This window comes from Leptodactylus fuscus, chromosome 11 (assembly GCF_031893055.1).
Source record: "Leptodactylus fuscus isolate aLepFus1 chromosome 11, aLepFus1.hap2, whole genome shotgun sequence".
NCBI classification, from domain to species: domain Eukaryota; kingdom Metazoa; phylum Chordata; class Amphibia; order Anura; family Leptodactylidae; genus Leptodactylus; species Leptodactylus fuscus.
Genome location: NC_134275.1, coordinates 50,122,069 through 50,266,247, shown reverse-complemented (window position 1 = coordinate 50,266,247; position 144,179 = coordinate 50,122,069). Strand labels below are relative to the sequence as shown.

The 144,179-nt window shown below is 46.4% G+C and overlaps 2 protein-coding genes across 2 annotated transcripts; one reads left to right on the top strand and one right to left on the bottom strand.

Moving 5' to 3' along the window:
• Window positions 1–59,910: 59,910 nt before the first annotated feature.
• Window positions 59,911–85,387, bottom strand: SAE1 (SUMO1 activating enzyme subunit 1). Its single transcript, XM_075260118.1, has 9 exons — window positions 85,212–85,387; window positions 83,291–83,402; window positions 81,240–81,413; window positions 79,435–79,577; window positions 74,079–74,178; window positions 66,803–66,908; window positions 61,402–61,546; window positions 60,529–60,598; window positions 59,911–60,260 (listed from the first exon to the last, which is right to left on the bottom strand). Exons 1-9 carry the CDS (start codon window positions 85,301–85,303, stop codon window positions 60,168–60,170), a joined length of 1,035 nt encoding a protein of 344 aa, XP_075116219.1. The 5' UTR covers window positions 85,304–85,387; the 3' UTR covers window positions 59,911–60,167.
• Window positions 85,388–93,400: 8,013 nt separating this feature from the next.
• ZC3H4 (zinc finger CCCH-type containing 4) lies at window positions 93,401–115,151 on the top strand. Its single transcript, XM_075260107.1, has 14 exons — window positions 93,401–93,762; window positions 103,027–103,237; window positions 103,360–103,470; window positions 104,218–104,428; window positions 105,745–105,890; window positions 106,262–106,352; window positions 106,598–106,713; window positions 107,310–107,411; window positions 108,153–108,266; window positions 108,396–108,503; window positions 108,602–109,380; window positions 109,476–109,696; window positions 111,269–111,505; window positions 111,840–115,151. The coding sequence occupies exons 1-14, from the start codon at window positions 93,671–93,673 to the stop codon at window positions 113,222–113,224; spliced, it is 3,924 nt and encodes a 1,307-aa protein (XP_075116208.1). The 5' UTR covers window positions 93,401–93,670; the 3' UTR covers window positions 113,225–115,151.
• The last annotated feature ends 29,028 nt before the right edge of the window (window positions 115,152–144,179 follow it).

Genomic DNA, 144,179 nt, shown 5'->3' with positions numbered 1-144,179 from the left:
TTATACGAGTGTCAGTGACTCTGCTGTACGAGTCTGTGGCAGGGAATCAGCTGCAAGTATGTCCTATAGAAACCCACATATACAATTCCCTACAAAACTAAACAATGTGCATGAAGCTTTAGGCTGAGGTCACACGGGCCGTATACGCAGCACTAAATTACTGCGGGAAGAACCGTTGCATGATCGCATTGCGGTTCTTTCCGCAGCACTTTTAAGAGAAAGTTCATAGAGTTTTCCTCTGCGGACTTTCTCTTCCCATTATATCTACGGGAAAGCCGCCGGCGTTTCTGTAGATATAACTGACATGCTGTGATTTGCAAAGCCGCAACGGCTTTGCAAATCGCAGCATGTCCACGCTGCAATTTCTTCTGCAAAGTGGGCATGGGATTCGCATGAATCCCATCCCCTTTGCTTGCTCTGTAAAACGCTGCGATTTTTCCCGCAGCGTCTCCACTGCGGGCAAATCGCGGCATTTACGTCCCGTGGGGCCCCGGCCTTAGGGTGCATTTACATATAGGAATTTGCTGCAGATTTGAGGGCAGATTCCAACCCCAAATCCACACCCGATTCTGCACAGAATCTGTCTCCCTTTGTTTTCGATCGGAGGCTACAAAAATAAGCGGTTAGCCTGATCTGCTGTGGAAGCCGCTGCAAAATCTGCAAAGTTTCACTTGAAACAGTTACTATAGTTACACGTTCACATGTGGCAGAATTGTTGCAAAACATTCTGTGAACTATTCCTTTAAATGGGGTTCAGATGAATCCAAGTACATCCTAGAAAACAACTCCATTCATGTAATGTCATACGTTTGTAAATAATCTCAATATAATGAATTGGAGTCCTGGCCGAAGAAGGAAACTCAAAGGTACAAGAGATTTCCATCTGTATTTAGGCTTTAGGGCAGTGGTGGTTACCAGGTTAGTAGCTAAAGGGGTGCAGAGGTAGCAATTGCTACGGGCAGTGGCGTAACTAGGAATGGCGGGGCCCCGTGGCGAACTTTTGACATGCAAAACCAATGCTGAAGACCTCGACCGACTGACGCCTACACCCCCCCCCCCCCCCCCCCCCCGCCATTCTGGACACATATGACCCCAGAATATAATAATCGGAGACCCAGAGGGATACAAACATAAATTACTGTTACTTACCTATCTCCCGACTCCCCTGCATTCTCCGTCGCTGTCGGCCATCTTCCGGGACGTCATATGACCGGGGCCCTGCGTCGCGGGTCATATGACGTCACGCAAGTAGGGCGGAGCCTGGAGAGGTAAGTAACACAGTTTTTTATGTTATCTTATCAGAGTATAATACTTGTTTATGGGTGTCCACTATGGGGGATAATACTGTGTGCAGAGGCCACTATGGGGTATAATACTGTGTGCAGGGGCCACTATGGGGGATAATACTGTGTGCAGGGGCCAGTAAGGGACATAATACTGTGTGCAGGGGCCACTATGGGACATAATAGAGTGCCGAGGAGGGAGTCGGTCGAGGTCTTCGACGTCGGTTGGGGGGGGGGGCATGTCAAAAGTTCGCCACTGGGCCCCGCCATTCCTAGTTATGCCACTGATCCCATGTATGGCACTGTGCATGGTAAGTGACTCAAACAGCGGATTGTCCAGGGGCCCAGGGATCGGGCCCCTGCAGATCCTTTCCTAAGGATAGGTCATCAGTTATTTAGTCTGGAAAAGCCCTTAAATTCTCCGGCTAGATATGTATGCCAGAGGTCAGACCCCCACCAATCACAACATGATAGCATAGCGTAGTTCTATCCCTTTATACAATGGGAATGTTTCCGTCAGGTATCAAGTATCTGCTGGGATACATTGGTTCCAATCTCTACTTCCTCCAGACGTGGATACAACTCTCTACATCTGTCCATAGGAGAGCTGCATTTTTTAGGGCCGGTCATGACTGTGCATATGGAGGAATGCAGGATGGAGGAATTCAGCTGCTCGATCCTCACATACCTCTGTAGTATGGAGTATAGCGGATATACCATAGGGTGGGCACTGGCAGTGGGCGAGCAATACCATAGCTTGTTGTGGGATGTAATTGTTCCACCTACAGACATGAAGCCAACTGCTGCCATTCTGACATTCATTCCTTTACTTACCAGCTGCAAATAAGTTGTAGGGACTATCCCGGGATTTAAGGACTCCCCTCCCCCCTGTAAAATATGTGACTATGGGGATTTGCCTATTTTGCAGGTAACTAGAGGTACAGATATGTTGAGTAATAGATAATGGGGTTGTCACGGGCTTTCCTAATGTTCTAAATGGCAAATCTGCCCAGGATATACAGTAGTGAGATGGATACAGGAATGGGGAGGGGGGTGTCATAGAATGGGAGGGACCACAGCAGGTGCAAGGTCACATGACTACTATTATGCGCCGATTCCCAGATGATGAGAAACGTGTCCGAACGTGGCTGCCGTTATCTATTGCAAAAAAGTAGCAGCGGATGTCCAGCACGTGCGACCTCCACCAGATACAATAGTTAACGGCTACGGCAAACATACAGTAGGAACTTACAGATAAGGGGCTGCCAGACACATCATGTGCCACTTATCCCAATTTTGCAATGAATAAATTTCAGCGGTGAGAGCGGTAATTCCCTATCTCCTGTTCACCAGAAGACATAATCCTCTTTATTCCCCTATCACCCATCATCAGATCAGTCAGTGATAATCTCTGAGAGTGATTGGCCAGATTATCCGCTCTGATACTTTCCATGTGTAATAACCCCGCTATATAACAGCTCGTCACACGTGGCCAGGACCGGCGGCATAAACTACAACGTGTAGTGGTTACAGCAACCCCGAGCCCTAAAGGGTTATAAGGAAGCTAAAGGCGTCCATAGTAAAGGGGTAAGCCCACTAAAAATACTTACTCCTACCTATAGGATAAAGGGTCCATGATCCTTAGGACCGGGGGGAGGGGTTGCTTGGAGATAGCTGGGTGCTGAACTAGGGTGTTGGTCCCATTGATGTGAATGGAGCGGGGATGGGAAAACAAACTAACCTACGGTATTATTGTGCTGTTATGTGTATACAGCAACTATGCCGAACTATGTGTTGTGGTTACAGACCTCAAAAAAAATCAGGTGTAGTCTGATCTTTCCGTCATCTCTTACTCCCTTCCATCTGTTTTTTCATCTACTTTTTGCAGATTTGTTAGAAGAACGTACCGTCACCCCTCAATGTCATTTTGCAGTTTCTAAATACAAGAATTCTACAAGGTTCGTCTTTGTAAATCCTTTACATGAATGATCCTTTCTGGATTTTAAGTAGCTTAGGTGACAATTCTTTGGGCTTCAGAGTTGAAATCTCCCAGCATTCATGCTGTCCCAATGTCAGTTAAAGGGATCCTATCAGTCAGACACAATTCTTTGTAGGTACCACGTCAGGATAGCCTTAAGAAAGGCTATTCTTCTCCTACCTTTCATCGTCTTCTCCACGCCACCGTTCGCCTACAATCCCGGTTCTTGTTGGAATGTAAATGAGTTCTTTCGCAGCACTGAATAAGTGACGTCACTTGTCCTATGTCCCAGGTCCGTGGTTATAGCAATGCAGTGTATACAATAGGAGGAATAAGGTCACATAGCAGGCAAACAAAGCAGGATTTCTAAAGCAATATATTTAGAAAAAGGCTTCAATTTACATAAGCAACCAGTATGGATAGGATCTTTGAGATGGGACAACCTCTTTAAGCAGAAATTTTCTGAGCAGAATGTTGAAAACAGCTCTGAAGTACAAAACAGACAATAACTCAGTTGACGATAAATGATGCAATGTAGATGCAGATGATTTACATTGTGATTTTATAAAATGTAAAATGGGCCATATACTTTTATGGCTCCTATATGAAAAATAATCTAAGGTCCACAATTTCTCCTTGCACCCGATTTTATCCTATAAACTTGCAAGTATAAGGGCCAAGAGTATGACAGCTTAGTTTAGGAGTCAGGTAAGTGTCTTTGATCGCTCATTCTCCAATCTTACTACATTATATGTGTATATCATTATTGGATCTGGTGTCAGCCGCTCACAGGTTCTGCCTTATGTCAGCACTCATCTGGATATGCTTTGAGATGCCTGCACTTCATCCATTGACTAGAAATGGAATGACCCGATCTCCACCTGACATTAGTTCTTCCCACGTCTGACCTGGTTTGGAATCCACCCGGAGGTGTGTGAGCTCAGGGCGCACGGCTTTCTCATAACCAGACATTTCCTACTGTCTGTGCCCATGAGAAGATTGAGTAGGTCTGTGGTCTCTGTGTGACTATCCATAGACAGTCAATATCTCATGACACTGGCCACCAGTGAGACCTCACCCGGACAAGACAACCCCTGCTGCATGGGTGGCATCGATCAGTCCTGCCATTTGGATAACCCAAAGAGATTGCTGAGGTCACCTGGAGAGACGATGACCGCTACTCCAAATAGTGGTGGCTGCCATCAGTCAGAATGTGAAATGTAAAACGGACCTATTATGGTGGGAAGGGGACATACGTGCTGTTAGAATACCACGCCCAGATAGAAATGGGAAATTGCTGCAAAATTCAACATGAAGCCGCTATGTAATTAGACACTGTTATTAGACACTGGATCTTGCCATAAGAGGGCGTGAGTGTGCACCCTATGTCCTATATCAGGGGTAGGGAACCTTCAACTCTCCAACTGTTGCAAAACTACAACTCCCAGCATGCATACTTGCTCTGCTGTTCTTGGAACTCCCATGGAAGTGAATGGAGCTTGTTGGGAGTGGTAGTTTCACAGCAGGTTCCCTACCCCTGTCCTATAGCAAGGCTCTCAGAGGTTACTTTTGGGTAGAGTTCCTATTTGTGGGAGAGCACTGACTGCTAGATATGCCATTACAATGCACTCAAAAACATTATGCTCAGTTAAAAGACTTTAAGAGGAGGGTGTCATTAGACCGAGAAGCAGGATGGTCATGTTAATGAATTGCCTTCATCTAGGCCATTGCGACCTAGCTGTTTTGGCTACTGTGATTACATCAGGAGACACACAATGGCGAACAATCTCCAGGCGGCCCAGGCCGATCACCAGTAGAGAGGATGGTGTGATCAAGCATAAGCAGCTGACACAGTTTCCTTGTCCACCATATAAACACAGGGGGCGCCGTCATTACACCCACCTGCCTCTGCCCACACCATTTCCAAGTGCATAGGAAAAGAAAATGTATTGTCAATGTTTTCTGTCAAACAAACACTCTGGGATTCGCCATCTTGGCTCTTTCTTCTCCGTTTCAGGAATATACATTAGTGAGGATTGGCCAGAGAGGAACGTTTGCTTCACAGGTTTAGTCTTGAGTTGTTGGATTTATTTTCTTCTTATTCTGCAATTTGTTTTTAACCCTTCATGCAGGGTATGAGATTTAGCTTTCTTTCACTCCTATGTTCATGACATTTATGTAGAATCAATTTTAGTAAATATTTTCATAAAAAAACAGGAAATAATAAAATAGAGCAAAATAACACAGAAAAATCCAGGACCAAAAGCACATGGAACCAGAAGAGGGATCTGCCGCAGACTAGAGAGTCGGGCACAGACGGGATAGGTCATAGGCGTACAGGGGAGAGAGTGCGAACCATCGGAGGTGGACATGTCTGGCTAACAATAGAGAAAAAGGAGAGGACAAAGTACAGACATACAAAGACAAGCAAAGACTCAGGGACAACAGAAAGAAAAGGGAACATAGCTTCAGTGGGAACGACTAACAGAGCTAGGGTCAGGTACGGCATGAGGGCTCAGGAGAAACGCTAATAAAATTGGCCGATTCCTGAAACTGAACCCATGGCTGCCAGATAGCAGCGAACTTGGAGGAGTCAGTAGAGTCCCGCGCTCCCAGTGTTTCCATCCTCTATATCCGTGATGGCGAACCTATGGCACGGGTGCCAGAGGTGGCACTCAGAGCCCTCTCTTTGGGCACCCATCTGTGGAACAGATTATACTGTGTGGGGGCCACCGTGGAGCAGATTGTACTGTGTGGGGGTCACTGTGAAGCAGTTTGGACTGTGTGGGGGGTCACAGTTTAGCAGAAAGCTCTATAAAGCTCTATTCACATGACCGTATTTTGCAGGTCTGTAATTGTCTGCAATTGTGGATCCGCACATTATTAAAGTAAAATTCCCGTGTTGGCACTTTGTGATAAATTAGTGGGTTTTGGGTTGCAGTTTGGGCACTCGGTCTCTAAAAGGTTCGCCATCACTGCTCTATATAAAGAAAGTCCTGAAGCCACTCCAGTAATGTGGAGGCAACGACTTTACACCCATGTCTGGGGATAACCACTACGGCTGCCGAGAGGAAGAGATGAATGAGGTCGCCTTTCACCTTAGAAATTTTCCCAGGTCATGGAGAACCACCTGGGGGGAGGAGGAGAACCAGCTGGGGGAAGGCACTAACAAGAACGTCCACTAACTTTAACATTTAGGTCAAACACAGAAGTCCAGAAAGGACAAATGTCTGCGCAGTTCCACCAGATATGGAGAAGTGACCCCTTCTCTGTGCCACAGCACCAGCACCGATCAGACACACAAGGGTAAACCTGATGAGGGAGCTCCGGACAGCGATACCAATGAGACAGAATCTTAAAGTTTTTCTGCACAGCATAGGTAGCTGAGGAAAGATCTAGACCAGTCAACAGGAGAGAGGTGCAGTCACGCTCCCAGGACCCAGTATAACAGGTAGCGGCTTCAGTCAGGAAGATGCTGTAGAGTAAAGATATTACCCATGGAAAGGGGGCTATGAGTAGGATCTTCTACAGCGTAATGGGGTCAGAAGAAAAGAGGAGAGGTGAGAAGGCAGAGGAAGCAAAGAAGTTGTTTGTATTCCAGCCAGGGTAGAGGGACGCCAGGGTCGGAAGCATGCAATTGCACATGAGAGCGAAGGGGCCATGACCCAACAACGTGGCCCAGTCTCAAATCATCTCCTTTTAACCCAGCACATAAATCGATGTGACGATGGAAAAATATGGTTATGAAACAGCAAACTCAAGGAACTTGAGCAATTGAATTGTTTTGTTTTTTTTCCTATCAGTATGTCTTTGTAGAATGGGAGGAAATCCAGGCAAACACGGGGAGAACATACAAACTCCTTGCAGATGTTGTTCCTGGCAAGATTCAAACCCAGGACTTCAGCGCTGCAAGGCTGCAGTGCTAACCACTGAGCCACCGTGTTGCCCCCTCTAGCAATTGAATTGTTATGACATAACAAGTCCCATACAGACAGGAAGTGCGCGGGGAGAAAAGTGTGTAGTACATACCTCAGTCGGTGATGAGCCAGAATCCAAGGAGAGGAGGGGAGGCGTGCAGACACCAGATCTGTCGCAATGGTCACCCATTGTTTGTCAGTCCTCTAAAAGCAGCAGTCAAAGAGTCACAGGAGTACCCTGGATTTGTAGTATAAGTAGGGGTCAGGGAGACCCGCCCTCGTTGCACTTATGTTACGACAGCGTCCAGAAGTGAAATTGACTGTGGGCTGAACCCCAGAATAACCGACCAAATACCAACTGTAGCTGAGAGAAAAACACTGCAGAACCCAGACAGGTAGTGCCTTAAACATATAGAGGAAATGTGGGGCGACGTCCATTTTCAAGATGTTATTGCGGCTGAACCAAGACAAACCAAGCACCCCATAGTTTTGTAAGTTTGCTGTAGTTCTTTCAAGGAGACGGCCATATTTACACCAATAGAGCTCGGCAGAGTCAGGGGTGAGTAACGTACAGAAGCAGGTCAGCAGTGTACAGGGCTGCCTCAACCCACTGACTCCCATCTTAAGTCCATGTACACTGGAGCTTACAAAGGCCACCGCTAGATGTTCCTTGACTAGGGCGTATACAAAGGGCACCCTGCCTAGTCCCATTCTGCAGCAGGAATGACTCTAAGAGAATCCCTTTAGCACGGACCCTTGCAGAGGCATCCCCATACAAGGAAAGGATCTTTCCCAGAAAGCCAAGGTCTATCCCCACCTGCTCAATTGCAACCCTCAAGAAACCTCAGTGCACATGGTAGAACACCTTTTCAGCATCAATTTTTTTTAGCACACAGGGGAATCGCAATCACGTGCTATCGACGCAGCCAAGAGAGTCCTACAGACGTTTAATACGTGCCTCACGACCCATAATAAAGCCAACCTGATCAGTATGGATCAAGTTTGGCATCAGTGGATTGAGTTGGCAAGCAACTTGGATTGATATTTTCTCTTTAAGGGTTTGTGCTGTTTTTTCTTTGACTTTACACAATTGAGGATTTGCAGCTGTCATCGCCCAACACTCAAGAACATCTTTTTCCAGCCAAAACTGCAAAACAAAAAAAGTCCCACTGCCAGCTGACAATAAGCCGACATAAGCATTTATATGGCCCCATGTTCAACAATATCAACATAAAAGAAATAGGTCTCGTGCCAATGAGGAAAAATGCAGCAGGGAAAGAAGAGTTTGTATCTTCTATAAAAAACGCACCATGGGGCCAAAAGTATTGGGACATCTACACATTACACCTGCAGGAGCTTGTATGACCCCCCCTCCCCATTCTAAATCCATTAGCATTCATATGGAGAATGTCGACCATTTGCAACTAAAATTCTTCGGCTCTTTTGGGAAGGCTGTCTATAAGATTTGTAGTATGTCTGTGCCCATCAATGATCCAGAAAATCATTTGTGAGGTCAGACCGTGCGGTTGGAGGACTTGGCATCTCCATTTGAGATCATCCCTTAGATATTTGTGGGGTTATGGTCACTGTGGGGTTATAGTCACTGCTATGTCAAGTTTCCCAGCCGCGTCTTTGTGGACCTTGCTTTGTGTTCAGGGCACAGTCACCTGGAAGAGAAAACTGGAAACCACAATTGTCCAAAATGTTTTGGTGTGGAGAAGCATTTAAGATTGTTCTTCACTAGAACTAAGGGACCTAGTCCAACCACTAAAAAAACAACCCCATGGCATTACCCCTCCTTGACCAACCTGCACAGCTGGCACAATGTAGTCAGGTAGGTAAACGTTCTCCAGCCAAGACTCGTCCATCAGAACGCCACATAGAGAAGAATGTTTCAATGCCCAGTAGCAACTGCGCCCCCTATAGCTACATCCATAAATATGGGGGAACTGTGGCTGTTTTCATTGGCAGTGTTGCTGTTGGGAGCCATCGCAGGATACGTCATCCTGATGACACCACCGCTGGCTTCTTCCGGGAACCAGTTGACGTTCTGTGGCCGGCACTGTTATGGGGCACTGTGGCTGTTCCATTGATGTGACACTATAGCTGGGACTTATATGGGGGTATTTAGTCTGCCACTGCTGAGAGAAGTTGGCTGCGGGGTGCCAAGTATACCACGTGTCCACCCCTTGTTTCCATTGCCAGGTATATGTATTTGCAATGTATAGAATATATTTTAGCAAAGTCTCTTTCCTTTGCGGTGAGATGGACGGAGCCTTTGTGTCCTCTTCTGGGCCAGTTACACGACGCAGAAGAAATGGTTCCATACAGAGAATTCTCTGCTTCTTGTTGGGTCTTCGTGTTATTGAGGGGATTTCTTCAGCGGTAACAGTATACAGAAAGTCACAAGGACATAAAAGGTCTATGATGTTATCACATAACTTTCTCACTCAGACCTCAAATGTGAGTCAGTTTCCTTCCGACAGAATGATGTAACGTTCAGCGTGACAGGTGCAGAAATAGACTAGAGATAATAGAACAGGCCATCGATCAGGAGGTAACGGTGGCCAAGTATGGGATTAGCTGCCCATGTAATGTGTATAGCAGTGGCACAAGCTTACCACTGTGGTAGAATGATTGGACATGTTGGATTCCAACATGCTCGATCCTTCGTTTTCAGGGGAGATAAGCCGCTGCTTGATGTGTCTGACGACTATTTTATCTCCTCACCCCTTCAGAACATATGATATAAGCTGCGCTGAGGATGCATGTTGTTCCATAAGACAGGATGAATAACCATCTGAATTGTATGAGACTATAATCCACACCATCAGTGGTCTAGTCCAGTGATGGGGAACCTTTTAGAGACCGAGTGCCCAAACTGCAACCTAAAAACCATTAATTTATCACAAAGTGACAACTCGCCAATATCACCTTAATACTCCGCGGATCCACAATTGCAGACAATATACGGTTGTGTGAATGCGGCTTTACCCCGGAGTTTGTCCAACATTTTTAACCTCAAACCTGCAGAGGAAAACACTCGTCCGTGCAGGACTTTTTCCTCCACCAATTTTCAGCAGACTCTGTGATGGAGTGTCCAGCACAGATGTGAACGTAGCCCAAGTGAGTTACATAAAGTGAGTTCTCTCCTGATGAAAACAAGCAGTCACGAGGTCTCGCTCTCATCGTTGTTGTCTGTGTTGTGTATGGAGTTGTGAATTACAGGTGTGCATTCGGGATTATACACCCGGCCCATTATAAAAATGCACCTTTGCTTAAACTATGACTCATGCAGTACAAGAAAGCAGATGACATCAGGGCCAGTTAGCAGGATGGGAAGTAGCAGCAGAAGATGATGTCATCGTCTTTGCTTACATGGTGACTAAGCCATTCTGAGTGTGAGGGAGGGAACCTGAGGAGACGCCTCAGCCAGTAGCTGACGAGATGTCGCTGACAATGACTTGGGAGACCAATCCCCAGCAAGCATCGGGGTCTTTTTCAGCTGAAACCTTGACAACACATGAGTGGGCCAGGCTTTGGAGGGAGGGAGCAGGCTGCACCTCTTGTGGTTAGGGAAGAGTTAATGAGGCTCTGGGCTCCCACGCTCCTCTATTCAGTTTATGCTGTGTAGATTATAATATCCATTCAGGACTCAGATTCATCGTTCTGTTATGGTTTTACCTTAGCAACACGCGCGCGAGATGTCACCCAGGCAGGTGCAGCGAGTTACGATGGGAGCACATGGCACAGAACCCAATCGCACTGAGGCACAAATTTGTAGGGCTTTGCATTTTAGTGATATTTAACCCCCTGCAAAAAAAAAGTTACATAGGAAGGTGCAGAACATCCAAGTGAGCAGAACGGTACCCCTGCCAGGGACACAGTGGTGCAAAACACAAGTGGGCCATGGGCATCAAAGAACATCGATCCCACACCAAGGAGCACTAGAGTATTATCCTGCAATCTCTGAACCCAACAGCTACAACTATGCAATATATAATAATATATAATCCACAAGGAATTCTAAGAGATTATTATTATTATTATTATTATTATTATTATTTATACAGCACCATTAATCCCATGGTGCTGTACATTATTATATTAATCCCATGATGCTGTACATTATTATATTAATCCCATGGTGCAGTACATTATTATATTAATCCCATGATGCTGTACATTATTATATTTATCCCATGATGCTGTACATTATTATATTAATCCCATGGTGCTGTGCATTATTATAATAATCCCATGATGCTGTACATTATTATAATAATCCCATGGTGCTGTACATTATTATATTAATCCCATGATGCTGTACATTATTATATTAATTCCATGGTGCTGTACATTATTATATGAATCCCATGTTGCTGTACATTATCATATTAATCCTATGGTGCTGTATATTATTATATTAATCCCATGGTCCGGTACATTATTATATTAATTCCATGGTGCTCTGTACATTATTATATTAATCCCATGGTCCAGTACATTATTATATTAATTCCATGGTGCTGTACATTATTATTTTAATCCCATGGTACTGTACATTATTATATTAATTCCATGGTGCTGTACATTATCATATTAATCCTATGGTGCTGTACATTATTATATTAATCCCATGGTGCTTTACATTATTATATTAATCCCATGGTGCTGTACATTATCATATTAATCCTATGGTGCTGTACATTATTATATTAATCCCATGGTGCTGTACATTATTATATTAATTCCATGGTGCTCTGTACATTATTATATTATTCCCATGGTGCTGTACATTATTATATTAATCCCATGGAGCTCTGTACATTATTATATTAATTCCATGGTGCACTGTACATTATTATATTAATTACATGGTGCTGTACATGATTATATTAATCCCATGGTGCTCTGTACATTATTATAGTAATCCCATGGTGCTCTGTACATTATTATATTAATTCCATGGTGCTCTGTACATGATTATATTAATCCCATGGTGCTCTATACATGATTATATTAATCCCATGGTGTTGTACATTATTATATTAATCCCATGGTGCTCTGTACATTATTATATTAATTCCATGGTGCTGAACATAATTATATTAATCCCATGGTACTGAACATTATTATATTAATCCCATGGTGCTCTGCACATTATCATATTAATCCCATGGTGCTCTGTACATTATTATATTAATCCCATGGTGCTGTACATTATTATTTGAATCCCATGGTGCTGTACATTATCATATTAATCCTATGGTGCTGTACATTATTATATTAATCCCATGGTGCTGTACATTATTATATTAATTCCATGGTGCTCTGTACATTATTATATTAATCCCATGGTCCGGTACATTATTATATTAATTCCGTGGTGCTGTACATTATTATATTAATCCCATTGAGCTATACATTATTATATTAATTCCATGGTGCACTGTACATTATTATATTAATCACATGGTGCTGTACATGATTATATTAATCACATGGTGCTCTGTACATTATTATATTAATCCCATGGTGCTGTACATTACTATATTAATCCCATGGTGCTGTACATTATTATATGAATCCCATGGTGCTGTGTACATTATCATATTAATCCCATGGTGCTCTGTACATTATTATATTAATTGCATGGTGCTCTGTACATTATCATATTAATCTCATGGTGCTCTGTACATTATCATATTAATCCCATGGTGCTCTGTACATTATTATATTAATTCCATGGTGCTGTACATTATTATATAAATCCCATGGTGCTGTACATTATTATATTAATCCCATGGTGCTCTGTACATTAGCATATTAATCCCATGGAGATGTATATTATTATATTAATCCCATGGTGCTGTACATTATTATATTAATCCCATGGTGCTCTGTACATTATTATATTAATCCCATGGTGCTCTGTACATTATTATATTAATTCCATGGTGCTATACATTATTATATGAATCCCATGGTGCTTTATATTATCATATTAATCCTATGGTGCTGTACATTATTATATTAATCCCATGGTGCTGTACATTATTATATTAATTCTATTGTGCTCTGTACATTATCATATTAATCCCATGGTGCAGTACATTATTATATTAATTTCATGGTGCACTGTACATTATTATATTAATCCCATGGTGCTGTACATTATTATATTAATCCCATGGTGCTCTGTACATTATTATAATAATCCCATGGTGCTGTACATTATTATATGAATCCCATGCTGCTGTATATTATCATATTAATCCCATGGTGCTGTACATTATTATATTCATCCCATGGTGCTGTACATTATTATATTAATTCCATGGTGCTCTGTACATTATCATATTAATCCCATGGTGCAGTACATTATTATATTAATTCCATGGAGCTGTACATTATTATATTAATTCCATGGTGCACTGTACATTATTATATTAATCCCATGGTGCTGTACATTATTATATTAATCCCATGGTGCTCTGTACATTATTATATTAATCCCATGGTGCTGTACATTATTATATTAATTCCATGGTGCTGTACATTATTATATGAATCCTATTGTACTGTACATTATTATATTAATCCTATTGTGCTCTGTACATTATCATATTAATTCCATGGTGCAGTACATTATTATATTTATTCCATGGTGCACTGTACATGATTATATTAATCCCATGGTGCTGTACATTATTATATTAATCCCATGGTGCTCTGTACATTACTATAATAATCCCATGGTGCTCTGTACATAATTATATTAATCCCATGGTGCCGTACATTATTATATTAATTCCATGGTGCTGTACATTATTATATGAATCCCATAGTACTGTACATTATTATATTAATCCTATTGTGCTCTGTACATTATTATATGAATCCCATGGTGCTCTGTACATTATTGTATTAATCCCATGGTGCTCTGTACATTATTATAATAATCCCATGGTGCTCTGTACAATTATATTAATCCCATGGTGCTGTACATTATTATATTAATCCCATGGAGCACTGTACATTATTATATTAATCCCATGGTTCTGTACATTATTATATTAATCCCATGGTGCTCTGTACATTATTATATTAATCCCATGGTGCTGTACATTATTATATTAATTCCATGGTGCTGTACATTATTATATGAATCCCATTGTACTGTACATTATTATATTAATCCTATTGTGCTCTGTACATTATCATATTAATCCCATGGTGCAGTACATTATTATATTTATTCCATGGTGCACTGTACATTATTATATTAATCCCATGGTGCTGTACATTATTATATTAATTCCATGGTGATGTACATTATTATATTAATCCCATGGTGCTGTACATTATTATATTAATCCCATGGTGATGTACATTATTATATTAATCCCCTGGTGCTCTGTACATTATTATATTAATTCCATGGTGCTCTGTACATTATTATATTAATCCCATGGTGCTGTACATTATTATATTAATCCCATGGTGCTGTACATTATTATATTAATTCCATGGTGCTGTACATTATTATAATAATCCCATGGTGCTCTGTACAATTATATTAATCCCATGGTGCTGTACATTATTATATTAATCCCATGGTGCTCTGTACATTATTATATTAATTCCATGGTGCTCTGTACATTATTATATTAATCCCATGGTGCTGTACATTATTATATTAATCCCATGGTGCTGTACATTATTATATTAATCCCATGGTGCCCTGTACATTATTATATTATTTCCATGGTGTTCTGTTCATTATTATATTAATCCCATGTGCTGTACATTATTATATTATTCCCATGGTGCTCTGTACTTTATCATATTAATTCCATGGTCCTGTACATTATTATATTAATCTCATGGTGCTCTGTACATCATTATATTAATCCTGTGGTGCTCTGTACATTATTATATTAATCCCATGGTGCAGTACATTATTATATTAATCCCATGGTGCTCTGTACATTATTATATTAATCCCATAGTGCTCTGTACATTATTATATTAATCCCATGGTGCTCTGTACATTATTATATTAATCCCATGGTGCTCTGTATATTATTATATTAATCCCATGGTGCTCTGTACATTATTATATTAATTCCATGGTGCTCTGTACATTATTATATTAATCCCATGGTGCTGTACATTATTATATTAATCCCATGATGCTGTACATTATTATATTAATCCCATGGTGCTCTGTACATTATTATATTAATCCCATGGTGATGTACATTATTATATGAATCCCTTGGTGCTGTACATTATTATATGAATCCCATTGTACTGTACATTATTATATTAATCCTATTGTGCTCTGTACATTATCATATTAATCCCATGGTGCAGTACATTATTATATTTATTCCATGGTGCTCTGTACATTATCATATTAATCCCATGGTGCAGTACATTATTATATTAATTCCATGGAGCTGTACATTATTATATTAATTCCATGGTGCACTGTACATTATTATATTAATCCCATGGTGCTGTACATTATTATATTAATCCCATGGTGCTCTGTACATTATTATATTAATCCCATGGTGCTGTACATTATTATATTAATTCCATGGTGCTGTACATTATTATATGAATCCCATTGTACTGTACATTATTATATTAATCCTATTGTGCTCTGTACATTATCATATTAATCCCATGGTGCAGTACATTATTATATTTATTCCATGGTGCACTGTACATTATTATATTAATCCCATGGTGCTGTACATTATTATATTAATCTTATGGTGCTCTGTACATTACTATAATAATCCCATGGTGCTCTGTACATTATTATATTAATCCTATGGTGCTGTACATTATTATATTAATCCCATGGTGCCCTGTAAATTATTATATTAATTCCATAGTTCTGTACATTATTATATTAATCCTATGGTGCCGTACATTATTATATGAATCCCATAGTACTGTACATTATTATATTAATCCTATTGTGCTCTGTACATTATTATATTAATTCCATGGTGCTCTGAACATTATTGTATTAATCCCATGGTGCTCTGTACATTATTATAATAATCCCATGGTGCTCTGTACAATTATATTAATCCCATGGTGCTGTACATTATTATATTAATCCCATGGTTCTGTACATTATTATATTAATCCCATGGTGCTCTGTACATTATTATATTAATCCTATGGTGCTGTACATTATTATATTAATCCCATGGTGCTCTGTACATTATTATATTAATCCCATGGTGCTGTACATTATTATATTAATTCCATGGTGCTGTACATTATTATATGAATCCCATTGTACTGTACATTATTATATTAATCCTATTGTGCTCTGTACATTATCATATTAATCCCATGGTGCAGTACATTATTATATTTATTCCATGGTGCACTGTACATTATTATATTAATCCCATGGTGCTGTACATTATTATATTAATCTTATGGTGCTCTGTACATTACTATAATAATCCCATGGTGCTCTGTACATTATTATATTAATCCTATGGTGCTGTACATTATTATATTAATCCCATGGTGCTCTGTAAATTATTATATTAATTCCATAGTTCTGTACATTATTATATTAATCCTATGGTGCCGTACATTATTATATGAATCCCATAGTACTGTACATTATTATATTAATCCTATTGTGCTCTGTACATTATTATATTAATTCCATGGTGCTCTGTACATTATTGTATTAATCCCATGGTGCTCTGTACATTATTATAATAATCCCATGGTGCTCTGTACAATTATATTAATCCCATGGTGCTGTACATTATTATATTAATCCCATGGTTCTGTACATTATTATATTAATCCCATGGTGCTCTGTACATTATTATATTAATCCTATGGTGCTGTACATTATTATATTAATTCCATGGTGCTGTACATTATTATATGAATCCCATTGTACTGTACATTATTATATTAATCCCATGGTGCTCTGTACATTATTATATTAATCCCATGGTGCTCTGTACAATTATATTAATCCCATGGTGCTGTACATTATTATATTAATCCCATGGTGCTGTACATTATTATATTAATTCCATGGTGCTCTGTACATTATTATATTAATCCCATGGTGCTGTACATTATTATATTAATCCTATGGTGCGCTGTACATTATCATATTAATCCCATGGTGCTCTGTACATTATTATATTAATCCCATGGTGCTGTACATTATTATATTAATTCCATGGTGCTGTACATTATTATATTAATCCCATGGTGCCCTGTACATTATTATATTATTTCCATGGTGCTCTGTACTTTATCATATTAATTCCATGGTCCTGTACATTATTATATTAATCTCATGGTGCTCTGTACATCATTATATTAATCCCGTGGTGCTCTGTACATTATTATATTAATCCCATGGTGCAGTACATTATTATATTAGTCCCATGGTGCTCTGTACATTATTATATTAATCCCATGGTGCTCTGTACATTATTATATTAATCCCATAGTGCTCTGTACATTATTATATTAATCCCATGGTGCTCTGTACATTATTATATTAATCCCATGGTGCTCTGTATATTATTATATTAATCCCATGGTGCTCTGTACATTATTATATTAATTCCATGGTGCTCTGTACATTATTATATTAATCCCATGGTGCTGTACATTATTATATTAATCCCATGATGCTGTACATTATTATATTAATCCCATGGTGCTCTGTACATTATTATATTCATCCCATGGTGATGTACATTATTTTATTAATCCCATGGTGCTCTGTACATTATTATATCAATCCCATGGTGCTGTACATTATTATATTAATCCCATGATGCTGTACATTATTTATTAATCCCATGGTGCTCTGTACATTATTATATTAATCCCATGGTGCTGTTCATTATTATATTAATCCCATGGTGCTCTGTACATTATTATATTAATCCTATAGTGCTCTGTACATTATTATATTAATCCCATGGTGTTCTGTACATTATTATGTGATTATAATATGATTGTGTCATTGTGGAGTAAACAGTGGCGTAAATAGCAAAGACTTGGCCCTCCAGCAAACTTTTGACTTGGGGTCCTTCCCCCATGGCCTCTTTTCCTGGGCCCCAAACAGTATAACACCCCATTTGCACACACTATAGTGCCCCATAGTGGCCCCTGCACACATTATTATGTCCCATAGTGGCCCCTGCACACAGTATTATGTCCCATAGTGGCCCCTGCACACAGTATTATGTTCTATAGTGGCCCCTGCACACAGTATTATGCCCCATAGTGGCCCCTGCACACAGAATTATGCCCCATAGTGGTCCCTGCACAACGTATTATGTCCCATAGTGGCCCCTGCACACAGAATTATGCCCCATAGTGGTCCCTGCACAAAGTATTATACTGCATAGTGGCCCCTGCACACAATATTATACCCCATAGTGGCCCCTGCACACAGTATTATATCCCATAGTGGCCCCTGCACACAGTATTATGCCACATAGTGGCCCCTGTACACAGTATTATGCCCCATAGTGGCCCCTGCACACAGTAGTATGCCCCATAGTGGCCCCTGCACACAGTATAATGTCCCATAATGGCCCCTGCACACAGTATAATGTCCCATAGTGGCCCTTGCACACAGTATTATGCCCCATAGTGGCCCCTGCATACAGTATAATGTCCCATAGTGAACCCTGCACACAGTATTATGCCCCATAGTGGCCCCTGTACACAGTATTATGTCCTCATAGTGGCCCCTGCACACAGTATTATCCCCCATAGTGGCTCCTGCACACAGTATTATGTCCCATAGTGGCCCCTGCACACAGTATTATCCCCCATAGTGGCCCCTGCACACAGTATTATCCCCCATAGTGGCCCCTGCACACAGTATTATCCCCCATAGTGGCCCCTGCACACAGTATTATGCCCCATAGTGGCCCCTGCACACAGTATTATGTCCTCATAGTGGCCCCTGCACACAGTATTATGCCCCATAGTGGCCCCTACACACAGTATAATGTCCCATAGTGGCCCCTGCACACAGTATTATGTCCCATAGTGGCCCCTGCACACAGTTTTATGCCCCATAGTGGCCCCTGCACACAGTATAATGTCCCATAGTGGCCCCTGCACACAGTATTATGTCCCCATAGTGGCCCCTGCACACAGTATAATGTCCCATAGTGGCCCCTGCACACAGTATTATGCCCCATAGTGGCCCCTGCACACAGTATTATGTGCCATAGTGGCTCCTGCACACAGTATTATTCCCCATAGTGGCCCCTGCGCACAGTATTATGTCCCTTTGTGGCCCCTGCACACAGTATTATACCCCATAGTGGTCCCTGCACACAGTATTATACCCCATAGTGGCCCCTGCACACAGTATTATACCCCATAGTGGCCCACCCATATACAAGTATTCTTTTTCAGATGCCAGAGTATACTAATCGGAGATCCAGGGGAGGATACAAACATAAAAAACACTGTTACTTACCTCTCCTGGGCTCCAGCACACCCCCCCACAACTTTCGGGCCTCTTTAATGTTTGTATAGACTACAGATGTCACATGAGCCGGCAATGCATTGCTATGTATAATGACGCCGATCTGGCCCATGTGATGTTACCAAATAGGCCTGAAGACTGCCAGAATAGACAATGGCCATTGTAGGAACAGGGGACCAGGTCATTTGCAACTTCTGCAAACCCTTATAACTATCTCACAGAAAACAAACATAATTCTCACATGTAATGAAAGGCATCAATAAATGAAGTGAAATTGAAAAAAAAAATTAAAAACATTTACAGAAAACTGTGATCCTAACATGGCTCCCTTTTGTAGTGTCAGGTCTCTATTCTGTACACGAGTAGGAGCAATAAGATGGAGCTTCGTGCAGGTGTTTGCGGCGGCGTCTTGTATCTGTACATCTGATATACTTGTAGAAGTCATTGGAATAAATGCGATGTGCGGGATTTAATCTGCTGCCTAAGCGAATGTTTCAAGAACGGTCAGACATTGCGAGAGCAGTGAAAAATGGCTTTGTATCTACATTTGCAACCCGGGTGAGCTGATCTTTTTTATAGGTTTAATGAAAAACTTTCTCTGTGGTGAAGCCTCACTCATGTATTATGGGATTCCCAGCCGTTCCCTAACTTTTACATAGTTGGATTTAGGGATAGCAGGCACGGGGAAATCAATTGCCCTGCAGCAGCGTGTCCTGATAACTTGTATTCTGTACATGGGAATTGAACAGTTTGGGACTATGAATACTACGGTATTCGAAATATGCGTACTCGATCGAATACTACTAGCTATTCACAGTAAATATTCGAATCAGAACCAGCGTTGATTTGCCGCAGGCTCGTCTTTGCTAGTCGGGAGAGCTGGCAGCTTGCGGTTACGAGGGAGTTTACTTTTTATCAGCGCAACTGCAAGCGCTGTGCAGTTAAAGCGCACGGACCCCATAGACTATAATGGGGTCCATGTGCTTTAACTGCACAGCGCTCCTCCTAAACACTCTCCTCCTGTTATTCGTGGACTTGGTGACTCTCCTTTAGTCGAATATTGGTTTCCCCTGAAACGAGCATTTTTTCCCATAGACTATAATGGGATTCAATATTTGATCGAGTAGTCGAATATTGAGGCTCTACTCGAAACGAATATCGAATCTCGAATATTTCACTACTCGCTCATCTCTATTGGACATTAAAGGACACTGGCACCTTGTAACATTGGTGTCCTGGGTTCAAATCCAGGCATGGACAACATCTCCAAGTAATGTGTATGTTCTTCCAGTGTTTGGTGGGTTTCCTCCCACACTTCATAGACATACTGATAAGGAGCTGACATTTTGCACCTTCTACATCTGTAAAGCTCTTCTGACTATGATGGCGCTATATAAGAAAGCAAAATAAATGACTAAAATGATGTTTCAGATCCTGGTCCGCATCTCTACGAGCAGAGAACTACTAAGTAAGGCTGGTCATGCAAATTAGACTTCTAGTGAATTGAGCACCAAATGTGTTCCCGATGGAGAAGAACAGTCCGGCTGCTCCACAGAGTCTTACACACAGTATACAGGTATATATTTTCTTTACGTTTCCCACCGGTTTCTATAACACAGCTCTTGAGCAGTTCTGGTGTTTTGACCACTGAGAGATACTTGTGATGTTTGCAGGTGTGGTGTAGTCTGAGAATTTGTATGTTTTGACTTGTCTGGACATCTGAATGTCATCGGCTCAAGGAAAAGTTTTGTAAACATCTTGCCCGTGACTCTAAAGAGAATGATATTTGTGCAATTCTTCCTATGCCCACACTAAATGGAACTGTACCTGGCTAGTAAGATATCTGTTCTAAAGGTGGAGGCAGATAACACAGGATCACACTGTTCATAAATGGTGATGGAGACAGCTCAGCTCCTCCACCCTCCTCTCTCTCTCTCTCTCTCTCTCTGTACAGTCATGGCCAAAAGTTTTGAGAATGACACAAATCTTCTATTTTCACATGATCTGCTGCCCTCTGGTTTTTATGTGCGTTTGTCAGATGTTTTTATCACATACAGAAATATAATTGCAATCTTCTTTTTGTTGTTGTCCTGTTTTATTTTACTTTTCTCCCGTCTCCCTCCCCTTTGGTGTTTCCCTCTTCTTCTCTTTCCCGAGCTTCTGTCTTTCTTTGTTATCTATGTTTTACCACGGTTCCTGTTATCTAAGCTTCGTGTGTATAACCAATTTTCTGGTCTTACTTTATTTGATTATTTGTGTGGTGTCTTCACACCGTTTGCGTTTTGTTGCATTGACCTTGTATGCAATACTTTAATGTTCGGAATTTTGCGGATTTTTCTTTTGTTTGTTACTGTTTTATATATTGAAAATTTCCCTTTCCTCAATAAAAATCTAATTTAAAATAAATAAGAAATATAATTGCAATCATATTATGAGTAATAAAAGCTTATATTGACAGTTAGAATGAGTTAATGCAGCAAGTCAATATTTGCAGTGTTGACCCTTCTTCTTCAGGACCTCTGCAATTCTCCCTGGCATGCTCTCAATCAACTTCTGGACCAAATCCTGACTGATAGCAGTCCATTCTTGCACAATCAATGCTTGCATTTTGTCAGAATTTGTAGGTTTTTGTTTGTCCACCCGTCTCTTGATTGACCTCAAGTTCTCAATGGGATTAAGATCTGAGGAGTTTCCAGGCCATGGACCCAAAATCTCTATGTTTTTTTCCCTGAGCCATTTAGTTATCACCTTTGCTTTATGGCAAGGTGCTCCATCATGATGGAAAAGGCAGTGTTGATGGCCAAACTGCTCTTGGACGGTTGGGAGAAGTTGATCTTGGAGGACATTCTGGTACCATTCTTTATTCATGGCTGTGTTTTTAGGCAAGACTGTGAGAGAGCCGATTCCCTTGGCTGAGAAGCAACCCCACACATGAATGGTTTCAGGATGCTTTACAGTTGGCATGAGACAAGACTGGTGGTAGCGCTCACCTCGTCTTCTCCGAATAAGCTGTTTTCCAGATGTCCCAAACAATCGAAAAGAGGATTCATCAGAGAAAATGACTTTACCCCAGTCCTCAGCAGTCCACTCCATGTACCTTTTGCAGAATATCAGTCTGTCCCTGATGTTTTTTTTCTGGAGAGAAGTGGCTTCTTCGCTGCACTCCTTGAGACCAGGCCTTGCTCCAAGAGTCTCCGCCTCACAGTGCGTGCAGATGCACTCACACCTGCCTGCTGCCATTCCTGAGCAAGCTCTGCACTGCTGGTAGCCTGATCCCGCAGCTGAAACACTTTTAAGAGACGGTCCTGGCGCTTGCTGGTCTTTCTTGGGCGCCCTGGAGCCTTTTTGCCAACAATGGAACCTCTCTCCTTGAAGTTCTTGATGATGCAATAGATTGTTGACTGAGGTGCAATCTTTCTAGCTGCGATACTCTTCCCTGTTAGGCCATTTTTGTGCAAATAGAGATAACCATGGTTAACAGAAGAGAAACAATGATGCCAAGCACCAGCCTCCTTTTAAAGTGTCCAGTGGTGTCATTCTTACTTAATCATGACAGATTGATCTCCAGCCCTGTCCTCATCAACACCCACACCTGTGTTAATGGAGCAATCACTGAAACGATGTTAGCTGGTCCTTTTAAGGCAGGGCTGCAATGATGTTGAAATGTGTTTTGGGGGATAAAGTTCATTTTCTAGGCAAATATTGACTTTGCAAGTAATTGCTGTTAAGCTGATCACTCTTTATAACATTCTGGAGTATATGCAAATTGCTATTAGAAAAACTGAAGCTGTAGACTTTGTAAAAATTAATATTTGTATCATTCTCAAAATTTTTGGCCATGACTGTACAGCGGCTGGTGCATGTCACAGAGCATGCTTACAACACTATCATATAGAAGTAGATTCCTGACTTTGGTGCAGATACAAAAAGTCCTGCAAGGAAAGTGACAGCAATAACAACAGATTCCTGATGGATCCATCACAGTTAATGGAGTCAATAGATCTTTTGTTGTCCATCATTAGACTGATCCATTCTTATGTTTAGCCCAGTCTTCTGTTCCCATTCAATAAAATCTTATTCACTTGTGATATGATATGTCACATAAGACTGTATTCACATTACTGTTAGCGGCTTCAGTTACTGTCATATGTCATAGGCTAACAATGGAGATTTAGGCTAGTTGTATAACACACAGTCTTCTCCTCTCTTCTCTCTTGTAATCTCTCCTCTCTTCTAACATTTTCTCTCTTCTTCTCTCTTCTAATCTCTTCTCTCTTCTCCTCTCTTCTCCTCTTCTCTCTTCTCCTCTCCCCTCTTCGCCTCTCTTCTCCTCTCTTTTTTTTTAATGTAGATTGCGAGCCCACATAGAGCTCACAATGTACATTTTTCCCCTATAAGGGCTCCTTCACACAGAGTAAACGCGCATGTATTTTGGCGTTTACTCCGTGTGAAGGGGCCCTTAGTATGTCTTTTTTGGAATATGGGAAGGAAATCTATGCAAACACGGGGAGAACATACAAACTCCCTGCAGAGTTTTTTTCCCTTGGCGGGATTGAACACCAGGACTCCAGAGCTTGCAGCCTTTTTTGTTGCACGTTAAAAGCAGTGTTTTTTCTTTGTACCCCATTACTAGAAGTGTGAAATAGAAAATGCACAACGTACAAAGAATTTCTGGTGTTTGTGGTGTTGTCATAGGCAAAGTAAGAATTCTTTGAAGAATACAAGTGTTGCACGCGGTTGACACCTCGATCCTTCTTTTCGTTCTTCTGATCTATTGGATCTGTTAAATGCCCATTGGACCCTATTGACGGATCTGTCGGGTGTTGTTAGGTTCGACTTGCAGGACTCTTTGGTTGGGTGATTTCCCACAGACACTACGATCCGACATTAATCATTTACTTTAATCAATGAATGAACAAAAACAATAAATCCCATCCATATTTGGTGTGACCTTTGCCTTCTGGGGGAGGAGTCCTGGAAGTCATGATATTGCCCCACAGAGCTCTTGATCTCAACATCATCAAGTCTGTCTGGGATGACATGAAGAGATAGACGGATTGAAGCAAGCCTACATGCACAGAAGATCTGGGCTTCATTTTTCTAATACGGCGGAAACAACTTCCCTGCTGTCTGTAAGTTCCAGGAAGAAGGCCAAGGGCAAAGGTCACAGCAAATATTGACGGGATTTACGATTCTCATTTCTTCATTCACTTCATTTTCTTATTTGACAACAATACACTTATAACACTTTTATTTTTGGAAGCATTGTCACTTTGCAGCATTTTTCGTTACACCTACCTAAAACTTTTGCACAGCACAGTCGGTACAAAGACGACTATGACGGAGTAGATAAGGTGACTGGAGCGAAGGAGGTTAATATGTCCTGCGGAGTGTGACACGTAATGAGACGGCTTTGTGTCCAGCCATTGGCGGATCCTTCTCTATGTAACCTCATCTCCACTGCAGCATTCCTCCACCCCACCATGTGAGATCCTGCCTGTCTGAACAGGTGCATATGATCTTAGAATAAAGATATTTTCATACATAGGGCAGTTCTGCCGCAACGTACAGATACAGGCATGCTATATGTGTAATGTAGTGGACGTACGGCTGATCCCATACCAAGAAGGGAATAGCCCTAAAGAGTCATAAGGGCATACATACTAGTGCACCCCACTCCTATTATTCCATACCTTACTATTAGGCACACGTAGAGAGCCCAGTGATGTCGCCACATGGTACTGGCCTAGTGGAGTCCATATATATATATATATATATATATATATATATATATATATATATATATATAGCAAAGCACCCGGCCACAATGCAGCCCTCCACGACGCTTCCCACCCTATATTTACTATTCTATTTATTTCCTCCCCATCTCCAGTGTGAAGAAGACATTCAACCAAGCAGAAACCCACACCCCTTCTCCGGACAAGGCTCCCCCCTCCCCAGACTGCACATGCCTGGGGCCAACATCCGCAGAGTGAGGGGAATTTCCCGCGCAATATCTGCCCTCAGTCTCCATGGCACCCGCACAAACACCCGGGGCACGCAGATTGGACGGAATATTTGATAGGAAGGCGGAGAGACTGCCAGTGTTTTCTGTTCCAGGATGACCTTTCCCCACTATTGATGTGAGCGATGACTGTGGGCCATGGAGCCATGCTGCTGCACACATGGAGCGAGCACACACGGCAGACATGTGGCACGGGGTGTAATGCATCCGTCAGGGTATCTGCAGCCTTCTGCGGACTATAGGGTGGAGTCCTTATGGCAAAGCTCCTTTAACCCTTTCCTCTCCACAGCACACCGTCTCTTTCCATGTTACGTGCTGGTGATTTCTAGCACAAAGGGAGTCCTGTAGCCTTATAGTCAGTGATGTGCGCCCTGCCTGAGACATATCTCCTACATAGCACAGAACTCCCGATAGTTTGTCCATATTGCTACCAGCCAGGCGGCTACGGCTCTACACGTGCTCCAGAAGGGAGGATTCACACGTCAATGGGACAGTCCTAAAAATTTCTGCAACAAATTCTGTCGTGCCGGTTAACAGGGCGTTATCAATAACAATTCTGCTGAGCCGAAACGTCGCAGCTTGAGGCAACAAACCTCCTTCACTTTATTACCACATATTTTTTGGAGTTAGGGAGCCTTCACACGGAGTAAATGCGTGTGTATTTTTGCAAAATGCGCCTGTAAAATGTACACTCCCATTGAAGTCAATGGGAATCTTATTTTTACACTTGTATTTTTACACATGTATTTTGCAAAAATACAAGCGCGTTTACTCCGTGTGAAGGCTCCCCTATGTTGTAAAGCGGCAACACCAGAAATTACACACCTTGGGGCAATTTTTGCTGCTGCTTTTTGTCGCGGTAAATTCGGTCCCTGCAGACATTCACAATGGCTTTCGCTGCGTGTAGCCTTTAATATGAGGCTCCAAGTCCAGACTGATTATTGATCAATAATTAATACATCAATGTATCAAAATGATGCCAATAGTAGATGGAAATCTGTTAGTAAGAAAATGTACTGGACATGGCGACAATTTTTTCTGTTTGGTCATTAGTTATTGTTACACAACCGCAGCAATCCTGCACAGCCAGGAGGAATAACAGAGGAACATCACAACACACATGACTGCACAGACCATCATCTAATGGCTGCTGATTAGAGCAAATAGTTACCTGAATTCCTCTTGAGCATCTGGTTTTAGAGCTGTGTGTTGTGATGTTCCTCTGTTATTCCTCCTGGCTGTGTCACTGCCTCCATGGCCTGACACTATTCGGCTGTCTGATGGACGTTCTCCTAATAAAAAAAGAAAAGAACCCAATGACGGATGACAAATGGATATTAAAAATGGACGACAGACGATGGAGAATGTTCTTAACCTCTGTTTTGTCAATGTCAGCTTGCAGGAGGCACAACAGGGGCACAAGCTGAGACGGTTCATGGGTGCAGGAGCTTTAGGGGGCCCATATGGTCTGTATTCCCGATATAAGGGAGGCCTGATCCCGTGGACTGTGTAATGTATTCTTACATTTCCAATAGGAATAACTGAGGAACACCACAATTCCTATTTCTGAGGATACTTGCTCCAGAATGTTTATTAAATGGGGGTGATAAGACGTCCTCTATTGTGATATATTAGGACATGATGTCAGAGCGGAGGAATAACTTGTGTCTATGGCGCCATTACAGCAGCGGATCAGACAAGCAGCTGGATAATTGTAAGATGGGATTGATTTCTTCATTATCTCTCCTGGTGGTGTCAGCCCGAGCCTTGGGGTTCATGTAATCCTGTTATCTGATCAGCGAGGGTCATTTCCTAAAATCTCCAGGGGCGAGTCATCTATAATAACAGGACTTAGATATTGGGGTTCTGCAGAACTACAACTTCCAGCAAGTCCTGATGGCTACAAGTGGGCAGTGTGACAGTGTAACTGGCCCAAGAACTGAGGATGAACAGTCCCAAATCCTCCAGAGATTCAGCGGAGCCGCGTGTCATACACGATTAGATACAGCTCTCATGGCCAAGCATTACAAGAAACCTGTCCCCTCAATTTGGGAGACTGAACCCCCAGCAATTGTCCTTATTACAAACTGCCCAACTCTCAAAGGACAGAAAGAGGGACAAAATGTGCAGCGACGCAGAAACTTCTCACCCATTTCTCTATGTGCCCCCCACACAGTATAATGCTCCTATAGTCACCATAACATGATATGCCCCCATAGTATAATGCCCCCTCTAGTTACCCCACAGTATAATGCCCCCTCCAGGTACCCCACAGTATAATGCCCCCTCTAGTTACCCCACAGTATAATGCCCCCTCCAGTTACCCCACAGTATAATGCCCTCCTCCAGTTACCCCACAGTATAATGCCCCCTCCAGTTACCCCACAGTATAATGCCCTCTCCAGTTACCCCACAGTAAAATGCCCTCCTCCAGTTACCCCACAGTATAATGCCCCCTCCAGTTACCCCACAGTATAATGCCCCCTCCAGTTACCCCACAGTATAATGCCCCCTCCAGTTACCCCACAGTATAATGCCCTCCTCCAGTTACCCCACAGTATAATGCCCCCTCCAGTTACCCCACAGTATAATGCCCTCTCCAGTTACCCCACAGTATAATGCCCCCTCCAATTACCCCACAGAATAATGCCCCCTCCAGTTACCCCACAGTATAATGCCCTCTCCAGTTACCCCACAGTAAAATGCCCTCCTCCAGTTACCCCACAGTATAATGCCCCCTCCAGTTACCCCACAGTATAATGCCCCCTCCAGTTACCCCACAGTATAATGCCCCCTCCAGTTACCCCACAGTATAATGCCTCCTCCAGTTACCCCACAGTATAATGCCCCCTCCAGTTACCCCACAGTATAATGCCCTCTCCAGTTACCCCACAGAATAATGCCCCCTCCAGTTACCCCAAAGTATAATGCCCTCCTCCAGTTACCCCACAGTAAAATGCCCTCCTCCAGTTACCCGACAGTATAATGCCGTCCTCCAGTTACCCGACGGTTTAATGCCCCCTCCAGTTACCCCACAGTATAATGCCCCCTCCAGTTACCCCACAGTATAATGCCCCCTCCAGTTACCCCACAGTATAATGCCCTCCTCCAGTTACCCCACAGTATAATGCCCTCCTCCAGTTACCCCACGGTTTAATGCCCCCTCCAGTTACCCCACAGTATAATGCTTTCCAAAACCTTCGTAGCTTCTTTATAGGTATAATTGAAGCAGAAAAGTGCTGCGGAAAACCTTGATGCGTTGCCACCGTAGTTTTTCCTGCAGCGCTTCTTTGCAGCGGGATGCCACATGGGACCTTACCCTTCTGCAGAGACCCCACATTGCCGAAACGCTGCATTTTACCAGAGCAGCAATGTGAATGAGATCCTGCTTAATCTCATACACACCTTGCAGAAAAAAGAACTGCGGAAAAGCCGGGTTTTCATAAACACTGCATGTCAATTTTAGCTGCAGAATCACAAATATTGATTTAATAGGGGAAGAAAAAATGCAGAAAAAAACAAAAATGTAATGCAAGATGACTTTTAGCTTAGTTTCGCTTGCCAATTGCCTGCACTCCTGGCACCTTCCCAGGTCTTCAGTGCGGACACAGGCAGCGGACCTCAGGCGCATGCGCAGTGAATCCGAGGTGCCATCTTCAGCTGCGCAGGCGCCAGGACTCTTTAGGTATATATAATGGAGTTTTTTGTTTGCTTTTTTAAGAGAGAATGCAAGCAAGCTTTACAAAAGGGCTATTTGGCAGGGGGTGGTTTAGTGCCCAAATTGACCCGACAGGTTACCTTTAAGTTGTTAAGGTTGTACATCATTAGGAAATACCTGCCACATTTGCCCATGACTGCAGTTGGGAATTGCAAATAAGCTGTATTGAAATTAATGGGGATAAGCTGCAATACGTCAGACAACCTGAGGACAAGTGTGGTGCTGTTTTGCTAGTAAGTGCAGTCTCATAGAGGTGTTTACTGACCGCAATACCCATATACAGCACCAGCCAGATATAGTAGGGGAGATTTGCTATTCGTGCACCACATTTAAGTGTAATGGATAATTTTTTTGACTTGTCTAGTAAATGGAATGACTTTAGCAAGAAAGGGACATGTTATGCTGAAAGAGCTTAAGATACGCCAGAACGTGGTACATATCTCTGGCTCACAGAACTGAGAGGACCCTAGTGCAAGACAAGGACCAGGCAGCAGACTACTGATAGGAACCCAGGATAGAGATAATCAGAGGAAAGAGCCAGGTAGCAGACTGCGGCTTTGCAAATCGCAGCATGTCAATTATATCTACGGAAACACCGGCGGCTTTCCCGTAGATATAATGTTAAGAGAAAATCCCATCATTGCACCAGAGATGACCAGGTCGCCTTGCAACTCCTTTACTCATGTTAGTGAATGAAGTTTCATTGCAACCCCAAGAATGCAGAGACCACGATTTTAACTTGCATAAACGTCATAAAAGTTGCAGCACTTTCATGGCTACAATGTGACTCCATTTCCATTCACTAATATGAGAGAAGGATTTGCAGGGTGACCTGGCCATCTTTGATGTTTCAACAGGCGTCATGGCCAAAATCGCTGTTTAGCCCTGGGACAAAAACTGGGAGAAACTGTAGCATGGACGGGTCCTCATAATCCTACAATCCCAATCCTATCCATCCTTCATCTGTTACACAATATACAGGCAAAAAAATAACCCGTTAAAATGCCAGTTTACTAAGAGAAGCTGTGGGTGGCAAGTGGTGCCCTCTACGTTGTGATTTCGGGGGGGTCCAGAGAGAAGATGCCTCTTAGACATTGGGATGTGCAGCCACTATAGCAGGTGCATGGGAGTGTATGTCAGGACATGTTCTTGTAGGGAATTTCCCAGAGTCACTGCCTTCTGCCACAGCATCATGATGCCATACATACATTATAATGCTCTCAGCCCCCTCGGTCCCCAATGTTAACCCTTCATCTGCTTGTGAATACTATAGTGAGATGCTACAGTTTGGGATTTTATAAACCAGGATAGGATGAGGTCATGTAGGAAGCGGAGAGGTCTCCGGAGTAGCTGTGTGATCTCTATGGATCTTCTGTTTAGGTCTATACTGTATTGTATGTAGCCTTTATACCTTGGGGATATGACACATACGTGTTTTCATATAAGCATGACCTTTGGTGAAACGCACATCAGCTTCACAAGGTGATTTTATTCCAGAACAGTCATTTGTCTGCTTTTACAGTGTTTGCACACTAGCGCTGGTTCTCCATTGTTTGGGTCGGCTGGGGGACCTAAACAATAGAGAGGTGGACTGCCAAAGCAGCGGTTACCCACAGAACCCGGCAGATCCCATTGACTATAATGGGGTCCATCAGGAGTCCGTTGTTCTTAAACTGAAACCGGCAGAGGAAAACTCCTCCGTGCAGGACTTAATGCTCCGCTGATTGTCGGCGGACACTGGGACGGAGTCTCTAAAGGAGTCACAGATGTGAACAGAGACAAAACAGGAATTTCACCTGGCCAGTATTTGCTAAGTAATTTACAACATAAAACATATTTGGCGTAAATTGTTCTCGAAAAGATCCCTAAACAAGGACCCTGCTTCCCCCAAAGGGGAAAAGGTTGAAATTGGCTTATCCCAGACGTAAATTAAAATTTTTGACTGTTAGTTCCAAACATGCCAGATTTTCCACCTTTTGCTAAATTTGACAAACACTTCCACTGATTACGGCACTTAGATCGGCATAAGATGCGGCACTTTTGGTCCAGTTTTGAGGAAGGTCGTTGTTTCTTCTCTACTCAGTCTTGATAAAAAATGGTGCGGGTGCATGCGCAGTAGCATGCTGCTGCTACTACTGCTGCTACTGCGCATGCACCCGTGCCATTTCTTATCAATGGCAATAGATAAGTTTAACATATTCTTTTTTAGAGTTTTATTTTAAAACGAAGGGGGGGGTAGTTTAATATAACTTTAGCTGTGCCTGAATAGCCTTTTTAAAGGCTATTCATGCCTATGTGGGGCTCTATCAGCATCATTTTGCTGATAGAGCCCCTTTAAATTCAAATCTCCGTTGGAGACTTCGTTGCAAAAACCACCAAAAATCAATAGAGAGAAAAATCCCGCACAGAGGACGCACACAAGACTTTTCTTGTAGGGACAGAAGAAGAATAGAAACGCCGAGGAGCAAATTGTGTAATAAGGTCTCAAACAGGGGAGATATTTGATAAAGAGCCAAGATTGGCCTCTGCCTTATGGTATTGTGAAGTCGTCACAACAACCAGTGTCCCTTTATATGGATGCCTAATTTTGGGTGGCAGTGGACTTGTCCTACATCACCAACGGGGGCATGAGTAGATGTGAGAAACCTGGGTGGAGGACCTGATGGTTGGGTGGACAACCAGCGCATTCTAATAGGTAGGGCTCACAGTCACATATGATTGGAATAGGGTTCCCTTTTTATTCGTTAAAAGGCTCTACACGTTTCAACATTTTCATCCCTTTTTCAAGTGTATGGAGGGAGGTTCTGACAACTGGACCTGGGACCTGTCACATCGGCGCCACCTTACACTCCCTACAATGAAGTGCTTGGTGCCAGAAGGACACCGGGAAAGGTAATGTTTTCTCCCAACACCCCATAAGTAATGTTGTAAATCCAAATACATTTTGCTCCTCTGTGATCCTTATAATGTTTATTTCAATTGTGTCAATGATGGTTTTTATCTCTCAAGACACAGCAATGGTCTGTGAACAAAATGGAGAGTTATGGTCTCGAAAGCAGAATTGCTCACCAGAAGGACCACCAGTGGTCGGCATGTCATCTCGAGCATCAGTTTTGAATCAATTCCATTACACGTTCCTTTAAGACGGAGGCGGCAACTCTCCCGACATGTCAGTGCTACTAAATACTTGCAGACTACACTAATCTGAACTAGAATCTGAATGTTCCTCGGTCTAGTTCTGTACAATATTTGCAAATGTGTCTAGAAATCTGTATTTGCAGAAGGTAAAACTGCCCTAAATTCTGAGATTTCTGATTAAGTGATTTAGGATTATTCTGCGCTAGTTCATTTCTTTATTAACTAAATGAAGCAGATAAGAGCACTTAATGATCTTAATAGACCTAAATGAAGAGAAATGTCAGTGGTCGGGTCACAGTGACCCTGCTCCTCCACCTCAAGACGCTCGAGGGGTGGGTGAGGGAGACGGAAAATTTCTCACCGTAATAGAAGCCTCCTTGGTAATATCAGATCTTAACCTAGAAGATAAGAAGATAACAACGTATTTTCACAGCAGATCTTCTCCATGCTTGGTCTTGACCTACGCTGGTACTAATCACCGAAAAACCCACAGATACTTGGCACCGAGCAGTAAGAGCTCATTATCTAGTGGTGTGCCCACAAGAGAAAGCCTGGAAACCAGACAATGTCTACACCTCAGGCCCTGGAGCAGAGGACATTGTGAGAAATCTATTACAGATGCTATAACATTCTCCATGTATCATTTGTGGTCAGATCTTTCTCATTTATTAACAGCGTAACTATCCAGGCGTCCAAAGCGAAAATCACAATACGTGGCCGCCGGAATTATGTTACGACATCCACATCCTGAGCTCAGAATCCAGAACTTTCTACACCCGTGTAATCCCTCCCTTCCGCAGAATCGGCTCACTAGTTCATGGTTATGGTGGTCTCCCTCTACTTCTTCTCTAAAGATGATGCCTTGGCAAAGAAGAGTCAGACCTTTTACTCTCCCTGGAAATCTACGGCCCCACGAGTGTCCGAGAGTGGATTACTCCATTTGTCCTAATAAAAACACATCCACATTCAGCCAATCTCAGTATCTATGTCTATAGGTGGGTTGGGATGAAGAGTTGTCAAGGGACAGCTATTCAAAGTTTTTGGCATCTTAAAGGGCTTGTCCAGGAATGTTTTCCTTAGCATAGACCATATATACTTGATTGGTGGAGACCACGAATGGCCCCCATATGGATTAGCTGCACTGGGCCACTTCCAGTGCATATACTATACACAACCCAGAGCTGGAAACAATTGGCAGCCCGTAAGACAGCTCATCTCCTAAGGATAGGCCATAAAAATCCCTGGCCAGCCCCTTTAAGACTGTGTTCACATCTATGTTGATTATTCTATTTTTCTGCTTCAACAATAAAGACCACTGCACCGAATCTGTCACAAGACAAATATCTAAAGCACCTGATGGACTATGGAGAAGATTCCTTGGGCCCCTTGGAAACAGACCATAGTACCATTTACATTAGGGTGTCTTGTCCTGGACCATTGTTGTGTTAGAGCCTAGTCTCACTGGAGGATCCTATGGCACTCTGGTGGGCCAGTCCGACAAGGTTAGGCTGCCTTCACACAGAGTAATGCCGGCTGCCATTCACAGCCGTACACGCGAGCACTGCAGAAGGCTCCTGAACACTTCCCATTCACTTCAATGGGAGCGCTTGTAAAGCCGGCGTTACTCCGTGTGAAGGCAGCCTTACACAGCCGATTATCTGGTCTAAGGATTGTCCAGGATTGCAAACACATGGCGGTGTCTTGCCAAAATCAGCGCCATGCTTGTCCATAGATTGCATGTGGTATTCAATTCCCTATAGACAAGCTGCAATACCAGACATGACCTGCTGGAGTAGTGGCATTGTCTCTGAAAGAGAGCAGCCATGATTTTTTTTACTCCCATTCGACCCCTTTAAAGGACTTGCAATTGGAAAGTTTGGGTTGATTGGTGAACAAATGAGAAATATTTATGAGCAGCTTTAACTTTTACTCTTTCTTTCCTATTTAAAGACTTGTCACATGATTCATATTGTGAAGTGGCAAAGTTGGACTTGTTTTTGTGGTTTCACTCGGCCCACCAGCCCCACACGGTAGGGTAGTCACGATAACGCTTAACCCTATGTACAGACCTACCCTCCAATGCAGATAGAAGACTCACTGAGAAGGATGATGAATCTGACAACTGATGACGCAATCTGACAACTGATGACACAATCTGACAACTGATGACGCAATCGGACACCAATGTGTTATGTAAGAAAGGCAGCCACGTGGGAGATTACCTTCTAGGTACACATTTGTGGTTTATGTAGCAGATCAGTCTCCAGCTATCACTGAATTTTATGGGTTGGGTAGAACCATTGGCAGATTTAACATTTCTGACATTAGTCATGTGTCCGTTGATGCCCTCACACACGGTATAATGGCCCCTTGTGGTCCCTACACTTGCCTGTAAGGAGTTGCTTCAGGAGCGGCTGCACGTTTCATCCAGATGCTGACAGGTCAGGACATCGTGTGTGGAGGTATGCTGGGCAGAAATGGTGGAGTCAGGAGTGATGATAGGTGAATATACTTTACTAGTGTCAGTGGCGATGCTGCAACCTAGAGGTGTAACTTCCAGCTCCAGGTCCCCACTTCCCATGTGCTATGTGTAATAATGGAGTCTTCCACTGTTGTAGAGAGCTCGTTGGCCCTCCTGACACTCAATGGTCTGGTATCGATGGCTACATCTTCCCCCCTACAGCTACGCCCCTTCTGCAACTGCAACCTCAATGCCAGATTTCTGTGTGACTACAAGTTCTTATGTACAATTGAGTTGTATCTCCAGTCCAAAGAGAGATCTGCGCACATTTCTTTGTTAGCACAGGCACAGCGCCGTATATATGAAAGTGGCTTTGCCTGGAACTGCAGCTCAATCACTTTCACATAGAGCTGGACACAAACACTCATATGAGCGAGCCTGTGCAAACCATAATAATTTCCGTCTTTTTTTTATATAATTTTTTTATGGTTCTATTACAGACATCTGTGAGTCATGGAGGATTCTGCGCCTTCCAGATGAAAACTACAGGTGACGCATCAGATTTTACATCCAAGGCAGTTGTGGCCATAAATACAACAGAGAAAGGTGAGAGACCAGATATATACACTTAGATATAGTAATCTACGTACGGTGTCTCGTTGGGCTCAGATCGTGCCATTGTTTTGTTTTCAATTGAGTAAACAATAATGAAGTCAGAGCAACAACCATCAGGTATTGAAGACCTAACCTAAGACACCCATCAGTATTGATGACCTAACCTAAGACACCCATCAGTATTGATGACCTAACCTAAGACACCCATCAGTATTGATGACCTAACCTAAGACACCCATCAGGTATTGAAGACCTAACCTAAGACACCCATCAGTATTGATGAGCTAACCTAAGACACCCATCGGTATTGATGACCTAACCTAAGACACCCATCAGTATTGATGAGCTAACCTAAGACACCCATCAGTATTGATGAGCTAACCTAAGACACCCATCGGTATTGATGACCTAACCTAAGACACCCATCGGTATTGATGACCTAACCTAAGATACCCATCGGTATTGATGACCTAACCTAAGACACCCATCAGTATTGATGACCTAACCTAAGACACCCATCAGTATTGATGACCTAACCTAAGACACCCATCAGTATTGATGACCTAACCTAAGACACCCATCAGGTATTGAAGACCTAACCTAAGACACCCATCAGTATTGATGACCTAACCTAAGACACCCATCAGGTATTGAAGACCTAACCTAAGACACCCATCAGTATTGATGACCTAACCTAAGACACCCATCAGTATTGATGACCTAACCTAAGACACCCATCAATATTGATGACCTAACCTAAGACACCCATTAGGTATTGATGACCTAACCTAAGACACCCATCAGTATTGATGACATATCCTAAGACACCCATCGGTATTGATGATCTAAGCTAAGACACCCATCAATATTGATGACCTAACCTAAGACACCCATCGGTATTGATGACCTAACCTAAGACACCCATCGGTATTGATGACCTAACCTAAGACACCCATCGGTATTGATGACCTAACCTAAGACACCCATCGGTATTGATGACCTAACCTAAGACACCCATCGGTATTGATGACCTAACCTAAGACACCCATCAGGTATTGATGACCTAACCTAAGACACCCATCAGTATTGATGACCTAACCTAAGACACCTATTAGGTATTGATGACCTAACCTAAGACACCCATCAGTATTGATGACATATCCTAAGACACCCATTGGTATTGATGATCTAAGCTAAGACACCCATCAATATTGATGACCTAACCTAAGACACCCATCGGTATTGATGACCTAACCTAAGACACCCATCGGTATTGATGACCTAACCTAAGACACCCATTGGTATTGATGACCTAACCTAAGATACCCATCGGTATTGATGACCTAACCTAAGACACCCATCAGTATTGATGAGCTAACCTAAGACACCCATCAGTATTGATGAGCTAACCTAAGGCACCCATCAGTATTGATTACCTAACCTAAGACACCCATCAGGTATTGAAGACCTAACCTAAGACACCCATCAGTATTGATGACCTAACCTAAGACACCCATCAGTATTGATGACCTAACCTAAGACACCCATCAATATTGATGACCTAACCTAAGACACCCATTAGGTATTGATGACCTAACCTAAGACACCCATCGGTATTGATGACCTAACCTAAGATGCCCATCGGTATTGATGACCTAACCTAAGACACCCATCAGTATTGATGACCTAACCTAAGACACCCATCAGTATCGATGACCTAACCTAAGACACCCATCAGGTATTGATGACCTAACCTAAGACACCCATCAGTATTGATGACCTAACCTAAGACACCCATCAATATTGATGACCTAACCTAAGACACCCATCAGTATTGATGACCTAACCTAAGACACCCATTAGGTATTGATGACCTAACCTAAAACACCCATCAGTATTGATGACATATCCTAAGACACCCATCAGTATTGATGACCTAAGCTAAGGCACCCATCAATATTGATGACCTAACCTAAGACACCCATCGGTATTGATGACCTAACCTAAGACACCCATCGGTATTGATGACCTAACCTAAGACACCCATCAGTATTGATGACCTAACCTAAGACATCCATCAGGTATTGATGACCTAACCTAAGACACCCATCAGGTATTTCTCTATTTTAGGCTAGTGCTATAAAGCGACTTTGGTCTCAACTCCTGACGTACAATGAAAGATTGCTGTGTTGCCCAGGGACTTCACGAATGTAAGTGAATGGGGTCATATTAGGAGCCCAAAAGTGCTGCAACTGCAACTTCTAGCAACAAAAAGAATGAGCGCTGTTGATTTTTTTGGCGACTAGACGCACCCTCAGGGTCTCTATGCCTGGTGATTGGTGAAGGAGTCACAGGGCAATATGTCAAACTTTGGTTGCATAACGAGAGCTGTGGCCAAAGCTGCCGTCTAGCCCTCACCTTATTGTAAAATGTGCCATAAATGGGCTTGTCACACCCCATTACATGTACACTAGATAATCCATGCGGCGTGAGAACTTAGAACCTTACAGGGTTCACTCTCATGTCTAACATGCTTCGGAGTGCCAATGCACATGCTTAGCTGTCGTGTAAACACCTTGACAGGAATGTGATGGGGTGATGCGGCATCTAAGGACACGGCACCCAGCAGAGGGTACACATGCTGCACTTCCATGGGATTTCTATATTACTTTTGTACATACAATGCAATCCTAAATGTTTAATAGGTACCTGTGTGGCCATCCTTCCCACATCCCCTCAGCTGGGGACAAGCTATTCTAGAATCAGGATATGCTATGAATAGTACAGAGCGGCAGCAGCACATGGACTGACGCTGGGTCTTCTGCAGCAGATTTGGAACATGCTTTAGATGCTGCTGCTGAGCAGAGCCAGGATCTGCCCTCTTCTGCTCTCAGTTCCCTGGCAGTCCCCGCACAGCTCATGCAGCAGCTACAAAATATAACGCAGCGATTGGTCGGAGCCATGTGAATGGAGCCGAGGATACAACCAATGACAAGGCTGCAATCGTTCGGAGGACCAGTGAGGAGAGAGCGCTGCAACCATCCAGGATACGGCATCCATCAGCATCTCCTGGAGACACTTCCACTTAACCCATTCCCCACCCAGCTCCCAAAGTAATGAACCAAAACAACATCACGAGAACAAGAACTAAACCGCACTAGAGAACTAGTAATAAACCGCAACAGGATTAACCATGAAAGGTATTAATCCAGGGCAAGACTGGTGAGGAAGTATTAGGGTGATTAGGATTAGGGAGATAGGCATTAACTGGAGCAGGATTATAGTAACAGATTACACCAGAGCAGGATTATAGTAACAAGTATTACACCAGAGCGGGATTATAGTAACAAGTATTACACCAGAGCGGGATTATAGTAACAGATTACACCAGAGCGGGATTATAGTAACAAGTATTACACCAGAGCGGGTTTATAGTAACAGATTAAACCAGAGCAGGATTATAGTAACAAGTATTACACCAGAGCGGGATTATAGTAACAGATTACACCAGAGCGGGATTATAGTAACAAGTATTACACCAGAGCGGGATTATAGTAACAAGTATTACACCAGAGCGGGTTTATAGTAACAGATTACACCAGAGCAGGATTATAGTAACAAGTATTACACCAGAGCGGGATTATAGTAACAGATTACACCAGAGCGGGATTATAGTAACAAGTATTACACCAGAGCAGGATTATAGTAACAAGTATTACACCAGAGCGGGATTATAGTAACAGATTACACCAGAGCGGGATTATAGTAACAGATTACACCAGAGCGGGATTATAGTGACAGATTACATCAGAGCAGGATTATAGTAACAGATTACACCAGAGCAGGATTATAGTAATAGATTACACCAGAGCAGGATTATAGTAACAGATTACACCAGAGTAGGATTATAGTAACAGATTACAATAGAGCAGGATTATAGTAACAAGTATTACACCAGAGCGGGATTATAGTAACAAATTACACCAACTCTAAAATAAAGTAACAAGTATTACACCAGGGCGACGGATTATTATCTGGAGATCCGACCAGGGTCACATGTGACGACTAGACCTGAGAATGGCAATTTGTACAAAGATTCCTACAGGTGTGACTTTAAGGGGAAACATCCCCCCATCTACAAGACTATAGGATGGGGATTTGTAATATACAGAGAATTCTGGGATTATACAACACTTTATATTCCCTGAATAGCAGAGGTCGCCTGAGGTTACTGCTGGGGCGCACATGGCATAGGGGTACACCATGCGGCTATTATTCGGCTATTATTAGGTGCTACCATACTTTACCCCCCTCTCTAAGGAACTGTACTGGCAAAAAAAGAAGGGAGAAGTGAATTAGGGAAATATCAAGCCCTGGTGCATGGCTGGAAACAATATGGCGCTATAATGGAGGCCAGTTCTAATGTTATGGGGCCACATGTCACCATTGGGACCACCCAAGTCTCTGGGTCACAATGTAAAATCTGTATGGGGCCCCTTAGAGTGTCCTATCTATAATATCGGTGTCGTCTTATATAGTAGGGAGATCTTTTGGGACCTCTCAGGTGTCGGGGTCTGATAGAGATTGCTAGCTCTTCACCCTCTATAGCTACTTCCCTGTCCCCAATTAAATGTGCCCAACCTCTATGGGACTGACAGGTAGCTAAGCCCATGTCTGTCCGTCCTAGACTGTGAATGGAGCGGCAGAACACGTGTATGACCCTCACCCCATTCTTGTGATCAGCAGCGCCCAGTGCTCAGACACTTATCCAGTGGATAGGAGATAAGCTATTGTACAGGGACAACCCACTAATGGTTAATATCATGGTGGGGGGCGCCGTACCATAACTTGGGTATTAAGTATCTTCTGAGAAAGTTTTATGCTTGGAAGACAATGACCCTCAGAACAGCGGACAGCGGAACCCGACATTCAGGCCTGTTTTAATAAGTAAATTAGACTTGTGATTTTCAGCCCCGTCAGTCCGTCACGTAGTCATCAGAGAGCCATCCCCGTACCTGTGCTTACATCATGGACACGATGACTGTGGGGTAGCCAGGTATACATATAGTGTAGGCAGGTATACATATAGTGTAGGCAGGTATACATATAGTGTAGGCAGGTATACATATTGTGTAGGCAGGTATTCATATAGGGTAGGCAGGTATACACATAGTGTAGGCAGGTATACACATAGTGTAGGCAGGTATACATATAGGATAGGCAGGTATACATATAGTGTAGGCAGGTATACATATAGTGTAGGCAGGTATACACATAGGGTAGGCAGGTATACATGTAGGGTAGGCAGCCTGACTGATATTTTGGCCAAGGCTTCGATGATAATGGACGTTTTTCAGGCACCCAATGATTTTGAGTGTTGGATGTTTCTCCTCAGCAAGTTAAGGCGTCGTGTACACGCGTGTGCGGCCAGCATGTAGCCGTGTGATTCCTGCTGGACACAGTGAGCCGTCTATGGCCTGGTACAAAAATCAGGACTCAAGTCCTATTCCAGTCCAGGCCCTGAGCTCATAGTAGTGAAAAGGGCTGTGGAAGCTGGAGGAGGGGAAGATGACGGAGTCAGGGAGTTGGGGTGTCAGGGAGAGGGGGTGTCCAGGAGGGGGGAGTCAGGGGGGAAGATGGCGGAGTTAGGGAGAGGGGCGGTTGGGGGGGTATTGGGAAGTGAGGGGGGTCCCACTCATGTCATCCATGTACTGTATTGTGAATGTCCGCCGCGCCCGGTGACGGCCTCTGTACGTTGCCATGGACTATGGCACCGCAATATAAATGAACATAATATCATGAGAATTTTTCAAGAATTAAATTGTCGTAAAACTTCAAAGTGACTGAAAACTGGATGTAAAATGTCGCCAAACTGAGGTGTAACGAAGAAAGTCATTGTTTAGCGCAAAAGTTTCTGCCGACGTTTCGAGAAGCCTCACATGACACCTGCATCACCGCGACAACATGGTGCAAATCTGAATAAAAGTAATGAAGACCAAAAATGAGATTAACGGATTAGAGAAGAAACTGCCGGATTACAATAGAAGATAAAGCCAATATTAGGCAGCGCCCCAACCCCTGGACACGGAAGGGTTAACCCCCCAGCATTAACCCCTGCCGCGCCGGCGGACAATGCGCAGAATCTCTGCAAGTCCCAACATGTTGATGTTATGATGGGCGTGGCCTGAGAGCTGAGTGGCTGGGTCGGCGTGTGGGCGGGGCCTGCAGCTCTCGGGCGTGGCTTGCCAAACTTGTCTGCAGGCTCGTGCATTGCACTGCTAGTGTAACTAAGCGAGGGTCGTGAGTGCGCCGGGTGTGCAAAGTGCTGGAGAGACTGCGCCGGGTGTGCGCTCCGTGCAAACTGCTGGAGAGACTGCGCCCTGTTTATGGGATCAGTGCGGGCTACTTGTGCCAAGTCCATGTCTCAGCTCTGAGCCCGGTAAGTGGTTCTGGTTTCTCTGTAGCCTTGTGGGACCCCGGGGGTGTCTGTACTGCCTGGGACTTGTGCCTTGCTCTGGAGCACTCCTATGATTTTATTGCACTGACAAAATTCCTGCTGCACCCCCAAATCCCTGTGTTACCATGCAGCCCCCCATGTCATCATGCTGCACCCCATGTTACATCTTTGCACCTAAATCCCTTGTTGCACCCTATACATTTCAGAGATTATAGGGGTGAAGTAAATCCTGAATTGCCTTGGTGTACCTCAGATTTTGCACCCCCCCCCCCCCCCCCATACACTTCTACTCCTTATTTCCTTGCTGCACCCCTCCTGTCTCCCTACCCTGGACTCCCAGCTTTTGCATACCCCCCTCTAATTTTTACTACCTTGTAGCACCCCTCATTTTCCTCCCTGCACCCCTAGTTTTTCTGTCTCCTTCTTGTCGCCTCTTCTGCACCCCGAGATTTGTGATTCCTAGATTTTAGTATTGTCCTGGGCTGTTCCCTGGGAGTGAGTTGGGGTCTCCTTGTTTGTATGACATATCCTGCACTGTGGTTTGGGGGCGCTTGTATGAGTCCTGTTACTTAGGGGGTGATGATATTCCAGGCTGTCTGTGCGGGAGGCTATAGGGTGTTTACTGGGCTCTGGTCTTGGGGTATCTGTGATGTGAGGCATTTATATATACCTAGCTCAGTGGGTATACAAGGTGTAAATATATGTACATGTTATATATACTGCCCTAGTCCTGCTATATATTATATACTGCCCTAGTCCTGCTATATATTATATACTGCCCTAGTCCTTCTATATGTTATATCTACTGCCCTGGTCCTGCTATATGTTATATCTACTGCCCTGGTCCTGCTATATGTTATATCTACTGCCCTGGTCCTGCTATATGTTATATCTACTGCCCTGGTCCTGCTATATGTTATATCTACTGCCCTGGTCCTGCTATATGTTATATCTACTGCCCTGGTCCTGCTATATGTTATATCTACTGCCCTGGTCCTGCTATATGTTATATCTACTGCCCTGGTCCTGCTATATGTTATATCTACTGCCCTGGTCCTGCTATATGTTATATCTACTGCCCTGGTCCTGCTATATGTTATATCTACTGCCCTGGTCCATATACTGCCCTGATATGTTATGTATACACTGCCCCGGTTGCTGCCTCTGCCCTGACATGTTCTTATAGGGGTTTTCCTGTGCACTTGGCTTTGAAGTTGTCTTGTTCCTCCTCAGTCTTGTCCGGACCCTTCGCGTGTCCTCTTCTATATTGTCTGCACATCCAGCAGTGTCTTATCCTTATAGCCGAGGTCTTGCCATATATTTCATGGTGTGCGCCAGTCTCGTACCATCCTATACGGTGAACACGTGGAGGGTGCAGGAGACATCGGCGAGGACGGGCTGTGTGATCTTCCTCTATTACAATGACTGACTAAATAAAGAGGGTGACGGCTGCTGTCACACACCAGAGATCGCAATGTCCAGGGTGTAGAGCGTGCATTATAACCTAGGCATTGTATGGCTATATATAGTGTATAGCCATATTATATATAGTGTGTGGATATATAATATGGCTATATAGTTTGTGGATATTTAGTGTATGTCTATAGTGTGTGGCTATATATAGTGTGGATATTGTCACCCTGCCAGGCATCTAGAAGCCTTGTTCGGGCAGGAGATCCCTTCCGTCTTGCAGCCCCTGCTCGGGTCAGTGATTGTCCTGACTCCGGAGCAGCGGTCGCCGGTTTATTGTTGTCAGTAAAGCGCTGGGTTTCGTTGCGAGCGTCGGCCACTCGCTGGGTCATATAAGGATTTTTACACACCAGTCTGTAAGATTTGTTTACAAACAGTGACAGGCGGCAGCGCTGCCCTCTGGTGGCCGCTCTGCTGCCTGCAAACTGACAGGGACCTCGCTCGAGTCCTGATCGGCAGCGCCGGCGATTGCAGACCTATAATATTCCAGGATTATTGGGGGGGTTTTCCGGTCTAAGACTCTGAGATGATTGTGATCCCACTTTACAATTTTGTGATAAATTTTAATATATATTTTAATTCCAACAGATTCCACTTACTAAAATGGCGAGACCACTTCACGATGGGAGTACCTCCGAACCCGTGGGAAATATCCGAGCAGAAGCCAGCCATGCTTTCCCCAATGGCGTCAGTGCCTGTGAAGCTGCTTCTTCTCCAACGGCCACCCCATCCACCACCCTATCGCCCGTGTGTCAGAGACGCCCCTCTATCCGTGAAAACCACATCCAGAGCAGACTAGAAATGGTTAACAGTTGCAACGCCGAACCTTCCTCAACCACTTTTAATCAGAGACTTTGCTCTTACCCAGAGTCCTTCAGCACAGGAGACACCACGGCCTACGGTAAGTCCTCAGCATGATGGCCATACAGATGGGGCAGAGGGTGCATGTCTCATGAGTGCCACCTTGGTCATGGTTATGAAGTTTAGGGTTAGGGCATTGGACTTGATATTTGCCAGTCCTGTGTAACTTTTCTCTGCTCTACCTATAGATTTGGCTATAGGTTCTAATGTGTAGACTTGTCACCCGTTTCCCCTGACAAAGAGATGACAGTGTGAGATTTAATAGGACAGTCGTGTTGATACACTTGGAACAGATTGCAAGCTCTTGTATCCCAGCAGTATGTCAGGATGAAATGTAGAAGGCCACCTATAGCTTCTTCTATAGGTCCATCCATGTACAGGACAGCACAGCAGCCCATTGGCCTGTTAGCGGCTTTCATGCCATCTTTTTAGGTTAGGTTGTAGTAACTGGATGTGCCGTCGGTGTCGAGCTGTGAAGGTTTCGCACCATACGAGTCCCCGCTCTTCACTCCTATTTACCCTCTAGATTTTCTCGCACATGTTCCTTATTCTTCCTGTTTACGAAGCCGCGGGTCTGGCCATGTGCCAGTTCTCCAGAGACCAGTCATGACTCCTTGGCACGAGTCCAGTGTGTCTGGAAGTGTTGGCTTCATGGATACGCGGGTACGGTCATGTGCTGGAATGAAACCTATAACCCAGCTTTCCTGAGTGCTGATCGTGGAGGGTGATGTTATAGAGGTTGCACTGGCGGGGGTGAACATATGGTTGCATCTGGATTTTCCCTATATGAGGACATATGGTGTAGAGGTGGTGAGGTCATGGAACTTATAGAGGACTGTGTATAGGAAGTGGAAGCGCAGCAGTGTTAGACCTGAAGGTTAGAAGATATATGTATTATTTCTAATGTATCCTCTTGTGACTGTATATAGGACCCTACTATATACTTACTGTCCTAACCTTACCATTCCCTTTGGAGATTTCCTTGTAAGTTTTGTGTTTCCGAGTCCGATCCTCAGACTGAGGTCTCTGATTTCTATCCCAGGTCTCAGACATACGGCCCATGATCACTCCCGGGTGGGGATGGACACTGAGGTTTCTAATCAGAATGACGCCCAAGAAAGTCGCCCCTTGGTGGGGGAAATACCTATAGAACGGGAGATTGCCCTACGTCTTCGCAGGATTGGAGACCAAATGAATGAGCGGTATCTGCAGAGGGTAAGTGTCTTTGTGTCACATTCTGGCTAGTTTAGCCTTGTCATTTATTTAGGGGTTTGCTGTGGGCATTGCAGGGTTAATGTGTCCCCCCCCCCCCCCCCCAGTTGCATTAGATGTTGGGGCAGGGCTGTATTGCCGGCGTTGCGATCACAGTACATGTAACCCTCCTGCCTTTGTGCTGTGCGTTCAGTGTGTGCTCGGCTCTGCCCGCTCTTCCTTCTTTTTATACGTGTTACTATATTTAACCCATGACTCAGACGCCTGCCGGGATCCCGGCTCCGCCCACCGCCGCCACCATCTGTCTTATTTATCTCCTCCCGCAATGACTAAACCTGTTAATCCGCATGGTCAGGACCTGCTTGAGTGTTGCAAGAAGGGGTTAAGTTGCAGACATTGCTTTAGGGCGCACTTTGCCCTTAGAAGGGGTTAAAGCGGCAAATTACAATAGTCTCGCTGTTTAGTAAAACCTTACAATAGATGACATCATGGACGTGAACATTTCTGTTGGATTAAATCACAGTGTCAGATTGTTCCCAGCATATCTTGGGTTAACTGAAATGAAACTGCGTTATCGGCTGCTGAACAGGATGTTTCTTAAAGGGGAACTCCAGAGACATCCTCCAAATGTGTAATATCCTCTTGCCTGCAAGGAGGAACACTGGATATATTGCATAGCTAAAGCGCGATTAGTGCTTCGGAGAACCCCTTTAATGTGTCTGGAGGCAGCAACGGATAATGAAAAAACGAGAAATTGTGCCCTCTAGTGGTCAGATTAGGTCATTGCAGTAGCACAATAATGATAATAGAACATTGTCCGCGTGGAGTGTGTGTGTGCGCGCGCATTTCACCCCCACTACCACCACACCCCCGGTAGAGCGGGTGTGTGCGTCCTCCCCAACCATCCCCCCCATCCTCGCAGAGTGTGCACCTGGCCCCCATTTACCACCCCCTCCCGAGCGGAGTGCGTGCATGTCTTACCCCCCAATCCCCCCGTCCATCCGCGCAGAGTGTGCACGCAGCCCCATTTAACCCTTCCCCCTTGCGCAGAGTGTGCACGCGCGTCTCCCCTCCTTCCCGTGCAGTGTGTGCGTCCCCCCCCTTCCCCCTGAAGAGTGTGCACCCCCTACCTCTATGTAGTGTGATGGCTGACATTAATACGCCTGTCTTCTGTCTTACAGCGAGAGGTCGGACAGCGGCAGTGGTGGGGTCCTCTGCGATGGCATCTCACTCAGATCATCTCCGAGATTGTGGCGGCCTTGTACAATCCCCTTGTGGACATTTTACCGCAGAACTAAGGCATCCTGTGCCATGTGGACTACTGGTGCAAAGAATTGGGTATTGCTCCAATGCCTACGTTTTCTGGCGTGCTGACTTGACTTCTGCGGGACGGAAGTCAAGAGACTTGCAGGATCTCCATGGACAGGACCATGTTGAAGTCCATTGGGCATCAAGACAATGATACAGAAGCGCGACTCTTCCAGAGAGAGCCTCACACTTCACATGTCGGATTTGAGGTGCGAGAGGCGTCGCCGGTGTCACTATAAAGACATGGTGAATATGGGAGAAGCCTTATCTTCCTATTGGGTTCACTGGCAGACTTTGGGTGGAAATCCTTTGGGTTTTCTTCGGTTAAGACATTATAAGATGGCCGTCACAAGTGGGGAATGTGGATTACGAGGTGTCGTCCAAGTCGAGGCGTTCCGAAGAGTTAAACTATGGCACATTCTTTACAAAGTTTCTACTGAGTACATGGAAGAATTAGTAGCCGGGGTGGGGGGTGTCTGCTCGGGACCCCTCCTCGTGTCTGTGGCTGGAAAGGGAGATTTTCTGAGCCATACTAAGCCGCCCTTGTAGCCAAATTGTGGAAATCTAGACAAGCCATACGTGAATCTTGCTGGCCCCCTTTTGCATGCTTTGATTGGCCCAAGAAACCTAATTTCTTCTCCATAGAGCTCAGCATGTCGCCCCCCCACCACCACTAACCCGCGTCCTAACCGCACGCACTTCTCCATCACGACCTTTAGTCCCTGCAAAGCTTTGATACCGAAACTTTTTTTTTTTTTTTTATCTTTTCCTATGACAGATTTTTTTTTTTTTTTTTTTTTTTTTGCTCATCCTAGAAGAAGAGAAAATGATCTTCTAGGGAAGTAAAGGGTTAACTGTAAAAATAAAATTAATAATAAAGAAGAAGAAAAGTTCATTTATTTATTTTATACTTTATTGTAATTTAGGTTTTTTTTCTCTATTTTGTAAGGAAATTTTTTAGAAATCTCAGAGGAAGAGAATTTTTTTTTTTTTTCTTGAGGAAAGAAACGTTTCGCCTCCGGCCTTACTTACAGGAAACCTTTTGAAGTCCATGTATAACATGCGCTAAAATGTGAGGTCCAGGGACGGGGAATCGTCCGCCGCCAGCGTCAATTGCACTGTCCATTTACTCTATAGGACTTGGGTCGACGCCATTTTGATATCTCTCTCGCCTATGAAATTGGCCGTGTTGTCTATGGCAACCAATTTACCAAACTGCAGCAGGTTAAAGCCGGGTTCTGATTGGTTGGACGGGAATGGACTTGACGTGTTCTTAAAGGGGCTCTATCATTGGGAAAAGTCATAGGGTTAAGGAAGTCTATGCCACGCACACCTTTTGTATGTAAGTCGCCTCACCCGGAAGGCTCAGCGAGCACTGTCTGCTGTGTGAGAGCAGGGAGATGAGGCAGTAGCCTGTGCTGTACACACAGCAGAGTGACTGTGCTCGCTCGGGCTTCCGGGCGCTCGCTGCTGGCTAATTAGCATGTGAATAAAAACGAGCTCATTCAGCGATTTACATACAAAAGGTCGGTGTGGAATAGCATTTATAAAGGTTATGTATGTTCTTGGTTAAAAATGACTTTTCCCAATGATAGCGCCCCTTTAAGTGTCCCATCACCCTAATGGCAGAAAGAAATGCCGTTATTCAGCCACTGATCTCATTCACACAACAAAGATGGCCGCTCTTTGGTTTAAGACTTGAACGCTGGGGCGTTTATTCTACGGCTTCATCTATTGTCGGTTCTGATGGAAAACCAGTGCTGTTGCCTATGGTAACTAATCTAAATGAAAGCTGTGATCTGATTGGTCCGTAGGTAACGATGGGTCCTAATTACTTTTCGGTCATTAATATGAATGTTATTAGTAGCTTTGACATGATGGTCCAACTCGCAGAGATCAAAGCCAGTGCAGATGGGAGATCTTTCTGGTCGGAACCAATCAGGGTAATAAGATGCAATCTGATTGGCTGATGGGAACGCGTCTTCTTTTCCGTTGCACCGGCTTTGTCGATCTCTCTTAGACTATTGACCTTTTATATGACCACTTAGTCTGTTTCGACAATCCCTACAGATCTCTCCAAAACGGAGATGGGTATTAAGACGCTATTAACTTGTTGCAGTTGTTCCGCAGATATACAGCCAATATAGTGAAGGGCCGACGTATCCAGCCATGACGCAGGAGAAGTTCTGCAGCGATTTTCCCATCCTCACAGCAATATCTGCGGCTTCCAGCAACCCCCCCATCCCCCCTCTCCGATTCATTGCAGTCTCACTGGGCATGATATAGCGCCCCCTCTAGGCTCGGGGCCCATGTTTCATCCCATGTACCAGTGGCAGGTTTTAATAAAATTATTCTAAAGAAAATCACTTTAAGGTTAAAATATGTAAATTTTATTTTCTTTGTAGAGTTTATGAAATGTTTCTATTTTGTTTACAGCGGAGTCGCAGACAAGTATATTTATTTCTAGACCACATCCATATCCGTCCAATAATCTCATATGTCGCATCGATTCCTTCCACTAACCCACCACACAGAGCGCTATCTGCCCCCGTCAGGGCACAATCCGGGGGCTTCACTGCGGGGGCTGTTACATATGTAAATACTGGACATCGGTGTCATGGAAACTTCTTTTTTTTCTGTACATTTTGTGATTTGCGTTCTTTTTGTACATGAATTTTGTATTTCTTTTCAATAAAATTTGAATCTGAATTATATTTATTGTCTCGCAGGTCGTGTTTGATGTCAGTGTGTGTGTGTGGGGGGGGGTTATTTGGGACTACAAGGGGCTTCTTTGTCAGGAGGAAAAAACGGACAACTTAAAGGGTTATTCCCATCTTAGCAAAATGTATTATATTGCTAGGTGATGCTGGGTGATTTGGGACACTATCCACCACACACAGACACACACACACACTGGTCCTTATGGAAGTTTAGTGTCCCAAATAACCCTGTAAAAAATCCATAAACCTTTATCCCCCCCCCTGCCGCTGTACTGAAGCCCAAGTGAGGATTACACTTGGGCTTCAGTGCGCATGCGCCGTACCTCCAGCACTTGCACAGTGGGGGGTGGGACGTCCTCAGATTTGCTGAAGAACTGCACAGCCATTGGGAGCACCAGAGAGGAGACTGAGCAGACTCAGCGCTAGGGGAGGAAAGGCTTATGTTTTTTAACCGTGTGCGCGGATGGATTTATAACAGGGCAATTTGGGACCCTAAACCCCCTGCCTATAATGATCTGTGGGTGGGTTAGTGTCCCAAATCAATTTGACAGGTTCCCTTATTCAGCCATTGCCACACTTCAGTATCTGCAACACACATCGGCCTATTTGACATTCTACCCACATGTGGGCCCTGACTTGTGGGCCTAATACAGATGTGAATGAGGCCTCAAAAAACAGTTGCACACCTTGAATGAGATGAATGGAGAAGCCCTGCAAGGAAGTAGCGTAGTGTCCAGGATTTCCCCACGGACTATAATAGAATTCGTCCAAGCGACTTCATCAATTGTGTCCCTCAATATTGGCCTTAAATATTTTTTCCTCACTCCCCCTTTATCTGTTCTGAGATAGTCCTAGATCCCTCTACCAGTGCTGGGAGTTGCATTGGACAAGCCATACACCGTGCAGTACATGTATGAAGGACTGGTTTAAAGGGAGGGCAAAAGATTCACTTGGTCTGTTTTCTCCTTACGTTCCCATCGTCTGTACATCCCAACGCTGGCGCATGAAGATGGCAGATCAGGTATGAATTAACCACCTTCCCACCGCCTAATTCCCCCAACCTTCCCCACCACTTCTAACGTGTACTGAAGCCCTCCTGGGCCCCTTCCTATGTGGCTCCTGAACTTCTGTCCATTGACCACCTATGTTTAGATTCATCCTGGGATCCCCTAAAGTCTTTTTTTGGGCCTCTGGGTGGTGTTCCAGAGCCCCGGTCTACAACCGCATAGACGTTGCACTGCTGCCAACTGTGGCTATCTACTTTAGTCCCCAGTCTTCCAAGGGGACTAGGCCCAACCTTCCTCTGGGCGTTCCCCAGATGGACTACAGATCCAGCTCCACCCAGGCAAGTGGAATCTCAGCAGGGCATATCCATAGCTGCTGCTACACTGGAGCTCATCAGTGTGGTCGCCCTCCTTTGGTCTTCAACCCTCCAACTCGGGGTTTTCAACCTTATTTAGAAGCATGACTGGCTCCACCTGGACAAGTGGGGTTTCCAAATGGTCAGGCCTCCTGTGATGAACCCTACCATAGCCTGGTTCACTGTGGTATCTGCTCCTCCTTTGGCAGATTCTTACTCCCTCAGGAATCCCTTGGTCTGTAGGTGGACTTCCTTCTAAGGCAATCTTCATAGCAAATGGCCTCTTCCTGCAGCCTTGCTGCTCCTTGGACCAAACCTTTTCTCTGGAAACCATTTTGGTTTAGGACCACATGTAAGGGTATTGTCTAAGCAGACTCCCTGATTTTCATCCTTTAATCCCAATATAGGGATTTGGACTTCACTGCAGGGAGTCTATCAGGTTGCTATCTCCTGAAGTGGTCCCAGTTTGGTAGCAGATGACCAGGCAGGTCAAGACTATGGTGCAGAACATCACAGAACCAGACAAAATAAACAGGATAAAAACTGACAAGAACTCAGGGCAGGACTACAGCATGTAGAAGAGGTATTGAAGAAGCCTGAAGGCTTCAGGTAGTAGAGGTATTGCAGAAGTTCAAAGGCCACACATACAGAAAGGAAGGACTTGCATCCAAATGGGCAGACAAAAATTAGGACATAGTTCAGACTTGACATTGTATTCTTCCATGCATACATACAAATAGATCAAGAACAGAAACTCATCTTAAGCCTTAAATACTTACAGACAGACAGGGATTGTCAGAAGAAAGTTGAGCAGGTGGGAGCACACAGAAATAGTCAGCTAGAAAAGCAGCAGAGTGCAAGCTGTAAACTCTAAACAGGGAGGGAGGGAGATGCAGCTGCAGAAATACCTTTCCCTCCTTTTAGTGTGAGACTGCATGCTGGGAGAGGGGAGGAGGAACAGCCAATGGAGAAATCTGATTGGTTTACATTATATAGCATTGACTTAATACTATAGCAAATATGCAGCTTATGTAGAATATTCTTAGTACTTTTTAATATACATCGACAGCCACCTATGGAGGAAATGGTTAGCAGTGGATTTCACCAGTGCGATAGACTTGGTTAGGGTTGTGTAGTATAGTGTATACATGCATTGTGTAGTATAGTGTATACATGCAATGTGTGGGGCTCTTATTGTCTTGCTCCAGATGTTACATGCCGGTGCGGGGGGCATTTAATGTAAACCAGTAAAATTCCGTAATAAACATCACAGGAAATGTCTCAGAAATAACCTCCAGGTGGGATCTGCACCCACATGCCGGATAACTGCGCGCACTTTAATTATTGTCCCCGCGCAGCTGTCCTGGGATTCCCATAGGACACTTGTACTGAAATGGCCTCTTGGTTTGCAAGTCCTATTGTTCCAGTGAGAGTGGCAGACGTAACATAACATAACAACATGTTGTCCCTAATGACCCAGGAAGTCAGATGGCTTGCTGCAGCTCAGATGACAGTGTTGGCGGTGACGTCAGCACATGACTTTCTGTGATTGTTGTGCTAGTGAGTACACAATCCAATGTGTAAAATAGAGACACTTGTATGGAGAGAACCGTAGCCTGACAACTCGTCTTGTATAACGTGTGTATGTCAGCTGTAGGGTTACATTCCTATAGTCAGAGATACAGTATGGTCCCCACATGGTAGCAGCTTGTGGGAAGTATATCCAAAGCTTGCAACGTACAAAGGAGGACAGAATGAGTGGCAAATTTAGTTCCACCCACTACGTCGACTTCATCCATTACCATTCATTCACAGTATAATGTTCCCCTAAAATTGCCTGCATGATATCAAGGTTTAAACTGGGGGCAACTAATGTCCCCCTCCAAGTGCCTCCAGTTTAATGTCCTCCTCCAGATATCCCCCCTCAGTTTAATGTCCCCCATCTTCCCCCCAGTTTAATGTCCACCAGCTATCTACCCCAAAGTTGTACATAAAAACATGAAGAATATGCAAATCTGACTTCCATGATGTAATTAGGATGCCAGTGCCTCAGGCATGCACACCAATAGAGGGCGCTCACTGAGAATGTGCAAGTCTGTCTTCCATGATGTAATTAGGAAGACAGAGCCTCAGTCAAGCAAACCAATAGAGGGCACTCCCTTTAACATCATGCCGACCTTCTCAGAGGCCTTTGTGTGTAATGATGTTGGGATTTTACTAGGTAGTCTCTCAGCCAAGGACAGCTGTTTCGATGTACTTGCATCTCGTCAGCTTGGCGCAGAGAGGACTGACCTGGCAGAGGTGAGAGGCTTAGACAGGGTTGAGGGGATATCATCACTTCATTAAGCCATGAGCACTCCACTGTGCAAAGGAACATGGGAAGAATATGCAAATCTTAATTCCATGATGTAATTAGGAAGCCAGTGCCTCAAGTATGCACACCAATAGAGGGCGCTCACTGAGAATGTGCAAGTCTATCTTCTATGATGTAATTAGGAAGACAGAGCCCCTCTCCTCGCTCCCCTGTTGCTCTGCAGAAGTTTCTGCTCCCAGAGTCTTCAGAAAGCTGCAGGCACAATGCAAGTGATGTCATCACATTGCACCTTCATCTCCCAGGGCTGGAGCACACAGGGGTAGAATAGTGAATCAGGAAGCGGACAGATCCTGCTTCACAATTATATTCAACTCATCTGTGTCCTCCAGATGAACTTAAGCCGGGACAAAACTCCTGCCAACTGCAGGACACAACCCGGAAAAACAGTGACAAAAAACGTGACCAAAAACTGCGACGCGGTTTTTTACCGTCCATTCACTGTCCGGAATGGAAAAACCGCCTGGCGTTTTCTGAAGCGGTTTTTACCAAAAACTGCTCCAGAAAAAACTCCAAAAACTAATTAGGAAGCTTTTTTTTTCCAGACCAAATTACGCATCATAGCTGGTTATCAGGAGGAAACTACATGTATGAGAAGATAACCCGACCACAATAAGGACATCATGGCTGGTTATCAGGAGGACACTACATGTATGAGAAGATAACCCGACCACAATAAGGACATCATGGCTGGTTATCAGGAGGACACTACATGTATGAGAAGATAACCTGACCACAATAAAGACATCATGGCTGGTTATCAGGAGGTCACTACATGTATGAGAAGATAACCTGACCACAATAAGAACATCATGGCTGGTTATCAGGAGGGGACACTACATGTATGAGAAGATAACCCGACCACAATAAGGACATCATGGCTGGTTATCAGGAGGACACTACATGTATGAGAAGATAACCCGACCACAATAAGGACATCATAGCTGGTTATCAGGAGGACACTACATGTATGAGAAGATAACCTGACCACTATAAGGACATCATGGCTGGTTATCAGGAGGACACTACATGTATGAGAAGATAACCCGACCACAATAAGGACATCATGGCTGGTTATCAGGAGGACACTACATGTATGAGAAGATAACCTGACCACAATAAGGACATCATGGCTGGTTATCAGCAGGACACCACATGTATGAGAAGATAACCCGACCACAATAAAGACATCGTGGCTTTGTTCAGCATAGAAAGTTCCTACCTTCATTGTCATATTCATTGGAAACTGGTGAGGACCACAGATGTCACCACTAAGTTGGTTAGAGAAATTTTTGTAAAACTGTTAAACTTTTTATTATTTATATTTGTAAAATTCTTTAACTTTAAATTGTCCAGAGATATAAATGTAATGAGAAGACACTTAATAAACCTTCCATAATAATAAGTGACCCCACCGCTTTAGCTGCTTATGTGTATAGGGCAGGTTTTGGCATCTGTGGTGTTAATTCTGTTCGAAATCTCAAAATTTTTCCAGAAATTATGAATGTTGACTATTTCCAGGTGGTCGGGGGTATTACAGTAGGAGTGTCCTCACTTTTGGCAGACACCTCAGTCTGAAGTGAAATCCTCAGGTGTATGGCTGGAAGTGGATTATATTGGGGGGAGATATTTCAGGATTAGTAACGTTTTTCGGTCCATGACAGGTAAGTCCTATACGGCCAACATTGGCCCGGGGTTGGAAGACACACGAGAGCTCAGCTCAGAACACTGAATTCCTGTTTTACAGTCATGTCGGTTTGAGTTCAGCGCCAGAGGGCTATGACATGTCCTTCCTGTTTACGACCATCCTCACCATTATCAGTAAATCACATGGACGCCGTATTCAGACAATTACTAACCAGTGACCGCAACAATATTAACCCCTTGAAGTGAGACGTACAAAATCAGACGAGACTAAACTGTCTTCTATAGAAATCTTGCAGAGAACACAAGGGTTCATTTTCTCTCCTCCATTTTCAGATAGTAGACAGCTGAGGGCGGGGCTTAAGCAGTTCGTGTTGTCTTTAACACTGGGTGGAGCTTTCACAGTGGGTGTGGCTTACATTATGGGAGTGGCTTGTGCAGTGGGTGGGGTTTAATACTTCCTCTGCAGCCAGTTGTCTTACAACTAGACATTTTTTTCCTTTGGGTTATTCAAATAATTTTGTGTCTTTTTGGGGGGATAAATAGGACTTTTATGTTGTTGTTTTTTTTTTAATCTTTCCATGTTTTTGTTTGTTTTGATTGTTACGCCGGCTGCAGATGGCTGGGGGTATTTGGCGATCCACAAATAGTTCCTTTTTATTTCGGATGCTGCCATCAGTGCGTAGTCTTAGTTTGTGGATTTGCAAAGAAACAACACAGGAGTGGCAACATGGTAGCTCAGTGGTTAGCATTAGCACTGCAGTCTTGCAGCGCTTGAGTCCTGAGTTTGAATCCCGCCAGGAACAACATCTGCAAGGAGTTTGTATGTTCTCCCCGTGTTTGTGTGGATTTCCTCCCATTCTACAAAGATGTTTTATGTTTTTTTAAGTAAGAGACAAGTCTGGAAACGCAGAGACTTCGTTACTTGCCTACTGAATTTATAGATCGATTAAAGTTATATTTTTATGAGAACCTTCCAGTGGATTCAGTGCAGAACGGCAGTTGGGTCCAGGACTTGTTTTCACTCGGGCTCCCCTATCAGTTACACCCTACGATTTCCCGAACTTGTGCCGTCCGTGGTTTTTCGTCTCCCATAGGCTTCTATGGGTGAGTCTGTTCTGCAAACACTGAACAGAATAGCTAGACTGATCAATAATATCTATATGTTCCTATAGGGTATTTGGGACGGGGTTGGCGCAGTCCAGGTTTTGACTCTTCAGCCTACGCTTGTCTGTGTTAATGAACCTCAATCCCATTGTCCTTAATGCAGCCAAACTGTAATACCAGACACAACCCATAGATGGGGCTAATTGTGCCCGAACACATCACCGGCGCCGGCCACACGTCTAATAATCTGATCCGCCACGTATCAGACTATTCACGGCCTCGTCCAAGTTTTTACCCATTTTCTGGAATACTAAACCGAGTTATGGCGGCTAAAGCGGGAGGAGAAGCTATGACAGCCGCCAGCCTGAAGAGTCGCCATGAACGGTGCGCTTAGCAGACGACTAGTACTGCGAGACAATACGAAAATTACCAGGGAGGCAGAATGTTCCCGCTGCAGACGCCCGCCTACGTCTCTGCAGAATTAACCTGTCTTTCGAGAGAACAGTGAGTCACACGGAGAAGACATAAGGATTGTTTAACCTCACATAGCCCAACGCCATTAGATACGGTTGGCGGAGTCTGAAAATTTCCTGTAAACAAGGTGGCAGCCATATTGAAATGTGACGAGAAGGGAGCATGGAGTCAAAATGGTGAGGGAAAAAAAAAGTGACCGTCAGCCGTAATCTCAGTAGCGAACATTATACGTGGGTAATAGACGAGACCGCTTATCAGGATGCCTAGCAACCACTTAGCACCATGTCTTGATGACTACCAACTGAGTGCACGTATAGATGTGCGGACAGGACGATACGCGGCCTCTTAGGACGAAGCTGAGGCGAATTAGGCGCCAAGTCTGGATTCTGCCACGTCTTTGACAGATTTAGCTGCTGCGACACGTTTCATGTGTATTTGCAGGACAGCGATGGCGGTTTTCAGGATATGCTACACATTACCTAGGCCGAAGCTTCTAGAACAAATTTGTGACCATTTCTTGAAAAAGGTTTATCTGGAATTTATATCTTCTCTCTTATATAGAAATGAGTTCTGTCTGTTTTTTATGCACGAACGAACGGCATCAGGTGTCTGGGAAGGTTTTAGACCGCACCTCAACTCTATCGGACGTGACAATGACCGCCATTAACCAATACAAACCTGCAAGTCTTTCACTCATATTCCAACCGCCATACACGCAGTCACATGTCCCTTATCGGCCAATAGAAGCTCTCAGGTGCACGTCCATGTTATGGAGGGAAGTTGATGACACTCACACGGGCCCTTCCAGGAAGTGGCTGGACCTGCACACATGGGCCCTTCCTGCCACTATTGTTCTCCAACCAGACAGGGCAGATCTTATCTTATCCCCTCCCCCAGTACATTCTTTGTAATTCTCCATTCACAGCCTCCCATCACTACATGTTTGTGACTGTCATTACTCTGGATGTGACTCTGGATTTGCAGTTTCCAGGTGATGCAATTCCTGGAACATTTCAGTGTTTCCGAGATGCCAGAGATGTCCGAGTACTGACTGCAAACTTAGATAGTCTGTAACCCGGAGCAACGCATCGGCTACTTTGTATCCCACTGTTATGGATTTATGGTCACATACTGAATTACTCTCTGTGTAACACTCAGCTAACCCTCAGTCCATTGTGTACAGGCATCTGCATATTATCTGATCTGCTCCAGGCAGTGCTGACACACAGGATGGGAAAACACCTTTCATCCACATTGGCAGTTTGCTAATATTAAACATGGCAGGAAAAAGAAAATCTAATTTGTTGCAAAATTCTAAAACAATCAGAGCTATGAAGGAGCCAGAAGGTCCGGCGCACCTTATGATCAGGTGACCCTTATGGTGCGGTGCATCTGACGGTCCGATGTACCTTATGGTGCAGTGCATCTGACGGTTCGGTGCACCTTATGGTGTGATGCATCTGATGGTCCAATGTACCTTATGGTGCGGTGTATCTGACACTCCGATGTACCTTATGATGCAGTGACAGTCCGATGTACCTTATGGTGCGGTGCATCTGACGGTCCAATGTACCTTGTGGTGCGGTGCATCTGACGGTCCGATGTACCTTATGGTGCAGTGCATCTGACGGTCCGATGTACCTTATGGTGCGGTGCATCTGACGGTCTGATGTACCTTATGGTGCGGTGCATCTGACAGTCCGATGCACCTTATGGTGCGGTGCATCAGACGGTCCGATGTACCTTATGGTGCGGTGCATCTGACGGTCCGATGTACCTTATGGTGCGGTGCATCTGACGGTCCGATGTACCTTATGGTGCGGTGCATCTGACGGTCTGATGTACCTTATGGTGCGGTGTATCCGACACTCCGATGTACCTTATGATGCAGTGACAGTCCGATGTACCTTATGGTGCGGTGCATCTGACGGTCCAATGTACCTTGTGGTGCGGTGCATCTGACGGTTCGGTGAACCGTATGGTGCGATGCATCTGACGGTCCGATGTACCTTATGGTGCGATGCATCTGACGGTCCGATGTACCTTATGGTGCGGTGCATCTGACGGTCCGATGTACCTTATGGTGCGGTGCATCTGACGGTTCGATGCACCTTATGGTGCGGTGCATCTGACGGTCCGATGTACCTTATGGTGCGGTGCATCTGACGGTCCGATGTACCTTATGGTGCGGTGCATCTGACGGTCCGATGTACCTTATGGTGCGGTGCATCTGACGGTCCGATGTACCTTATGGTGCGGTGCATCTGACGGTTCGATGCACCTTATGGTGTGATGCATCTAGTTGCCAAAGCCCCACCCATCTGTTATAGTCAACTATCTGGTTTAAAAATGGCAAAAGCTAAATTAAAGTATCCAAAAAACTGAACTAAAATTCTTAATATTCTTCACCCTTTTCCCCTACAGTTCAGTGGATGGGACTATCCAATCATGGAATATGGCAGCCACAATGACGTCACTGCAGATATGATGTGAGACTCAAAGAGCAGCAAATACGAGCCAGTGAAAAATCCCAAAGGTAAAGGGAGTCTGTCAGGTCCAAAATGTCTCCCAAACCAATAACAGGGCCATGCAGATTAACAGAAACAGACCCCTGGGGGCCACAACCCAATCCAGCAATGCAGAAACCATTATTTTTTATGGACATGCAGACCAGTCGATGCACTTGGGGTAAAGCCTGAACTGCCAGATTTGCCTGCAGAAGCTGAATATCTACAGGGGACTCGCTGAGCACCAATTTCTGTCTAAACAAACCAAGCCCTGCCCCGAAGAACTTACAGGCCAATTTGCATATCCATATAAGCAGATTCTCTGTTGTGGCCTCTACGAGGCGCCATTGATGGTTTGGGAGGCATTTTGGACTTTTGTAGAGTTGGACAAAAACAACTTTGAAGTCTTCTCAAATGAGGCAATTGGTGCACTGGGGGCGGAGCTTCGGCTCCCTGCAGCAATGCTCAAGTAAGATAGATGATGTCATAATAGGCGGAGCAAACAGGAGATGGCTGGTGAAATGACCAGGGAGCTGAAGGCCCGCCCCCAGTGCACCAACTGCCTGATGTGCAGATCTATATCCGTTATCTTACTGATGGTGACTCTTAAGTTGTTTTTAGAATTTTTATTGAAAATTAACAAAAACATTCAGAACAAGAAAAATACATTTAATAATCTTGGTAAATATATAAAAAAGAAATAAAAGTCAAGACATGGCGATAACCTGACAATCACATTCGGGGTTCCCCCTAGCAGTAGCCGGCGGTCACCAAGATCCTCTTTCTGCATCTTCAGGCTGAAGCCGGTGAATTCATTGGACTAGCAAGGACTTTGGAGCTTCAAGTGCGCGCGTTACATGGCAGCGCGGTCACCCAGGGACTGACCCAACAAGAACCGGGAGAGAATGGATCTAAAATGAGCAGTTCTATTGGTCCGAATGTCACAAATCTGCTGACACCCCCCACCCCAAACATAACCTGGAGGACCAAAGCTCAGCCATTACTTGGAGCCCAAACAGTCAACGATTCCGCTGCTCTTCAGCCCGTCAAAGAAGAAGTGGTTGTTGTGTGGAGCGTCTCGCTGAGAAAGAGCCTGGACAAGGAGAAGAACATGGTGAAGAGTCAGCTGAGATACACAAAGATACAGCTTAGATACATCTGACAGATATACACCTGAGAGATATAGCTGCGATACACAGAGATACAGCTGAGATACACAGAGATATGGCTGAGATACACAGAGATACAGATGAGATACACGGAGATACAGCTGAGATACACTGAGAGGTACAGCTGAGATACACTGAGAGGTACAGCTGAGATACAAGAGCAAAGGCGCTGGCGGGATGAGCAACACCTACCTTGACTACCTCTTGGCCCAGAACGCCTCCGACAACTGCACAGACCGGAGCCATCTCTGAAAAGCAATATCTGTGGAAAGATACAGACAAATGAATGTCCATCAGAAAACCGAATGGAGCCCAAACTGTAGGGATCAGCAATAGCACCAGCTGGAAAGCAAATATCAAGGTATGAGCCCTACCCTAGACCACCAGGAGAGCGGTCACAAATACTCCCAATACCCTAGACTACCACAGAAGTTACTACCCTAGACCACCAGGAGAGCGGTCACTAATTCTATCACCACCCTAGACCACCAAGCCTCAAACTCCAAAACTCTGGGCTTTTATGGGTTAAAAATAAAATAAAATTATAATATATATATATATTTTTATTATAATATAATATTATACTGAAGAAACGTCCAAGTGACCCCGAAACCTTGGAAGGGCAGGCATATCCCCTCTTCTCACCCCACACCATTGCAGGAGATTGCTGACGTACAGCACTAGTGAGGGCAGAAAATACTCCCCTTGCCAGGATCTATTGGGGTCTTAGTGATCACTCTCCCCCTCTCTCCACAGGACAGGGGAGAAAGAAGTTTGGTGACATAACCCCTTTAAATAGAGTTAGTTTCTGTGCCGATTGTTGTTGGAGCTGCTGCTGTGACCCCACAGTGAGTGCTCCGTACCCCCGCAGTGCCACAACAGTGTATATCATGTCTTACTAGGATGTAATTGTGAGCTGTTGGTCCTCCAGGGTCAGACACCAAGAAAGGAGCAGCTACTACGGTAAGAATCAGCGCCCACAATAGGGAAACTTTGCAGAAGATCTTGTGACATCTCCTCGCCAGGATTGTGTCCCTCTGCTCAGACAGACACAAGCTTTATTACCTCGCAAAGTCTTCAGGCAGCAGATCGGGGTTAACGCCCAAGGAGTCCAGCAGGTCGTTGCGGATCTGAAGTAAGACATCACAGTCCTCCTGGAAAGTTCTAGGCTGAGGGTCTCTTCCCTTGTCAGTGCGGAACTTCATTATAACTGTGAAGATATGAAGAAGGGGCCAGGAGTTACGTCATGTCACAGATTACCCCCCCCCCCCCCCCACGTATGACTTTAGTCCCTTGTGCGGAGCATTGATATGTACAGACCGCTCTAAAGTTTCCTCATCGATCCGCAGTCTATGTTTGATCAGTCACAAGAACAAATGGCGCAGCAGTAAAGCAGATGTATAACTGTAAGGGTCGGCCATAGAGGAGGGGCAATCCCATAGAGGTAAGTGGTGTGGCTGTGCCTCTAATATAGACTGGGGGGGGGGTAACGGGACGACAATAATGAGAACTGCAGCAATGCCATCAACAGAGAAGATCCCCCCCCCCCCCCCATATCCTGGAAGGAGAGACCCTGCACATGTAGGCCCTCTGCCCAGATATAATCTACCCCAGACCAGCCAGGATTGTCTACAAGACGGCGAGGGGAGGATCGAAACTGCCCCCTGCTGGTCACAACACATAAGGCAGCAAGGGGAGGACCGACACTGCCCCCTTCTGGTAACAAGACAGACAAAAGGCGGTGAGTGGAGGACTGACACTGCCCCCTGCTGGTAACAATACAGACAAAAGGCAGTGAGTGGAGGACTGACACTGCCCCCTACTGGTAACAATACAAACACTTTCAGATTCAGCAGAGATTTACATTTTTTTTTTTTTTTTTTTACCACTTTCAGATTCCAGGTCTCTGATGTATTAGGGCACATTCAGTCATACATGTACGTCATGGAAATCACATGCAGAAGCCGGACAGTGGCCGCACCAGCTGGAATTGGAGAAACATCTGTAGTAATAGCAGAATCTACGGCCCCTCCGTCAGCCCATCGGTGTCCCAGCCCAGAATGATTATTATTTTATATAACGCCAACAGATCGGAGGGCATATGAGCAGACGACATCAGACATTACAATGTGATAATGAATTAGCATCAAACAATAGGAGTGAGGGCCCAGGAGCTTGCAATCTATGAGAGGAGCCTAACAAAGGTCTAATATCAGTGTCTGCCCCACCGGCCATGCTGGGCCACAGTCCGGAAATAATCCAGGAGATACGCCAGACTGCAACGCAATTCATAGCCCTTCAATAAAATAGTTTATTTTTGAACAATGGTTCTCCATGGAATAGAAAGACTTGGTACCCCAACAATTGTAAGAGCCCAGAGCATAAAAGACAAGACCCCATAAAAGATTGTGTACCCCAAAACTGTGCCACTGAAAACAGCCACTGCAAAATACAAGTCTACATACTGCCTCAATAACAAGACAGGGGACAAACAAAAGTCACAACTAGATCCTTAAAGGCAGGTACCGAGATTATATACTGAAGTTGTTTTATATGCAGCTCTTGTACCACTCCCAGGTCTATGAATTAGGGGGGCTCAATGGATTCCTGAAGTGTAATCTATGCAGATGACGGAGCAGTAAGGTCCCGAGACATACACACGTAGATACAATTGTTGGTCCCATCGTTTAATGAAAGAAACCCCCACAATGGTCCCAGAAATAACCAGAACCGGACAAGTAATAACCAAACCCCATGCTGACAAGCCACAAAGCTTCTGGGACAATATACTATGGACAGAGGAGACTTTTTGGCCGGCACATCAGCTCTATGGTCACAGCCGGAAACATGAAGCCTATCCTGAAAAGATGACTGTCCCTACTGTGATACATGGAGGGGGCTCTGTTATGTCCCTACTGTGACACATGGAGGGGGCTCTGTTATGTTCTGGGGCTGCTTTGTTGCATCTTGCACAGGGTGTCTTGAATCTGTGCAGGGTACAATGAAATCTCAAGACTATCAAGGGATTCTAGAGAGACGTGCTGCCCAGTGTCAGAAAGCTTGGTCTCAGTCGCAGGTCCTGGGTCTTGTAACAGGATAATGACCCAAAACACACAGCTAAACCCCCCAAGAATGGCTAAGAGGAGAACATTGGACTATTCTGAAGGGGCTTCTATGGGCCCGCACCTAAATCCTATTGGAAGGAGCTGAAACCTGTCGTCTGGAGAAGACCCTTCACCCCGAGACAACTGGGGAAGAGGAGGGGCCCAAAATCCCTGCTGAGAGGGGCAGAAGTCGTCGTGATTGCAGCGATTGCCCCAAAAGGTGCAACAAAATATTACGGGAACCGTCATTTCTGTCCAGGCCGTGTCAGGAGCGAAACACAAAGTCTGACTTTCATTTCTTCATTTTCAGAAAATTTTTATTTCTTATTACATTACATGTGTCAGATTCTGATTATTTCTGGGACCATTGTGGGTTTCTCTCTCATTAAACGAGGGGAACAACAATTTTGTCCGGGTGTGTAACATGTCTCCTCCGGACATCGCTTTCTCACTCCTTGTGTTCATCTTTACAGTGACCTGGATAATATTCATTGTTCAAGTAGGAAAAAATTCCAGACACAAGCCCAAAGCAAATAAAGTAAGAGCGTGAGCTGGGAGGGAGCGGGGGCATCTGTGTTATCACTTCTCCTAAGGCGACAGCGGCCAAAAATAACAGCAGCTTCTCTGGCTCATCTTCCTCAAAGGGCAGGTCCTGACCCACCGAAACCATCCCCAACCTGACACAATGCACAGAAGAGAGTGCGGGCCAAGCACATGGGAGGACTGGAGATCTTGCCAAATCCACAGAATCTGTTTTCAGTCAGTCCACGTGAAAGGACCCCGAGACTGGTCAGGTTGGAGAGGAGAGGTCGGCTGCGAACATCTAGACAACGTGGACAAGTTCAGGCTTTCATGGCGACATCTTCCATGCCAAGTACATTGATATCCACAGCTATGGCAATGAGGAGCGCACGCCAGTGACAATGTATGAGCGGAGCACAACGCGAGCACCCAGAAATCGCCACAGCATGCTAAAGGCAGTATAGACTCAGCAAGCACATGGCGACACAAAGTGAACGCACGAGAGGCCCTTTACTACTAATGTGCATGGAGCAGTCAGATAAGCAAGTAACCGAAAAATAACGCAGCGTCTACGCCTCACAACCCCATGTGACCCACTGAGGCCCATTTACAGGCCTGAGCGTTCCCTGACATCAGACCTCAGGAGAGGCGAGTAACCGCGTTCCATCCGATCACATCCCTCGGCCTCCAATCATTAGACTCACAGGTCTGAAGACCCCCCCCCAATATAAAAGCAGTTTCAGTTCGGCTGTTTGGTCCAAATGAAACTGCCAGGATGAATCTTGTGAGGTTCACCCAACTCATACTGTAAAAGGGGCATGAACTAAATAATCGCCATTAATCGGAATCGCGATAAAATTCCCGATTAGTAGTGATTTTGATCATAATTGCCTGGCCCCAGCCTGATCCCACATAGTCTATATACATATATTAGGGGAGGTTTGGCTGCTATACAACCATTTTACCCTTAGAATAGCTAATCTACAGCAGGTATCTGGGGGGGCTGACACACAGGACCCCCACAGATCAGCTGCTAGAAATGGCGCTACTGTGTTATTCCTCCTGGAAACTTATAAACTGGCAGCTGAGCTGATCAATGGGTTTGTCCCCAAAGACTCCATGTGAACAAAAATGGAAGGACGGTGTGAATCCTATACACAAGGAAAATATCAGAGAGAACCTATTTACACATTTCCAGGAACAATTAAGGAGGAACATAATGCAGAGGAAAGCGGTAAGGTCCGCTCCAAGCCCACGGGACAGGTGATAAGTGTCTGATCATTGAGGGCGTCCTGTCACTTCACAAAGTCTATGGGGCCGACACAGATTTCTTAAAGTCCAATAGATTTTGATTGGATCACAAGATTGTAGGACAGATGGTGCGGGGACCGGTGACATCGCTCTGTCAGGTTTCCTGCACTTAGAGTCTTGTCCGAGCTTGCCGGGCCTGGGGGACCCCATCCTTGTAGACACCACCAGGATTTTACTCAAAACTGAATTGGGAATTACCCTTTAAGAGGAAACGGCCCCACATTAAGGACATAAAATGCCTGAACCTGCTGGTAAATGTCCACAGAGCTGAGGATCGAGAGGAATGTCCAGCCTGGACCCAGAATAGCAGAGCAGGTGCAAACCACACCCTGAAGTGCACAAGGACACCCTTCAGCTCAGTTTCGGTGTCCAGTTGCCACGTGGGGGTGGAGTGGGCCTGGCAGACGGCAGCAGGAAGGAAGTTTTATAAATAAGGGCAAAAAAAATCCTCATCTCCTGTTAGTCCCAGGAGAACCACAAAGAGCAGCTCGGGCACACGCCCCGACACACACAACGCCACAGGTCCCATCAAACGCACAGCCACATATCCCATAACACACCCTGCCGTCACACGCACAGCCAAACATCCCGCTACACACAGCCACACGCCCCACTACATGTCCCATCACATGCACAGCTACACGTCCCATAACACGCCCAGTCGTCACACGCACAGCTACACGCACAGCCACACGTCCCGCTACACATCCCATAACATGCCCCGTCACACACACAGCCACATGCCTCGCTGCACGTCCCATCACACACACACACAGCCACACGTCCCGCCGCTACACGCCCCACTACATGTCCCATCACACACACATCCACACCCCCTGCTGCACGTCCGAGCTTGGTGGGGGGCTAACATACATGTGCTTAGATACAGACATGTTAGACTCGGTTCAGATAAAGTCTTTTTTACATCGGCTTAATGAATGAACAAAACAAAAAACTGTTTGTGTCCATTAAACGGATGTACAAAACATAATGTGAACAGAGGCTTAGGCAGGATTTGTCTGTAGAAATAGAAATATAATCAATCCAGTCACCAATGTGTCCGAGCGACGTCCCGATCCTCCTCTTCTGGGCAGACAATTTGTGCAAACTTCCTGAATTTTGTATTTTCTCCCTCTATTTATAGCTGATGTTGGATCATTTGTATGAATAATATCTCGCCATCATGGCCCCTCCACAATCTACCGGGCACGGCCATCTTTATACAGCAGCTTCCCTGACTGGCATAGATACACGCGTATCTGATTAGTAGGGGTCCCACATCAGTCACCCCACAATCTGCTGCAGGCTCTGTGCACTGTGTAGTATTACAGATCTCCTCACATTTACAGAGGTCAGACCCCCCTCCCCCCACCGATCCAGGGAACGACTACTACGGCCCAGTCTATCCCGCTGCCCACCCGCCATGATTTTACCTTGTTGGTTAGTAGTTTCGGAGCATTGGGGGCTCCGCCATGACATCCGTTTGCTGTAAAGTTTGGTTTTCAGACGCTACGATTATAAATTTTTACCTTGGAATAGGAAGTAGTCGGCCGGCGTTTTCTTGAGCGCAGCTTTGGCTTTCTCGCTGTTCCAGTCGATTTCCAGGGCGTCCTTCAACTGGCAGAACTCGATTTTCTGACAAGGACAAAAAGCGGAGAAGTTTTCAGTCGCGCTGGGAATGTTTTCTCTGGAAAAGTTGAGCTGACTGTCATTTTTAGGCAGCCGCCCCCCTCCCCTTGGCGGCCCCCCTCCCCTCTCTTTAAAACATTTAGACAGCGAGAAGAACATTGATTGGGGCCGCTGCAATGTCACTTGTGGATAATGAGACGAGCGTTCCGGCGGCTGAGGACATCGTGCTCTACTTTCTCTTAGACTTTGTTTTTAGCAAACTTTATTCAGTTACAATAATTTTTTTGACAAGCGCGATGAATTCCTGGACAGAGGAACAAGGCGGTAAGCGGTAACCCTCAGCGCATCGTTCGATCCGAAAGCAACAGTCAATGAATGACAAGGGGTTGTCTCGTTCGGAAACCATTTTTTATTAGAAGGCTCCCCGCCCGGGCCCCTCTAAATCTGCAGTAATCTTTGGGGTAACCTGGCAGCAAGAGTTCTGTAGCGCCACCATAGGGTAAAGGAAGCATAACACAGTACTTGTTAAGGGGCGCCTATATAATACCAGGATGCGCCTGGTCGGACTCTCTGCAGGGAGGTAAATAGATAACAGGGCAAAAAGACCAAGAGCTCAGGGATCGGCCCATTTTCCTGATTTGGACAGAATGTGGCTACACACAGAATTGGGGTTGTTCGGGCAAATGTTTTATGTTTTAAATAGGTCAGGGGAGGGTTAAATAATATATATTTATATATTATATTCTCCTTTCCCAATGTCTCCCAGCGCCTGGTCCAGACCATTGATGTCTTCCAGCAGGTCAGTTAAGGACACAACGTTACGACCTGAGATGTCCGCGGGTCTCTGGAACGGATCCAAAATGTCACAGCCAGGAAGGAGTCTCAGCAGGACTGGACCGCGCCGGGGGACACTAGAGCACCAAGGACAGGTGAGGAGGGTTTTGTTTCCACCTCCCCGGTCTATTTTGTGCCCGGACACCTTCTTTAAGTCCAGGGTTTTGCCTTCCGATGACTAGGATGTGTCACAAAGGTTACAATCACTTGATGCCTCGCTGATACAACCAGGGGTCCTTTCAGGGGGTATCTTCATGCACAGTATGACGGTTCTGCCATTGTCCCCTCGTCATATGTAACTGCATATCCTACTTGTATTATGACATCACTTTCTGCGGCGGGGAAAATCGCAATTCTTACTGACTTTAATGGCGGCTGATCATGCTGTGTGCGTATTATTCTACAGCTAGGATAGGACAGATCTGTAAGGTTCTAGAGTCCGGACCCCAGTACTCACAGCTGTAGGTTGTATCAAACAGCGCACCCATCTTTATCTGACCATCTCTCATGGGTCGCTTAGCTTTCATATGTGACGGGTCTTCTCTCGACCTGCGCTGATGTAATCCCACAGATACAACAAAGCCGCCCCTGTCCCTGCCCCCACCTGCCCTCAGGTATTCTGACCTTATGACTAGAAGTCTGTTGAATTCAGAGTCGGGGTCTTACCACAGGTCTGCTGGAAGTAAAGTGAAGCCCTATTGTGGAAGACAGCGGCCTGGAGCAGAACTGGTCCAGACATTACCAGGCGAGACACAATCCGCCTGACTGGGAAAGGGGAATCTATGTCAGGGGTAACGAGGAAAAATAAAGGAGGCTTCTGACTAGACAAGACGGGCAGACACACTAATAAGACTCTCTCGTATGACAAGACGATTAATACATTGGTGATGGAAACTGATCACAAAATGAGGGAAGAAGTTTTGGCATCTGCACGTCCCTGCGTTAGGGAAGTCACAGAGAAGTGGAAACCAACACCGGGCAACAAGCGGCCAAGTCATCTGCCACCAACGGAGCATTAAAGGGGTTGTCAGGCTATAGAAAACTATGGCTGCTTTATGATCCAAAAGCTGAATCACAGTTATTGTGCCTATAGAGAATGCTACTAAAGTGCTGCAATACCCAACACCACCAGTGGGCAGGGGAGGCGCCATGAGCGACACAAAGCCCATTTCATACCCTGTCAAAGTGAATGTTAAAGGGTTTCCCAGGATTAGCGGTTCGGTAGAGGCCCTCCCTGGGAACAGCTTCTGTACATCATTTACATGGCTTTTGTGTGGCTCAGTCCCATCCAAGATAATTGGGCTGCGATACCCGGTAGAGGCTTGGTTCACCCCAGCATCAGGCTGTAGAGGATTAGAACTGCAGTGACATATGGAGACTGGCGGAACCCCTCATTGACTATAAAGGGGTCCATCGATCGTCGGCCTTTTACAACTAGAACCGCTGATGGAACATGCAGTGCGCGCAGGACTTTTACATCTGGTGATTTTGGAGAACACCATGAAAGAGACTCCTATAGAGATTAGCACAGCCGAATATGTTCAGCGCCGGGCCTGGACTTTTTTGCTGGTACCAATTTTTCTGTGATGTGGAGCCTAAGCCTAAAGTGGGACCCCCCCACACACACACACACCCAAAAAAAACCATATGCAATACCAACATCCGAAGACTTTATATAGGGATATAGAGAAGCTTGTACGCTGGAGTCATCTCCTGGGACCCCTCCATCTTTATGAGTTATCCCATAAATACCCCTTTAGGCGGAGGGCCCCTATAGCAGCCACAATGCATCATGGGTTTTCCCACAGCACACCATCACATGACCTGCGCAGAGCCGCTGAATTTAATAATGATGTCACCCCTGAAAATCCCCAAGCTGGACTCCGGCAATAACAAGGTGAATGTGCTGCGCTCCGCCAGACTGTCAGTCTTTTCATGCGTCTTAGTATCGAGGGAGTTCAGGCCCCGCTGAGACAAGAAGTAAATTGCAGAATGTTCCGGCGGCGTTGTATTCTTCCAGGCTGCGCTCGGATCTCCAGGAGGGAATAAATCCTCACACCCCCCCGTGCACTTCTCTCATTTAAATATATCACTTTGCAAAGTCTGTCAAGTAAAAATGAAGTCCCATCTGCAACACTTAAGCATTTGTCAGCACCTAAGGCGTCCTAATTGATGTCAGAGAGGAATAAATTAATGTAAGGGGCGGCTCCGTCCTCGGCAGCGGAGGAGATGACATAATCAGAGAAACTTTCAAGGTGTCTATAGAAAGATTCTTATGGGGACCCTGGACCCTATAGCGGCAGGTCTGGCCCCTCAGGGTCCTGCTTACTGACCACCCCTCATTAGCAGAAAATGAATGCTATCATCTTAACCCCTTAGTAACCACGGCAGGTTTGGCACATACAACAAGACAAGGGATTGTTGTCTTTTTATTTAGATGGTCCTGTCACCCCATGTGAGTGCTGGAAATAACCAAGTTCATGGAAATGCGAGGCAGGAATCAGAGCAGCATACATGTGATAGGAGTCCCAATGGTCAGTACCCCAATCACCAGGGTATCCCCCCCCCCCACCTTAAACTTCCAAAGTTGTGCACTAAGCTGACCATATACTGAAGATAGCGTACAAACATTTAGCCAGCGGCTATCCTACTGAACTCCCTAATATACACTAATATACATGCACACTCGGCCAAAGTGATCCATGTGTATTACACTAGGAGAGGGGAGAAAGGGGCTCATCTCCATGAGTGAAAGAAACGCATGCTGCCGAAATCCAACTGACTGACCCTCATCCCCATGGACACCTGATCCATTTACACAGACATCAATAAGACAGACAGATAGATAGATAGATAGATAGATAGATAGATAGACAGACAGACAGACAGATAGATAGATAGAGACAATTTGGGACACTAACGCCCCCCCTCCCTCACGGGTCCTTATAGATTGGAGTGTCGCCCTCTTGGAGATCCATCCGTTTCCACAATTAATGAGATAAATAACCCTTTATACTTCCCTAGAGCGAGATAGCTGAAGAGACTCATCGGACTCCTCTCTGGTGCTCCTGACGCTGGCACATCAGTGAGGCTAAGGACATGCACCCCGGGGTCAGTGCGGATGTGCCGGAGGTTCGGGGTGTGAGCTGTGAGGATGAGGTGTAATCCTCGGGCTTCACTGAAGAACAGCAGAGTTGCGAGCAGTACAGTGGCGGTGGAGGGTTATAAAGGGTTTGGGTTTTTTTTTTTTTTTTTTATTGTGGCAGGGAATTGCTTTACAACAGGATGATTTGGGAAGCAAAACCCCCCAGTCCATAAGGACCTGCAGGTAAGTTTAATGTCCCAAATCCCTGAGATTCCCTTTAAAGAGATTCTTTGCCTTGGACAATTCCAACTCATCTGAAAAGTCCCAAGAAAAAGCAGTCACATGACCTGAAATTGAACCCGGGAATCAATGGCAGCCTGTACAATGAAGGATGGGGCGAGAGATATTCTCCTTACTATAATCAAAGTGGATTAAAATCCTGAGCTGAGGGGTTTAGCACTGTAGCCTTGCAGAGCTGGGGTCCTGGTGTTCAAATCCCACCAAGGGCAAAAAACCATCTGCAAGGAGTTTTTATGTTCTCCCCATGATTGCATGGATTTCCATCCCATATTCCAAAGACAAAGACATACTAATAGGGAAAAATGTACATTGTGAGCTCTATGTGGGGTTCACAATCTACATTTAAATAAATAAATATATAAACAAGCATGAAGATAGGGTACATCAAATAACCTAAATCAAATAACGTATAGTTCCCACTGTAAGGTCATCACATTAACGCATTTTCAAAAAACCATAACAAGGGATAAACAAACAAAAGGTAGAAAATGCTTAAATAAACAAATTTTTATTAACTATACACAGACAATACATAACATGTTAAAAGGTGACTGAAAAACATCTACCAACAGGTAGGTGTGGAGGGCAAACCCAGCGTATAGAGCAGTGATGGCGAACCTTTTAGAGACCGAGTGCCCAAACTGCAACCCAAAACCCTCAAAATTTTTGCGGAGTGCCAACACGACAATATAGACTTAATACTATGCGGATCCACAATTGCGGACAGTTACTGACCAAAAATTACAGTCATGTGGGGCTTTACAGAGCTTTCAATAATACAAACAACGTTGTACTGAAATGTAAAGGTCTCGGCATTTGGTACTTTGAACAATTAATTTTCACTATTTACATCGCACAGGATCTGTTTTATAGTTACCGTGTAATATTCTTACATCCTGTACTAATATCACGTCTGCTATAAAACAGATACTGTGTGATATAAATAGTGAGGGGACCCCAGACAGTATTATATGCTCTGCAGTGGGCCCACCACACAATATTATATTCTCCACAGTACCACAGTAGCCCCCCAGTGTTATATGCTCCGCAGTAGGTGTCCCCCCCCCCCCCCCCCCAGGATTATATGCTCCACAGTGGCATCCACACACAGTATTGTGTGCTTATAAATAGGCCCCCCCCCAGTATTATATGCTCTTTAGTACACCCCCCAGTATTATAAGCCACCCCAGTATTATAAGCCCCCCCAGTATTATACACTCCCCCCGGTATTATAAGCCCCCTCAGTATTATACACTCCCCCCAGTATTATACACTCCCCCCAGTATTATACACTCCCCCCAGTATTATACACTCCCCCCGGTATTATACACCCCACCCAGTATTATAAGCCCCCCCAGTATTATACACTCCCCCCAGTATCATACACCCCACCAAGTATTATAAGCGCTCCCCCCAACATCATATACACAGTGAGCCACTCTCATACTCACCCCTGAAGAGCCGCCGGCATCCACCTTCTTGTCACTGGCGGCGCTGATGACGTCATCGCGCCCGCGTCGGGGCAGAGGTCAAACTCTGCAGCCAGTGTAGGCCGCGGTCGCGCGATCCGCGGCCTACCCTGACAGCTTTCAGCTGTATGTGCATTTGCACATACAACTGAAGGCAGTGATCGCTCATCAACGGGGAATCCTGTACCGGATTCCCTGTTGGTGAGCGATCCGGGCGACCGCACGCGTGCCAGCATGGAGGGCTCTGCGTGCCCTCTCTGGCACGCGTGCCATAGGTTCGCCATCACTGGTATAGAGGGTATGAATAGAATGAAATAACAAATGCTCCAATAAACTGAAAATTTCAGCATAGGCAATCTACATGTTATATCCCTGACCCACATCACATTGACTCCATGGCCATTTAAACACTATTCAGAGCAAGTGCATAGCGTAGTAACATGAGCCAAGATGCGATGTGGTAAGAAAAGTATATTCAAGTATATTATTCAATGCTAGGAAGAGTCAAATAGGTTTATAAATAAGTCACACCTAACCCCAACGCACGTTTCGGCTATAAGCCTTCTTCCGAAAACGAAACGTGCTTTGGGGTTAGGTGTGCGGGCCGACCAGCAGCATTTTGTACTCTCCACCCATGGGTATGTAAACTCCTGATCTTATTCACTTACTACTCCTTATGCTCTTGAACCACTTGGTGTGTCATCCTTCGACTTATTTATATACCTATTTGATTCTTCCTAGCATTGAATAATATACTTGAATATACTTTTCTTACCACATCGCATCTTGGCTCATGTTACTACGCTATGCACTTGCTCTGAATAGTGTTTAAATGGCCATGGAGTCAATGTGATGTGGGTCAGGGATATAACATGTAGATTGCCTATGCAGAAATTTTCAGTTTATCGGAGCATTTGTTATTTCATTCTATTCATACCCTCTATACGCTGGGTTTGCCCTACATGTTATCTATTGTTTGTGTATAGTTAATAAAAAAAATTGTTTATTTATTTAAGCATTTTCTACCTTTTGTTTGTTTATCCCATTTAAATAAAGAAATAAATAAAACTCTGAGCTGCGCCCCCCCCCCCCCCCCAATCTATTAACTCAGAATCCCTGGATTGGGTATAAGACCATAGATTTCCTGCAATGGTCGCCATTACTAGGGGGGCGTTCACACTTGCGCCCGTGCGCCCTTTGTCACTCCGCCTGCACGTCCGGTTTCCCCGCGGAGCGGTCACATACGGACACTGGGTTTGCTTTTCAAACGAATGGGTTTTTAAAACTGACCGCCGGGAAGCTGTCCCCTGTCCGGTATCTCCGGGACTAAGGATGGAAACCCAGTGGAATGACACAGGGGCGCAAGAGTGAACACCCCCTAATAGTGACGGGGTCTCTTCATTGGCCACGTTATGGATGTGGCTAGAAAAAGCAGCGACGACCGGAGCAGCAATGTGAACAAGGCCCAGCAGATAGATCGCTCCTTACCTTTTTGATCATTGTGCTTTCTGTAGAGTCAATCTTGGGCTTTTTCGCTTCTGGGCCGTCTTCAGATTCCTGACTAGGTTTTGTGATTTTTGTCTTCTCCCTAAAACGTTCATTGTAAAGTTCAGTCATTTATTTTCATTTTTGCAGTCAGGAAGCAAATAAAATATAAAATGCATGCGACAGGAAGACAAAATGTCTCCCAGAATAATGAGATTATAGAAGAAACCCCCAGTGTCAGTGTCCCGTATAGTTACACATATACCTAGGATCCAAACAACCAGGTAATCCTGTGCTATTCATAGGGAATCTCACTCCCTCCTCCACTTGGTCTGCTTAGGGCCCACTCACATCTCTATCTGCCCCAAAATCACTGGAAGATTCTGCGGCCTATTGTTTATAATCGAATGGAAAGATTGGCGCAAGATGCGAAAAATAATATTAATATTTATTATTATTAATTATTAAATCTGCCCTAATTCACAGCCACAGCGGTGTCTCAGAAAGAGGATTCTGCCTGAATAGAAATGGGTCCTTAAAGTCCAAAAATGGGCCAAGGTATTAGTGACAGTCTGAACAAGGCCACAGATTTTAGGTGAGCGTTACAATGAGAAAGGTAACAGCACTGCACTGCCCGAACTTCAGAAAGCTGCTGCAACATGGGAGACCGGAGACCCCGAAGTTTGGATTTTGGGACATTGATGTTGTAGCAAGTCCATTCCCTTTTCTTAGCTGTGAGGTAGGCCTAGGCTCACATGCACCTAATGGAGACGGGGTAGTGGGTCTAGACGGGGTAAGGGCTCATTCACATCTGCGCCCGCTCTCTGTTTATACAGGTTTCTGTTTTCTGTCTGAAACTGGTCAGGAGACTGAAACCTGCCGGCATTTTTCAAACCCAATCAAATGAATGGGTTTGAAAAGTGTCCGGCCGTGAGTGCTGGTGAGCGTTTTATGCTCTCCACGGCAAAACCGATTTTTTTTAACCGGACAGAGTCGGACATCAGGACTTTGTGTCCAGTTTAAAAAAACTGTTTCGTCGCGGAGAGCATAAAACGCTCACCTGCGCTCACGGCCGGACCCGGTCTGACAGGCTTCCGTCTTCTGCATGCAGAAGACTGAAACCTGAAAACGGAGTCCGGGCCGTGGTGTGAACCCAGGGTAATGGGTCTATATGGGGTAATGGGACTATATGGCTTCAGCTGAAGGTGGTAAATGCCAAGATGGTGCTAATGTCACCTATATAACCAGGACTGAATATCTTCAGCAAATTTCAAGTGTCAACCTGGACACACAGCAAGTGCCAAGCGCCCAAACTACTCTGTCACAATAATCTCAGAGTCTACGTTTGCCATTGAGCACATGACACGAGGACGGCGACCGCTGTAAGGAATCGACTCCTGGTCCGCACAACGATTCACAACCACATGTCAGGAATAAATGAGCAAGATCCGATTTGTTTTGCAGGTGTCAGAGGAGAAGGTGTGAGCAGCTGATAACAGAGAAGCTAGCACATCAGGGGACAGGACGTCAGGCGGCTCATGTACTGAGTGACTTTAGGGGTTGTACCAGATGACCCTCTTTTTAGGCTTATCCAGTTTCGGCCCATACAGAACAAACATCTTTACATTTCCGTCTCGCTGCATTGCAAACACTTTACCGTTTTCTAACCGGAGGAGGCGACATTTTGATTTTTGTGTTTTTAATGCATAAAAATTTCGCTTCACACAAAAAAAAATTAAAATTAAAAAAACCAAACTATAAAATAAAATCTGCAGCTGTAGAGACTGACACAGTGAACAAGCCTTGTGTGTTACAGAGTCATCCTGCACCCGATTCAGTGTAATGCAAAATGAGCTTAACGTTGCAGCCAGCGCCCCCGGCATCAACCCCACCAGAAACAACCCTGTGTGCAATGGTCTTAGACAAGTAAGATACTGGGTGCACCAAACAAGTGAAAAGACTGGAGGAAGCCGAGCCACAATACTGTCCATGGGTTAAATCTGGTATTGAGGCTCAGCCCCAGCCAAGTAGGCGAACAGTCTGCCAAAAACCATCGAGGATTTTTTTTTCTCCACCTCCTTCAGTTTAAAACCGACATTATAGTCAATGGAGATCCCTCGGCCTCTGTGTGTAACTGAGGGTTTAACAGTCTGGAGGACCCGAACAGCAGAGAGGCAAAGGTCCCAAACAATGGAGACACATCCCTACTGTGAACATGGCATAACTAGAGATGAGCGAGTACTATTCGAAGCTCCTGTGTCGAATAGCCCGCACCAATAGGAATGAATGGACGCAGCCAGCATACAGGTGGTTACGCGGCCGACCGCCGGCAACATCTGCGTGCCGGCCGCTTCCATTCATTCCTATAGGTGCGTGCTATTCGACACGGAAGTTTCGAATAGTACTCGCTCATCTCTAGGCATAACCCATCTAATGTCCATCATTTCACGGTAAAATCAGTTATTCCCCATTGTACTTTCCAGGAACATTCTGAAACGGCCAAAAGTCACAGCTTCAGAGCAACGTCTTCAAGGAGATTCTGGGAAACTTCCCCTAGGTAGCTAAAGTCATCCTAAAAGGCCATGTGAGAAGTCAAGCCTTACAAATGGACAATCCCTTTAAGGTGCTAATTAAACATATTGCAGGTGAGTAAATATTGGGATAGGATTGGACATCAGGCTGTCACTGGGGGCTAATAGGACAGGTCTCATGTCATGCTGGCAATACTCCAGGGAACCTCATTTCCTAAACTAATTCTCATTCCAGGTTGCGGCCCATATCAGTCTTGGTATTAACCCCTTCCCGCCGATGGCATTTTTTGATTTTCATTTTTCGTTTTTGACTCTCCTCCTTCTAAACCCCATAATTTTTTTTCATTTCTCTGCTCCCAGAGCCATATGAGGTCTTAATCTTTGCAGGACAAATTTTTCTTCATGATGCCACCATTAATTATTCTGTATAATGTACTGGGAAGCTGGAAAAAAAAATCTGAATGGGGTGGATTTGAAGAAAAAATGCATTTCTGTGACTTTCTTACGGGCTTTGGTTTTATGGCGTTCACTGTGCAGCCAAAATGACCTGTCCCCTATATTCTGTGTTTCGTTACGATTCTGGGGATAACAAATGTCTATGGTTTTATTTACATTTTAACCCCTTAAAAAAAAATCCAAAACGGTGTTAAATTTTTTTTTTTCTAAAAGTCGCCATATTCTGACAGCCATAATTTTTTTATACGTAAGTGTACGGGGATGCATAGGGCGTCTTTTTTGCGGGGCCGGGTGTACTTTTTAGTTCTACCATTTTCGGGAAATGTTATTGCTTTGATCACTTTTTATTCAAATTTTTATCAGAATCAAAACAGTGAAAAAATGGCGGTTTGGCACTTTTGACTATTTTTCCTGCTAAGGCGTTTACCGTACAGGAAAAATATTTTCATAGATTTGTAGAGCGGGCGATTTCGGACACAAGGATACCTAACATGTAGGTGTTTCACAGTATTTAACTACTTTTATATGTGTTCTAGGGAAAGGGGGGGATTTGAATTTTAAATTTTTTTTTTTTTTTACTTTTTTATTTTATTTATTAGACCTCCTAGTGGTGTTGAACCCCAGGGGGTCTGATCACTAATGCAATGCATTACAATGCTAATGCATTGCAAAAAAACATCATTTCTTTTGCAGGCTGCATAGACCAGCCTGCAAAAGAAAGAGACTGCAGACCGGCTGAGAGCCTTTACAAGACTCCCGGCTGTCATGGAAACGTGACGTCAGTCCTGGAGCTTGCTCCAGGAGCCGGTGATCACCGACAAAAAGGGCGGCGCCCATGCGCCACCGGGAAAATGGCGCCGGAGGAGTTAATGCCTCCGATTGGTCCGTAAAGTAGTAGACACCCGGTGGCTATGGCGGTCGCCATAGTTACACACCCGGCATCCGCCGTACTATTACGGCAGATGTCGGGAAAGGGTTAAAAGATGACACCTGTAAAGTACAAGATTACTAAGTAAGAGCCTATTCAGACAACAACTTCTGTGCTGGGCTCTATTTTGTTGCAAATCAGGTCATTGATTCACCCATTTAGGTGAGCGGTTCCATGAGAAACACCCCCCCCATGCTGCACCCCTCATTGATCTCACGTTAGAACACACGGCTCAGTCTCGGCTCACTTGTGTAACTAGAATGAGACACAAATGATTGACCCAGCTTTACATACAGAGAACCCCAATAACTGACATGGCGGATTTTGCAGTGTGACCCGACCTTCTACCACCAGCAGAAAGATTTCCTATTCTCATTCCCTTAAAGGGATTCTACCATTAAAACTTTTTTTTTTTGGTGGATAACACGTCGGAATAGGCTTTAGAAAGGCTATTCGTCTCTTACCTTTAGACGTGGTCTCCGCTGCACCGTTCCTTAGAAATCCCGGTATGCAAATGAGTTCTCTCGCAGTGATGGGGTCAGGCCCCACCGCTGCCAGAGAAGTGTCTCCAGCACCGCCTCCTTCTTCGTCCGCCGCGTCATCTTCAATGTCTTCTTCCAGTGCAGGCCCGTAACTTCCAGCAAAGCAGAGCAGACTGCACAGGCCACAGGAAAATGGGCACTAACAATACTGTGCAAGTGGCCATTTTCCCGTCACCTGTGCACCTGCTCTGCCCAAGGCCCGAGGCCTAGAAGTTACGAGCCACTGAAGATGACGCTGCGGACGAAGAAGGAGGTGGCGCTTGGAGACACTTCTCTGGCAGCGGTGGGGACGCCCCCATCGCTGCAAGAGAACTTATTTGCATACCAGTAAAAACCGGTATGTCTAAGGAACAGCGCAGTGGAGACCAGTTAAGAGACGAATAGCCTTTCTAAAGACTATTCCGGCGTCTTATCCACAAAAAAAAAAAAAGGTTTTAATGGTAGAATCCCTTTAATGGAAGGTTCAGGCTGAATCTGCCCATAATGGAGCAGCGCGATTCTCTCTTCCACTAGCCAATAAAGCATCTGCCACTGTGACCCTAACAGGGCAGGTTCAGTTAGTAGACGAGGACCGTTTGGGACTTTCTTCCAGGGGCCCATCATCCCCCAGGGCAAATGAGCATGCAGAGATAATGGGTGACAGCGATACACACTGACCAGAGATCGGTGTGTATATCTATAGGTAGATCCTCCGCCTGTGCTGCAACACTGCGTGTCCCGTGTAACCACCGAAGACCAATTACAGGCCACCCCTAATGTCGCTCAGAAGACCTGAAGACAACAGCCAGTCGTGCTGGAGCCCAGGAGAGGCGAATAGCAGTGAAAAAAACCCACGACAAGTACACTACAGGTATACTACGGGGAGGGAGATTAGGGGAGCCCGAGAGGATCAATCAACTTACTCAACAAACTCGTGCTCTCCCAGGTCAGCAAACATGTATCCGTGATAGCCAAAGACGTCCCCCGCAAAGAACTTGATGCCTTTTTTGTGGCAGATCTGGTTCACTTTCACCAGAAGGTCCCGGGAACAGCAGGTAAGACAAACCTGGAAACAAAGAGCAAACAAAAGATGGATCAATGACAAGTCTGAGACAACTAATATGGAGAATCCCTGCCAGACGATGGTGCGGAGGCCACAGCAGGGACCACAGTCTCCAAAATTACTCTGTCACTTTATCAACCACTTCATAATTTCCAAGGCTACAAGCAAATGTAAAAACCATGTGTGACGTCTGCATGAGCACAGAGCAGGTATTACGGGTTACCACCATGTCGTATTGTATACACCAACCCTTACCATCAGTCCTGATCCCGGGAAACAGCAAATCAATGCCGTGACCTATTCACACACAGCACAAGAGCAGCCGCTCACTGTGCAGGCAATATTAGCAATGGCTCCAAAGTGACCCTAGTAAAATACCAGAATATTCCAGAGCTGCATTAGCTAGAATGTTATATCCCATAATATACGGGACAATCCTGTTAAAATTCGGACCTCATCTGCACGATACATAGAAGCTCCTGCAGGTTTCCCTCATAATCTCTGCAGTGAGATCCTGCACATAGTAAAGCACAACCCAGACAAGGCTCAAGGAATTCTTCTTGTACTGTTTGGGCAAACAAAATATGACACCCCCCCCCCCCAAGGCAGCTTCCTGTTGTTACTCTCTACTTCCACCTAGACACAAATATCTGGCACAGGGCTAACAAGGGAGTCGTGGGCTGTCGTTAAGGAGAAAGGCGTCCCTGTTCACACTTGCACGGTGTGGACTTGGAAAGTAAAGGTGTCTTCTCCTAACAGTGAGCAGCCGCTATAGTTCTCTCTATACGGAGGCCGCCCGTCACACAATTCTTATTCTCCTCAGGTCTCATATGCAGCTTTTCTTTGCATCCATTAAGGGACTGACGTGCAACCTTTACTACTGATAAGGAAATCACATTCACTGACATTATAAACCCATTAGACCATAATCCGGAGGCGCTCAGCAGTCAATGCGTCTAGAAACCTTCCTTAAACAAGTCCTCTAGAGCAGCCGAGGGTATAGTACAGAGTAATGCGGAGGCTCTTTTGGATATCTGTTTTAGCTGATGTGCCATTTATGGGTTTTATTCCTCCCCCTCCCTAATGTAGCCTACCTCTCCCATGGTGCCTCTGGCTTTGTAGAGATATAGGGGTGTAATCTCCACACGTGCTTAGCATCTACAGGGCGGATCAGAGACAAACTTTTGTCCACTAGCTTTGGATACGGCGTCGGGGTCTCTCAGGTGATGCCGTGTTAGTCTGTCTCCCTTGCCTCCTGTTTGTGATACTTCTTCCCTGTCAGCTTTTAGCAATACCTTACAGAAATACACTGGAGATTCTGCACAAAGCACATACAACACAGACATGCTGTGCGAGTCAGGGAAGATTCATAGCTCTGCTGCTTAACATAGTATTTCCTGAGACATTGGAAGAACATGGTGGAAAGAGGAGGTGTCTGACGGCTATCAGGAGATTTAATTTTTGCAAATTCTCATATACCCTGTAGTGTCAGTGCACACGGACACCAGAAACCGCTTGAGTGTTACATGATGGAGTCCACGCCAGAGCACAAAGGCTCTCTGCTCTGATAAAATAATCCCCCCCCCCCCCATCTGCCATCACCCCTCCCTGTGATGTTGCGTTTCATTCACTGTATATCTGATAGGATTAGTAGGTTACACTCACTGCATCGAAATTGTTAAAGAAATCTTCATTCTTGTCCTCAATGTTGTCTTTATTCACGGTTACTTCTACCATCGGATTGAGATTCTGCGCCCGCTCTAGAGAGGTTAATGCTCTGTTGCGACCAAGAGATCCAGTTGGGATCAGGAACTGAGCACGAGAATCTTCTTCAGTCACCTGAAAACACAAGCAGTGGTTAATACACAACATAAGCACTACACGGGGGGACTGCAGAACAATAATACAATCAGCTTCAATCTGCAGCTCCAACATACAGGACCTTTATAAGGCTAACATTAGTGCGTGTTGACATGGGTACCCAAAAGACAGAGAGACGGTCCAAAAAAAAAAAAAAGTTACCCACAGACCCCATAGACTATAATGGAGTCCTATGAGCACGATTTATCGCTCCGCCCATTTTAGATGGAATCTGCGTAGATGTGAGCCTAGCACCATATTGCGGAAACGCAGCAGATCCGACTTAATAACCCTTTACATGTTACCCCCAATAATGAGGACCCCATCACAGAGCGGCAGCAAGCTCAGACCCCCACCCACCCCCATGCGTCCCTTTCTATGCCCATCTCATTGGTTCAGGGGATCGTTGCTATATCTCCAACACCAGATTACTATTTGTATATAGAGGCAAAATCATCTCAGAAATAAGTTTTTATGAAAGGAGAAGTAAAGTGATTTTTCTTTGGCCTACAAGACTGTGTGCACAATATCCTGAAGCTCAGGAAGCGGCGAGGAATTTGATGTTTCCGTTCCGGCCCATTTTCTGGATTTGCTATTGGAGAGTTTCCATTAACAACAATATCTTAGGGAATCGCTGATTATGCAATTCGGTAATACTTTACTGCAGCTGTAATGGTCGACTACAGTCAACACTCAAAATCTAAGAGTGCCCTCTAGTGGTGGATAGAAGTAACACCCCATGTTGGGACCACAGACGGGGCCGACCATCCAATGCTAATGATCTCTGAATTATTACCCATTCACTCCAGTCGGCATCACGTAATAAACCATTTCTGGATATATAAAGTCACTTGCAGCAATATTTGGGGGGATGGGCCTATTGAGTATTGGGGTGTTCGGCCTCTGGCTCTAACCCATTTCTGCCTGCCGCTGCAGTCGCTGCTGCTGCAGACTGCAGCAACGGGCAGAAATGGGTTAGAGACCTTCCGATCTCTCTTATGTGTCTAGGAAAGCATTAAAAGGGGTTATTACATATCTGACTCTTATATCGCCAACGTATTCCGCAGGACGCTGTCCACTGCCGTCCCATATAAGTCCAAGTCAATATCAGATTGGAGGGGACCGCCAGCCCCCCCCTCCTCCCCATTGTTTAGCTGTTCTCAGTATCTGAAACACTTCCATGGAGACTACCGAAAATGACTAAACCCTCAGAGGACACAATAATAATGGTAGAGGAACAAATAGTGCGCCCAGACCGGAGAGCGCCAAGAGTCCTGAACGCCCCCAAAGAAGTCTAAACCCAGTTATATATATATATGAGGGAGGAAGGGCTGTCAATAAATATCAGGGTCAATTATTAGAGATGAGCGAACACTGTTCAGATCAGCTGTTCCGAACAGCACGCTCCCATAGAAATGAATGGAAGCACCTGGCATGTACACTTTGCCAGCGGCCGGTCGCCGTGCCAGGTGCTTCCATTCATTTCTATGGGAGCGTGCTGTTCGGAACGGCTTATCTGAACAGTGTTCGCTCACCTCTAATAATTATAAATACATACAGCAAGAAGTCTAAACCCAGCTATAAAAGTAACCCATAACCATAGAGGACACCGGCCCCTGTCTACAGACCCCCCTCCCCCCCTGTACTAAGAGATTTCACTATTGTTGGATATTTTTAACCACGTTTGGGGTAAATATAGAGGGTTTTTTCATTATCCCGGCGTGTGCTCTGTGAGCTCAGTCACTTTGGTATTGCTTTGGCTCTTCTGTTTATGAGGAGTTTATTAGACGAGGTTCACACGGAGGAATCGGTCACTGATATAGGAGAGAATAAAGCCCATATTATTACGAGCCCACCTCCTGATGGTCCATCATGGTCAGCCCCTTCACTCCGGCCAGGATCAGATTCTTCGCCACTTCAGCCCCCAGCCCGCGCAGCCCAACCAGAAGGACCTTAGATGTCCTGAGCCTAGGGAGAAGATTAAGAAAGGGGTCAAACTACCGACATCAATGCTGTGGGGTGTAAGAAATAAAAACGGACGCTCTCCCCTTAGCCCGATGATCAGTGGGGGTCAGAGCATCAGGACGTCCATGCACATTGCTGCCCCATTCATCTCTATGGGATACCCAGGTAAAGAGCCATAAAGATAAAAGGAGTAGTGCCGGGCCCTACGCACCTTCCAACCCCGGGCCCTGTGCCAAAAACTGATCTAGTGGTCCTGAGTTGTGTGTGATGACGGAGGTTCCAGGGCTAGTCGGTGACAACAACCAGTGGCCCTTGGGTCTCATTCACATTATAACCTTTAGTTTAAATCTGCATGAAACTGTCTTCTGTACCCAGGACATGACTATGGGGTAGCACTGACTAGACGTAGAGACATCCCCTGTTAGTACTGGAGTACACGGCCGCCATGCCTCAGTCACCGCAAAGCACTGATAAATCAGAGGGGGTCATTAAGGGCTAGGTCACACTGAGTTTTTTTAGCAGCAGATTTTGACGCGGAATCCACCAAAACGGCTCCCGCTGACTTCCATGGGAGCCGCTCGCTTCTTTTTTCTGCTAGCTAGTAGCGAGATGACCTGTCTTCCCACGGATTCTGCGGCTGACTCAGCCGGGGCGTGAGGCTCTCTCCCATTTATTCTGGCCTAATCCGGAGCGGAGTGCCGCATCAAGATATCAGTGCACTGCATCAGCAATCCGTCACGGCTAGCGGTGCGGAATCCATTTTCCGCAGGGCATTGTAGGGGTTAATAAATCTAGTCTTCATGTCGGTATCCATGGCTTTCACTGACTGAGCCTGGAGTGCAGACACGGACAGGAGCGGCTCGTCAACTCATCCCGCACACAGAACTACAGCCGTGTGCGGAGCCCGGTGTAAAGACTCAAAACTGTGGATCAAAATAGGTGTATGTGCACGAGGCCTTAGATTTAAAGGGATTCTCCAATAGATCCATCCCCAGCAGTGGTGACTCCTCGCCGCCCCCTTGTGCATTCTTGGCTTGGCTTTATTGTACTTGCTGCTCCTCTTTGTATCCCTGTTATTTCCAGGCAGTGACTCTGTGGACAGACTACATTTCCCAGGATGCATCTGCCGACTCTCACTCTGCTGCTCACAGAGGAAAAAGGTTAGTGAGTGTGCAAACCAAACATCCCAGAGGTATCATGTGACCTTGGACGTGGGAGGGACTTATTACCTGTGATATAAAGCAGATGCATCCTGGGAAATGTAGTCCGTCCACAGATTCACTGCATGCAAGCAACAGGGATACAGAAAGGAGCAGCAAGTACAATAAAGCCGAGCCAAGGCTGCACAAGGGGACGGCGAGGATGTGGCACTGCCGGGGATGGACCCGTAGAAGCTGGAGAACCTCTTTAATCCACAAAACCTTTTATCCTCAATTGCAGAAATGCAAAAAACTACACAAGTGGCCCCGTACACTACGGAGTCCGGGCCCCACTGAAGAGCCGCACGATATGGGTCAGTGTATACCATAGATAGCAATCCATGTGTTATTCATGGCTGACCTGTAGACAGCACACGTTATGTACATGTAGCCGAGTGCAAGGACCCCCCATCACAATAAAGGGCCCCCCTCCTCCCCATCACAATAAAGGGCCCCCCTCCTCCCCATCACAATAAAGGGCCCCCCTCCTCCTCCCCGGGACTCATTCACCCCCTATACATATAAACGGATATGAGAGCTGTGCATAGCAGTAGTAATGTGAACAGCCTGCAATGGAGTCGTCCATGTTCCCTCACACACAGCAGCCAGTCACCTCCTCTGCGCCTCCAGCCCCCACAGGCGGATCTGGCGGTCATACTGCGCGGCCTCCTCCTCACTGATCACCGTCTCCTCCTTCTCCACCATCTTTTCCCGGTTCACACACACCGAATGAATGGACGACAACAGGGGGCGGGGCCAGCCGACGTCACTACCCGCTCGCCGGACCAGGTGACCGTCTCTTTCCGCCTTATCGCTTGGTGTCACGTGACCTAATGGCGCACGCTGATTGGGCTGCAGAGCCGTTACTCTGGGATACCACCGTGCAGTCTACAAGGCATGCGCAGTATGTGGTGCCCTCTGCCGGCAGAGCTGCGCATTGCAACCTATGTAGGAGCTCAATGGTTTTCCTATGAGTTAGGGCCCTGAGGAAGGGCGTCAGCTCAGACCCATAACAATCTTTTAATGGTGTCTTATTACTTTATGGGCTTTGTTTTTACATATTATTTTCCTATTTTTGCCTTATTTGCCGCCTCGCAGTGGTTTTCCTTTTAGAGTGTGGTCTGACCAAAATAAGAGGTGACCCCAAAGGCGCTCCCAAGAGCTGGCAAATAGCCCGGGAAGCTCTAACGTATGTAACGTGGGCACGCAATAGTCTGCTATATTTGTGGCCCATCCCCCAAAAAAGAGCAAGGTCTCATGGGAAGAGGGTGGCCTTAATGGACAAACCCCAATAAATGCTGCTATCAGTTTTTTGGGGGAACACAATGTAGCTGCCCCCCCCCCCCTTCCCATATGACCGGCCTTAAGAAGATAACTAGTAGTCTATGATCGGCCTCGAGTCTCCAGGATTTTACCCTAAACTGCTAAACTGGGGCACAAGGTTCCCAGACAATAAAAATCTGAACTTATTTATTCCATAAAGATGGAGTCATTTCGCCTCCCAAGAAAAAATGATCTAGACAACACACATTCCCCAAAATGATGGGTTTAACCCTTTAATGACATCGGGTTGTTTGTACAGTAATGCTCAGTAAGGGGGCGTTCACACTACCGTCGGTGTCCGACATGTAGTGTCCGCTCCTAGTGTCCGCTCAAAATCTGTCACGGTCATTAGGAGCGGACACTAGATGTGTCCGTGACACCTGTCATTCATCTCAATGGGCATCGGGTGCGTTCTTTTGCACTCCGTGCCCGTCCTTCCCTGTCCGCAAGTGAAGATGTCCGACTTCTCAAGCGGACAGAAGAACCCAGGGTTTTTCTGTCCGCTTGAGAAGTCAGACATCTTCACTTGCGGACAGGGTAGGACGGGCACGGAGTGCAAAAGAACGCACCCGATGCCCATTGAGATGAATGACAGGTGTCACGGACACATCTAGTGTCCGCTCCTAATGACCGTGACAGATTTTGAGCGGACACTAGGAGCGGACACTACATGTCGGACACCGACGGTAGTGTGAACGCTCCCTAACTATTTTCATATTCCCCTCCCCCTTCCTTCCAAAATTCAGTTTTTTTTATTTTCCTGTCCCCATCACTATGTGAGCGCTTATTCATGTACTTTCATTCACCTCCATTTTGGGTACATATAATGTTTTATTTTTTGCATTTTTACATCACAGCGTTCACTCTGTATTATATATGACTCGGCAGCTTAGTCCGGTGGGACGTTACGATAATATAATAATAAATTTCATTTATATAGCGCCAACATATTCCGCAGCGCTGTACAATTTGTAGGGTTCAAATACAGACAGAAAGATGCATTACAAAGAAAGTCATTTCATACAATGGGACTGAGGGCCCTGCTCGCAAGAGCTTACAATCTATGAGGTAGAGGGGGTGACACAAGAGGTAGCAGGGGCGGCATTGCTTATGCAGAGGTCAGACACTTTCGTAATAGAGGTGACTGTCATTACATAAACATAAAACTTTATGAGCCGTCAACAGTCGTGTCCTTTAACATGTGGATGGAGCTTGGACCTATAAATTAGCATGAGATGACAACATATCATGTGGGGAAATGTGGGAGCGGGAACAGAGGAGGCTTAAGGGTTTACGTTAGAAATTGTGATAGGCCGGTCTGATAAGATGTGTCTTTAGTTTGCGTTTGAAACTGTAGAAATTGGGAGTTAATCTGATTGTCCGGGGTAGAGCATTCCAGAGAAGTGGTGCAGCTCGGGAGAAGTCTTGTATACGAGCGTGGGAGGTTCTGATAATAGAGGATGTAAGTGTTAGGTCATTGAGTGAACGGAGAACACGGGTTGGGCGGTAGACAGAGATGAGGGAGGATATGTAGGCATGTGCGGCATTATGGAGAGCCTTGTGGATGAGGGGGATAACTTTATATTTTATTCTATAATGAATAGGCAGCCAATGTAGCGACTGGCACAGACCGGAGGCATCGCTGTAAGCGTCTAGACTGATAGATGAGCCTGGCCACTGCATTCAGAATAGATTGTAGAGGGGAGAGATTAGTGAGGGGAAGACCGATTAGTAAGGAGTTACAGTAGTCAAGGCGAGAATGAATCAGAGAGACAATAAGTGTCTTTAGTGTATCACTGGTAAGGAAAGGGCGTATTCTGGAGATATTTTTGAGGTGGAGGTGACATGAATGTGCGAGTGATTCAGCATGAAGGGTAAAGGAAAGGTCTGCGTCAAACATGACCCCGAGGCAGTGGGCCTGCTGCCTAGGAGTTATAGTAAGGCCTGAGACTGCAATGGATATATCAGGGACAGATTTGTTAGATGGTTTGAAACAGTAGTAGTTCAGTCTTAGAGAGATTTATGCAAAGAAGAAAAAAATGTCTCAGCCCGTATTACAAAAATGATAAATGTCTCTTACTGTTAATGCAGGAGTAGTAGGTGCTTGTAGTCATCCGGATGCCTGGGACGTCATGTCCGGCACAGACACAATAGAAGCAGCAAATTGAAGTAGTCTCAGCACGCCAGATGATACGTTTGTTTTTTTTTTAAATTCCAAATTTTATTGTGGAGATATGCTCCAAGTTAAAAATATATATATATTGTTCTTGGAAAAGCAACCGGTGGATATGTCCTTATGCAGACGGGACAGAAGGACGAGTAAGCCAAAGTAGGCTTACCCGTCCTTCTGTCCCGTCTGCACAAGGACATATCCACCGGTTGCTTTTCCAAGAACAATATATATATATTTTTAACTTGGAGCATGTCTCCACAATAAAATTTGGAAAAAAAAACGTAACATCCGGCGTGCTGAGACTACTTCAATTTGCTGCTTCTTAGAGAGATTTAGTTTCAGATAGAGCGAGGACATGATATTAGAGACAGCACTGGTGTTCTGTATGAGTACAGGGGTGATCATGGGAAGATGTGTATAATTGGGTGTCATCAGCATAAAGATGGTACCTGAAGCCAAATCTGGCGATGGTTTGTCCAATGGGGGCTGTGCAGAGAGAAAAGCAGGGGGCCTAGGACCGAGCCCTGAGGAACCCCAACAGCAAGGGAAAGAGGGGAGGAAACAGAGCCCGCAAATGATACACTGAAAGTGCGGTCTGAGAGATAAGAGGAGAACCAGGAGAGCGCAGTGTCGTTGAGGCCGACTGAGCGGAGCATAGTGAGGAGATGGTCAACAGTGTCAAAAGCTGCAGAGAGGTCCAGAAGAATAAGAAGAGAGAAGTCACTATTGGATTTAGCCATTAGGAGATCATTGGAGACTTTTGTGAGAGCCGTTTCAGTAGAGTGCAGAGCGCGGAAACCAGATTGTAAGGGGTCAAGCAGAGAGTTAGCAGAGAGATAGCGGATTAGACGAGAATAGACCAGGCGTTCCAAATGTTTAGAGATGAAGGGGAGGTTAGAGACGGGTCGATAGTCAGCAGCACAGGACGGGTCCAGGGAGGGTTTTTTCAATAGTGGGGTTATAACAGCATGCTTGAAGGAGGATGGGAAGATTCCAGAAGAGAGAGAGAGGTTAAATATTTTAGTAAGGTAAGTCGTGACAGCAGGCGACAGAGATTGGAGAAGGTGTGAGGGGAAGGGGTCACTACTGCAGGTTATAGGGCGAGATGAAGAAAGTAGTTGGGAGACTTCCTCTTCTGTAACAGGTTCAAAAGATTAGAAAAGACAGTCTGAAGTGCGGTTGGTGAGGGGGTCCGTACTATGGTAGGTGATGGGATCAATGCCACCTGGGGCTAGGGCAGTAATTTCCTGACGAATCTTATCAATTTTATCATGGAAATAAGTGGCAAGGTCATCAGCACTAAGGTCTGTGAATGGCGTCCTGTGCACCTTGGGTGTGAGTAAGGAGTGAAAAGTTACGATTACAGCGTTCGCTCTGTATTATACATGACTCGGCAGCTTAGTCTGGCTCGACGTTACGATTACACGTTCACTCTGTATTATACATGACTCGGCAGCTTAGGCCGGCGTGACATTACGATTACGGCGTTCGCTCTGTATTATATATGACTCGGCAGCTTAGTCCAGCGTAACATTACGATTACGGCAATACCAGATTTATATTGGTTTTATTACATTTTATTGCATTTACTTTTAACACATCAGTTTTCTCAGCTGAAGGATTTTCCGGGGTCTCCATATTCTGACTCCTAGAACTTATTTACCGAGACAGCAGGTGATGTAATAATAACTAGGTGCTGAGCAGGAAGGGGTTAAGAACTACAAAAAGATGTCTTATGACTTTTATGCAGTTAGAACTTTTGTAAGGGGAGGGGAAGTAAAAAACTGAAGATTCTGTGGTGGAAGTCAATCAGTTACAGCTTTGGGTGGAATCTGCGGCTTTCAATCATTGTAAATGGGCACCGGTAACGATTTCACACTAATTAAGGGGTCTTTGTCTTGGTGGCCTGCAGAAAAGTTAGTTTCAGCATGTTTGGCGTGTGGAACCTCATTCACATGGCCATATTAGCGGGACAGGACTTGCTAAAAAGCAGTCACATTGTAATTGTCTGAATAATGTCTTAGGCTGAGGCCACACATTGCGGAAACGCAGTTTTTGTTCAGTTTTTTTGAGCCAAAGCCAAGAATGGAATGTGAGATTTCTAGAAGGTTCTTAGGTTTCTTCTACTTCTTTCTTCTGCTCAATCCACTCCTGACTAGAGTTTTAAAAAAAAACGCAGCACAATCGGAAATAAAAAAGCTGTGTTTCCCCAATGTGAGGCCTAAAGCTATTTTCACCCAACAGTGAACAATGGGAATTTTTTAACGGACTTCACAGGGCGCCATTAAAGAGAATCTGTCACCATCTCCACCACTTCATGTTCTTACATCCGTTAATAGTCACCGGCACACTTGGAATTTTCTGTATTGCTCCCACCACTCCTGAGCAATCATTGCTGTTAGTTTTGGTGCCTGATATGGTATCCAGCTCTGTTACGTCAGAAGGGCGGCGTGTCTCAGAGCCAGTGTCAGAGCTCAGAATCACACCCCCTTGTCTGCTCTTGTCTGATCCCAACCTCCTGACAGTATAGACACTAAAAGCACCTCAGGCACCAAAACTATCAGCAAAGATTTCTCTGGAATGGGGTTGGAGAGAGAAAATTCCAACTGTCAGTGGAGCGGGGGCTAAAAAATGATAGAAAGTTCTGGACTTGGCGGAGTCAAGAGCCTTTCATGTTTTCGGGCAAGAGAGTTCGGTGCCATTACTGATATCTCTTCACTGTCTTCTGAGAGTCTAGCTCAGGGGTTTCAAACTCAATTTATGCGGGGGCCGCTGGAGGTAGAGTCTGGGTGAGGCTGGGCCGCATCAGGTTTTCCACAAGCTATGCTCGCCGCAGTAAATTTAGCTCTGCCCAATTTTATGATGTCTCCGCCCATTCTTATTAATTTTTCATGTGCCCCTACACAGTATAATCCTCCTACAGTCACCCGTACATTATATGTCCCCACAATGTTCCCTTCCAACTGTCCCACGGTATTAAGTCCCTCTCCTGGTGCCCCAGTTTAAACTGGGGGAAACTAAAGGGGACATGAAACTGGGGCAGCTGGAGGGGGACATAAAACAGTGGGGGTAGTTGGAGGGGGGCAATAAATTAATGGCAGCTGAAGTGGGACATTAAACTGGGGGCAACTAGAAGGGGAGATTAAACTCGGGAGGCTAGACGCAGACATTAAACCGTAGGGGTAGCTGGACGGTGACAATAAACTGGAGACAACTAGAGGCAGACAGGTCCCCCTCCAGCTACTCCCACGGTTTACTGCCCCCTCCAGTTGTCCCCAGTTTAAGTGCCCCCCTTCATCTACCCCCAATTTCATCTCCCCACACCATTTCTCCCCCAGTTTGATATCCCCCTTCATTTGCCCCAATTTATGTCCTCCCTCCATCTGTCTCCAGTTTCATGTCGTCCCTCCATCAGCCCCAGTTTCATGTGCCCCCTCCATCTGCCCCCAGTTTCATGTTCCCCTTATCTGCCCCAATTTCATATCCCCCTCCATCTGCCTTATCTTCATGCTTCCCCTCATCTCTGCCCCTAGTTTCATGTTCCCCTTCCATCTGTGGCCCCAGTTTCATGTCCCCCCCCTCCATCTCTGCCCCTAAGTTACTGACACACACACACTCCACTCTGCATCTCACATTCCTCTCAGTACTACATCTCTTCATCTTCCGGCCAGCACACTAATACACACCTCCCTAGTCACGTGACATCTAACGTCACACACAGGTCCTTGAGTTTTAAACTTCAGTAGTACTAGCTTTTCACCGATCACCCCTCACTTTCTATTGCTGTTATAAGAGCGGGGGAGTGATCGGAGGAAAGTTTAAGTAAAACACTAAAGGGACATAGTGGGATATGCAGGCAGCTGCGCGGGGGCCGCAAACTATCGTCCCGCGGGCCGCAGTTGGCCCGTGGGCTGCAAGTTTGAGACCCCTGGCCTAGCTGGTCTGCAAGGAAGGTCCCTCCTGATAGTTCTGTCCATAGCCCTGTACTGTCAGAGGGGGCGCTCCCAGCCATGACGTTCCTTACAGGTTAGCATCATGGGTAAGGATCTACCCTCTGACCGGCAGCGATATCTCTGGCCCGGGGCACATGACGGGAAAGCCAAGGGAGTGCTGAGGGAGCCAGTTGACGGCTTTCTAGTGGTATCTGAACCCGCCCGAGGACAGAAATGGCCGTCTTTCTATACAATGGAAGTGAATGGAGTCTAGTGACACAACTGACAAAAGATCTCGGACTGTCACAATGTAGGCCATGTCGTATCTTCATCTGTTTCCTCCATTCAGACAAATCCATGAAATGGTTGTAAGATGGCTGAGAACATTTTGGGTCATACGAACACAGTCTTAGGCTGGTCTTACACGACTGTAGTTTTGCACTGCAAATGGTCCGCAATTGCGGGTTCAAAATTGCGGACCATTTACGGTCCCATAGTTTTCTATGAGGCCTCTTACACGACCGTAGATTTTGTCAGTGGTGTGGCGCGCCGCAACCGTGGTCCGGACAGTATACCGCATGTCCGTAATGGCCGTGCTTTTAGGGCACGGCACGTCCAATAGAAGTCTATGGGCGCGTGCATTTTTGCGGATATACACTGAACATACATCAGTGTATATCCCTAATTGCGGATGTCAACATGTGTGTTTTGTTTTTGCGGATCCGCATAATACTGATACACACGGAACGTTGTGGCCGCACTTTGCGGATGTCTGCGGAATTAATTTTTAAAGTGAAATTTGTGTTGCGGATCCGCAAAAACCACTACGGTCGTGTAAGACCAGCCTTAGGCCTTCATACAACGGCCGCAACGTCCATCCCGACAGCCCAGGGGACTAAGCTAAGCCTGTCGTTGTCTAGTGTGTGCTGGTGCGAGGCCATATTGTCTTCCTCAGTATCTTGTGCATTAAACTTATTACAGGAGGTTTTATTGAGGGATTTAGGCCGTAGGTTATTATTAGACATAAGCTCAGCTGACTACGACGCCATTTTGAGCCGCCACTAATCCAACAGGTGTAACAGGCTCAGTCACACACGACCTTCCGCCATAGACTTGCAAACTACAACTCCCCTAATGCTTCGCGCCATGACGTCATCCTAACTCCTCCCCCGCCACTAATCATCTGGATCGGCTCCCCCCCTCATAGCTCTATCCGATTGGTTGCTTTCCAACCCGATACAAGACTGACCAATCAGCGCGCTCTCTCCCCAGCCCGCGCCCACTCTCCGGAAATAAACGAAGCTTGCGTCATCTTCGGCAAACGGCCTCGGTTGGCTTTGTGATGTCACCGGCAGAGCCGCCTCCTCCCAGTCCTGCGCGGCCGCCATCTTGAGTCTGTATTCTTCTCACTGCGCCACGATACACGGAATCACCTTCTCCCAGGGACTAGCACCCCAAAACCCCACCTGTGCCCCCCGCAACCACCTCCCCACCCGCCATATCACCTCACCCGAGGCCAAAGTCTATAGAGGCGCCGCAGTAGTAGCCTATAGAGGGGCCGCCGTGTTACAGTCAAACCACACGTGGACTCATGTGATGTAGCCAAGTGACATTAAGTCGTGCCCAGACACTTAATGGTGTGTAATGGCCGTGGAGGGCACCAGTGTCCATCAATCCTCCTCCCCAACATCAAACCATGAAAGTGAACACAACCTCCTCTTCCTCCCCGCCGAAAGGTCGAGTAACAACAGAGTCTGTGTGTCTAGAGTAACCCTTGTGTCCACAGGTCTGGAGTGGGGGCTGGGCTGGGCTGAGGGGGGTCCTGAGCAGCTTTGGGGGGTCCTGTCTCCTCTTCCTGAGCCCTCTCTGTATTCTATAGGTGACTCTATAGCTGCTCTTATGTCATAATCCACCGTGATGTCATCAGTGGGATCAGTAAGAGGAGACCCTCCTGCCCCCCCTCACCGGTTAACCCCCTGAAGCCCACCCACCGTGCCGTAATGTTATCTTATATGTAATATTAGTTGTTATATAAGGGGGGGGGGGGGGGTTAATATTTGGGGCTATGTTGTGTCCTATGTTTGTGTTGTATTCAATGCTGTTAATGTCAATAATGGAAAGTCTGCGCCGCTGAGGTGCTACAAGGGGGATTGTTTTGTAGAGTTGCCCCCGATTTATGTCGCCATATGTGTCTATAGGTTGTGCCTAATATTGCAGTCTAGCTTTATGAAGTGTACAGGACTGCAGTACCACACACAGCCTTTGGGCAGAGATGGCGCCGCTTCTGATCTTCTCTCCTGTTGCTGTTTGTGGATCCAATGCTATATCTGAGTGTACCTAGGGATCCCAGGGGCCCGTCTTCCAAGAGCAGTAAGGGAAGAGACCCCCTTTAAATGTTATTTTCCACACTGTTGCAGGCGGCAGCCCTGAGCCATGTATAGGAGAGAATTTGTGAGCACATTGTCTTATTCTTATTGCTTGGTGTATACGGGAGGATTTGTGCTGGGACCTGTTGTACTTCCCATGTCCCTCTATGGCCCCTGATTCTGTGATTTCGGAGTGACAGATGTGTGTGCTGCAGCAGCTGACTGGGGGATAGCTTACACCCCTCACAGGGCACGTAGAGCCCCCTATATGGGCATGAGAGGGTCACAGGCCTAGACCACGTATGTGATGTGTAAAGCCACGTTCACACCACTGGGTTTCACCCATAAATCTCAGCCCATGTTCTGCCTGGTTTACAACCTGCACCCTATGCCGGGAGAGAAACTCCTAGGAGTATATAGTTATATATATATACTGTCCTGTACTATAATCACTGCAGGACGGTATACAGGAGAGGACTCCGAGCAGTATATAATTGTATATTGTATTAGGAGACCCCAGTGATATATACTGTCCTGTACTATAATCTCTGCAGGACGGTATACAGGAGAGTACTCCTAGCAGTATATAGTTATATATGATATTAGGAGCCCCCCCCTCCCCAGTGATATATACTGTCCTGTACTATAATCTCTGCAGGACGGTATACAGGAGAGTACTCCTAGCAGTATATAGTTATATATGATATTAGGAGCCCCCCCCTCCCCAGTGATATATACTGTCCTGTACTATAATCTCTGCAGGACGGTATACAGGAGAGTACTCCTAGCAGTATATAGTTATATATGATATTAGGAGCCCCCCCCTCCCCAGTGATATATACTGTCCTGTACTATAATCTCTGCAGGACGGTATACAGGAGAGTACTCCTAGCAGTATATAGTTATATATGATATTAGGAGCCCCCCCCTCCCCAGTGATATATACTGTCCTGTACTATAATCTCTGCAGGACGGTATACAGGAGAGTACTCCTAGCAGTATATAGTTATATATGATATTAGGAGCCCCCCCCTCCCCAGTGATATATACTGTCCTGTACTATAATCTCTGCAGGACGGTATACAGGAGAGTACTCCTAGCAGTATATAGTTATATATGATATTAGGAGCCCCCCCCCCCAGTGATCTATACTGTCCTGTACTATAATCACTACAGAACAGTATACAGGAGAGGGCTCCTGATATCAGATATAACTATATACTGCTTGGAGTCCTCTCCTGTATACTGTCCTGTAGTGATTATAGTACAGGGCAGTATATATCACTGGGGGGGGCTGCTAATACCATATATAACTATACACTGCTTGGAGTCCTCTCCTGTATACTGTCCTGTAGTGATTATAGTACAGGACAGTATATATCAGTGTGGGGGGGGGGCTTCTAATACCATATATATAACTATATACTGCTTGGAGTCCTCTCCCTGTATACTGTCCAATAATTTCACAGGTAAATCTTGCTCATGTGACTTTAGGGTAAAGCTGCGCCTCGCTGGTCACTGACCACTAGTGATGTCTCTTATTAGCGCGGCGGCGGCATCACTACAATGAGCGGCGGCTTTTCTTTGGGTCTGTTGTGAGTCGTCTCCTCTCTCCGGACACGTCTGACTTAGTGAGTCCAATCCTGCCGCATCTTTTCTTCCACCTCCATGTTGTTCCTCCTTCAGATGTATAAGTGATAACTTGAGTTACTAGTTTATAGTTTGGCCTTGTCCATGAGCAGCGACGTCCTCAGGGGTCACCTCCAGAGGTCACAGGGTCTTTACATTTGTAGGAGGAATCACAGAGAAACGGCGCAAGAGTAAGACGAGGTCCTCCCGGAGTATTATATGGAGGATACAGATATTATATGGCCATGTCAGTAACCTGACTAATAACCCCCGACACGCTGATTCGGGGGACCACCGACTCCGGAGTAGAGCGTGCTTAGTCATGTGACCCAAAGTCAGAGTGTCGCCCCAGGAGGTAGGAAGACTTGCGCTCCCTCCACAGAGCTCTGACTGTATATTAGGATCGTTACCTATAGGGCAGATGATTAAGATGGATTTCTGCCTTTACGGGTCCCTGATGGTGAATGGTGCAGATCAGCCCCAAGTTAGTGTGTAAACATCCTCCTATGGCTCAGGGAGCTCCACATAATCCCCACCAGTAAATATTTGTCTGCATTGTGTCCTAGCTATGAGTGTTCCTGGAAAAGCTGGGTCTTCTGCTGAATTATTACCCAGCTTTTCCAGGGCCTGGCCCGTTTACTGAGCACTAAATCTTCTGGGTTATTTCAGTTTGGCTTTATGTGTCGGTGGCTTTTAGTTGGTTGAATAAGCCCCCTCCGGGTGCGATACGGAGGGCTGGGTGTATATAACAGGCCGCAGAGGGTACGGACCTGGGCTTGGAGGCGATAGAGGGGGTCTCACAGCGTTGGGACTGAACTTTGAGAGCTGTCCATAGAGATGCTAATACGTCTGCTAAAACGGTGTCCACTTTCTTGGCGTGTTCCTTGTCCAGCTTTTGGGATCTGTTATTCTGATTATTAGACTTTGGGTTTTAAGTTTTTCTGATTTTAACGGTGTTTAGTCCCAGTTGTTTAACCCTTCTGATGCAATGAGGTGCACCATTGCTATCTGATACAGTTGGTGTCTATAGTGTAGGCCGCTTTATAGCATTGACTGGGCCGAGGGTCATGTACAGAGCCCGTCTGATACACAATACGGGGCCGGAAGCAGAAACCTCTGTCCGTTGTGTAGTGGCTGCCAAGCACTTATACTGCAGCTCAGATCACATGGATGTGCCGCCGGGCACCTATACTGCAGCTCAGATCACATGGATGTGCCACCGAGCACCTGTACTGCAGCTCAGATCACATGGATGTGCCGCCGGGCACCTATACTGCAGATCAGATCACATGGATGTGCTGCTGGGCACCTATACTGCAGCTCAGATCACATGGATGTGCCGCCGGGCACCTATACTGCAGCTCAGATCACATGGATGTGCCGCTTGGCACTTGAATTGTAACATGCCCCATCATTTTGTGTCCAGCTACTGCCTGAGATTCACATTTTATCTCCTGTCCCTATTGAGAACACTTGCACACTTGGCTGTTGATAAGGAAAAGGAGAGAGCCATTGGCCAAAACAGGGTTTATCATCATGATTTATCATCATGTACCCCATTTGTGTGGCCTGATATTGGGGTGTTTGGGCTCATACAGGGCAGTTTTCTGTCAATTTTACAGGGTGGTGCGTGTCCGCGTGTGTCCGGAGTAGGGTGGCGCTTGTTCGGAGCAGGCCGCTGCATGTCCACGCGTGTCTGGGGTAGGCTGGTGCATGTCCACGTGTGTCCGGGGCAGGCTGATGTATGTCCACGCGTGTCCGGGGTAAGCTGGTGCGTGTCCTCGTGTGTCCGGGGTAGGATATTCTAGTTGTCTGACATTTTTGTGCAGGGTTCGGGGAGGGTTTTGTCGTGCCCTTTGCTTAGACATATCTGCTTGTGTGTGTGACCTCTCCATAGTCATTTGTAGCCTCATATGATATGCTGCTTATCGGTTTCTTACAGGTATACGGTATTATATATCTATATTAGTATTAGTATTTTCTCCAGGTATGGAGCGTTGCAGTCATCGGGCCATGTATTGTAGGTGAAGGTTTGGGCTCATTGAAAAGCCTAATGCAGAACTTTGTATTGGATTCTTGTTTTCGGTCCTTCGTGCTCACGAGGGGTTAATCCCGTCCTCGCTGACTTCTGTGTTTGTAAAATGGCAGCGTGTGGGGGAAGGGCCTTGTCTGGCCATGGCTGGCAGCTCTCGCCTCTTCCTCCACCCACCCTCCATTTTAGTGACTTGCATTTGCCTCGCCCCTGCCGCCCGCCCTTTGACCCCGCCTCTCCCTCCTTCCGAGCTGCAGCATTATTATATATACATATAGCAACAAACACCCCCCAAATATCTGACCTCGCCATTGCCCAATCCTGTAGCTCCTGCTCTCATCACCTTACTTTCCCTTGAACCCCCATTGTGCTTTTTTTTTTTTTTTTTTTTTTAACTATTTCCCTTCTGGTGTAACTTTTCAGAGCCCCTTTCTCCTTTTCCCTCATTCCAGGAATATCAAGAAGTTGCTAAACCCCCTATTTGTTATTCTTGTGATACTGAGGATGTGAGTATAAGACGTCTCCCCAAACTGCCATGTCTTCTGTCAGCAGCCAGTGACACATTGTCCTTAGTCCTGAGCACATGGGCAGCGCCTGCCGTGTCCTGTTATATTGCATGTCTGTATATTACTGAGGTGAAATAAAAGGGTTTCTAGGGCCCGGCTGTGTATAGGAACGTCTGACCCCACTCTGGTGTATAGGAACGTCTGACCCCACTCTGGTGTATAGGAACGTCTGACCCTGCTCTTGTGTATAGGAAGGTCTGACCCCACTCTGGTGTATAGGAAGGTCTGACCCCACTCTGGTGCATAGGAAGGTCTGACCCCGCTAGGGCCCGGCTGTGTATAGGAAGGTCTGACTCCGCTAGGGCCCGGCTGTGTATAGGAAGGTCTGACCCTGCTAGGGCCCGGCTGTGTATAGGAAGGTCTGACCCCACTCTGGTGTATAGGAACGTCTGATCCCACTCTTGTGTATAGGAAGGTCTGACCCCGCTCTGGTGTATAGGAAGGTCTGACCCCGCTCTGGTGTATAGGAACGTCTGATCCCGCTCTTGTGTATAGGAAGGTCTGACCCTGCTAGGGCCCGGCTGTGTATAGGAAGGTCTGACCCCACTCTGGTGCATAGGAAGGTCTGACCCCGCTAGGGCCCGGCTGTGTATAGGAAGGTCTGACCCCGCTCTGGTGTATAGGAAGGTCTGACCCCGCTCTGGTGTATAGGAAGGTCTGACCCCGCTCTGGTGTATAGGAAGGTCTGACCCCGCTCTGGTGTATAGGAAGGTCTGACCCCACTCTGGTGTATAGGAAGGTCTGACCCCACTCTGGTGTATAGGAAGGTCTGACCCCACTCTGGTGTATAGGAAGGTCTGACTCCGCTAGGGCCCGGCTGTGTATAGGAAGGTCTGACCCCACTCTGGTGCATAGGAAGGTCTGACTCCGCTAGGGCCCGGCTGTGTATAGGAAGGTCTGACCCCGCTCTGGTGTATAGGAAGGTCTGACCCCGCTCTGGTGTATAGGAACGTCTGATCCCGCTCTTGTGTATAGGAAGGTCTGACCCCACTCTGGTGTATAGGAAGGTCTGACCCCAATAGGGCCCGACTGTGTATAGGAAGGTCTGACCCCACTCTGGTGCATAGGAAGGTCTGACTCCGCTAGGGCCCGGCTGTGTATAGGAAGGTCTGACCCCACTCTGGTGCATAGGAAGGTCTGACTCCGCTAGGGCCCGGCTGTGTATAGGAAGGTCTGACCCCACTCTGGTGCATAGGAAGGTCTGACTCCGCTAGGGCCCGGCTGTGTATAGGAAGGTCTGACCCCGCTCTGGTGTATAGGAAGGTCTGACCCCGCTCTGGTGTATAGGAACGTCTGATCCCGCTCTTGTGTATAGGAAGGTCTGACCCCACTCTGGTGTATAGGAAGGTCTGACCCCAATAGGGCCCGGCTGTGTATAGGAAGGTCTGACCCCACTAGGGCCCGGCTGTGTATAGGAAGGTCTGACCCCACTCTGGTGCATAGGAAGGTCTGACTCCACTAGGGCCCGGCTGTGTATAGGAAGGTCTGACCCCGCTCTGGTGTATAGGAAGGTCTGACCCCACTCTGGTGTATAGGAAGGTCTGACCCTGCTAGGGCCCGGCTGTGTATAGGAAGGTCTGACCCCGCTAGGGCCCGGCTGTGTATAGGAAGGGTTGACTCCGCTAGGGCCCGGCTGTGTATAGGAAGGGCTGACCCCGCTCTGGTGTATAGGAACGTCTGACCCCCCCCCCCTTGAAGAGCTCTGGGGGGTGTCTTGATTTTGGCAGAACAGTCTGCAGTACAGATGGCCATTGGTTTTGTCTTGGGTGTCCTTAGTTAATGGTTGGGGGAGGGGGGGGGTAAGTTGTCGCGCAGATTTGTGCTTTAACCCTGAGTGTGCTGGAGTCTTTCCAGTGCTGAGGACACTCCTACTTTTGGAAATGTAATAAACTTGCTGAACGTGGGCAGAGCCGGCCGCCGCCACGCCAATCCTGAAGTCTTATGGCCAGGTTTCTGCCTCTGCTCCCGGTTCGCGCCTCATAAACGATAGTTTTGGTTTTAACATTTGCTGAAACGTTTCTATAGCCAGCTATTGCCCAACTCCAGCTCCCAGCATGGCCTGTGTCGGTCCGAGTAGCTGACGTCTTGTGTGCTGTTATATCTCTACCCTGTGCTGAACGTTTTGTATGAGACCCGGCAGTTCTTCCTTTTTGTCCTTCCAGTCCCTGTGATTTGGTGTCTGGTAGTTGTGTCCCAGCCCGTTTTAGTATTCGGGGCATGTACAGTAAGGATTACATGATGCAGCCGACCTGTGCCTGTAATCTCGTTTTGTAGGAATAAAGCGCAGCGATCCCGGGGAGACGTCGCTCTCTGTAGGATTCTTATACCGTCACTAATAGGTTCTAATGTCGCCCTCACTCAGGGCCCAACCATTTGCTTAATTTTCCCCTAATTGAATGGCGTTTCTCCAACGCTCCTGAGAGATCAGGACAAAGCAGATGAGCAGCGGTTGCAATAGCGCCCCCTGTTTATACCCGAAGACTTGGATATATTTGAGGCCCCTGGGTGGTGGAGTCAGAAAAAAGTTCCCGACTCCGACTTCTCAGTAAAACCTTAATGATACAATGATGGATGTTCTAATAATATTATTGATATTTCATATCTGCGCCAAAGTCTCGACCTTAACAGACCCCATTGTAGTCCATTGTGGGGTCATCAGGCTCTATTAGCGTCTGCCATTCATTGTTCTAGATCACTGATGGACCAGAACAATGGACAGACCAGCATAGATGTCACTGACTGAATTAGAGGATCTTTCCATCTGCTGTCGGCCTTTCATGAAGGAGTCCGTGTTTTGGCCTTGTAACTCCAGTTTGAGGGGAGGGGGTCTGGTATATGAGGCTGCGGGTCCTCTGATCACAGAATATGAGATGTGGTGACCCCTGTATTCATGGTTGGGGGGGGGTCTGACTACACATTGTTATTGGATTACCACTTTGTCCAGCATCGTTGACACCCCAATAAGGTATATAGTCAGAGCCAGTCCTGTCTGTACAGTATATAGATCTTCTGCTCCTTCGCTGTCATGGTGGCGCCTGGAGCTACCATTTACTTATATTGGTAGCAGAGACACTTCCAGGGACCCCGATCTGCCCCAATCCGGAGTATAGGTCGTCAGTATTAATTATATTAAGATCCTGGGCAACCCCTTTAAGGGGTTAATTACTTTTTTAATCGCCCGATGCCTCTAACGTGAATAACGTGATCCCTCCCTGTACATGAGAAAGTGGCTGCACAAAGCAAATGGGGTTTTATTAGTATTTGTAAGCCATATCAGATCAGTATTGGGGCTGATGGTGGCCACTATCGTGATGAGTGGATGATTCTGGGTCCCTTCTGAGACCCCCCCCCCCCATCACGTGTCCCCATCTTCTCTGACACCCATGGGTCCCCACCTCTGCTCTGCAAGTTTTAAAACATCATTTGTAATATAAAATGTGTGATAAAATTTGTTTTATGCCGCCCACACCACTTTCCCCAAAAAAGCAGCAGAGATTATTATTATTAATGCCAGAACATTGGTGTAGATACGGCTCTAGGCACACGGGCCGGCAGAGCTGCATATAAAGACTGGCGTCACACTGGTCTTCATCAAATTCCTCCATATAGTGTAACCGGAGCGGCAACCCCATACAGACCATGGACCCCGAGTGTCATATTGTAAGGGGCAGATCAGACACTTAAGACCTCTCCTGTGACAGGGGGTACGAGTCAGTCTTGGGATAACCCCTAATATTAGTAGTATTATTTTTGCAGATTTCATGTGCTCTGATGTGTCAGGCGGTATACTGCTATACTGCATATCACCTGTCCTGGAGTAGGTGCCTTCATCCAAACTCCCCCCCCCCCCCCATTAGTCACCCTCTGCCACCTAATATGCTCCTTCCAGGACCTTAGACTGTGAAGATGCGACCCCTTGTCCTAGTAAAACAGCACCAACCCCTGCTCATAATACTAAGGAATGGTAATGTTATCCTGACGTGGGGGTATCGGGAGCAGATATATGAGGAGGGGGAGGCACATGGTCGCTGTCAGTAGTATCTGAGGGTTTACATAGCAATGTGTGCTTAAAAAGAGAGGTCACATTGTGGCCATGTGACTTATTGAAGAAAGGGAAAGCAGGTTAAGGAAAGACGAGGGGAGACATAGAGTTTACAGTACCGCCATGATGGGATGGGACGTCTATGGGAAGTCTTACAGTACCCCCATGACGGGGTGTGACGTGTATGGCAAGTCTTACAGTGCAGCCATGATGGGATGGGTCGTCAATGGGGAGTCTTACAGTACCGCCATGATGGAATGGGCTCTAGACCTGATATTTGCTAATACACAAGCCTTGGACTTGCTTGGCCTGGTGATGGTGAGCACGCGCAGCACCTTGAACTCTTCTGTCTTCTTCTATTATAGGGAGGATGGTGAGTTGGAAGAGGGTGAGCTTGAAGACGATGGGGGAGAGGATGCTAGCCATGAAACCTCCGAGCCTGCGGCTCCAAAGGAGAAAGAGGAAAAACATCACAGCGAAAATGAAGACGAAAAGTCGCACCGCAAAATGAAAAGGAAACGCAGGAAGGAAAAAGAGAAGCGAAGAGCAAAGAAAAAAAGAAAGTCAAAGCACAAGGTAAATAGAAACGTAAGACAATGAGCGCCGCATGGACAGGGTGCAGACTGGTGCGGGTGATTATCATGCGGGCTGAGCAGTGTTACACATGTGTGATGCGTTTTCTTTTCCCCCCTTGTCAGCGCCATACATCCTCTAGTGACGACTATTCCGACTACAGTGATGACTCCGACTTTAGTCCTAGTGAAAAGAGTCACCGCAAATACAGAGAATACAGCCCGTCGTACCATCCGGTGAGTGCCAGCGATCTGTCTTGTCTCACATTTTCCTCTTCCCGTCTATTTCTTGGGTCGCAGTAATAGGCCGAGTGCCCCGAACGCTTCACATAGCCACGTGCTAGGGATGTGAAGAGTTCTCCCCCTGCCGGACTGATATTGACCTCAAAATCTGCCTCAAAAACGTCTTATTCTTTTCAGTGGGAGTTAGTCGCAGCTTTTATTCTCTAGAGGCCGTATAGAGTGCGCGCGGTGTATGTGTCGCGCTGCCATAGGTGTAAGCTTGGCACAGTGTATGTGTGTAGCTTGGACTTGGGATATCTGCTGTTCGCTGCGGTAGATTACAAGGCTTCTGTCTCCACACAACCTGTTTTTCGGAAAATCCGTCTTGAAGTTTAGAAAGTTATAATTGTTAAATAAATCGGTGAATGGGCCGGGTTGTTTATACTTTAATATAAGTGATGCCTTTTGGAGTTAGAACCTTCTTGTTTCAGAAAACGTCCAATGTCGTCACTTTTACTGCGGAGATCTATAACTGCACACCTAGAACACTCAAAAAAAAATGGGGGGGGGGGCACTCACCTGAGCTGGTGAGTGCCCCCCGGTTTTTGACTCTTGTAAGTGTTTTCTATTTGCTATGTCGGGACGTGAGTGGCGGCTTGCAGGGCTGGTCTATTCTTTGCACTCCTGTCACCGTGAATGTGTCACCGGCCGCTGCTGCTTTTCTCGCTGTTCCATGTAAATGTCCTATTTTCTCCACATCAGCCGTATCCACCACATAATGCCCCACCTTCTAAAAAGAGCTACCACAGCATGGACAGCAAGAACTATGGCATGTACGACGACTACGAAAACGACCAGTACGGCGAGTACGAAGAAGATGAAGGGGAGGAAATGGGAAAAGAAGATTATGATGATTTTGCCAAGGAGCTCAATCAGTATCGTAGAGCTAAAGAGGGCAGCCATCGTGGTAGAGGTGAGGAACCAGTCTGCACTATATATATATATATATATATATATATATATATATATATGAGTGACATTGACCACTGGATAACCACACTCAGTATGGGACTCCAGACTAGTCGTGTGCAAAGGGAACAAGTTAGTCTAAAACGGAAGAGAATATACTACCAAGCCTGGCGTAGAAAACTCCTTATAGTGTTACAAACATGAAAATCTCTTCATATCTTCAAAGTTGCAACTTGTCTAGGCCTTGTCTGTGATCTGACCTCGCCCAGTAAGATCCAGATATCTGCTGTCCTATATATGTTGTCATTGATGTATGTGACTGATGTACGTAGTAATCCTGAGACAAGCCTGACTCTGGCAGTAAGGACATTATACAGGCTGTTGTATACACTAGGACAGTCAGGCTCTTATCATCCAGTTATGGTGTGGAGGTTGTTTTCGAGGGGTTTTAGGACTTGATCTATTGCTTGGGTAGGTCCTCAATATTCAGATACTGAGGTGAAACTATTGTCACTCCCAGCACTCAGGTGTAAGAGGCTTATTGTATAGCAGAGCACCATGCCCCCTCAGTCAGTAAACCTCTATAGATGTCTGTCCTATAAGATATTAAAATCCTTAAAGGGATTCTACCATTAATTTTTTTTTTTTTTTCTTCCTATCACGTCGGAATAGTCTTAAGAAAGGTTATTCCTCTCCTACCTTTAGATATCTTCTCCGCCCCGCCGTTCGGTTAAAATCCTGTTTTCCACTGAGTGGCCCCCAATGCTGCGAGAGAACTCTCCAGCGCCACCTCCATCTTCTTCTGGAATGGGGACTTGACGCATCTTCTTCTGGGGGTTGGCTTCAAACTTCTAGGCCTAGGGCAAAGCCGACTGCGCATGCCCACGGCCACAAGAAAAATGACCGCTTACACAGTATTGTAAGCGGCCATCCTCATGTGGCCGGCAGGCACGCGCAGTTGGCTTTGCCCGAGGCCTAGAAGTTTGAAGCCAACCTCCAGAAGAAGATGCGTCAAGTCCCCATTCCAGAAGAAGATGGAGGTGGCGCTGGAGAGTTCTCTCACAGCATTGGGGACGCCCCCAGTGCTGCGAGAGAACTCATTTGCATACCTACGGAAAATGGGATTTTAACCAAACGGCAGGGCGGAGAAGACATCTAAAGGTAGGAGAGTAATAACCTCTCTTAACGCTGTTCCGACGTGATAGGCAGAAAAAAAAAGTTTTTAATGGTAGAATTCCTTTAATACTTTCCTACTATAGTGTGATGCTTGTAGCATTATATATCACGGAAAATAACTCCAGGACATTGTTTCTGTCCAAGGAATGAGAGGAAGGATTAGAATGTTACGAGGTCGAGGACGAGGCCTGATCCGGGGGAGAGGAGGCTACAGGAGCAGGGGCCGAGGAAGAGGCTACTCAGGAGAAGAGAACCAAGATGAGGAGGAGATGTATGACGAAGAAATGGAGGTAAGTGACATGGTACGGTGACAATGCTTATACGCGGTGTAAGGCTGAGACTCCATAGCAATGGCCATTAACCCCTTCCAGTGTTTAACTATGGCGGCCATCATCAGTGCCCGGTGTCTGCTGTTTTATACATGCGCTAATGCCCGCACCGATCGCGGGCATTTACCCCACTGGCACCTCGGTTACCCGTGGGAATCTGCAGACCCTATAGCCTATAATGGGTCCAAAGGGTTTCTGCCTATTTTATATTGAAATCGTCTGCTTGCAGGAATATTCTCTAACAATTTTAATTTTCACTTGGGTAGTGTTTCCCCTGCAGGGTTCTTCTTTAATGTGCTGTTTTTTTTTTTTATCTATTAATGTGTTTCCAGTACGGTGATGAGGAGATGGGTGACGAAGAGTATGACGACTACTCCAAAGAGCTGAGCCAATATCGCAAGTCTAAAGAAGGCCGAGGCAGAGGTGAGGCTTAACCGGTCCATAGATCTAAAGGCCTTATTAGTTCGACAAATGCTCAGGAACAAACACTCGTTCCAGCGCTCGTTCCCCACGATTCTGAGGAAGGATCGGGGAACCCTCGCTCTATCCCATGTGCTTGGGGGATGGGCACGTTCTCAGCATCAGAAATATCACCCAGTCTAATAAGCTCTTAATAGCAAAAGGTAAAGATTATCTGTATTTAGTCACTTTGGTGTGTTCTGCTTCAGGATACTATAGGGCCCGTGGTCGGGGACTGCGTGGACGAGGATTTAAAGGCATGATTCGCGGGAGAGGAAGAGGTAGAGGGAAAGGTGACGAAGATGACTACTATGAAGAAGACGGAGTAAGCAGAAGACTTTTTGTTTTTTAAGTTTGCCAAATGTAATTGTAAAGAACCGGGCGTAAAGCCTAAGGTTCACTCCTGGTATCACTATTATCAGAGATATCACTATTATCAGTGGTATCACCAATATAGCTGGGATTACCGTTAGTACCAGTATCCACTATTATTAGTGATATCACCAATATAGCTGGGATTATTATCAGTAGTCTCGCCATTATAGTTGAGATCACCATTAGTACCAGTATACACTATTATTAGTGATATCACCATTATAGTTGGGATTATTATCAGTAGTCTCGCCATTATAGTTGGGATCACCATTAGTACCAGTATACACTATTATTAGTGATGTCACCATTATAGTTGGGATTATTATTATGCTACCACCCTAAACTATAAATCCTTGGGTCCATCCTTTTTGACTCCTGTAGACAGTACTGGCACCCAGATTGGTCGTCTGCTGTTATAGCTGATGCTTGTCATGGAGTAGAGAGTTGTGTGTTCAGATACGTCAGCTTGAGCGCCAGTGCTAGATACGGCTGCAGTTTGACTGACCGTATATACTGCCTGTACTCACAGTCGTCTTTTTTGAGCAGGATGGAGGAATGTACAGGAACGACTATGACAAATCTTACCATCGGCAAGACAAGAAGGGGAGAGTCATCTGTAAATACTTTGTGGAGGGCCGGTGTACCTGGGTGAGTATAGTCATTGTTTCCCGCCTGTTTTTTTTGCAGGCTTTTTGTCTTTTTAAATAATTACCTGAGCTTAGTGCACTTCTCTATTATTACTTAAAAGACTGACATTCTCAATGTGTTCAATCAGTAGCCTGTCACTATGGTGAGGCTGTCACTACTGTGAGAATGTCAGTATATCACTGCAGCGAGCCTGTCACTATGTCCCGAGCCTGTCACTACCATAAAGCAAAGCAAAAATCTCCAAATGAAAACTGATGGGTCGGTGACAGTCAGAGGGTCTGGGTTAGGAGAGGGTGCGACAAATCGAAGCCTGCACCATTGGTGCAGAAAGACACAGTGAATCCTCAGCTCATACGTAGGGTCACATATAGGGTCAGCCGTTCCATACAGTTATGTATTTGTGAGAGCTACTTATTCTTTCACATTTGGACAAAACTTGTTCAGATTGAACCAGAAGTGAAATTATTATACTCTGGGGTCTCTTCAGCCCCCCGATTATCATAAGTGGAGCCCCAGACAAATGCCAGACACTTACACTCGCCTCCCCTTACCCCTTCTGGCTTCCAGGTCTCTGATCGGGCCTTTGCAGTCTCATCATGACACATGAACTTAAATCTTTTAGAAAATTCAGGTTGAATCCGTTTGGCTCTTCTCTAGACTTGACCATCTCATTTCTGAACGCAGTTTCTCTAAATGCAATAAAAGTTTTGATTCCTGATTTTAATCTTCTGTCTTTTGCAGGGGGAACATTGTAATTTCAGCCATGATGTGGAAGTCCCAAGACGCCGAGGTCTTTGCAAGTTCTATATGACGGGTTACTGTGCCCGAGGAGACAGCTGTCCGTACATGCACAATATCCTTTGTAAATGTGGTCGTGTATGTCCCAATCTCATAGATGACTGTGATATGAGGAGTCGGGTGATACCAGCCGTGTCCATAGGTTTCATTGTATTGAGATGTTTTCCTTAATATTTCTCCTCACATGACTTCCCTTGTAAGGTTTATCACACGACAGGCAACTGTGTTAATGGTGACGACTGTATGTTCTCTCACGACTCCCTGACAGATGAGACCCAGGAGCTGCTCGATAGGGTGAGAGGGAATAGTCAGGGGACAATGGGGAAGGTTTTGTGTCGTCTTCCAGTCCGTTTTCTTCACGATGTGCTTGATGGTTTGTTATATCTCCTCAGATGTTGGCAGAAGATGCAGAAGCTGGTGCAGAGGATGAGAAGGATGTGGAGGAGCTGAAGAAGCAGGGCATAAATCCTCTCCCTAAACCGCCCCCTGGAGTCGGGCTCCTGCCAACACCTTCTGCTCCTTCTGGACCTTGTGAGCCATTGTCCCCAACGTCTGTTACACCTAGTGCACCCATACCAACCTCTGGTGGCTCTAACTCTGGCCCTCTTCCTGGTGGGCCAATTCCTGGCGGACCAGTGTCCGATATCCAAATGCCTGGAAGTCCTTTATCAGGAAGCAATTTTGAAGGACCATCTGGGCCAGTACTTGAAGGTCCTGTGCTTGGAGGTCAGGTTCTTTGTGGTCCCATGCCTAGTGGCGGCCCTATGCCAGCCGGACACATACTTGATGATCCTATGTCTGGTATTCCAGTTCCTGAAGATCCAATGTCAGGCGGCCCAATGCACTCTATGCATATTGTGCCTAGTGAACCCTTGTCACCTGAAGGTCCAATTCCCCCTTACCAAGGAGGTCCCATGCATCCTTACCAAGGAGGCCCCATGCCACCTATTCCAGTTGGACCTGGAGGTCCAGTCATGCCCCCAATGCAGGATGGGCCTGGGATGCCAATGCTTGGAAGCCCAGGATCTGGAGGTCTTCCAATGGAACCAATGCCAGAAAGTCCTCCCGGATCTGGTCCTATGGATCCACAGATGTGTCAAAGAAAAATCCCTTCTCTCTTTGAGATTGTGGTGCGTCCCACGGCTCACCTGGCTCACAAATTGGGCGTTAGGTGAGTTACAGTAAATAAGCAGTGAGATCGATTAATGTATCGACCCCTTTATGTATGTATGTATGTGTGTTATATTATATTATATTATTGTTTAGACCACCTGGTCCCCCGGGCGGGCCTCCAGGACCACCACCACAAAGGTTTCCTGGCCCCATGCATCATGAAATGGGGATGGAGGAAGGTCCCCCTATGATGCCTTTTGGACCCGAAGAGGGCGCTGAGATGATCGGTGACGGGCCTCCGGCCCCAGACTTCTACGGTGAATATTTTCCAGATCCCAGTATGGAAATTGGCCCTAATATGATGGGAGACGCCGGTATGTAAAGCTTCTAACCACTTCTGTATTGTGCTGGGTTGTAATTCATTGTTCATCTTGTAGAATTTTTGGACTGTGAGGTGATTTATGGTCACATGACCTGCCGACAGACCCCTGTTTGGTCCATTTATTCACATTTCATAGTTTTATTAGGTCAGTTTATTACCTAAAATGGATTATCTCCAAAAATCAACTTAAGGTTTCCAAGAAATAAAGATTTGGCCCATTATATCACTCGGACGTGCCTAAGGAAGGGTACAGTCACACAGAGGAGTTGGGGTTTGCCTCAGTGTAGATTGTCCCATATAGGGATTACAATGTACATTTTCCCTATTAGTACGTCTTTGTAGAATGGGAGGAAATCCACGCAAACATGGGGAGAACATACAAACTCCTCGTAGATATTGTCCTTGGCAGGATTCAAACCCAGGTCTACAGTGCTGCAAGGCTGCTGTGCTAACCACTGGGCGACTGAGCTAACCACTGGGCCATCATGCCGCCCCTCCTCAATGCTAAATTCTGTCCTGAATCTGCCTGTCATTGTGTTGGATGAGGAGCTGCGTCCTGCTCCATGTGGTCGTGGGACCCAAGTCTGAGTTCTGCATTGCTGCCTGCCGTATAGTGGAGAGGAGTGTGAGATTGAAGTCTGCCTCAAATTCCTCTTCACTTTTCGCCTTGTGATTGGGCCCTTAAATGGATTCTACCATTAAAACCTTTTTTTCTGTGGATAAGACGTCGGAATAGGCTTTAGAAAGGCTATTTGTCTCTTAACTTTAGACGTGGTCTCCGCCGCGCCGTTCCTTAGACATACCGGTTTTTACCAGTATGCAAAAGAGTTCTCTCGTAGCGATGGGGGCGGGCCCACTGCTGCCAGAGAAGTGTCTCCAGCGCCGCCTCCTTCTTCGTTCACAGCGTCATCTTCAATGTGTTCCGGCGCAGGCTCGTAACTTCGAGCAGACTGCGCAGGCATACAGGCCACGGGAAAATGGCCGCTTGCACAGCATTGTTAGCGGCCATTTTCCCATGGCCTGCGCAGTCTGCTCTGCTCTGCTAGGTTACAAGCCTGCGCCGGAAGAAGACATGGAACATGAGGCGGTGGACGAAGAAGGAGGCGGCGCTTGGAGACCCTTCTCTGGCAGCGGTGGGGACGCCCCCATCACTTTTGCATACTGGTAAAAACCAGTATTTCTGAGGAAGAGATGAATAGCTTTTCTAAAGGCTATTCCGACGTCTTATCCACAAAAAAAAAAGTTTTAATGGTAGAATCCCTTTAAGCATAGCCAGTGATCCAGGTCACGTTACAGCTGGTGACGTCTTGTACAATGTGCTTGCCGCAGATGACTTTGCAGGTGGTGTTCGTTTCTTACTTGGCATATCCACAATGATCAGTGTTTGCTGAAATATAATCTTGTCGTCATTAAAGGGATGTGCGATACTGAGGTTGGCTTGAATCCTGCTGTTTGCTATTATATAATTTTGGTACCTGCCATCAGATCTCAGGGACTTTGACATGTTGAGAGAAATTGCTGATCTCAGAAGTTTTACTCAGTCTTTCCTTTCTTTTGTTTTTAGGCGTCTATGAAGACTTTGGCGGTATACAGGAAGACCCTCGACAGTACCACGAGCAACCTCTGGAGCCGGGAACAGATAATCCTGATGCGCCATCCTCTCTTAACAAAGGAAATATCCCGGACTTTTTGCCCTCGGCCCAGCGTGCCCTCTTCCTGCGAATTCAGCAGAAGCAGCAAGAAGAAGAACGAGCAAAAAGATCGTCTGGAAGCTCCGTCCTGGAGAAGGACAATGAAGAAGGTGATGAAACTATTAAAGTGAGGTCCCTGTACCTGACGTAGCTCAGTATAACTGAAAACGGCCAAAAGCCACCCTAACAATTCCTGCCACCCCCCCCCCCCCCACCCCCCCATAGTTGTGACACCTGCTCCAGTACATGGGTGCACTGTGGCACCTGCTGGAGACTGAGGGTACTGCACCTTAGTAAATCTCATGTCTTGACACTGCGATGGATGAGGGTGGTTACTGTGCGATGTATCACTATTCAGGTTATCAGATACGTTTCATGACCGTCACCGGCCCTCGGTTTTCCTGCCTCACTTACTAATCTTTGCTGGTTTCTGTTTTTGTCCAGGTGATACCGGTAACTGGTATTCCAGCGATGAGGAGGAAGGTGGGAGTAGTGTGACGTCAATACTCAAGACCCTGCGGCAGCAGTCTTCTAACCGCACCGCTCAGCAGCTCCCAGCAAGAGACGCCGGCACAGGGGGTCCCGTTGATCCCCGTCTACAAAAGAGTCAGGCCAACACATCCATTCGTCCCACAGACCCTCGCCTGTCTCGGGACCCTCGGCTTTCACGAACCATTGATTCCACTCCAGCTGAGGTTGGGCCCATTGACCCAAGGATGGCCAGACATACGCCCCAGGCCAAGCAGGACTCTCCAGTTGGTAAAGCAACTGCCGAAGAGGAAGAAACCGAGAGACTTCTGCGGGATAAGACTGTTAATATCCCGTTAGACCCTCTCCCTGGGCAGACATTGAGAGACCCCCGAAGCCAATTACAGCAATTCAGCCACATCAAAAAGGATATCAGTTTGAGCAAGCCGAGCTTTTCCAGGACTGTTTTGTGGAGTCCTGAGGACCTTATCCCACTGCCCGTCCCTAAACAGGACTTCATCCCAGTGCCAGCAGCTCTACAGGCTATGCCAGTGCATGATCCTCGACTGAACCGTCCCGCCACCTCAGTTACTAATGACCCACGTCAGCGGGCAGCCGCGCCCGATGCACCAGCACCTAATTCCAGCCTCCCTGATTTCGAACTGTTGTCGAGGATCCTGAAGACCGTCAATGCTGCTTCCGTAACAGCGAGTCCTGCACCTGCACCAGCCGAGAAACCTTGTGATCCTCGAACTCGCAAACCACCTTCTGACCCAAGACTGCAAAAATCAGCAGAGCCTCCAAGACCACCCGAGCCCAGCCAACCCCTTCCAGTAATACCACCTGCCGAAAGCACCCCAACAATTGCCCCCTATGATCCCCGTCTGCTGACTGCTGGTGGGTTAAGCAAACCTAGCGGCCAGAGTAATGTCCTGAGCAACATCAGTCTGTACGACCCCAGGACAGGGAACAAGACGTCCACTGAGACTAGTCCTAGTGAAACGGCCTCAAAGGGACCAGAGAACAAATCCGCCAGTAAATCAAAAGAGCCGCTCTTTGTGCGCAAGTCTGCACTGGACCAGCCCGACGCCGACAAACCAAACTCCGAACCTGCCACGGACCGATATAACAGTTATAACCGTCCGCGTCCTAAGACACAGACTGCTGCCGAGGGCGCTCAGGCCGCTGTCCACAACCTGCCCGTACCCCCTGTCTACGGCCTGGTCAAACAAGGCGCCAAGTCAGGCAGCGGCAGCCCCTTCGCAGGCAACAGCCCGACGCAGGAAAGTGAGCAGGACGCCGGATCCTTGAAAGATGTTTTTAAAGGGTTTGATCCCACAGCGTCTCCATTCTGCCAGTAGTGGCCGACTAACACCACCTGTATACTTTTATATACTCCCACTACCGCTTGTGTTAATCCTTCTGTATATAAACCCACAATGTAAAATCTGGGCGATCTGTTTTTAATGATGAATCAGTATCTTGTGTTGTGACTGATCCTTTCTTTTTTGTACATTATTTTAAAGTTTCTTCTATGACTATAGACCTATACGTATGTATATACTTCTAAGAACAAAGCAGCTTATAGAGGACCCGTTGTCTCTTCTGACCTGCCCGTGTAATAGAACGCCATTCTGCTATTCCTCTTGTTGTTCTTCCGGGAAATCTATAGCTATATTGATGACTGGTCTTACCTTTCCTCTTGTCAGCGGGGCCCGTCACTATGTAGGGTCACGTCCCATTAACTCAGGGATTGGTGACGCTTTGTTGTCAATGTCTTTATTGTATTACCAGGAGGAATAACTGATGGATGACACAAGATTTGTTCCAGGAATAGCTGTTTTATGGCACTATTAAAGGGATTCCACCATTAAAACCTCTTTTTTTTTTTTTTTTTTGTGGATAAGACGTCGGAATAGCTTTTAGAAAGGCTATTCGTCTCTTACCTTTAGACGTGGTCTCCGCTGCGCCGTTCCTTAGAAATACAGGTTTTTACCAGTATGCAAATTAGTTCTCTCGCAGCAACGGGGGTGGGTCCCAGCGCTCAAACAGCGATGGGGGTGTCGCCACCGCTGCCAGAAAATTGTCTCCAGTGCCGCCGCCTCCTTCGTCCGCAGCATCATCTTCAATGTCTTCTTCCGGCGCAGGCTCGTAACTTCTAGGCCTCGGGCCTTGGGCAGAGCATGCGCACAGGCCACAGGAAAATGGCCACTTGCACAGTATTGTTAGTGGCCATTTTCCTGTGCGCCTGCGCAGTCTGCTCTGTTCAAGGCCCGAGGCCTAGACGTTATGAGCCTGCATCGGAAGAAGACATTGAAGATGATGCTGCGGACGAAGAAGAAGGAGGCGGCGCTGGAGACAATTCTCTGGCAGCAGTGGGGACGCCCCCATCGCTGTGAGAACTGATTTGCATACCGGTAAAAAACTGTATTTCTAAGGAACGGCGCAGCGGAGACCACGTCTAAAGGTAAGAGACGAATAGCTTTTCTAAAGCCTATTCCGACGTCTTATCCCCAAAAAAAAGGTTTTAATGGTAGAATCCCTTTAATATGTCGGGAGAGGTGACGGCTCCTCTGTATAAGAGGTAGAATCCCAATCTGTATAGTCCTCCTCCGTTGTGTTGAGCGCACACGACCTTGTGTGAACAGGCAGCTAAGTTCCTAATATACTGTACAGAAAGCTGGGTATGTTCTCTCACCTGTCCTACCCTGCGGCATTGTGAGAGGCCTCGGACTGGATACGACAGATGCGCCACTGTACATATATATATATTTATATATATAAATATCATTTTTATACCACATTTATGTATGTGCTATATTCTACAAAGAGGAATAAGTAGAGAAAACCAAAAAAAATAAAGTATTTATAATCCAAACCATACAGCTTGCCATCAAGTATTGTAAATTGTTTATTTAACCTCCTCCGGGCGCCATCTTGGGTTGTTTTTTTTTCTATGAATCTTCTCAAATTGTTTTCCCATATCGCATGTCAATGAACGTTGATGGAGATGATGATGGGCCGTTACGAGTGTCCGCACTCTTCATCTTGACCTCCCCATCAGTGACAGTCTCTTACAGCTCTCTGTACAGGATCAGGGTGAGCAGAAAGGGTTAATCCGAATCTTTCCCTCTATCATGTGTATAGGCCATCACTACAAGTATTAGGGACACAATGGTTGATGTATTAATAAGTAACAATGCCTTGTCTGTGTGTAAATAGCCGTGGATGACTGCTGCAGAGAATAAATGGAATTTTTCGTATTAATCTGTCTCTGCTCGTGATTTCACGGGGTCAAAGGGGGCGCAACATGAACAAATTGTGACCACCATCTTGTGTGGGACTGAATACCACAATGGCTGTCCGAGACTCCTGTATGAACAGAGCGGTAGTGAGCATGCTCAGCCGCTGCTGGAGATGGCTGAGCTTGGGGACCCCCAACCATTAGACGTGTATCCCGTCAATGGGCGATACATCTTATTTTAGTCCAGCTGAAATATGTTGCATTTACCATCCTCCTTCCTAGTTGGTGAGTTTTGTGCCACAGATGGGTAGAATAAAGGAGGTCACAGCTGTGGGGATTAAGCACCACCACTCCGAAATATTTCCATGCACAGCCCCAGGCCTGTCCTAGTCATCCTAATAGTGATGTTAAAAAGCCTTTCCCGAAAATGTCTCCTTTCTCTGGCCTAACTCACTGGGGGACACAGTGGGTGTTAGTCTGGCCGCTAGGAGAACCAAAAACCGAACCTGTAAGCTCTGCCTCTGGACAATCTGTAGGGGGCCGACACCACCTGACTCGGGGCTTTCTCTTACGTCGTATTTATTTTATTCTTCAGTTGCAGGGGGGTCTTCAGCGTGCCCCCCACACTAGTCCTATCTCCTGGGGGTGCAATGCTCGATTAAGCACATCGCTGGTTACTTGTCCCCACTTGCTGCAGCTGGTGACCCCACTTCCATGTGGAGGTCCTCCGAGGAGGTGACCCAGCGGCTCCTGAAATCGCCAGACGGAGAGGTATGTATTAAAAAGATAAGAGGGTGAGTATCAGAAAACCCTGCTGCCCCCCCTCCCCAGTCTGAGGAAGAGTTATTAGGGGGTTCTCCTACTCCCCTCCAGAGACCATTATTATAAGGGGGATCTCTGACCACTTGGGGATCCATGGGGACTTCTTAGAGGATGACCCCATCCTCCAGCAGCTCTGTGAGCCTAATGCCGCCCTTACTGTGTCCCATCCCCCCCTTCTACCTTGGGGATCCTTCGAACCTCCCCCTCTGGCCTTTTGTACCATTTTCTGAGGTCCCTGACTTTCTGGCAGGCCTCCGTGGACTCCATTATTCTCCGTCAGGCCAGTGGTACATCGCTACCAGCTGTTATTTTACGCAAGTCTCCGGCTTCTCAGGACTAGGCTGCAATTATGCCCACTCATTTCAGGTCTATGCCAGAGGCTGACTCCCGGCATCCACCCAGACCGTCCTGAAATATTTCTGCGTGCCAATGCCTGAGGCGAGAGGCCTAATTCTCAGATTTGCACTGGGACAGTTTTCCGCACCGTTATTTTCTCTGCTCCTGGTAGACTCCGCACCTGTGGTCCCTTCATCTCCAGACAATCCTCTGTGCAGCAATTGGTGAGAGGCCATCTTCCTTTTGGTCTGGTAGGCTAACCTCCTGGGATAACCCTAATTCCCTGGGTCCCCTCCGCCATGTCCTTTTGTGAGGTGCCATCACACCTCTTGGTGCCTTCTGGACCTGCCACGTCTTATATGTTCCCTGCGGACAGTCTGAGGCTGTCTTCTCTCTCTGCCTTCCGCCTCAGCTGGTTCAGGACCCTCCTGGCCCCTCTCTGGTTCTGCTATACACAGATTGGGCGTTCTCTCTCACTCGAGCTATGGGCATCCTTACCAGACTTAACCAGTCGGTAGTTGAAACTTTGGTATGGCTGCCTTCCCAGATCGCTGCTCAGTCGGCGACTTCGAGGTATCTCCCCGGGCACCCTCATAATTTTCGCTCCTTCTCCTGGAGCCGTCCCAGGAAGTCTTCCTACAGGTTACAGACTGACCCCTTCACCTGGGCACGCCCCAGATAGAGCCGCAGCTCACGGTTCCTCACCGACAGGCGGAAGAACCCCGACTCCCTCTGCTTGGTCCGCTTGTCCTGGGGAGGCCTCTGACTCCGACCTGGCACCTCTAGTAGAGCGCAGCCTGCGCCCTCTATATACCTTTATCCCCTTCACAGTCTTGACGGTCGTGATATAAGTCAATGGCCAGAACTTAAAAGGGTATTCTGAGCTTTACAAGTGTCATGGCGGATCTAGACGGAAGGATTGAGGATTAGTGTGTTATTGTTATTTCTATTACTTTCATGTAGGATTTATTTGAGACACTAGCTGGTACCCGCGACTTCGTCTGCGGTGATTGTAGCAGTGGGTATATACAGGCGCGGGTAAGGTTTTCGTAGTGTGTATAAGGTATGGGATATGAAATGTAACTTTGTATCTTGTTTTTGCTGTAATTCAGAGAATACGTGAGACTTTTGTGTTGAAGTTAATTTGTATTTGAGCCGCTATATATACGGTGTTGGTATAAACTGTACATAGTGACTGGGACAGAGGTATTTGAAGTTAACCCTTTCCCGCCGATGGCATTTTTTGATTTTCGTTTTTGACTCCCCTCCTTCTAAACCCCATAACTTTTTTATTTCTCCGCTCCCAGAGCCATATGAGGTCTTAATTTTTCCTGGGACAAATTTTTCTTCATGATGGCGCCATTATTTATTCTATATAATGTACTGGGAAGCAGGGAAAAAATTCAGAATGGGGTGGTTTTGAGGAAAAAATGCATTTCTGCGACTTTCTTACGGGCTTTGGTTTTACGGCGTTCACTGTGCAACCAAAATGACATGTCCCCTGTATTCTGTGTTTCGTTACGATGCCGGGGATACCAAATTTATATGGTTTTATTTACATTTTGATCCCTAAAAAAAAATCCAAAACTGTTAAAATATTATTTTTTGAAAAGTCGCCATATTCCGACAGCCGTAACTTTTTTATACGTGTGTGTACGGGGATATATAGGGCGTCTTTTTTTGCGGGACCGGGTGTACTTTGTAGTTCTACCATTTTCGGGAAATGTTATTGCTTTGATCACTTTTTATTCAAATTTTTATCAGAATCAAAACAGTGAAAAAATGGCGGTTTGGCACTTTTGACCATTTTTCCCGCTACGGCGTTTACCGAACAGGAAAAATATTTGTATAGCTTTGTAGAGCGGGCGATTTCGGACCTGGGGATACCTAACATGTATGTGTTTCACAGTTTTTAACTACTTTTATATATGTGTTCTAGGGAAAGGGGGGTGATTTGAATTTTTAATCCTTTTTATTTATTTTTTTTATATTTTTTTTTTACTTTTTTTAAACTTTTTTTTTTGCATTTATTAGACCTCCTAGGGGTATTGACATGGGTGGGCAGTGTCGCGGATTGTCAGAGCGGTGGGGGTCGGCAAACATGGCTGCTCCGGAGCGTTAAAGAGAGCCTCCTGGAGTATCGTTAAGGTGAGGGGCAAAGTGGTAAAGTATATGTATATGTGATTGTGTGGGGTTAGGGGCGAGGCTGTAGAGGGCAATATGAATTTTGTGGCTTGCTATGGTCCAAAGTGTGTGAGGTTGCAGAGATGGTGGTGTGAGTTTGGGCTTTGTGGGGGTCCTGGCACAAATGTATGTGCGCTATTGTGACGAAAAGTAGCCTATTGCTACTAATCGGGTGTATTAACTATGTTTGTGGAAAATTTCAGCCAAATCGGTGGAGCGGGTTTTCCGTGATTGAGGAACAAACATCCAAACACACAAACTCACAAACTTTCACATTTATAATATTAATAGGATTCACCAGATTGAACAGTTTTGCAGCTAAAGTTTATTAACCCTTTAAGCTCTGCGGTTAGAGTTATTCTTGGTCACCGCTCACACAGTTGCAGATCCCAGGACTTCCCTAATACTGAGCCGACCAGGAGGAGTTACTGAGCCACATAAGCTTGGTCTCCATTCACTGACATTAAGCAGAGGTTTGTAGACATTGTCTAGGCTTTTCATCTACTGTTAATACTGTAGTGTCACATGATCAATCAACAGAATAAATTGTGACTAATCAATAATTCTGCAAATTTAGGGACATTGTGTCTGTTTCACTAAAGTAGAAAAGAGAAGAAAAAATCAGGAAAGAAAATTTAGTGAAAATTGGCAGCGCTGTGATATGTCATAAGAGACTCTCGGCACAGCCGGCCTATACTGTGTCTATGTGACCTATACTGTGTCTATATGGCCCATGCAGGGTCTATATGGCCTATACTGCATCTGTATGGCCTATCCAGTGTCTGTGACCTATACTGTATCTATATGGCCTATCCAGTGTCTATGTGAAATATACTGTATCTATATGGCCTATCCAGTGTCTGTGACCTATACTGTATCTATATGGCCTATCCAGTGTCTATATGGCCTATACTGTAGCTATATGGTCTATCTGGTGTTTATATGGCCTATACTGTGTCTATATGGCCTATACTGTGTCTATATGGCCTATCCAGTGTCTATATGGCCTATACTGTGTCTGTGACCTATACTGTATCTATATGGCCTATACTGTGACTGTGACCTATACTGTATCTATATGGTCTATCCGGTGTCTATATGGCCTATACACACCTATATGGTGGTCTCTCCCTAAGGAGTGACAATATCCCCTTAACCCTGTCTAAGCCTCTCACCTCTACCAGGTTATAGTCCTCTCTACATCGGGCTAAAGAGATCCAAGTAGATCGAAACAGCTGTCCTCGATTGAGAGACTATACATGGTAATAATCCCAGCATCAATGCAAAACAAAGGCCTCTTGGAAGGTCGGGCATGAGGCTAAAGGGAGCAGCCATTATTGGGTTATTTCACTGGAATCTTGCCATAAGACAGGCTTGCACATTCCAGTGAGCGCCCTCTATTGGTTTGCAATACTGAGGCAGTAACTGTCTTCCTAATTACATCATGGAAGGCAGATTTGCATATTCTTCCCATAGTTCCTTGCAAAGTGGAGTGCTAAAGGCTTAACAAGTCTCCACACACCTATATGGTGGTCTCTCCCTAAGGAGTGACAATATCCCCTTAACTATGTGACCTATACTGTATCTATATGGTCTATCCCGTGTCTATATGACTTATCGCTTCCCACCTGAGGTACGTGTTTGTAACTCCTCGGACAGACGGTTCAGACGTGATGTGGAGATCTCCAGTGTCCTAAGGATTTCCCCGCAGACTGATGGGAGATTTTCTCTTCTCTGTTCCTCCCATTACAGTAAAGTTGTCAGAGCGGCCTCTTGTTCGGCCGTCACCTCCCCGGTTACCAGGACACGTCTACAAGGCGACTCCGGATCTTATTTACTGGGATAGTGTAACGCGCCAGTCACTTATGTTTATTTACGGCCGCAGACTCCTCTGGGCTCAAAGGACTAAAGCTTTCTAGGGCTGGGCCTGCTATGGGACTGTTGGGGGGCGGCGAGTGCCGTTATGGACACTTATCCCTATCCGCAATACAGGGGACACGTGTCTGATCACATGGGGTCCTCGTGTATTTGACCAGCGCTCCATACTAAGGGGCTTCCAGGACCGTCCTCTCCGACAGCCCCATATAAGTGCAGTGAGTGCCGGTCATGTCAGTGCACTAGAACTTTCGGTCCCCCGTCCTCCTGATCACAGGGACCCCCAGCAATCAGAAACTGTTGTGTGGATAGGAGATGTGTCCATAATGGGACATTTAAAGTCATTTTGATCCTAAATACATTTTTCATACTGATGACCTATCCACAGGAGGAGTCATCAGTATCTGATATGTGGGGGTCCGGCATCCATACTGTGCACTGGGAGCCGGAGTAGTCTCTAATATTCCAGGACTAGAAGATGGGCCCTGCTGCAGCTCGCCGACCTCCCAGCAGTCTCCAGGTCATCACTGATCTCTATGAAATCATTTGGGGTGAATTTATTAAAACCCTGCTGTTGATATTTTGTGCACTGGCCCGGCCAGTATAATGGGCAATGTACAGGGTGGGGGCAATAAAATGCTATGTTATACTTTGGGGGGGGGGTTGCAATGTCTTTAGTGGGGGCCAGTATAATGGGCAATGTACAGTGTGGGGGCAACAAAACGCTATGTTATACTACAGAAGGGAGAGGGGGGTGGCAATGTACAGGGTGCGATTTTGGGGGGGTTTGATCGGCGTTGGCTAAATAATTTGTTTGGGGGCCCGATATTCCAAACCCATCCCTGATTATTGCCTACCGTGGCCTTAGTGCGTGTGCATTAGACAATGTAGAATGTGGGACAGCAGAGGCTGTACTGTCTATTAGTGATATCTCCCCATCAGTATCACTAGATAACCCTCGTCCTCATTACAGATGATTCTGCTCTTTGTAACTCCCACTCCCATCAGGTATCAGTCATATGATCTTCTGACTGCACTATGGACGTTCTTCTCACTTCTTGTCGTGGACAGCGAAACGCTCGGTAGGTAAAGTCTATTGCTGATCCTGTAGACATTGCATTGCGTGAACTAGAGCCAAGCTCCTGAATGTATAGACTATAGAGTGACATTATATGTCCCATATATATATTTAGTCATCTGTTATGGAGTGTTTGCCTTGGGATTATCCTCTGTAGTATAGTATACAGGGATCATATTGTCAGTTCTATATACAATTGTGCAGGATTTACGACTTTGCTTCAAGGGGCTGCTCACGCCGCACAAAGGAGGTCTCCTGACTAATGGAAACTTGTTAGGATAACCGATGCCACAAGTGAGAACCAGCACCAAATACTAACAGGCCGCCGTGTGTCCAACACCCCCCGGGCCGCACCAACTCCAACCCCACAATGGTGTTCACCAGAGCTCCAGATGGTTGAGATGGACTTGGTGGCACTGCTGGGCGGAGCAGTACAGGTCAGGAAACGCCAAATACACAGCGCACCACAAATCACGGTAAACCAGACACTGAGATCTCTTACCAGCAGATGTTTCATGTAGTGGGGCAGGTCCAGGATCCAGAAGGCTGTGGTGGGTGGTCAGCAGGTGGCGGAAGAGAGTAAAGCGTAGTCGTACGGTCCGTATTGTCAACAAGAGGGCAACGCAGTATAGTGGGGAATCCAAAGGGAGGGTCAGGCGGACTTAGTTATTAACTGGAAAAGGGGGGGGGGGGGGGGATGGGGGGAGAAGTGCAAAATGGTGTTCAGTTAGCAGAGGTCTAGAGGAAAGCCGGGGTCATAAACAGAAACGGGCACAATACACAAATCAGGGGGCAAAGGCAAGGTCAGAGGTCAAGGCAAAGGGTCAGAGCACAGGCAATCAAAACAGCAGAACGCGAACTACCAGTACACATGGTCAACTGAATTAACAGTGGCGGTCCGAAGCCAGAGGCTTCATTAAATAGGCTCGCTAAACTGAAACTGGAGGTTCCCTGTCTGGCTCAGGAGGTGACCGGCAAGCCCTGCGCATCACTGCGGAGCCTCCGGCCTGCATCCCGAAAGCAGGGGACTCAGGAACGCCAGACAGGAGAGGGCCGGCAGCCTCTGAACAGCACTGTAGACACTCTGGTCCTACTCCCAACACTTGTCCTAGGCTACATGAGTGTAAGATGTATAGAATGTCACCACCCAGGGCATTGTGGCCGTGTCACTCTTAGGGAGTTTCTGTGTGTCTCGTGTCTACATAGCCATATACAACTGTCAGCCATTGTTGTTGTTTATTTATATAGCAACATTAATCCCATGATGCTCTGTACATTATTATATTAATCCCATGGTGCTCTGTACATTATTATATTAATCCCATGGTGCTCTACATTATTATATTAATCCCATGGTGCTCTGTACATTATTATATTAATTCCATGGTGCTGTACATTATTATATTAATCCCATGGTGCTCTGTACATTATTATATTAATCCCGTGGTGCTCTGTACATTATTATATTAATCCCGTGGTGCTCTGTACATTATTATATTAATCCCGTGGTGCTCTGTACATTATTATATTAATCCCATTGTGCTCTGTACATTATTATATTAATTCCATGGTGCTGTACATTATTATATTAATTCCATGGTGCTCTGTACATTATTATATTAATCCCGTGGTGCTCTGTACATTATTATATTAATTCCATGGTGCTGTACATTATTATATTAATCCCGTGGTGCTCTGTACATTATTATATTAATCCCGTGGTGCTCTGTACATTATTATATTAATCCCGTGGTGCTCTGTACATTATTATATTAATCCCGTGGTGCTCTGTACATTATTATATTAATCCCATTGTGCTCTGTACATTATTATATTAATTCCATGGTGCTGTACATTATTATATTAATTCCATGGTGCTGTACATTATTATATTAATTCCATGGTGCTGTACATTATTGTAATAATTCCATGGTGCTCTGTACATTATTATATTAATCCCATGGTGCTGTACATTATTATATTAATCCCATTGTGCTCTGTACATTATTATATTAATTCCATGGTGCTGTATATTATTATATTAATCTCATGGTGCTCTGTACCACAAGAGCTTACAGTCTATGAGAGGAGAGGCTGTACAGATGGGGATGTGGTGACAGTCGTGTTATTGGGGGTGGAGGCCTTCCTGAATAGGTCAATGAGTAATCTATGAGAACTTAGAGCTGGCAATTTATACAACGCAGAAGTTGGACACTTTTCTGTCTACATTTACACCAAACTATGTTGCCCGGCATTTCTGAAATATTTATGATCAGTGCACCAGAACAGAAAAATACAACAAGCAGGACACTGCTGAAAAATGTGCCCCAGAATGGGCATGGTTTATAGTCGGGTGGGGCGTGGCTTACAGCGGGCTTGGTTTATAGTGAGCGTGGTTTATAATGGGGTGTGGTTTGTATTGGGGTGTAGTTTATAATGGGGTGTGGTTTTTATTGGTGGTGTGGGTTATAATGGGGCGTGGTTTATCGTGGGTGTGGTTTAGAAGTGTCTGACTGACACATTTATGAGACAAGTGCGCATTCTCTGCAGATTTTCATTCCCAAAGTAAACCAAGTTTAAATCCGTGTAAATTTAGCTGAAGATTCAACTGAGACAGAATTTGGTGCTCGAGCACTGGAGACATTGCAGTTCTTTGGCGCGTTGGAATAAAGCCAGAATTTTGGCTCAGACTTATGAAGGTTTGTACAACAGCTTTATAAATATGTCTAAGACTGGGGGTGATAGAAAGTGCAGAGTCTCCAGCGTTGATAATTCTGCCCCAGGGTGGGGTAACCTGCTCCTAGCACATACTCGTCATCCTCCGGATTGTAGCCAAGTCTTAGTAGTCTTGAATCATGGCCATTTGTCTGATGGTCCTCCTTGGGCATCCTGGAACATGTTGGGTTGGCAGGCCTAGGGTTGATACGGGGGGCAGAGAATTCCCCTCACTTTTAGGAATTTTATTGCCTTTTCCCATCTTTCCTCACGATGTCTTGGCTCCTTGCTGCTTTGGTTGTTTTCCCTCACTGGTTCACATGAAGTTTTTGATCCTTCTGGTGGGTCTTTGGACCTCTTCGATAGCTCCATGATCCTCCTTATACATCAGCTCAAGCATTTCTTCCATAACTTCCAGTGATACAGATTTGACCTCCGTCAGTCCCCCATGTGGTAGAACCAAGAGCCACTGGAGGGCGCTGCTATAGATTTAGTGTTGGTTCATACCAGGGGTGAACCGAGCCTGTCTGCTGCCTATATAGAGGTGAAAGGTGCCCCGCACACCCCCAAAAGATAGATACTTAATCCAGACACCCCCCCTCCCCCAGCCTCAGCTTCCTGGCCTTATACAGGACCCCAACAACCTTCCGGGCAAAGAACCCAGCAGGGACCTTTGGTGGATTTCTACACAGAATTTAATGCAAAAGAGACAAAATCAGTCAATAAAAAATATTACAAAATTTACGTCACAAATGAGAAAATCAGAAGCTGTTGGAATGTCCAATGTAATGTTTTATGGACGACCTCGCTGTGATATATCTATCTATAGGGCTCAGGTCACACATTCTAGGAATCTTGTAGACGTCTCCGGCTTTTCCATAAGATGTGATTTCAGCCTACAGTAGATTTCTACAAGGTGCAGTCTCTGAAGTGAGGACAGAAAACCTTCACAATCTGCAGGATAATCTTCAATAGGTTCAAGGTTGAGATCCCGTATCTGCACTTTGTCCCTGCAACAGTAATATTGATATGCAAAGAAAAAACATCTGCAACAGCACACGTCTAAGGGTCAGTTCTCACCTGCGCTGCTATCTCGATACGTCTAAGGGTCGGTTCACACCCGTGCTGGGATCCCCAGACGTCTCAGGCTCGGTTCACACCTGCGCTGGGATCTCGATACGTCTAAGGCTCGGTTCACACCTGCGCTGGGCTCTTGATCAGGACAGGCCAAATAAACCTTTCCTGTGTATTTAGAGGAATTGGGAAACAGAAACCCAGGCAGAATTGAGTAGGGGGCTGCAAGGGACTTCGTGTTTTTTTTCCTGTCTTTTACCTCATTCTGCGTCTTTTATAAAAAATCTCCTCTGGATTCCATTAACACTAATGGGGGGAATCATCAAATGTAAAACAGTCACAAATTGGTGACCCGCGATTATTTGTCCGTTGGCCTTGGCGCATTAATGATAATGGGCGGGGCCATAGCCTGCGCCATATTCTTATTCATTTTCCTAGTAAAAGCAGCATCAATTGCACCAAATTTGCTCCTGGATGGAATGACAATGGGATCTAAGATGAGGAGCAACAGCGTCTTAAGGAATGCTCCCTATGACTGTATTAAGGAAAGCAGAGGATTTGGAGCTCTCTATGTGGTCGGCGCGCTCATGTGAAGGCAGATTCTATTGTGGGGAAATTTCTATATTCTCCTTTACATCAAAGGGGTTCTCCAGCTTCCAAAAATAACCCGCAGATCCATTCCTAGCAGTGCCACATTCTCAACGCCTTGGTTCGGCTTTATTGTACTTGCTGCTCCTCTTTGTATCCCTGTTATTTCCAGGCAGTGACTCTGTGGACAGACTACATTTCCCAGGATGCATCTGCCTGCTCTCACTCTCTGTGCCCCTCCCCTCTCCCTTGCAATGACATCACTGGTAATAAATCCCTCCCACATCTGAGGTCACATGATGCTGCTGTGACGTTTAGTTGGCTGTCTGCACTGCTCACAGGGAGGGGTAGTGAGCTTGCAAATGAAACATCACAGCTTATAAATCAATCAGATAAATGGTGCTGAACGTAAGCAGGCTCTGTATCAGGGAGTGTTTGGGACTGATGCCTCCTGTTATTTGGTCTGTATTTTTTATAACTCGATAACCCGAATAATAGTAACTGTCTCTGTTTTCCAGATATTCTGAATATTCCAGGATCACTATAGATTAACCGCTATGGCCAGAACTAACTATCCAGAAAGGAGAATGAAATATTTCACTCCGCCAAGTACATATGAAAACCTCTGGATGGAATTTCATGAAAGCTTCGGTCATGTGAGAAATCTCCTGCTGGATTTTATCATGGCGGCGAGTAAGATCCTGAAGATCGCCTCGATCATACTCAGCGTCCTATGTGAGCTTATCGAATTACTGATCCACTTTCTACTGACTGCAGTGAATAAAGTATGGCTGCTCGTAAAGATAGTTCTAGTCATGGGGGAGGCCATAAGAGCAATGGGTGCAGAAGACCCCCCCAAAGTGCGGACAAACCCCCCCACATATGGCCGGAAATATTTCACAATTCCTGAATCAAAGAGAGCAGCGGTAGAGAACAATATAGGGAAGCAGTCTGATCTGGACAGGAGGGATCTACCTGGATCGAGCAGGAGGGATTCTCATCGTTTGGACAGGACAGATTCTCATCGTTCGGACAGGACGGATTCTCACCGTTCGGACAGGACGCATTCTCATCGTTCGGACAGGGCGGATTCTCATCGTTCGGACAGGACGGATTCTCATAGTTCGGACAGGATGGATTCTCTAAAATCAGATTTTATTAAGAAAGAAACTCTCCATTTTGAAATGAGCAAAAGCTATTTTACTATTCAATCTGCATCGAGCCGAAAGGATTCTCATCTGCCGGATAACAAGAGCCGGACGGATTCTCCGAAGTCAGATAATAAGGATTTGTTCCAATCGGATTCGGAGACAAACAGCGAGAGAAGGAAATATTCTGTACAATTTGATCTGAGCAAAAATATTGTCCACTTAGATCCAGATCCAGACAATGTTGTAGATTTGGATTTGACCAAGAGGAATTCCTTAACCTTGATCCAGACTAAGAAGAGAACTCGCAGCAATTCCGATGATCTCAGCACTGTTAACTCTTCCCGTGCTGAAAAACCGTTCTCGACAGCAATTGAGAAGAGACATCAAAGTGATTCCAAATCGACAGACAACAAGCGGCCGTCACAGCCCAGTGTTTTTGGGTTTTATGGCCCTCCAGTGTATATAGGGCAAACCTCCAACATACGGTATTTGAATCGTAAATAGTAAATGAACAAATGCAAATCCCCAAAGAAATACAGATTAAGCCAGACATCGAAACTAAAGACCCTTAAAGAGGTTGTCCAGGATGTTTTAGTAATGCGGCAGAAGGCTGGAGAAGGTGATAAAACCCACCTGTCCTCGGTGTCGCAGGCGCTGTCCGGTCCTTGCAGTGCCCTGGGGATTCTCCAGTGGAAGTCCCTGCAGCATGTGACCACTGAGACCAATCAGCAGCCTTAGGGTAAGACACAGGACATCACTCGAGGACACAAGGGACGTCCCGGTTCTTTTCCTTAGGCCACCGAGGCCCAGGAACGGTGAGCGTGTTTTTTTTTTTCCCCACCCTCCTGCCACAATAGTAAAATATCCTGGAAACCCCTTTAAGGTCGGTGGCTAACCAGTAGTGAATTCCAGTAGCCGTGAATTGGATGGAGCTTAGACATCTCCTAGTCACTGAATAACCTGCAATGTGTCAATTACGTGTGCAAAGGTGGAAAACAGAGACCTATAGCCGGACCAGACCCATGTGAATGATGGCAGACACCCCCCACCCTCCCAATATCACAGACCTCCCCCACACCCTCCCAATATCACAGACCTCCCCCACACCCTCCCAATATCACAGACCTCCCCCACACCCTCCCAATATCACAGAGCCCCACACCCTCCCAATATCACAGACTCCCCCCCCCCCTTACACCCTCCCAATATCACAGACCTCCCCCCCACCCTCCCAATATCACAGACCTCCCCCCCACCCTCCCAATATCACAGACCTCCCCCACACCCTCCCAATATCACAGAGCCCCCACACCCTCCCAATATCACAGACCTCCCCCACACCCTCCCAATATCACAGAGCCCCACACACTCCCAATATCACAGACTCCCCCCCCTTACACCCTCCCAATATCACAGACCTCCCCCCCACCCTCCCAATATCACAGACCTCCCCCACACCCTCCCAATATCACAGAGCCCCACACACTCCCAATATCACAGACTCCCCCCCCTTACACCCTCCCAATATCACAGACCTCCCCCCCACCCTCCCAATATCACAGACCTCCCCCCCACCCTCCCAATATCACAGACCTCCCCCACACCCTCCCAATATCACAGAGCCCCCACACCCTCCCAATATCACAGACTCCCCCCCCTACACCCTCCCAATATCACAGACCCCCCCACACCCTCTCAATATTGCAGACCCCCCCAAACCCTCCTAATATAGTAGACCACCCCCACGCCCTCCCAATATCACAGACTCCCCCACACACCCTCTCAATACTGCAGAGCCCCCCCAAACCCTCCTAATATAGCAGACCCCCACACCCTCCCAATATCGCAGACTCCCCCACACCCTCCCAATTATCTTATTCCTCCCACCCTGACAGATCAGAGACCACAGACCCTATTTACAGAGCCCTTGTTTGCAGCCTCCATCCCGGACTCCTCCATTTTCCAGACCTTTCTATAGACTCCACAAATTCTTCTTACTCCGGGAGTCTTCTGGATATTTTGAGACGTCTTACAAGTGTGTGAAAATCGCAACACCCGGAGAAAGTCTTCTCGCGTATCGAATCTCTAAATCCAGGGAAATGTCCAACCTAAAACCTGCAGCGGCTCAGGGGAGAATCTGAAGGATGGCACCTTAATCTAACCAATTCTGGACGGGCTCCATTTCCCTGGTGCAGGACCGGACACATTTTCGGGTTTTTTCGTACTTGTGATTTTGAGGACTAGAACATTTTTTTCCATTTAGGTTATTCTGATAATTTTTGGTATTTTCGCGGATCTGCAGGACTTTTTTACGTTTTTATTTTTGCATCTTTTTTTCTTATAATTTTGGTCTTTCTTATTTTTCACAAAATGTTTCTAATAAAAACCTTTTTAGTTTCCCCCTTATGGTAATTTATGCAGTGTTGTGTCGCAGGGGGCGGGGCTAGAACCTGACTGTTTAACATTACATGTAATTATTTTACTTTAATTGTTTTTTTCTTGCATTTTTGCAAAGGAGGAGCTGAGCTAGGAGTAGGAGGAGCTGAGCTAGGAGGAGGAGGGGCTGAGCTAGGAGGAGCTGAGCTAGGAGGAGGAGCTTATAGACGGAGAGCCATGGAGGAAGCATTGAATAAAGAGTTGTGATCCATATAAGTAATCCTTGCAGAGTTGAGAGTGGGCCGCCCGTATATATATATATATTATATATATAGATATATATATATATATATATATATATATATATATATATATATATGGTCCAGAGTTGGTTATAACCAATTTCCATCCAGTAAAATAACAATATCCTCATACCATTACCTCTAGATTTACACTTGTGCTGTGGTTTCTATTGTTGGGGTCTGCTTGACGATCCGAAAAAAAAACAAACAATCCGTTTACAAAGAGGTTACCCATGGAAACCCACGGACCCCTCTGACTATAATGGGGCCCACCGAGTTTCTGTCCAAAAAGTGTCCTGCTTGCATATTTCAAGCAGATTTGGGATCAGAAGCCCTAAACAGAATCCAGGCACAGGTGTGAACACTGCCTAAATCAGAAGTTACAGTCATGAGCGACGTTTAGTTACTAATATCGGCAGAGAATGATTGTCTTTTATTTCTGCATGGGACGGTCTACTGTTGCTTGTTAAGGCAGAAATTTGTATTAAGTGTAAACCATGATCAGCCATTTTGTACCCTATAGTGAGGGGTCTGAGGTCATCACCAGAGATCAGAGAGGAGAACGGAGATCGGATCAGAGAGGAGAGTGGAGATCGGATCAGAGAGGAGAATGGAGATCATTCTCCTCTTTGATCTCTATTCTTCTCTCTGATCTCCGTTCTCCTCTCTGGTCCGATCTCTGTTCTCCTCTCTGGTCCGATCTCCGTTCTCCTCTCTGGTCCTATCTCCGTTCTCCTCTCTGGTCCGATCTCCGTTCTCCTCTCTGGACCGATCTCCGTTCTCCTCTCTGGTCCGATCTCCGTTCTCCTCTCCATTCTCCTCACTGACTTCTGGTCTCACTTATCTCCGTTCTCCTCTCTGGTCCGATCTCTGTTCTCCTCTCTGGTCCGATCTCCGTTCTCCTCTCCATTCTCCTCACTGATTTCTGGTCTCACTTATCTCCGTTCTCCTCTCTGATCTCCGTTCTCCTCTTACCAGCTCATTCTTTACTATTATGTTCTTTACTATTATATTCTGCCATAAACCAACTCTAAAATGGAGAGTTACATTGGTCTTCCTTCTTGTCACCTTCTTTGATGTCACCCTCTTCTTTTTCACTGGTCCATGTTTCATGAAAATTCTTAAAACATAAAATAAATAAAAGTCAATAACCAGGAATTGAAGATTATATCGGAAACTATAATAGAATTCTCTATTATATAAGAAACACAACTACAATAGAATTTAAGATGCTATCAGTTGCGTTTTTTGTATAATCTAGAATAGGCCGAGCTCCTGTCCAATGATGTTCCAGCCACAACCACTTGGGACAAGTTTGGCCTTTCTGTAATCACTAATTTAAAAAAATACCAATTTTATATAAGTCTAACAAAAATGTAGAAATTTGTTTAGCTGAATTCCAGAATCTAGCAAAAGTTCTTTGGAATCAACCAGCAAGCTCCGATTCTGCCAAAGTACAAAAATAAGAATAAAATCATCTCCTGGAAGTAATGACCGCCGCGAACAACCAGAGGAATCGGCCAAGTCTTAAGTAGTAAGAGGAAGGCGTCATTTGATGATGGTCCAGAAGGTGGCACTGTCTATACGATTATACATAGGTGAGATCCACATCAGTGTCAGCTATCCAGTGTCGGGGGTTGCACTGCTTAGATCTTCATCGATTAGACGCCATTTGGATTTTTTATTTTTTTTTTTGCTGCTCCTCAGTAGTGCAAAGTCCTCTGAACATCTGGATTCTGTAAAAGCAGATGGAAATTTGTGATGAAATGTCCAGAACATTTCTGTTCTAGAGAAGAGATGCAGCCGGAAGGTGCTGAGCTAGAAGTGACCCCAAGTCCTGAGGCTCCCCAAAGACACCAGCGATATCAATAGCACACGGCAGAGTGGGAGTCCTGTTATATATCTTGCACTGGGACCCTGGAGAGTGAAATGTCTGTAGTGACCTAGGCATGAAGAGGTTAATATATTCGTATCATAATGGATTGATCTAGCAAGCCGCGTGCACCCCTCCTGGTCTTGGGTAGTGAGGTGTTTAGCATCCCTGGTGGCCTTAGGACCTTTAGGGGCTGATGTAGACCAGTGAGGTGACGCCTGCCCATCACCTGTATAACGCTGTATTAGCACAATACATCTTGTGTATGCGCTGTACTCCTGTTATATAGGTTACATAGGTGAGGGCAGTGATGGGGAATCTTTAGGAGTGCCCAAACTTCAACCCAAAACCCACTAAATGATCGCAAAGTGCCAACACGTCAATCTAACCTTAACACTGTGTGGATCCATAATTGTGGACAGTTATGGACCTGTAAAATACGGTTGTGTAAATGGGACATTACTGAGCTCTCAGTCATACATAACAACTGTGTACGGAAAGGTGAAAGTTTGGCTTGGCATAATTATGTGTAATGGTCACTATTTACATGGCAAAGATTTGTGTTATAGAGACCGCGCAATGGTCTAATGCCTGGGCTAATATCACGTCTGCTATACAACAGATAGTGTGTGATAGAAATAGTGAGGGGGCCCCCACACAGTATAATATGCTCCACATATGAGATAGATAGATAGATAGGACGGACAGCGCCACCTGTCCGTCCTTCAATGACATTTTACAGGCGTATTTTTTACTGGCGTATTTTTACACTTGTAAAAAAATATCATTGAAGTCAATGGGATAGCAAAATTTACAAGTGTAATTTTACTCTACAAAATAAGCTAGCGTTTACTCAGTGTGAATGCACCCTTAGAGCGACTCTCGCAAGATCTTGCAGTTCCTCAGCCCCGTTTTTTTCTGCAATATGGGCACCCCGTGTTTTGGTAGTAGGAGGCGCTTCCTCTTGACGGACCAGCTGGGACAGGGGGAGGATCTCAGACTACTAAAGCCCAGTGTATAGAGCAGTGAGATTATAAAGGGGGACACCGGATATTTCCACTATGTAATATCATTTATTGTAGATTTGCTTTGTGGACCAGGGGTCACTTTAAGAATTGGGAAACTTCTGGCTTGTCTGTGACCCTAGAATCTACTAATCCCCCGTTCCAGGGCTGGCTCGCAATGTCTTATTTTATTAAGATTATAAAATGTGAGGACGGGATGTTCATTCCCTGACATAACTTAATATCATCATTGTACTGGATTTATTGCCTGGATTGTGTCAGCGCGGCTTTCCCCATACACAGTAACTTCACTATCTCACATTGGGAGTCTTGGGAATTTGTTGGGAGAAAATTGCTGTAAACTGCGGCCGAGATCACCAAAAAAGGTTTGAAGGAGCCGGAGATTGGGGGGAGCGGATAGTGCGGCGTGCGGAGGGGAGAATCGGGGTGTAGGGGCCGAGGAGAGACATGAAGGCGGAATAGACAGAAGAATCACCTTCACTTTCCCTGAAATAATGGGATTCTTACACAGTACAAAATGTTCCTCTCATGGAAAAGAGTTTAATTTTGGCTTCCGACCTCTGACCCTGGGGATTATCCGGCTCCGCTTCTTATATTAACTTCTTGTTCTCAAGACTGGATAGCCGAGGACTTCACATAGAGACAGTTCCTTGCTTCACCTCTCTATCGGGATTTCTGTTTTTCTGTTCCATTATAGGGTCTGGATCCGTCATATGTTGGACACAAATGTATCCCAATGGACCCTTGTGATGGAGGCTTCTACCACAAGCAGGTGTGAACCAAGCCTTATGGGAATACCAATAATGGCTCAGAACAAATGGAGAAGTCCTCTGAACTTATTTCCTTTAGGAGCTTACACGGATTGACCCTTTAAGTAAGACTCTAAATAGCGTGACCTTCTAGTCTACTGGACATGGACACACTGACCTTGTCACACTGGAATCATCACGAATATCCTGATCCTCTATATTTGGTACAGCCAATGTAGTCAGACATCATCCATGTTATGTCTTCCGGTCCAGGCTGCACACAAGGATACACTGTAGAGTAAACATATTTGGACCCTACACATTACACCTACAGAAACTTCTATGACCTCCCATTCTAAATCCATAGGCATTAATATGGAGTTGGCCCCCATTTGCAGCTAAAATGCTTCTGCTCTGCTGGCTGCAAGTCTGTGCGGCACTGATGCTGGATGCAGGGCCAGCTTCACATCTGTGCGGCACTGATGCTGGATGTAGGGCCGGCTCCACGTCTGTGCGGCACTGCTGCTGGATGCAGGGCCAGCTTCAGGTCTGTGCGGCACTGATGCTGGATGCAGGGTCGGCTCCAGGGTCTGTGCGGCACTGATGCTGGATGCAGGGCCGGCTCCAGGTCTGTGCAACACTTATGCTGTAATAATAAGGAACATGCCTCAAACATGGAGATTAGGACCTCTCTTCTTCTTGCTATCTGAGGTGCACTACAATAAGTGTCCTACCAGAAACACACCTCTGAGATAGATGGTCCCACTTTAGTGTCATACGAGGGTAGTCTGAAAAGTTTCCGACCTCCACATGTAGATGGCAACACTCGTCAACAAAACTTAGTAAATCACAAAAATTTCAGTCATTTTGCAGCAGTGGTTTTTCTTTGACAGTCATTGTAGTGAGTCGATGCGAGTGATTTTGTGAGAATGGATAAAATCAAATATCGAGCTGTCATTAGAGGCAATACGACTTCGTAAATTAAAGACGAGTTGGACGTTGTGTACGAGGACTCTGCACCATCATGTACCACTGTCACATTTTGGGCAGCTGAATATAAACATGGCTGTACCAGCTTGGTTGACGATGAACGTTCGGGACGGCCAAAAACTGCAACCACGAACGAAAATATTGCTCAAGTTCACCAAATGGTGCGAGAGAAGCGTGGAATGAAGGTTAGAGAGATAGCAGAGGCCATGAGCAGATCGAAAGAACGTGTTTGCCAAATATTAGTTGGACATTAAAATTTTGTGGGGTGGGTCATTCTCTGTATATATCTCACACAAGCCCTGCCCCTTTGGCTTTGCCCTTCGCAGTATCGGTAACTCTACTTATACGGAAGGTCGGTCAATTATTTTCTCATTGAAAGTGAATGTGATTGTTGATGAAAATGATATCTTAGGGTTTCCTCCCACCCTCATGTTCAGAGCCATTTTCACCAAGTGTAATCTTCTATCATCGCTCCTCCTGTTCTTTACCCACCACTCCTGCGCGGGTGACCACCTGACCCCTTTACGGCTTCTTATAGGCAGTGGACGCGTTTGTGGCTCCCAGTAATGTCTCGCAACATAGGAAAGTCTTCCAGTGTCTGGGATGCTCTTTGTAACTCGTCTCCAGAGATGAGGACCCTGAAAAGATCTCCATGTGTCTGCCCCTCGTGGGTTGTACATCCTTCAGAGTCCTGTATGATGCAGGAATGGGACTGGCTTAATTATGGGATGCCGTATAAGCAACCTGTCAGTGTAACATAATACAGTGTAATTCAGGAGTACTGCAGTGTATTATAGGAGCAAACAAACATTGTATGGTCAATCCCATAGTGGGTCTCATGGGGTATAATGAAAACTACAATCGGCCCCACAGATAAGCCCTTCTAAAGATCCATCAATGGAAAGTCATTTATACGCACAGGAAAGTCCCTAAAAACATCACTCGAAAACAAGTGTGACACCCGCTGATATATGAGAAGCCACGTCACACATTGTAAGCATTCCAAAATGGGGCCACTAAAACCCCTGAACCCTTTATACGGCTACATCAAGAAAACATAACAAAGGGGACTTGTCATATATGGTGGAAAAAATGCAGCAAATATCTGAGCCCAACGTTGGCTTGCAGCGGTCCCATCGACAAACCAACTGAGGAGCAGAGGTGAGGGGCGCCAGGTACGGCCGTGTTCACATCTGCACTACAGTCTCTGCAGCCACTGGATAGGGACAAGTGGCGTCACTCACATATGGCAGCCGCTCCTGTCCTATGATGGCTAATTGGCCCCAATGGTTGAGGACTTCTGCCAGGACCAGACGGTGGCGGCGGATGCCGGAGCGCCAGGGATTGCTGAGTGGGATTTTTGTTGTTTTTCTCCTTCCCCAACCTTCTCTACAAGTCCTGAAATTCGAGGAGAACCCCTTTAAGAGTTGCCTGGGAAATGGTCTCATTAATGCGATTGTCTGCTTGGATATTAATCTGACACAAGTCACTTATCCTCTTAGTCTTTAAATAGGCGAGTAAGTCTCGGTATTACCCTGCGGGGGAGGGGGGGGGTCACGTTCCCTCTCTGATGTGCTGCCATTATCTGCCAGGCATCTTATCATTAATTTGCAAGACAAGGGCCTGGGCGGTGAAGACCCCCCCCCCCCCCCGATATATACAGAGACCTATATATATATATATATATATATATATATATATATATATATATATATGTACACAGAGACCCCCTCATATATACAGAGACCCCCTGATATATACACAGAGGCCCCCTGATATATATACAGACCCCATGATATATACACAGATACCCCTGATATATACACAGAGACACCATCTGAAGCTCTGCACATCTTTATTACGTCACTTTCTCGGACACGCATCTGCACCAGGTTTAATTACCATTTCTTCTATAAGTGAGCCCCGTATATGAGCTGACGTAGATTTTACCCTGCACCTTGTACCCTCCATCATCGCAGGAGATGAATCTTCATAAATCTCCCTCATTAATGGGATTATCCAGATTTTTAAGAATTTTTGGCCCAAATAGCAGGAAGCATCAATACGAAACTCTTCTTAATATAGATCCTGTGTATATTCAGTAGCATATATCGGATTTATTTTCAGGGTATTGACCTCAGCTGTGATGTTTCATTTGCAAGCTCATTACCCCTCCTTGTGAGCAGTGCAGCCAGCAAACAAAACGCCATATCAGCATGTGACCTTGGATGTGGGAGAGATTTATTACCTGTGATTTAATTGCAGGAGAGAGTGGAGGGGGGAGGGGCACACAGAGAGTGAGAGTAGGCAGATGCATCCTGGGAAATGTAGTCTGTCCACTACATGGAAATTATAGTGATGGGATTTAGCTCTGGGTAACCCCTTTAAGAATTACTCCATTCCTATTGTAATCAATGGACTGTCCTTGTAAGACATTGGTACACCGTTCCCTTCAGAGCAGGAGATGCTTTTTGTAGCCGCTCTCCGGCCTGGTTAATAGATGAAGGTCCTGAATGGAGGGGGGCGCTCTACAAATCACCTTTACATAATTGGGTAGTGGCAGTGTGGGACTGGGGTTTCTTAAGCCATTGGGTAAAACTATCCTAGGAGCCAACCCTTCAGCGTCTGCGACAAGTGACAATAACTGACAAACAGGAGGCCTCGTACAATCCCACAACACTTGGCCTGATTTTGAGGTTTCTGTGGCTTTTATGCGTCTCCCACAGGCCATGGATTGTCCCCATCTCCCACAGGCTATGGATTGTCCCCATCTTCCACAGGCCATGGATTGTTCGTGCCTCCCACAGGCCATGGATTGTCCGCGCCTCCCACAGGCCATGGATTGTCCGCGCCTCCCACAGGCCATGGATTGTCCGCGCCTCCCACAGGCCATGGATTGTCCGCGCCTCCCACAGGCCATGGATTGTCCGCATCTCCCACAGGCCATGGATTGTCCCCATCTCCCACAGGCCATGGATTGTCCATGCCTCCCACAGGCCATGGATTGTCCGCGCCTCCCACAGGCCATGGATTGTCCGCGCCTCCCACAGGCCATGGATTCTCTGCGCCTCCCACAGGCCATGGATTGTCCGCACCTCCCACAGGCCATGGATTCTCTGCGCCTCCCACAGGCCATGGATTGTCCGCGCCTCCCACAGGCCATGGATTGTCCGCGCCTCCCACAGGCCATGGATTGTCCGCGCCTCCCACAGGCCATGGATTGTCCGCGCCTCCCACAGGCCATGGATTGTCCGCGCCTCCCACAGGCCATGGATTGTCCGCGTCTCCCACAGGCCATGGATTGTCCCCATCTCCCACAGGCCATGGATTGTCCATGCCTCCCACAGGCCATGGATTGTCCGCGCCTCCCACAGGCCATGGATTGTCCGCGCCTCCCACAGGCCATGGATTCTCTGCGCCTCCCACAGGCCATGGATTGTCCGCGCCTCCCACAGGCCATGGATTCTCTGCGCCTCCCACAGGCCATGGATTGTCCGCGCCTCCCACAGGCCATGGATTGTCCGCGCCTCCCACAGGCCATGGATTGTCCGCGCCTCCCACAGGCCATGGATTGTCTGCGCCTCCCACAGGCCATGGATTGTCCGCGCCTCCCACAGGCCATGGATTGTCCGTGCCTCCCACAGGCCATGGATTGTCCGTGCCTCCCACAGGCCATGGATTGTCCGCGCCTCCCACAGGACATGGATTGTCCGCGTCTCCCACAGGCCATGGATTGTCCCCGTCTCCCACAGGCCATGGATTGTCCATGCCTCCCACAGGCCATGGATTGTCCGCGCCTCCCACAGGCCATGGATTGTCCGCGCCTCCCACAGGCCATGGATTGTCCGCGTCTCCCACAGGCCATGGATTGTCCCCGTCTCCCACAGGCCATGGATTGTCCATGCCTCCCACAGGCCATGGATTGTCCGCGCCTCCCACAGGCCACGGATTGTCCGCGCCTCCCACAGGCCATGGATTGTCCGCGCCTCCCACAGGCCATTGATTGTCCGCGCCTCCCACAGGCCATGGATTCTCTGCGCCTCCCACAGGCCATGGATTGTCCGCGCCTCCCACAGGCCATGGATTGTCCGCGTCTCCCACAGGCCATGGATTGTCCATGCCTCCCACAGGCCATGGATTGTCCGTGCCTCCCACAGGCCATGGATTGTCCGCGCCTCCCACAGGCCATGGATTGTCCGCGCCTCCCACAGGCCATGGATTGTCCGCGCCTCCCACAGGCCATGGATTGTCCGCGTCTCCCACAGGCCATGGATTGTCCCCATCTCCCACAGGCCATGGATTGTCCATGCCTCCCACAGGCCATGGATTGTCCGCGCCTCCCACAGGCCATGGATTGTCCGCGCCTCCCACAGGCCATGGATTCTCTGCGCCTCCCACAGGCCATGGATTGTCCGCGCCTCCCACAGGCCATGGATTCTCTGCGCCTCCCACAGGCCATGGATTGTCCGCGCCTCCCACAGGCCATGGATTGTCCGCGCCTCCCACAGGCCATGGATTGTCCGCGCCTCCCACAGGCCATGGATTGTCCGCGCCTCCCACAGGCCATGGATTGTCCGCGCCTCCCACAGGCCATGGATTGTCCGTGCCTCCCACAGGCCATGGATTGTCCGTGCCTCCCACAGGCCATGGATTGTCCGCGCCTCCCACAGGCCATGGATTGTCCGCGTCTCCCACAGGCCATGGATTGTCCCCGTCTCCCACAGGCCATGGATTGTCCATGCCTCCCACAGGCCATGGATTGTCCGCGCCTCCCACAGGCCATGGATTGTCCGCGCCTCCCACAGGCCATGGATTGTCCGCGTCTCCCACAGGCCATGGATTGTCCCCGTCTCCCACAGGCCATGGATTGTCCATGCCTCCCACAGGCCACGGATTGTCCGCGCCTCCCACAGGCCACGGATTGTCCGCGCCTCCCACAGGCCATGGATTGTCCGCGCCTCCCACAGGCCATTGATTGTCCGCGCCTCCCACAGGCCATGGATTCTCTGCGCCTCCCACAGGCCATGGATTGTCCGCGCCTCCCACAGGCCATGGATTGTCCGCGTCTCCCACAGGCCATGGATTGTCCATGCCTCCCACAGGCCATGGATTGTCCGTGCCTCCCACAGGCCATGGATTGTCCGCGCCTCCCACAGGCCATGGATTGTCCGCGTCTCCCACAGGCCATGGATTGTCCGCGCCTCCCACAGGCCATGGATTGTCCGCGCCTCCCACAGGCCATGGATTGTCCGCGCCTCCCACAGGCCATGGATTGTCCGCGCCTCCCACAGGCCATGGATTGTCCGCGCCTCCCACAGGCCATGGATTGTCTGCGTCTCCCACAGGCCATGGATTGTCCCCGTCTCCCACAGGCCATGGATTGTCCATGCCTCCCACAGGCCATGGATTGTCCGCGCCTCCCACAGGCCATGGATTGTCCGCGCCTCCCACAGGCCATGGATTGTCCGCGTCTCCCACAGGCCATGGATTGTCCCCGTCTCCCACAGGCCATGGATTGTCCATGCCTCCCACAGGCCATGGATTGTCCGCGCCTCCCACAGGCCACGGATTGTCCGCGCCTCCCACAGGCCATGGATTGTCCGCGCCTCCCACAGGCCATGGATTCTCTGCTCCTCCCACAGGCCATGGATTGTCCGCGCCTCCCACAGGCCATGGATTGTCCGCGTCTCCCACAGGCCATGGATTGTCCATGCCTCCCACAGGCCATGGATTGTCCGCGCCTCCCACAGGCCATGGATTGTCCGCGCCTCCCACAGGCCATGGATTGTCCGCGTCTCCCACAGGCCATGGATTGTCCGCGCCTCCCACAGGCCATGGATTGTCCGCGCCTCCCACAGGCCATGGATTGTCCGCGCCTCCCACAGGCCATGGATTGTCCGCGCCTCCCACAGGCCATGGATTGTCCGCGCCTCCCACAGGCCATGGATTGTCCGCGCCTCCCACAGGCCATGGATTGTCCGCGCCTCCCACAGGCCATGGATTGTCCGCGCCTCCCACAGGCCATGGATTGTCCGCGCCTCCCACAGGCCATGGATTGTCCGCGCCTCCCACAGGCCATGGATTGTCCGCGCCTCCCACAGGCCATGGATTCTCTGCGCCTCCCACAGGCCATGGATTGTCCGCGTCTCCCACAGGCCATGGATTGTCCATGCCTCCCACAGGCCATGGATTGTCCGCGCCTCCCACAGGCCATGGATTGTCCGCGCCTCCCACAGGCCATGGATTGTCCGCGTCTCCCACAGGCCATGGATTGTCCCCGTCTCCCACAGGCCATGGATTGTCCATGCCTCCCACAGGCCATGGATTGTCCGCGCCTCCCACAGGCCATGGATTGTCCGCGCCTCCCACAGGCCATGGATTGTCCGCGTCTCCCACAGGCCATGGATTGTCCCCGTCTCCCACAGGCCATGGATTGTCCATGCCTCCCACAGGCCATGGATTGTCCGCGCCTCCCACAGGCCATGGATTGTCCGCGCCTCCCACAGGCCATGGATTGTCCGCGCCTCCCACAGGCCATGGATTGTTCGCGCCTCCCACAGGCCATGGATTGTCCGCGCCTCCCACAGGCCATGGATTCTCTGCGCCTCCCACAGGCCATGGATTGTCCGCGCCTCCCACAGGCCATGGATTGTCCATGCCTCCCACAGGCCATGGATTGTCCGTGCCTCCCACAGGCCATGGATTGTCCGTGCCTCCCACAGGCCATGGATTGTCCGCGCCTCCCACAGGCCATGGATTCTCTGCGCCTCCCACAGGCCATGGATTGTCCGCGCCTCCCACAGGCCATGGATTTTCCGCGTCTCCCACAGGCCATGGATTGTCCGCGCCTCCCACAGGCCATGGATTGTCCGCGCCTCCCACAGGCCATGGATTGTCCGCTCCTCCCACAGGCCATGGATTGTCCGCGTCTCCCACAGGCCATGGATTGTCCGCGCCTCCCACAGGCCATGGATTGTCCGCGCCTCCCACAGGCCATGGATTGTCCGCGCCTCCCACAGGCCATGGATTGTCCGCGCCTCCCACAGGCCATGGATTGTCCGCGCCTCCCACAGGCCATGGATTGTCTGCGCCTCCCACAGGCCATGGATTGTCCGCGCCTCCCACAGGCCATGGATTGTCCGCGCCTCCCACAGGCCATGGATTGTCCGCGCCTCCCACAGGCCATGGATTGTCCGCGCCTCCCACAGGCCATGGATTGTCCGCACCTCCCACAGGCCATGGATTGTCCGCGCCTCCCACAGGCCATGGATTGTCCGCGCCTCCCACAGGCCATGGATTGTCCGCGCCTCCCACAGGCCATGGATTGTCCGCGCCTCCCACAGGCCATGGATTCTCTGCGCCTCCCACTGGCCATGGATTGTCCGCGTCTCCCACAGGCCATGGATTGTCCCCGTCTCCCACAGGCCATGGATTGTCCGCGCCTCCCACAGGCCATGGATTGTCCGCGCCTCCCACAGGCCATGGATTGTCCGCGTCTCCCACAGGCCATGGATTGTCCCCGTCTCCCACAGGCCATGGATTGTCCGCGCCTCCCACAGGCCATGGATTGTCCGCGCCTCCCACAGGCCATGGATTGTCCGTGCCTCCCACAGGCCATGGATTGTCCGCGTCTCCCACAGGCCATGGATTCTCTGCGCCTCCCACAGGCCATGGATTGTCCGCGCCTCCCACAGGCCATGGATTGTCCGCGTCTCCCACAGGCCATGGATTGTCCGCGCCTCCCACAGGCCATGGATTGTCCACGCCTCCCACAGGCCATGGATTGTCCGTGCCTCCCACAGGCCATGGATTGTCCGCGCCTCCCACAGACCATGGATTGTCCGCGCCTCCCACAGGCCATGGATTGTCCGCGCCTCCCACAGGCCGGATTGTATCATAGGCCATGACATCAGCTACAGATTGCTCTCCATTATCCACTAACTATCCACGATGGGAAACATTCTGGCTATTTATTTTCTTTCTCTCCCGAGTTATTTATAAAGTGTCAATTGGTCCAATAAGTCAGGACACGCAACGATCCAAAATCACCAGCAAAAAGCAACCAAAGAAACACAAATCACAGAAAGTCACAGACAAGACATTTATTAAGACTGACAAAAAGCAAAACTGTCTTAGTTGCTCATAGCAACCAATAGAGCACATGGCAACCAATAGAGAACATAGCAACCAATAGAGAACATAGCAACCAATAGAGCACATAGCAACCAATAGACCACATAGCAACCAATAGAGCACATAGTAACCAATAGACCACATAGCAACCAATAGAGCACATAATAACCATAGTAACCAAATCTCCAGAGGAGATCTCTCCTGTCTGTATATTAGATATCCTTGTATACTATGTGATCTGGAGATCTCTCCTGTCTGTATATTAGATATCCTTGTATACTATGTGATCTGGAGATCTCTCCTGTCTGTATATTAGATATCCTTGTATACTATGTGATCTGGAGATCTCTCGTCTCTCTCTATTAGATATCCTTGTATACTATGTGATCTGGAGATCTCTCGTCTCTCTCTATTAGATATCCTTGTATACTATGTGATCTGGAGATCTCTTGTCTCTCTCTATTAGATATCCTTGTATACTATGTGATCTGGAGATCTCTTGTCTCTCTCTATTAGATATCCTTGTATACTATGTGATCTGGAGATCTCTCCTGTCTGTATATTAGATATCCTTGTATACTATGTGATCTGGAGATCTCTCCTGTCTGTATATTAGATATCCTTGTATACTATGTGATCTGGAGATCTCTCCTGTCTGTATATTAGATATCCTTGTATACTATGTGATCTGGAGATCTCTCCTGTCTGTATATTAGATATCCTTGTATACTATGTGATCTGGAGATCTCTTGTCTCTCTCTATTAGATATCCTTGTATACTATGTGATCTGGAGATCTCTTGTCTCTCTCTATTAGATATCCTTGTATACTATGTGATCTGGAGATCTCTTGTCTCTCTCTATTAGATATCCTTGTATACTATGTGATCTGGAGATCTCTCCTGTCTGTATATTAGATATCCTTGTATACTATGTGATCTGGAGATCTCTCCTGTCTGTATATTAGATATCCTTGTATACTATGTGATCTGGAGATCTCTTGTCTCTCTCTATTAGATATCCTTGTATACTATGTGATCTGGAGATCTCTTGTCTCTCTCTATTAGATATCCTTGTATACTATGTGATCTGGAGATCTCTCCTGTCTGTATATTAGATATCCTTGTATACTATGTGATCTGGAGATCTCTCCTGTCTGTATATTAGATATCCTTGTATACTATGTGATCTGGAGATCTCTCCTGTCTGTATATTAGATATCCTTGTATACTATGTGATCTGGAGATCTCTCCTGTCTGTATATTAGATATCCTTGTATACTATGTGATCTGGGGATCTCTTGTCTCTCTCTATTAGATATCCTTGTATACTATGTGATCTGGAGATCTCTTGTCTCTCTCTATTAGATATCCTTGTATACTATGTGATCTGGAGATCTCTTGTCTCTCTCTATTAGATATCCTTGTATACTATGTGATCTGGAGATCTCTTGTCTCTCTCTATTAGATATCCTTGTATACTATGTGATCTGGAGATCTCTCCTGTCTGTATATTAGATATCCTTGTATACTATGTGATCTGGAGATCTCTCCTGTCTGTATATTAGATATCCTTGTATACTATGTGATCTGGAGATCTCTCCTGTCTGTATATTAGATATCCTTGTATACTATGTGATCTGGAGATCTCTCGTCTCTCTCTATTAGATATCCTTGTATACTATGTGATCTGGAGATCTCTTGTCTCTCTCTATTAGATATCCTTGTATACTATGTGATCTGGAGATCTCTTGTCTCTCTCTATTAGATATCCTTGTATACTATGTGATCTGGAGATCTCTC

Coding starts and splice junctions, on each gene's coding strand:
- SAE1 (XM_075260118.1), bottom strand. CDS start 85,303: ATGGTGGAGAAGGAGGAGACGGTGATCAGTGAGGAGGAGGCCGCGCAG. Junction 79,578..81,239: donor TCTTTAACAATTTCGATGCA/GTGAGTGTAACC, acceptor CTTTGTTTCCAG/GTTTGTCTTACCTGCTGTTC. Junction 60,599..61,401: donor CTGCCTGAAGACTTTGCGAG/GTAATAAAGCTT, acceptor ATCTTTCCACAG/ATATTGCTTTTCAGAGATGG.
- ZC3H4 (XM_075260107.1), top strand. CDS start 93,671: ATGGCCGTGGAGGGCACCAGTGTCCATCAATCCTCCTCCCCAACATCA. Junction 106,714..107,309: donor ACTACTATGAAGAAGACGGA/GTAAGCAGAAGA, acceptor TTTTTTGAGCAG/GATGGAGGAATGTACAGGAA. Junction 107,412..108,152: donor TGGAGGGCCGGTGTACCTGG/GTGAGTATAGTC, acceptor TGTCTTTTGCAG/GGGGAACATTGTAATTTCAG.